The sequence below is a fragment of the Staurois parvus genome, unplaced genomic scaffold, assembly GCF_062004578.1.
Source record: "Staurois parvus isolate SC_StPar_1 unplaced genomic scaffold, SC_StPar_1.0 ptg001320l, whole genome shotgun sequence".
NCBI classification, from domain to species: Eukaryota; Metazoa; Chordata; class Amphibia; order Anura; family Ranidae; genus Staurois; species Staurois parvus.
In genome coordinates, this window is record NW_028319116.1 from 387,117 (window position 1) to 525,936 (window position 138,820).

General features: G+C 45.8%; 1 long non-coding RNA gene across 1 annotated transcript; it reads right to left on the reverse strand.

The window, feature by feature from the left end:
* Positions 1-29,581: 29,581 nt before the first annotated feature.
* Positions 29,582-113,317, reverse strand: LOC149437070 (uncharacterized). The gene is made up of 4 exons (XR_016308193.1): positions 113,181-113,317; positions 72,001-72,076; positions 39,609-39,736; positions 29,582-29,834 (listed from the first exon to the last, which is right to left on the reverse strand). It is a non-coding gene; the product is annotated as an uncharacterized LOC149437070 (long non-coding RNA).
* Positions 113,318-138,820: the final 25,503 nt, after the last annotated feature.

Here is a 138,820-nt window from a genome sequence, read left to right on the forward strand (position 1 = left end):
AGAATTATTCCTGACCACCAATGTATAAGGACATTCTTCTATCTACTCACCACCCACTTAAGGAAGCATTCTTCTATCTATTGACATTCCATGTAAGGGGCATTCTTCCTCCTACTGACCACCAATGTACCAGGGGCATACTTTTTCATACTAATTTGTTATGGTTCAAAATATTATATGCTGTAGCTCATTACCAGTACCAGATGACAGTGGAAATTATGGTGTTGTTCAATGTCTTTTTTCATGTTTGGTGAGGGACCCCCATAAAGAGTATGCTGTGGGGCCCAGTGTGTTCTAGTTATGTCTCTGTTCTTGGGTTTGGATATCTTTAAGGTCATTGGTTGATCATCGGAACAACAATAATTTTGTAAAAACACTGTGAAAGGTGTTATTGTGTAGGATCCCACTGTGCCTGGTTATTGTCCAACATCTATAAATTAGTCAATGAGGATGAATAATTTCCAATGGAGGGGGGCTATTGACTGTAGAGAAAATTAGTAAATATTTGGATAGGACATTGGCCCCTTCTGTGACTAAACATGAATCTTATCTACCAGAATAACAGAAATATTTCATCTTTTGAGGTTCTTAACTGAGATTGAAGTCCTTAGAGGGAATCTGCTGATCACTTTGGATATCAAGGCTCTTTACTCAGGTATTCCACATTCACTGAGCAACTGGAGACAGTTAGCAGGATCCTGAGTAAAACAGAGGTTGCAAATGGGGACATAATATCCTTGATTTGAAGTTTTGGAATTTTTTTTCTTTTTCTATTCCATAATGAATTTGTCTTTTGGAAGACCCACTACCTCCAGGTTTGGGTTGGACGGTGGGCCCTACGTGTGCCTTCCTCTGTGCCAAACTGGACCTTGGGGAGAGGGAGCAGATAATGTGTGACCACAAGACCTTGTTTGTGAACCTCTACCAGTTTGTGTCATGGCACGGGTACATCGACGATATCTTGATGTTCTAGATGAGCATTGTGGAGCATCAAATTTGCGGGGTTGCTCAATTTTAACTCCAGGAATCTGACGTTCACAATGTGGAGGAGGTCACGTTTCTAGATTTGACTACTGGGGTTTCAGAAAATGGATAGTTCAATGGAAAATGAATCAGAAACATTCTTTTACTTATCTCTTGTCTCCAGTTTACATCCCATATTCCTAAATAAAGGGATCCCTACTGGACAATCTCTAAGGGCTGGAGGTATTGTACTAGTGAACAAGATCCTGAACATAAAGCACAAGAAGTGGATTTATGGATAGAGGGAATAATTGGAAATATCTAGAAACAGCTTATAGAAGTAAAGTTGCAGACAGGATAAGGAACAGAGACAAGAAAAGATCTAGTGAGAGTTATGCTAGGTTCATATCTTTGAAATATCTTCTAAATGGTAGCATGTTTGAGAGAAACACACTGTCCTTTAGAAGACATTCGGCACTGCCATTCATTTTTAACAGCGTCCCCATGCATTTGCAAACATGTGTGTGCCAAACGAGATTGTGCTGCACCACCATGGGGTTTGGTGTGGTGGGTTTCTGGAAAAGAGTCAGGGACTTCTTTTCTGTGTTTTTTTACACATTGAGCAGCCCATTGAAATGAATGGGGGCTGGCCTGCACTCAGGAACACCCAAAACGCATGGAAACGCAATCACACCTGCATTAGCTATATTAAACCCTCAGATTTTTAAGCACTTTCAGCAGCTGATTTAATCACGTACTGAGTATTAGATCTCTATATCATTTAATCCTTACTTATGTTCAAGTTTAGGCTGGTGCCATGACCTCTGCCCCAGGTTTCTTGTTTCAGGGTGGCTCCTTTCTGTTGCAGCATCCTATGGAGCCACCCTTGCATGCAAGGACCAGAGCTGCCTCCCTACACTGTGGACATCAATAGAAACACACAACCCCATAGACTAGGATGGCGAGGCAGTCCCCTGTTCCTCCCTCCTCACCCCTTCTTCCTTCTCTGACTGGAGACTGCACTGTCCACTGTTAACCATTTCCTTTGTAGACCGGAAGTTCAGGAAAACACCACTGAGAAAGCAGGAGCCAGCAGCATTGAAAACTCTAAACTGCAAGCGCTGGGGTAAGAATTATAGCAAATAGTTTACTGGGGGATATTTATTTTACTGTACTCAGTGTGTTAAACTAAAAACACTGAGTGTACTTCTTTAATCGAAAATACATATCCAGAGGGAGATGAAAAATATTTTGGAGATCACATATAGTAATTAATATCCTGCCACACGTTCATTTACCGTGAATTCGATCCAAACCACAATCGAGATTATGGCTGTTATTTAAAAATTCTGGGATTGATTTACACGGCTCACGCCGCAACCATGCAGACATATCTGCAGCTTCTCCGATCGCCTTATCTTTGACTGCACCTCGATTGTGAACTATGTGAAGGCTGTCCACATGCAGGGAATGTTGAGGCAGATTGTGGAGCAACTGGACTGTGCTATCTATAGGTACCAGAGGTGCTGAGACGGCAGGATGCAGCTTGGGTCAAACAGAGTGCTGGTGACATGAAATGAGAGATGGGCAGCAAGATGGGTGACATGAGAAATCCAATGGCCAATATGATGGATGACATAAAAGACCCAATGGGCAATAAGATGGTTGACATATGAGAACCAAGAGGCAATATGGTGGATGACATAAAAAACCCAATGGGCAATGTGATGGGTGACATTAGAGAGAAGCGCCTCTAAGTGCAATAAGTCTTTTAATTCAAGTCTAAATGTAGAAACACTCACATGTGTGAAGTAATCATAAGCATAAAAACCGTGGTTAACAATAGTTAACGGTGGGGTGGTAACCCGGGTGAAGAGCCGTCATCTCTCTGCGATGTGGGGAGGTCAGCTCTCGGCTGGAACAGCGTGGTGGCTGGAGGGGGAACAGTGGTGAGGCCAGCCTTCATGCACGTCCTCCCTCAAAGCCGGATGGAACGCACGCTGGAACGTAGCGGCGGCGTGGCCGTGATGACGTCAGATCCCAGGGTGCACTGCGACGCGTTTCGGAGCATGCACTGGCCGTGGAAGGCGGAAGTGCACTCCTTTTTCAAGCAGGGGGAAGTGGATGAACAGGGGTGAATATATAGGGAACGTGAGTCTAATTGATCAATTAACCAATTAACCAGTGATTGACCATTGCTGTCAGGTGAATAGTGTAAAGTCATGGATGTTAACTGGGGGGTAAAAGGAAACCAAATGGAAAAAAGAGAAGATGTAATAAATAAGAAAACGGAAGACGAAAGAAAAAAAAAAAAAAAAAAAAAATTATGTTCTGGGAGATTAGTGGGGTAAAATGTTCACCTTGCAGCACTGGCACATCAATTATGTAACAGTAGTGAGCAGATATTTAGTGGTAATACAGCATGATTGCAAGATGATACAGCATGATTGCAAGATGATAAACATATTGGTAATAATACATGCAGATGACATTATAAAAAGTAAATTGCATTGTAAAAAATTGTAAAAAATAGAATAAAATATAAATAATGAACAAAAGGTTATAAATAATAAACTAAAAATTGGATAAAAAAAAAAAAAAAAAAAAAAAAAAAATTCGATAAAAAATTTGAATAAAAAATTTGATTAAAAAATTCGATTAAAAAAAAAAAAAAAAAAAAAAAAATTATAAAGAAAGGGGGGGGGGGGGGGGAAGTATCATTGTGAGTGTTGAGTGGCTGTGAATGGGAGATTGTAGTGTTTATAGTATAGTGTTAATGTCTAATTCCTCGTTGAGTCCGCCTGGGGACAATGTATCTAATGTAAATATCCAATAAGTTTCTTGTGAACAGAGTTTTTTGAAACGATCAGACTCAGAGAGATTGTTGTGTATGGATTCTAAGACCCATACTTGTAGGCCATCAGTGGATTTTTGGTGATATTCAAGGAAGTGGCGGGGGACGCTATGTTTGTCTTTACCATCTTCAATAAGACGTCTGTGCTCGCCAAACCTGGCGCGGAGGGGTCTGATGGTTCGTCCCACATATAGGAGGCCGCAAGGGCAGGATATACAATAGATCACATGATCAGTGGAGCAGTTGTAAAATTCTTTGAATGAATAGGTTTTTCCTTTTGTGGTGAAGTTTTTTTGTCCGTGTTTAACGAATTGGCAAGTTTTGCATAGCGCTTTGTTGCATCTATACATGCCGACAATGGGTATCAGGCAGATTGTGTTGAGTGTGTTGGTGGGTGGGTTGTATTTGCTGGGGGCAATCTTGTTTTTAAGGTTGATGGCTTTGCGGTAGGTGTATTTTGGTTTTTTATCTAAGATGTCTATTAAATGTGGATCCTGTAGTAGTATCGGCCAATGTCTATTGATGATAGACTCCATTTTGTGAAAGTTGTTGTGGAATTTGGTTATAAATCTGACCTGGTTGGGAGGCTCTGTGTTATTGTGTGTTTGGGGTCTACCCTTGTGGTAGAAGGAGTGGGCCTCATCTACTAGCTTGTGTGGGTAACCTTTGTCTAGGAATTTCTTTATTAGAATGTCACTCTGGAGATTGTAATCTGAATCTGTGGTGCAGTTTTGTCTGAGACGACAGAATTGTCCTTTAGGTATATTTTGGATCCATTTGGGGTGGTGGCAGCTGTTGAAGTGGAGGTATGAGTTGCCAGATACGGGTTTGAAGTGGTTTTTTGTTAATATTTGGAGATTGTCATGGTATAATTCGAGATCTAGGAATACAAGAGTATGTTTGTGGTGAGTGGAGGTGAAGGACAGTCCAAAAGGATTTGAATTGCAATGGGTTACGAACTGGTCTACGTGTGATATTGGTCCATCCCAGATGACGATAATGTCATCTATGTAACGGCCGTAAAAGATGATGTGGGCGGCAAAGGGATTGTTGTGCCATATGTGTTTGTCCTCCCAGAAACTCATAGTCAAGTTGGCATATGAGGGTGCAAAGTTGGCTCCCATGGCTGTACCTTGAGTTTGTAAGTAGAAAACGTGGTTGAATGTGAAGTAATTGTGTTTGAGGCAAAATGAGGTGGCGTCTACTATAAAGGAAGATTGTTTGGGGTTGAGTGATGGATCCAAGGATAGATAATGCTGGATGGCGGTGATGCCTACATCATGGGGTATCGAGGTGTATAGGGAGCAGACATCTAACGAGACCCAACAATAGTCGGGTTCCCAGGAGTATGTTTGGAGTAATTCTAGCAAGTGTCCGCTGTCCCGGATATATGAGTGTTGAGCCTGTGCAAGGGGTTGTAGGAAGTGGTCGATATATTGGGAGAAACCGCTGGTAATGCTCCCTGTGGCCGCTACGATTGGTCTTCCTGGTGGATTATTTGGATTTTTGTGTACTTTGGGGAGAAAGTAAAAATACGGGGTGTTGTAGAAGTCTTTAGATAGAAAAGAGGCTTCCTGCTTGGTGATGACACCATCAAGTAAGGCTGTGTTCGTTAGTAGTAGTGCGTCCTGTTTGAATTCGGGTAGTGGGTCTTTAGTTAATTTGGTATACGTGGATGTGTCTGAGAGGAGTCTGAGGGCTTCGTCTATGTAGTCAGTGGTATTAAGAAGTACAATGCCGCCGCCTTTATCGGCGGGCTTGATAATAATGTCCTTATTGTTTGATAAAGTGGTAATGGATTTTTTTACAGTGTTTGGTAGATTAGAGGCGGAATGGTGCTGGTTGGGATTGCACAATTTGATGAATTCCGAGTAGACTACTCTATAAAAACTTTCCAGGTAGGGGCCCTTAGAATGTGTGGGATTGAATACTGATTTGGGTCTGAGCGTAGTGTGTGCCACAGGTGGGGGGTATAAAAGTTGTGAAGTGAGTGTAAAATCTAAAGGTGGGCCATCATCAGGGTGAGACTCAGCAAATAATTGTTCTAATATGTCTAAGGCGTCTGAGTCAGATGGGGTTGAGGGGTTGATATTGTCTGTGTCAGGTGAAATGGCTGTAGGCTGAGTTTTTTTGGATTGAATGTGAAAGAATCTTTTTAAGGTGAGATTGCGTATAAATTTATTCAGGTCTTTGAATAGTGTGAATAAGTTGGGTGGGGAAGTTGGGGCAAAGTTTAGACCGTGATTGAGCAGAGAGATTTCAGTTTGTGATAGTTGATGGTTGGATAAGTTGAAGATTTTTACAGTTTGCGGTGTTTGTGTTTGGTGTGTGTTGCGGTGTTTATTTCGTCCCCCCCTACAGCCTCTGTGTGTTTTCTTTTTCCGTGGGGGGGATTTTGACCTAAAAAAGACGGTGAGGTGTTGGTGGGGGAGTGGTGAGCAGAAATGAGAGTGGGGTTAAGATGATTGTTCGAAATCGGAAGGCCAAGGCCTCCTATATGTGGGACGAACCATCAGACCCCTCCGCGCCAGGTTTGGCGAGCACAGACGTCTTATTGAAGATGGTAAAGACAAACATAGCGTCCCCCGCCACTTCCTTGAATATCACCAAAAATCCACTGATGGCCTACAAGTATGGGTCTTAGAATCCATACACAACAATCTCTCTGAGTCTGATCGTTTCAAAAAACTCTGTTCACAAGAAACTTATTGGATATTTACATTAGATACATTGTCCCCAGGCGGACTCAACGAGGAATTAGACATTAACACTATACTATAAACACTACAATCTCCCATTCACAGCCACTCAACACTCACAATGATACTTCCCCCCCCCCCCCCTTTCTTTATAATTTTTTTTTTTTTTTTTAATCGAATTTTTTAATCGAAATTTTTATTCAAATTTTTTATCGAATTTTTTTTTTTTTTTTTTTTTTTTTTATCCAATTTTTAGTTTATTATTTATAACCTTTTGTTCATTATTTATATTTTATTCTATTTTTTACAATTTTTTACAATGCAATTTACTTTTTATAATGTCATCTGCATGTATTATTACCAATATGTTTATCATCTTGCAATCATGCTGTATTACCACTAAATATCTGCTCACTACTGTTACATAATTGATGTGCCAGTGCTGCAAGGTGAACATTTTACCCCACTAATCTCCCAGAACATAATTTTTTTTTTTTTTTTCTTTCGTCTTCCGTTTTCTTATTTATTACATCTTCTCTTTTTTCCATTTGGTTTCCTTTTACCCCCCAGTTAACATCCATGACTTTACACTATTCACCTGACAGCAATGGTCAATCACTGGTTAATTGGTTAATTGATCAATTAGACTCACGTTCCCTATATATTCACCCCTGTTCATCCACTTCCCCCTACTTGAAAAAGGAGTGCACTTCCGCCTTCCACGGCCAGTGCATGCTCCAAAACGCGTCGCAGTGCACCCTGGGATCTGACGTCATCACGGCCACGCCGCCGCTACGTTCCAGCGTGCGTTCCATCCGGCTTTGAGGGAGGACGTGCATGAAGGCTGGCCTCACCACTGTTCCCCCTCCAGCCACCACGCTGTTCCAGCCGAGAGCTGACCTCCCCACATCGCAGAGAGATGACGGCTCTTCACCCGGGTTACCACCCCACCGTTAACTATTGTTAACCACGGTTTTTATGCTTATGATTACTTCACACATGTGAGTGTTTCTACATTTAGACTTGAATTAAAAGACTTATTGCACTTAGAGGCGCTTCTCTCCTTTTTCTCATCTACAGAAGTTGCTACAGCTTATTTGGAAGCCTTGCCCTCAGTGCCACACGGAATCCTACGCTCTTCATACAGTAGCCACTAATACCACCATCACCCATACTACCATTTCCCAGGACTTTGCAGTGTTTGCGCTGTTACAACCCTTCCTCATTTTTCTGAATCATTTTGTGCTCATGTAGCAGTACCAGCAGCATCCACTCACTTAGTCCTCCACATGTACATGCCTGTGCATAGGTTGGCAAACATATGTGTGTTTAATGTGCATATATGTGTACATGCATGTATACCTAGACATTTATTTGTAGTATTTAGTTATTTGGTCGTTTTCTGTAATTTGACCATCATTATGATTTAACATTTTTTAACTCATTGTATTACCAACACTATTTTACTCATTCACTACTCCATAACTAATTGTCAATTAACCACTCTCTCCTTTCCCTTTTTTTTTTTTTTTTTTTTTTTTTTTTTCTCCTCTCCTTTCTTTTCTCTCAAACAATTTTGATACAATCTATTTTTGACACAATTCAATCATTATATATATATATATATATATATATATATATATATATTTTTTTTTTTTTTTTTTTTTTTTTTTTTTAAATCGAATTTTTTTTTTTTTTTTTTTTTTTTTTTTTTTTTTTTTTCCTTCCCCTCTCTCATACACCACTGAATACTTATCCATCTATTCACCTTCATCATGGAGCTACTCCATGATATTGAGGCAATCAGATACGATATCCTAGACAATTTCTTTACCCTCTTTCCATCTGATTTATTTTCTGATCTTGTCATATTACCAAGGAAGACACGTTATCTCTTTGGGGGCAAATTTAAAAAATTAGAAAGACTCATTTCCATCGCCAACCACCAATGGTGGGACAAATTCTTCCTCAATCAATATCTTACATACAGGATTACCCCTAGAGGCCTGAGAATCTTAAAGGCCTGCCCCTTCTTGGATCCTACAAACCACAAAAATTGGCAAAATCTCTCTGAATTTTGTACCACCAAGTGGATAGAAGTCATCATCTCCCAAAGAGAGAACAAATTCCAACAGCATACACATCACATCCAAATCATGTTACAAGAATTCCTAGACAGCGGACACAAATTACCCACACAGTGGCTAAAAACTCTAAAAAAGAACACCAAACATCAAGAGAACCTCATAGTATCAAACAAAATTGCCAAATTTAAAAGAGATCTAGATGACTATAACCACAATAGAGTTTTCACTTGGAAAAATCACAGCATCCCCGCCCTCATGGATTTAGTCCTCCCCCGCACATCTAGAACACCACAACAACATACCACACCACGACAACCCATCCCCCCTCTCATTCAAACACGATTCACCAAATCATATCCCACACAACACACTAATCACTTCAACCACAAAAGCTTGCACAATAAAGACACACCCAAGTCTCGCCCCAACACTAAAACACCTCCCAATAACACTTCCACAAACCAACAACAAAAAAACCCTATAAATATACCTCAGACCATCACCACCCCTATACCCATAACTGGTGACACCACACCTAATGGCACTCAGATTCCCATCACCCACACAAACACCCCTCAACCCATATCCCCATCCACCGATGCCCATACTGTCATCACCCTTGGCCTTCCGATTTCGAACAATCATCTTAACCCCACTCTCATTTCTGCTCACCACTCCCCCACCAACACCTCACCGTCTTTTTTAGGTCAAAATCCCCCCCACGGAAAAAGAAAACACACAGAGGCTGTAGGGGGGGACGAAATAAACACCGCAACACACACCAAACACAAACACCGCAAACTGTAAAAATCTTCAACTTATCCAACCATCAACTATCACAAACTGAAATCTCTCTGCTCAATCACGGTCTAAACTTTGCCCCAACTTCCCCACCCAACTTATTCACACTTTTCAAAGACCTGAATAAATTTATACGCAATCTCACCTTAAAAAGATTCTTTCACATTCAATCCAAAAAAACTCAGCCTACAGCCATTTCACCTGACACAGACAATATCAACCCCTCAACCCCATCTGACTCAGACGCCTTAGACATATTAGAACAATTATTTGCTGAGTCTCACCCTGATGATGGCCCACCTTTAGATTTTACACTCACTTCACAACTTTTATACCCCCCACCTGTGGCACACACTACGCTCAGACCCAAATCAGTATTCAATCCCACACATTCTAAGGGCCCCTACCTGGAAAGTTTTTATAGAGTAGTCTACTCGGAATTCATCAAATTGTGCAATCCCAACCAGCACCATTCCGCCTCTAATCTACCAAACACTGTAAAAAAATCCATTACCACTTTATCAAACAATAAGGACATTATTATCAAGCCCGCCGATAAAGGCGGCGGCATTGTACTTCTTAATACCACTGACTACATAGACGAAGCCCTCAGACTCCTCTCAGACACATCCACGTATACCAAATTAACTAAAGACCCACTACCCGAATTCAAACAGGACGCACTACTACTAACGAACACAGCCTTACTTGATGGTGTCATCACCAAGCAGGAAGCCTCTTTTCTATCTAAAGACTTCTACAACACCCCGTATTTTTACTTTCTCCCCAAAGTACACAAAAATCCAAATAATCCACCAGGAAGACCAATCGTAGCGGCCACAGGGAGCATTACCAGCGGTTTCTCCCAATATATCGACCACTTCCTACAACCCCTTGCACAGGCTCAACACTCATATATCCGGGACAGCGGACACTTGCTAGAATTACTCCAAACATACTCCTGGGAACCCGACTATTGTTGGGTCTCGTTAGATGTCTGCTCCCTATACACCTCGATACCCCATGATGTAGGCATCACCGCCATCCAGCATTATCTATCCTTGGATCCATCACTCAACCCCAAACAATCTTCCTTTATAGTAGACGCCACCTCATTTTGCCTCAAACACAATTACTTCACATTCAACCACGTTTTCTACTTACAAACTCAAGGTACAGCCATGGGAGCCAACTTTGCACCCTCATATGCCAACTTGACTATGAGTTTCTGGGAGGACAAACACATATGGCACAACAATCCCTTTGCCGCCCACATCATCTTTTACGGCCGTTACATAGATGACATTATCGTCATCTGGGATGGACCAATATCACACGTAGACCAGTTCGTAACCCATTGCAATTCAAATCCTTTTGGACTGTCCTTCACCTCCACTCACCACAAACATACTCTTGTATTCCTAGATCTCGAATTATACCATGACAATCTCCAAATATTAACAAAAAACCACTTCAAACCCGTATCTGGCAACTCATACCTCCACTTCAACAGCTGCCACCACCCCAAATGGATCCAAAATATACCTAAAGGACAATTCTGTCGTCTCAGACAAAACTGCACCACAGATTCAGATTACAATCTCCAGAGTGACATTCTAATAAAGAAATTCCTAGACAAAGGTTACCCACACAAGCTAGTAGATGAGGCCCACTCCTTCTACCACAAGGGTAGACCCCAAACACACAATAACACAGAGCCTCCCAACCAGGTCAGATTTATAACCAAATTCCACAACAACTTTCACAAAATGGAGTCTATCATCAATAGACATTGGCCGATACTACTACAGGATCCACATTTAATAGACATCTTAGATAAAAAACCAAAATACACCTACCGCAAAGCCATCAACCTTAAAAACAAGATTGCCCCCAGCAAATACAACCCACCCACCAACACACTCAACACAATCTGCCTGATACCCATTGTCGGCATGTATAGATGCAACAAAGCGCTATGCAAAACTTGCCAATTCGTTAAACACGGACAAAAAAACTTCACCACAAAAGGAAAAACCTATTCATTCAAAGAATTTTACAACTGCTCCACTGATCATGTGATCTATTGTATATCCTGCCCTTGCGGCCTCCTATATGTGGGACGAACCATCAGACCCCTCCGCGCCAGGTTTGGCGAGCACAGACGTCTTATTGAAGATGGTAAAGACAAACATAGCGTCCCCCGCCACTTCCTTGAATATCACCAAAAATCCACTGATGGCCTACAAGTATGGGTCTTAGAATCCATACACAACAATCTCTCTGAGTCTGATCGTTTCAAAAAACTCTGTTCACAAGAAACTTATTGGATATTTACATTAGATACATTGTCCCCAGGCGGACTCAACGAGGAATTAGACATTAACACTATACTATAAACACTACAATCTCCCATTCACAGCCACTCAACACTCACAATGATACTTCCCCCCCCCCCCCCTTTCTTTATAATTTTTTTTTTTTTTTTTTTTTTTTTTAATCGAATTTTTTAATCGAATTTTTTATTCAAATTTTTTATCGAATTTTTTTTTTTTTTTTTTTTTTTTTATCCAATTTTTAGTTTATTATTTATAACCTTTTGTTCATTATTTATATTTTATTCTATTTTTTACAATTTTTTACAATGCAATTTACTTTTTATAATGTCATCTGCATGTATTATTACCAATATGTTTATCATCTTGCAATCATGCTGTATCATCTTGCAATCATGCTGTATTACCACTAAATATCTGCTCACTACTGTTACATAATTGATGTGCCAGTGCTGCAAGGTGAACATTTTACCCCACTAATCTCCCAGAACATAATTTTTTTTTTTTTTTTTTTTTTCTTTCGTCTTCCGTTTTCTTATTTATTACATCTTCTCTTTTTTCCATTTGGTTTCCTTTTACCCCCCAGTTAACATCCATGACTTTACACTATTCACCTGACAGCAATGGTCAATCACTGGTTAATTGGTTAATTGATCAATTAGACTCACGTTCCCTATATATTCACCCCTGTTCATCCACTTCCCCCTGCTTGAAAAAGGAGTGCACTTCCGCCTTCCACGGCCAGTGCATGCTCCGAAACGCGTCGCAGTGCACCCTGGGATCTGACGTCATCACGGCCACGCCGCCGCTACGTTCCAGCGTGCGTTCCATCCGGCTTTGAGGGAGGACGTGCATGAAGGCTGGCCTCACCACTGTTCCCCCTCCAGCCACCACGCTGTTCCAGCCGAGAGCTGACCTCCCCACATCGCAGAGAGATGACGGCTCTTCACCCGGGTTACCACCCCACCGTTAACTATTGTTAACCACGGTTTTTATGCTTATGATTACTTCACACATGTGAGTGTTTCTACATTTAGACTTGAATTAAAAGACTTATTGCACTTAGAGGCGCTTCTCTCCTTTTTCTCATCTACAGAAGTTGCTACAGCTTATTTGGAAGCCTTGCCCTCAGTGCCACACGGAATCCTACGCTCTTCATACAGTAGCCACTAATACCACCATCACCCATACTACCATTTCCCAGGACTTTGCAGTGTTTGCGCTGTTACAACCCTTCCTCATTTTTCTGGGTGACATTAGAGACCCAACGGGCAATATGATGGATGACATAAAACACCCAATGGCCAATGTGATGGGTGACATATATCACCCACGGGGAAATTTGATGGGTGACATAATAGACCCAAGAGGCAACAAGATGGGTGACCCAATATGATGGATGACATAACAGACCCAGCGGACAAGATGGTGGGTGACATACGAGACCCAAGGGGCAATATGATGGGTGACATAACAGACCCAAGGGGGAATATGATGGGTGATATAAAAGACCCAATGGGCAATGTGATGGGTGACATATATCACCCAAGGGGAAATTTGATGGGTGACATAAGAGACCAAAGAAGCAACAAGATGGGTGACCTAATATGATGGATGACATAACAGACCCAGCAGACAAGATGGTGGGTGACATACGAGACCCAAGGGGCAATATGATGGGTGACATAACAGACCCAAGGGGGAATATGATGGGTCATTTAAGAAGCCCAGCTGTCAATATGATATTTGCCGTAAGAGACCAAAGCAGAAATATTATGGGCAGTGCTAAGATAAGGTCATCTAGAGCCCATCGTGAACATCCCAAACTGCGACCCCCCCCCCTCCAAGATGTATGAGCAATATGTGCCTGCAAAAATCCCCCCTCCCCAAGCATAAATTCACCTCCCTGATGAAATCCCTCCTCTCAGAACAAATCTTTGCCCCCCCCCCACAATAAAACAAATGACCCCTCCTAGAACAAAACCTCTACCCCTCATATTTCCACTCCAAGCACACATCCTCTCCTCCCCACTCCAAATTACCCTTTTCAGCACAAATTCCCCCCAGCCCCCTCCTAGCATAAATCTTCTACCCTAAATTTTCCCTCCTAGCTCAAATACCACCTCCTGCCCCCCCAACCATCAATACTAGCTCAAATCCCCCCCAAACAAAAATTTCCCCTCCAACTACAGTTCCTGTCCCCCCTCTACTGTATCATCTCTTCTAGAGCAACCCCCCCCCCCAATCCCCCATCCTAGCACAAATCCTCCCCTCCCCCACACTTTTCTCATCCTAGAACAATTCTTACCCCCTTCTGCCACCAAATTTCCCTTCCAAACACAAATCCCATTGCCCTCAACCACCTAGCAGCACCCCCCACCTCAAATGATACCACAGAGGATAGGGTAGCCGTCCCTTCTGCCCACCCCTTGTCTTGGTCCTGATGGGTGACATAGGAGACCCAACGGGTAATATGATGGGTGACATAGGGGACCCAATGGGTAATATGATGGGTGACGTAAGAAACTAAATGGGCGATATGATGGGTGACATTAGAGACCCAATGGTCAATCAGATGGGTGATGTAAGAGACCCAATGGGCAATAAGATGAGTGACGTAAGAGACTCAACAGGTAATATGATGGGTGATGTAAGAGATCTAACAGGTAATATGATGGGTGACAAAGGAGACCCAACAGGCAATATGATGGGTGACAGAGGAGACCCAACAGGTAATATGGTTGACAGAGGAGACCCAACAGGCAATATGATGGATAACATAATAAGCCAAACAGGAAATATGATGGGTGATGTAAGAGACCCAATGGGCAATGTGGCGAGTGATGTAAGAGACCCAATGGGCAATGTGGCGAGTGATGTAAGAGACCCAATGGGCAATGTGATGGGTGTCATAAGAGACCCAACCGGCAATATGAGGGGTAACTCTCACACACACACAACGGTCAATATGATGGGAAAGCAACTGAATAACCCCCATGCTGATCCTCTCTCTGCTCCCGGAATCGGCGTTCAGAGCGGTCAGGTGTCTTTTGGCGCTCACGGCTTGTTGTCTTTTGGTCGGATGTTTTCACAGAGGATTCCTGTTTATTTGTAAAGACAGTGAGCTGCCTCACAGCAGTACATTGGGGAAGATTCCAGAACATACATTTTATTTATGCAGCTGTTTCTCGCCAAACCGCAAACCCAACACACAAAGAGCCAAGTGACGGCTGAGGAACCCGGTGCACAGTAACCCAAAGCTTTCGGCACCCGTGTGTCCTGCAAGTGGGTTACGTGACCAGCCTGGAGATGTATGGTGGAGGTCCTTGGTGAGTCCGATCCTACAGAGGAACACAGATGAGTCTGGAGGGAAATTTGAGCCATAGTAATACATTGGGGTTTGTTTATTAAAATAATAAAGATTGTTCACTTGGCAAAGTGAGTGTTCACAGAGCTTAATCTCTGGGAGCAACGATCTGCAGATTGATAGCCGGCAATAGGAAGGCGATTCAATGAACATTAATATCTTCTTGACATAAAACTCATAAAGGAAAAGAGAGGGAAACATATAGTGTAAAATCGGACGGCAACTTTATTCATAAAAACAGTCCATGTATTACGCTCACATTCCGCAGTGTCAAAGCCGACACTAGCTTAAACAGCGTATACAGCACAAATGAAAAAAGCCCACTTCGGTGTCAGCTGATTGCGACAACTCACTGGGCGTGGTGACGTCACTCCAAGGCTCCACCCTACGCGTTTTGTCACTTGACGTCCTCACGGAGCGGAAGCCACCTAGCTAGTTGAACTATGGGCATGCACCTGCTCGGCTGTACAAATGCCATGGCCTTGATGCTGTACACCGTCTGCTCTGAGTCGGACGCTCTGCACGGTTTGCTCTGAGTCGGACGCTCTACATGGTTTGCTCTGAGTCGGACGCTCTACACGGTCTGCTCTGATTCAGTCGCTCTGCACGATCTGCTCTGAGTCGGTCTCTCTGCACCGTCTGCTCTGAGTCAGACGCTCTGCACGGTCTGCTCTGAATCGGTCTCTCTGCACCGTCTGCTCTGAGTCAGTCGCTCTGCACGGTCTGCTCTGAGTCGGACGCTCTGCACCGTCTGCTCTGATTCTGTCTCTCTGAACCATCTGCTCTGAATCGGTCGCTCTGCACTGTCTGTTCTGAATCAGTTGCTCTGAACGGTCTGCTCTGAGTCGGACGCTCTGCACAATCTGCTCTGAGTCGGATGGTCTGCTCTGAGTCGGACGCTCTGCACGGTCTGCTCTGATTCGGTCTCTCTGAACCGTCTGCTCTGAGTCGGTTGCTCTGCACGATCTGCTCTGAGTCGGTTGCTCTGAGTCGGTCTCTCTGCACAGTCTGCTCTGAGTCGGCTGCTCTGCACGGTCTGCTCTGAGTCGGTCGCTCTGCACAGTCTGCTCTGAGTCGGTCGCTCTGCACGGTCTGCTCTGAGTCGGTTGCTCTGCACGATCTGCTCTGAGTCGGTTGCTCTGAGTCTGTCTCTCTGCACGGTCTGCTCTGAGTCGGTCTCTCTGAACCATCTGCTCTGAGTCGGTCGCTCTGCACGGTCTGCTCTGAGTCGATCTCTCTGAACCGTCTGCTCTAAGTCAGATGCTCTGCTCTGAATCGATTGCTCTGCACAGTCTGCTCTGAGTTGGACGCTGTGAACCATCTGCTCTGAGTCGGTCGCTCTGCACGGTCTGCTCTGAGTCGGTCTCTCTCCACGGTCTGCTCCGAGTCGGTTGCTCTGCACGATCTGCTCTGAGTCGGTTGCTCTGCACGGTCTGCTCCGAGTCGGTTGCTCTGCACGGTCTGCTCTGAGTCGGTTGCTCTGCACGGTCTGCTCTGAGTCGGTCGCTCTGCACGGTCTGCTCTGAGTCGGTCGCTCTGCACGGTCTGCTCTGAGTCGGTCGCTCTGCACGGTCTGCTCTGAGTCGGTCGCTCTGCACGGTCTGCTCTGAGTCGGTCGCTCTGCACGGTCTGCTCTGAGTCGGTCGCTCTGCACGGTCTGCTCTGAGTCGGTCGCTCTGCACGGTCTGCTCTGAGTCGGTCGCTCTGCACGGTCTGCTCTGAGTCGGTCGCTCTGCACGGTCTGCTCTGAGTCGGTCGCTCTGCACGGTCTGCTCTGAGTCGGTCGCTCTGCACGGTCTGCTCTGAGTCGGTCGCTCTGCACGGTCTGCTCTGAGTCGGTCGCTCTGCACGGTCTGCTCTGAGTCGGTCGCTCTGCACGGTCTGCTCTGAGTCGGTCGCTCTGCACGGTCTGCTCTGAGTCGGTCGCTCTGCACCGTCTGCTCTGAGTCGGTCGCTCTGCACGATCTGCTCTGAGTCGGTCGCTCTGAGTCGGTCTCTCTGAACGGTCTGCTCTGAGTCGGTCGCTCTGCACGGTCTGTTCTGAGTCGGTCGCTCTGCACGGTCTGTTCTGAGTCGGTCGCTCTGCACGGTCTGCTCTGAGTCGGTCGCTCTGCACGGTCTGCTCTGAGTCGGTCGCTCTGCACGATCTGCTCTGAGTCGGTTGCTCTGAGTCGGTCTCTCTGAACCATCTGCTCTGAGTCGGTCGCTCTGCACGGTCTGCTCTGAGTCGGTCGCTCTGCACGGTCTGCTCTGAGTCGGTCGCTCTGCACGGTCTGCTCTGAGTCGGTCGCTCTGCACGGTCTGCTCTGAGTCGGTCGCTCTGCACGGTCTGCTCTGAGTCGGTCGCTCTGCACGGTCTGCTCTGAGTCGGTCGCTCTGCACGGTCTGCTCTGAGTCGGTCGCTCTGCACGGTCTGCTCTGAGTCGGTCGCTCTGCACGGTCTGCTCTGAGTCGGTCGCTCTGCACGGTCTGCTCTGAGTCGGTCGCTCTGCACGGTCTGCTCTGAGTCGGTCGCTCTGCACGGTCTGCTCTGAGTCGGTCGCTCTGCACGGTCTGCTCTGAGTCGGTCGCTCTGCACGGTCTGCTCTGAGTCGGTCGCTCTGCACGGTCTGCTCTGAGTCGGTCGCTCTGCACGGTCTGCTCTGAGTCGGTCGCTCTGCACGGTCTGCTCTGAGTCGGTCGCTCTGCACGGTCTGCTCTGAGTCGGTCGCTCTGCACGGTCTGCTCTGAGTCGGTCGCTCTGCACGGTCTGCTCTGAGTCGGTCGCTCTGCACCGTCTGCTCTGAGTCGGTCGCTCTGCACGGTCTGCTCTGAGTCGGTCGCTCTGAGTCGGTCTCTCTGAACGGTCTGCTCTGAGTCGGTCGCTCTGCACGGTCTGTTCTGAGTCGGTCGCTCTGCACGGTCTGTTCTGAGTCGGTCGCTCTGCACGGTCTGCTCTGAGTCGGTCGCTCTGCACGGTCTGCTCTGAGTCGGTCGCTCTGCACGATCTGCTCTGAGTCGGTTGCTCTGAGTCGGTCTCTCTGAACCATCTGCTCTGAGTCGGTCGCTCTGCACGGTCTGCTCTGAGTCGGTCGCTCTGCACGGTCTGCTCTGAGTCGGTCGCTCTGCACGGTCTGCTCTGAGTCGGTCGCTCTGCACGATCTGCTCTGAGTCGGTTGCTCTGAGTCGGTCTCTCTGAACCATCTGCTCTGAGTCGGTCGCTCTGCACGGTCTGCTCTGAGTCGGTCGCTCTGCACGGTCTGCTCTGAGTCGGTCGCTCTGCACGGTCTGCTCTGAGTCGGTCGCTCTGCACGGTCTGCTCTGAGTCGGTCGCTCTGCACGGTCTGCTCTGAGTCGGTCGCTCTGCACGGTCTGCTCTGAGTCGGTCGCTCTGCACGGTCTGCTCTGAGTCGGTCGCTCTGCACGGTCTGCTCTGAGTCGGTCGCTCTGCACGGTCTGCTCTGAGTCGGTCGCTCTGCACGGTCTGCTCTGAGTCGGTCGCTCTGCACGGTCTGCTCTGAGTCGGTCGCTCTGCACGGTCTGCTCTGAGTCGGTCGCTCTGCACGGTCTGCTCTGAGTCGGTCGCTCTGCACGGTCTGCTCTGAGTCGGTCGCTCTGCACGGTCTGCTCTGAGTCAGTCGCTCTGCACGGTCTGTTCTGAGTCGGTTGCTCTGGGTCTGTCTGGGTCGATCTCTCCAGGTTATTGCTGCTTTCTATGCCGGGGCCCTAAGTGTTCCATTACTGGTCATGTTATAGCACTTTATCTCTCTGTGTAGGATGAAAGATGGCTGCTGCACCGAGTGACCCCTCTCTACACATACATAGATTTGCACCGTCAGTGATACCCGGAGATCTGTGCAGCGTCGGAGGTGGTGAGATGTCTAGCAGTCCTGGAGGTAATGAGGCAGAGACATCCGCCAATGAGGTGGAAAATCAGTGAGAGGTCATGGAGATGGAGCACTGTGGGCACCGGTGACAATGCCATGCCGCGATCATCTACAGAGTCCGCTCTAATATGGGGGGGAGTCATGTATGTACTTGTAGTTCCTCAATGCCTGGAGGACTTCATGATGATCATAACAGTCAGATCTCTATCCTGGGTACCATCTATGGAACACAGTTCTCTGCTGAGCTCCCCATCCCAACCCTCCTGCCTGCTCTGCCATCCCCGCCATCCAGAGAACTGTGGAGAGGAGTATTCTGAGCACCGCCATAGTTATGACCAATGAATAGAGCACAACCCTCTACAACCCCGATATCATGATCAATATTTCTGCCATTGGCCCAGTATTTATGATAAACACCCCAAATCATTGTACACCCCCCCCCCCTGTATGTGTAATGGAGGTGTAGGGAAGTATGGTGTACAATATAACAACATGTATCAAATGGTTTATATCTTCTTGAGAGTGAACACTGAGCGCTCTCCGATGAGGGTTGACCCCCCGGGGCCACGCCGAGCCTCACACAAGCTCTGATTTCCCTACTTCCATCTCCCCCCCCCTTTTTCTCTCCTTTCCCCCCTTTCTCTATCTTCTCTCATCCATCTCTCCCCTCGACTCTCATCTGTCCTCTAACTCTCCCCTCTCTTCCATTTCTCCCCTGTATCTGTCCTCCACCATTCCTCTTCTCCATCTCTTTCCTCTCCTCCATCTCTTTCCTCTCCTCCATCTCTTTCCTCTCCTCCATCATCTTTTTCTACTCTCTCTTCCCTCTCTCCTCCATCCCCTTCCTCTCTTCTCTCCTGCCTCTCCTCCATCTTTCTCCTCTTCTCTCCTCCATCTCTCATCTCCTCTCTTCCCTCTCTCCTCTCCTTCATTGCTCTCCTCTTCTCCGTCTCTCTCCTCTCCTCTTTTCCATCACTCTCTTCTCTTCCGTCTGTCTCCTCTCCTCCATTACTCATCTGCTCTCTTCCATCACTCTCTTCTCCTCCATCTCTCTCCTCTCTCTTCTCCTCTACTCCGTTGCTGTCTTCTCCTCCTCTCTTCTCTCCCCTCCATTGCTCTCCTCTATCTCTCTCCTCCATCTCTCTCCTCTCCTTCATCGCTCTCTTCTCCATCTCTCTCATCTCCTCTCCTCCATTTCTCCTCTCGTCTCCTCTCCTCCTTCTCTCTCGTCTCCTCTCCTCTCTTCCATCTCTCATCTCCTTTCCTCCCTCCCTCCTCTCCTCCATCTCTCTCCTTTCCTCTCCTCTTCTCCATCTCTCATATCCTCTCCTGTATCTCTCCTCCATCTCTCTCCTGTCCTCCATCTCTCTCCTCTCCTGTCCTCCATCTCTCCCCTCCTCCATCCCTCTCCTCTCCTCTCCCCTGCTCCATCTCTCCTCTTCTCTCTTTTCATCTTCCCTCCTCACCTACATCTCTCCTTTATCTCTATCTTCACCTTTCCTCTCCTCTCTTCTCCTTTATCTCTCCTATTTTTTCCTCTCTCCTGTCTTCCATCTCTCCTGTCCTCCATCTCTCTCCTTCTCCATCTCTCCCCTCCTCCAGCTCTCCTCTCCTGTCCTCCATCTCTCCTCTTTTCCACCTTTCTGCTCCTCCATCTCTCTCCTCCCTTTTCTTCCATCACTCTCTTCTCCTCCATGTCTCTCCTCTCCTTCATTTCTCCTCTCCCTCATCTCTCCTCTCCTCCATTGCTCTCCTCTCATTTCCTCTCCTCGTTCGCTCTCTTCTCCATCTCTCCCCTCCATTGCTCTCCTCTCCTCCATCTCTCCCCTCCCTTGCTATCCTCTCCTCCATCACTCTCCTCTCCTCCATTTCCCATCTCTCCTCCATCTCTCTTCTCCTCTCCTCCATCTCTACTCCATTGCTGTCCTCTCATCTCTTACCTCCATCGCTTTCTTCTCCATCTCTCTCATCTCCTCTCCTCCATCGCTCTCTTCTCCTCTATCTCTTTCGTCTCCTCTCCTCTATTGCATCCCTCATCTCCTCTCTTCCCTCCCTCCTGTCCTCTCCATTCCTCTCCTCTGCTCTTCTCCATCTCTCCTCTCCTCCATCCCTCTCCTCTCTTCTCCTTTATCCCTCCTATTTTTTCCTCTGTCATGTCCTCCATCTCTCTTCTCCTCCATCTCTCCCCTCCTGCATCTCTCTTCTCCTCTATCTCTCCTCTTCTCCCTCTCTCTCCTCCTCCATCTCTCCTCTCCTCCCCTCCATCTCTCCTCTCCTGTCCTCCAGCTCTCCTCTCCTCCATTTCTCCCCTCCTCCATCTTTCCTCTCCTCCATCTCTCTTCTCCTCCATCTCTCTTCTCCTCCATCTCTCCCCTCCTCCATCTTTCCTCTCCTCCATCACTCTTCTCCTCCATTCTCCTCTCCTGTCCTCCATCTCTCCCCTTCTCCATCTCTCTTCTCCTCCATTCTCTCCTCTCCTTTCTTTCTCTCTTCCCACTCTGCTGCACTCCCCCTTTCTATCTTTCTCCTGAAATTCTAAGAATCTTTATTGGCAGGACCCAATATATTTTAGCATTGCCAAAGCAATTGAGGAGTTATCATGGGTTGGGTGGTGGTGCGGGGGATGGAAGGCACAACTCCTGGAACATTATTAGGGATAGGAGACAAGTCCAGGAATGTTATCAGGTTAGGGAATAATGTAAAGAAGGATGGGGGGGGGGGAATCCATGTATAGGATGTATAAATCCGCTTCCATGTGTCAGTCCTGTCCCTCTCTCAGTCTGTGACATGTTGTGATGTATTGTGCAGATCTTGTCACCGCCGTCTCCTCTTCTCCCAGCATAATGTGGAGTTTCCTCCTCTATAGAAGTGAAGTCCGGGAGGAGAGCGGAGAGTCTCTGGAATTGAGTGCCCCTCAGTGCTGAGTACTTGAGGCTCCTCTCGTCTCCATCTCCCCCCTCTCCTCTCTCTCTATATCCCCTCCGCCCCCTGCCCCCCACCCCACTCACGCGGTGTGCCAGTTGTTTTGCAGTTATAAATGGGATTGGCGGGATAATTATGGAGGATGTTGCTGGAAATGTTGATGTTGGCCCTGTGGTGCCTCCACATCCTCTAACCACAATCTCCGTCCCTGGAAAAACTCAGCTGGGTGAGGGGTCCCCCCCAGTACATCATACTGACCTGGCATAGAGATGGTGTGAGGCTCCTCTACACCTCATACAGACATGTCAATACAAAGACTAGACCGGCTCCACCCTTAATACACGCATCCTCCAACCCTTGCTGATGTCATGAGCAGAATTCCGTATAATGAATGCGACTTTTATCTGTGGTCAGTGTTCACTTCTGAAGGAGTTCTCGTTTCACTGGCAGCATGCTTGTTGCACATCAATGACTCCGTATTGAAGCCAGGGACAGCCAGGAAACCAGCGTTTTCAAAAGCAGGACATTATAATACTGAAAATGTATAGATAGTCATCTCCTATCCTCATATTGATTAGTGGTTCCAAATGAATAATGCTGGTAGGTTAATGGGCTTAATGGTAGGTTAGTGGTCCCAGAAGACTACGGGGCCATTCACAAAGTGCAGCGCTTCTCACGCATGTGCAGTGAGCACCTGGCTGTGAAGCCGCAAGCTGTCACAGCCGGGTGCCCACACTGAAAATGCCAGCGCCAGGGAGATAAGACGGCCGGTGAAACCAGCGGGGGTGAGGACACCACCGGACCGAGGGACAGGTAAGTGGCTGTGTGGAACTCCGCTTTAACAGAGTGGAAAATATCTACAGGATGGAGGGAGTTGTGTCATATTGAGGAGGAGAGAATAGAAAAATTTAGGAAAATGTGGAGTAACTGGTTAATTTTCAAAACATCTAAAAGATATCTGAAACTGGTGGGAATATAGGTGTTAGAGTATTAGAGGGAGATTTAATGGAGTACCCTCCCTGGACCCCACCGACCTGAACAACCTTAGACCCATCTCCCTGCTGCCATTCACATCCAAGTTCCTTGAGCGCTTAGTCTACAATCGCCTAAGCTCCCACCTCACTGATAACAACCTCCTTGATCCCCTACAGTCTGGCTTCCATCCCCTACACTCCACCGAAACCGCCCTACTCAAAATCACCAACGACCTGCTAACCGCCAAAGCTAATGGCCACTACTCAGTCCTCCTACTCCTCGACCTCACTGCGGCCTTCGACACAGTTTACCACCCCCTCCTCCTTAATACACTCCCTTGGCATCAGAGACTCCGCTCTCTCCTGGCTTTCCTCCTATCTATCACAACGCTCCTTCAGTGTTACCTATAACGATACCAGCTCCCCCTCTCTCCCCCTCTCTGTTGGGGTCCCCCAAGGCTCAGTCCTCGGGCCCCTTCTTTTCTCCATCTACACCTCCTCCCTCTGCAAACTGATACACTCCCACGGCTTCAACTATCACCTCCTCGCCGATGACACGCAAATTTACCTCTCCACCCCCCACCTCACCCCCTCGGTCTCCGACCCGTATCACCCACCTACTGAACGACATATCAGACTGGATGTCACTCCACTTCCTCAAATTGAACCTTTCCAAAACCGAGCTCCTGATTGTCCCCCCAGCCCGTGCCCCTGCCCCCCTCTCCATCACGACCAACAACGCCACCATCAGTCCCACCCCGCAAGCCAAAGTCCTAGGTGTCACCCTAGACTCAAACCTGTCCTTCCAACCCTATGTCCAATCGCTGGCAAATTCATGCAGGCTCCACCTCCGCAACATCTCCAAAATGAATTCGTTCCTTACTCCAGACACTACTAAACTACTCATGCACTCCCTTATTATCTCACGCCTGGACTACTGCAACTCCCTCCTCACCGGCCTACCTCATCACAGGCTATCCCCGCTTCAGTCTATCCTGAACTCAGTGGCTAGACTCATCCACCTTACCAACAGCTCCACTTTTGCCACCCCCCTCTGTCATTCCCTCCACTGGCCTCCGATTGCCCAATGCAATAAATTCAAACTACTAACATTGACGTACAAAGCCATTCATAACACTGCCCTGAACTACCTCACCGACCTGATACCCAAATACCACCCAACCCGTACAAGACCTCCTACTTTCTAGCTCCCTGGTCTCCTCCTCCCACACCCGACTGCAGGACTTCTCCAGGACTTCCCCCATCCTCTGGAACTCTCTACCCCAATCCATCAGACTGTCACCTACCCTCCTCACCTTCAGGCGCACCCTGAAAACCCATCTCTTCAGGGAAGCCTACCCCACCCTCACCTAACAGCCGATCTCCTCCACTCATCCTACCACTCCATCCCCCACAGCCACTTCCTCCTGTACCACTATCCCCTCCCTCCTAGATTGTAAGCTCGAAAGGCCCTCGAACCCCTCGTGTATTGTATTGTTACTGTATTGTCTCATGTTCTGTCCCCCACTATAATGTCCAGCGCTGAGCAAACCTTTTGGCGCTATATAAATACTGTATAATAATAATAATACCCGACAGAAGGAGATCGGAGGGAAGGGATACAGATATACTGTAGATAGATAATCACAAGAAATGATAGAAACTAGGATTCTGGTATGGACTGAGGAAATTGGAGGGTGGGAGGAAGGGTTGGGCAGGGGATAAGACGATGCAAATGGAATTTATGTATTGTGAAGTTCTTTTTATTAGATGCGTTTTTTGTACTGGAAAAAATTAATAAAAGATATAATAAAAATAAATAAATAACTACTGCAGTTGGGAACAGGCACAAAAAGATACACCCAGGATCTTTCCCAATCACTGCTCTGTTTATTCGGTGCATTTGATGAGTTTTATACATGATTACGCTGGTATCACATTAATGTTACAATTGGACTTTTATGGTAACTAGGGGCGTAATTTCTAATTAGGACTTGAAGGAATGCAAACGTAATGAAAACATTATTAGTGCCGTGCGCACAAGGAGTGCAGTGTACAATACATAGACAAAGCATACAATCAGGGGTGTCCCTAGGGTTGGTGTCACCCGGTGCGATAACATTTGGTGACACCCCCTCCGATGATCCCCGCAGGATGGATCGATCTGCAGATTGAGCATAATGGGTCGGAGTCCGATCCATTATGCTCCCCAATCCGCAGATCCGATCCATCTTGCTGGGATTGTCGGCTTGCTTGTGGAGAGATCAGTTAACCCCATAGAGGTCGCAAGCCGACAATCCCCGCAGGATGGATCGGATCTGCAGATTGGGGAGCATAATGGATCGGAGTCCGATTGTCGGTTTGCTTTGACCGCTTCAATACCGGGCACATTTAACCCCTTCCTGCCCAAGCTATTTTTCAGATTTCAGCGTTCTCACACTTAGAATGACAATTGCGCGGTCATGCAACACTGTACCCAAACTAAAATTTTATCATTTTCTTCACACAACTAGAGCTTTCTTTTGGTGGTATTTAATCACCGCTGGGGTTTTTATATTTTGCTAAATTAACAAAAAAAGACAGAAAATTTTGAAAAAAAAAACACGTTTTTCTTTGTTTCTGTTATAAAAGTTTGCAAATAAATAATTGTTCTTCATAAATTTAGGCCGAGATGTATTCTGCTCCATGTCTTTGGTGAAAATAACCCAAATTAGGATGTATTATTTAGTTTGTAGGAAAGTTATAGAGTTCACAAACTATGGTATAGATCTGAATATTGATCAATCCTGAAGTACTGACAGCCAATCTAATTTCTTGAGGTCCAAGAATGTCAGAACAGTACAGATATCCCCCAAATGTCAGGACGGTACAGATATCCCCCAAATGTCAGGACAGTACAGATATCCCCCAAATGTCAAAACAGTACAGATATCCCCCAAATGTCAAAACAGTACAGATATCCGCCAAATGTCAGGACGGTACAGATATCCCCCAAATGTCAGGACGGTACAGATATCCCCCCAAATGTCAGGACAGTACAGATATCCCCCAAATGTCAGAACAGTACAGATATCCCCCAAATGTCAGGACGGTACAGATATCCCCCAAATGTCAGGACGGTACAGATATCCCCCAAATGTCAGGACGGTACAGATATCCCCCAAATGTCAGGACAGGACAGATATCCCCCAAATGACCCCTTTTTGCAGAGTAGACAGTCCGACGTACTTCATAAGAGGCATGGCGAGTTTCTTGAAGTTGTATTTTTTTGTCATAATTTTTTGGAAAATGAAAACAATTATTTTCACTATTTTTTTTTACATACTGCCTCCAGTGCAGTACAGCGTCATCATATAACTGGCATGGCGGTGATCAGGGACACTGATGAAAGTATAAAAAAAATATATAATTTTTTTTTAATTTTTTTAAATTATTTTTAATTTTTTATTACTTTTTTCTTTTTTTTTAAGATTTTTTTTTTCATATTTCACTTTGAGCAAAGTAGTACAATGTTACCACATAGTACCATTGTACTACTTTAGGGAAATTCAGTATTTTTTTTTTTTTTTTTTTAAACAATTTGCTTATAGCAAAGAATTACTTTGTTATAAGCAAGCATTTACCTGAATGACATCGATTCATTCAGGGTTTTTGTTTTTTTTGTGCTTAACTGTGATTTGGCCACGGCTAATCACATGACACAGCTGGGCTGTGATTGGCCCAGCTTATGCATGTGATCGCTGTGACCATTCAAAGCTAGACACTAGTATACAGTGGATGGCATGTACGAAGCCATCCATTGTATACAACTGTCACGTGACCTGCTGTGATTGGTCACAGCAGGTCAAATGGTACCGGCAACGGGGTCGGTACTCAGATCTGTCATCGGCCGTGTCCGAGGTACACAGCCGGTGACAGATTGCGCCGCTGCGCGGCTCTGCAGGAGCGCAAACTGCGCATGCCGAAAGGATGCCAAATGGCGTCCACCCAGAAAGGTGAGTGTTTTTGCCGGCCGCCATTCGGCCATAGGCCGGGCAGGAACCGGTTAAAACATACCTTTTCGTGGAGCAGGTCAGGTGTCACCCCATGAGATAGGTGTCACCCGTTGCAGCGTGCACTACCTGCACCTGCCTAGGGACACCACTGCATACAAAATAGATTACAATTTTATACAGAATTTACAAATTTCCTTTACAAAGGTCAACAGCTGCATCAGCCTCTCTATCCAGGTTTTAGTAGATCCATTATTTTTCCTCTTTCTGTAACAAGCCCAAGCTGTCCAGTAACAATGACAGATACAGCTGTTTGGACAAACCATATACCACCGCCATGGCAGCTTACAGCAGTCATATTTTATTAATGTGGATTAAACCTTTTTTACTGAAAGAATAAAGAATCCCTGGTGCTGTAACTGCTCAAAAAGTGTTAGCCGGAGTCAGGCTTTAATGGGCATGAAAGTCCATTTAAATCTACATCTCCATTTCGGACTCTCCGTGCAGGAGGAGCGCTTTCATTCACCGGAGGTTCCCATTCTTCTCCCGCAGACACCGCAGAGCAGTCAATGCCGCCTGCCGAATCAACAAATTGTAAGCAGCCTGCCAGCTGTAAGAACGTTTTATCCAATCTGCGGGTTCCTTTATTGGAAGGTTTGTAGGGGCCTGAATAGGACATTGTTCTTGATGTGTAAACCGAGGCCATGCTGGGACATGGACGTCACTTGCAGCAGGCAGGCTATTGATTCTGTGTTCGCTGTATCACTGCAGAGGAACTACATGTCCCAGCAGGACCTCAGCTGATATTTAGGGTGTATTAAAAAACAGAGAATATATATTTATTTCAGGTACTTATATGACGCCGTCAATTTACATTGATATTGTACAGTCACATCCAGGGTGGATTTGATTTACCGTATTTTTCGCTCCATAAGACGCACCTGACCATAAGATGCACCTAGGTTTTAGAGGCGAAAAACAGGAAAAAAAAAATTCTGAACCAATGGACTGCAGACATAGTACAGGAGATGACCAGAGACTGCGGACACAGTACAGGAGATGACCAGAGACTGCGGATATAGTACAGGAGATGACCAGAGACTGCAGACACAGTACAGGGGATGACCAGAGACTGCGGACACAGTACAGGGGATGACCAGAGACTGCGGACACAGTACAGGAGATGACCAGAGACTGCGGACACAGTACAGGGGATGACCAGAGACTGCGGATATAGTACAGGAGATGGCCAGAGACTGCGGACATAGTACAGGGGATGACCAGAGACTGCGGATATAGTACAGGAGATGGCCAGAGACTGCGGACATAGTACAGGGGATGACCAGAGACTGCGGACACAGTATAGGAGATGACCAGAGACTGCGGACACAGTACAGGGGATGACCAGAGACTGCGGACACAGTACAGGAGATGGCCAGAGACTGCGGACATAGTACAGGAGATGACCAGAGACTGCGGACACAGTACAGGAGATGGCCAGAGACTGCGGACATAGTACAGGAGATGACCAGAGACTGCGGACACAGTACAGGAGATGACCAGAGACTGCGGACACGGTACAGGAGATGACCAGAGACTGAGGACACGGTACAGGAGATGACCAGAGACTGAGGACACGGTACAGGAGATGACCAGAGACTGCGGACATGGTACAGGAGATGACCGGAGACTGCGGACACAGTACAGGAGATGACCGGAGACTGCGGACATAGTACAGGAGATGACCGGAGACTGCGGACACAGTACAGGAGATGACCAGAGACTGCGGACACAGTACAGGAGATGACCGGAGACTGCGGACACGGTACAGGAGATGACCGGAGACTGCGGACATAGTACAGGAGATGACCGGAGACTGCGGACATGGTACAGGAGATGACCAGAGACTGCGGACACGGTACAGGAGATGACCGGAGACTGCGGACACGGTACAGGAGATGACCGGAGACTGCGGACACGGTACAGGAGATGACCGGAGACTGCGGACACAGTACAGGAGATGACCAGAGACTGCGGACACAGTACAGATGACCAGAGACTGCGATGACCATTCACAAAGCGCAGCACATGCGCAGTGGGCACCCGGCTGTCACAGAAGCCAGCGCGGGAAGACTGTGCAGCGCTGGAGCGAGGAACAGGTAAGGCCCTGCAGGAGACAACAGCTGAGCGGCCGGCCCAGTATTCTGACATGGTGGCGGCAGAAATACCGGACCAGCCGCTTTATATTCGCTCCATAAGACGCACTGACATTTTCCCCCCTTTTTTGGGGGGAAAAAAGTGCGTCTTATGGAGCGAAAAATACGGTAAATCAAACTGATTTAAATCACAATTTAAATCACTAGTCAGTAAGACTTGATTTAAATCCTAGTTTTCTACATAAAGACTAATTCTTGCTGGTATAACTTTAATATACAAGTAGATGAAGATTTTTAGAATAACAACTTTTCATATTAGTTTTTTTATCCCCAGTTTAATAGGTTAATCATTCATATTTGGACAACTTTTCTGTTGTACTTAGGAAGGAGAAAAATAATCATTACCTTAATAATAACAATTTAAATAGATTTATTCAACTGAAACAATAACATTCCAGCATGTGTTATTTGCTTAAACATCCATGTTTGTTAACTAATTTGGCTAAACAAAATATATATATTGTAAGAAACTTAGACTGTCAGCCCCTCCCTCCTCGCACTGTCAGCCCCTCCCTCCTCACACTTAGTTTCACTTTCTTCTTGTGCAGATCTATTCCACTCCAAACAATCAGAAAAATATTGTTTCTATTCTATTCACTGAACTTCTTGCACCTTAGCAGTGAAGGGGTTGATTCTGTATTCATAGGTTTGTAGAAGTTAGGATGAAGGTCTTTTTCTTAACTCTGTTCATGTTATAACATTTTTGCTGTGAAGAAGAGGCATGTGATCTCCGCTGAGTCAAATTCAGTATTGAGAACTGCAAAAGTAAACCAATCATCTGTGATAATATCTTGTAGGCAGAGAAACTGCCCAATAATCTTACAAAAACCTCTGGAAGAGCATGACATTGTGAATGGATTCATGGACTTTATTTACCAAAAAAATTAAACATATACAGCCTTATTCTACATAATTAAAAAACTAATCTTTATTTCATGATGGAATAACCTTTGGATGGTAATATATTTTCCTCAAAAAGCATTTTATTCAAAAAAATCCGATTTAAATCAAAAAAATCCAATTTTTTTGATTTTTTTTAAATAAATCATTGATTTTTATCCACCCTGGTTTTAACAGAGGTTATGTGATTCTATCACCTATGCTGAGCTAGGTTTATGAGGTCAGAATCTCTTTCAACTCCTGAGAAAGCTTGCCTTATCTCTTAGGTGTCACAATTGGCAGGTTCTGTGGACAGAGAGACTCAAACTCTCTTGGGGGCTTTTACAGTTCCTATGACCCTCCTGTGACATTCCTAACTCACACACATACTGGCCACATGTCGCTGGGCCTCTCGGGAAGGAGAATAAGGGAGAAATGGATACTCTTAACAAAATGGAGTCTGCGTCCTGCACTGTGTGTTGCGCATGTTTGCGACACTGACTGACACAATAGCACTTCTGCTCTTGGTGGCCATCATTGTGGTGTCGGTTGTACGTCTCGTGCAGCACGTGGCAGACTTTACATGTCTGGTGGATGTTTCCTGCATTGAGTGTGTCAGTCTTTCTTTGTCTCCATGTGGTCAGGGTCTCTATATTTCCTCTCAGTCACATCTCAGTGGGATTTGTCACTCTAAAACAGTTTCCTTTCTTGCGGCGGGGGAGGGGCGCTGTAGTCTCTATATGGAGGTATACTATCACCCCACACTGTGCAGATCGTGATCGTGGTACAAAAGTCCGAACCCTTGGATGAGATTTATTGGAAACAGTCAGTCTGATCAGAGAATGAAACACACAGACACAAGGCCTGGGCAACACCAGAGATTGATAGAAAACTGGCACATCTGCAGGGTCAGATGGACCTTTTAATAGGTTCCCTCAAGTGCCTCCATTCCCATTCCTGAGTCCCCTTTCAGTGCCTCCATTCCTTGTCATGACTCTCTTCCAGTGGCTCCATTCCCATCCTGAGCCCCCAATCCTGAGTCCCCTTCAGTGCCTCCATTCCCAGTCAAAAGTCTCTTTTTTGCCTCCATTCCTATTTCTGAATCCCCTTTCAGTGCCTCCATTCCTAGCTATGACTTTCCTCCAGTGGCTCCATTCCTGCCCTGAGCCCCCAACAGTGCATTCATTCCCAATCCTGAGTCCCCTTCAGTGCCTCCATTCCTGTCCTGAGACCCCAACAACGCATCCATTCCTAATCCTGCGTCCCGTCCAGTGCTTCCATTCCCAGTCCTCAGTCTATTCAAGTGCCTCCATTCCTATTCCTGAGTCCCCTTCAGTGCCTCCATTCCCAATCATGAGTCTCTTCTAGTGCCTCCATTCCGATACCTGAGTCCCCTTCAGTGCCTCATTCCCTGTCATGAGTCTCTTCCAGTGGCTCCATTCCTGTCCTGAGCCCCCAACAGTGCATCTATTCCCAATCCTGAGTCCCGTCCAGTGCTTCCATTCCCAGTCCTCAGTCTATTCAAGTGCCTCCATTCCCAGTCCTGAATTCCCTCCAATGCAACGATTTTCAGTCCTGAGCTCCCTCCAGTTCTCCCATTCTTGGTCCTAAATTCCCTCCAGTGACACCATTTTCAGTCCTGAGTTCATTGCAGTACATCCTTTCAAGTTCCTGAGTCCCCTTCAGTGCCTCATTCCCTGTCATGAGTCTCTTCCAGTGGCTCCATTCCTGTCCTGAGCCCCCAACAGTGCATCTATTCCCAATCCTGAGTCCCGTCCAGTGCTTCCATTCCCAGTCCTCAGTCTATTCAAGTGCCTCCATTCCCAGTCCTGAATTCCCTCCAATGCAACAATTTTCAGTCCTGAGCTCCCTGCAGTTCCACCATTCTTGGTCCTAAATTCCCTCCAGTGGCACCATTTTCAGTCCTGCGTTCCTTCCAGTACCTCCTTTCAAGTTCCAGAGTTCCCTTCAGTACCTCCATTTAAGTTTCTGAGTTCTCCAGTGCCACTATTTTCAGTCCTGAGTCTCCTCCAGTGCCTCCATTCTGGTCCTGAGTCTCCTCCAGTGCCTCCATTCAAGTTCCTGAGTTCTCTCCAGTGCCATCATTTCTGGTAAGTACCCAGTAGTGCCACCATTCCCGGCACTGAGTCTACACCAGTGCTACCTTTCACAGTCCTGATTCCCTTCCAGTGTCACCATTTCTGGTATGGAACCCCTTCTAGTACTTCCATGTGTAGTCCTGAATCCCATCAAATGACACCATTTTCAGTCCTGAGTTCCCTCCGGTTTCTCCATTCAAGTTCCTGAGTTCCCTCCAGTGGCTCCATTTCCGCTCATGAGTTCCCTACTGTGCCACCATTTTCAGTCCTGAGCCCCCTCCAGTGCCTTTAGTTCCAATCCTGATTTCCCTCCAGTGCCACCATTCCTGGTAAATACCTAGTAGTACTACCATTCCCAGCACTGAGTCTACACCAGTTGTACCTTTCCTGGGCCTGATTCTCCTCCAGTGCCACTATTTCTGGTCCACAGCCTGTTGCAGTGCCATCATTCCCGGTCCTGAGTCCTCTCCAGTGGCACTATTCCTAGTCCTGAGTCAATACCAGTGCAACTATTCAAGGTCCCGAGTCCCTTCCATCGCCACCATTCCCAGTCCTGAGCCTACACCAGTTTTCAGTATTCCTTGTCTTGAGTCCCCTTCACTGCCCCCATTCCCAGTCCTGGGTCCCCTCCAGTGCCACCATTCCTAGTATCTTCCCATTGCAAGACACTGACAGAGTAACCATGATGACTGTCCAGTCCTTTAGTTCCTGGTGGACTCCTTTCCTGATGGCCAATGGGGCTCATGGGATATGAAGGAATCTCTTTTTTGTAAACACCGCTGACAACACTAAGCCACTGTCTTGCGATTAGCAGCAGTGTTGTCAGCCCGCTGTGCACACTCCTTCAGGGGCCTGTTGGGCTGCATATCAGATGTGTACATACAGTTGTGTTCAGAATAATAACAGTCAGACATCACTAACTGGATCAATTACTGTTTTTGGTAGAAATGATATTTCTACATGGCAAATAATTTCCTAGCAGGTGTAGTAGAGTAATAGAACTCCAACAGACCCAACAGTCATGACATGCATGCTGCTGATTCTGTGTCATTGAATCACTCATTGAAAAGGGGCGTGTTCACAATAATAGCAGTGTGGAGTTCTATTAGTGAGGTCATTCATTCTTTGATAAACAGGTGGCAATTATTGCCCTTATTTAAGGAAGGAAGGCAGCAAATGTTGGACATGCTGGTTACAGTGCATTTCTCTCTGAAATTCTGAGGAAAATGGGTGGTTCCAGACATTGTTCAGAAGAGCGTACCTTGATTAAAAAGTAGATTGGAGAGGGGAAAACATATAAAGAAGTGCAGAAAATGATCGGCTGCTCAGCTAAAATGATCGCAAATGCTTTAAAATGGCAACCAAAACCTGAAAGACGTGGAAGAAAGCGAAAAACTACCATTGGAATGGATAGAAGAATAGCCAACATGGGGCGGACTCAGCCAACAATCAGCTCCAGGAAGATGAAAGAAGGTGTGACGTTCCCTGTGAGGACTGTTACAATTAGAAGACGCCTATGTGAAGGCAAGCTATCTGCAAGAAGTCCCCGCAAAGTCCCACTGTTGGGAAAAAGACGTGTGCTGAAGAGGTTACAATCTGCCAAAGAGCACATTGACCGGCCTAAAGAGAAATGGGGCAACATTTTGTGGACTGATGGAAGTAAGATTGTTCTTTTTGGGTCTAGTGGGCGGAGACAGTTTGTCAGACGACCCCCAAACACTGAATTCAAGCCACAGTACACTGTGAAGACCGTGAAGCATGGTGGTGCAAGCATCATGATATGGGGATGTTTCTCATACTACGGTGTTGGGCCTATTTATCGCATACCAGGGATCATGGATCAGTTTGAATCCATCAGAATACTTGAAGAGGTCATGCTGCCTTATGCTGAAGAGGAAATGCCCTTGAAATGGGTGTTCCAACAAGACAACGACCCCAAACACACCAGTAAACGTGCAACATCTTGGTTCCAGACCAACAAGATGGACGTTATGGAGTGGCCAGCCCAATCCCCGGATCTTCATCCAATAGAAAACTTGTGGGGTGACATCAAAAATGCCGTTTCTGAGGCAAAACCAAGAAATAGAGAAGAACTGTGGAATGTGGTCCAATCATCCTGGGCTGGAATACCTGATCACAGGGGCCAGAAGTTGGGGGACTCCATGCAACACAGATGTACAGCAGTTCTCAGAAACAGTGCGACTACAACCAAATATTCATGAAGTCATTCAAAGGAAAGCAAAATCTTCAAACATTTCTCAGTTTATATAGTGAATGTTTGAGTTTGTAAAGAAGAATACAAACACTGCCATTTTTTTGAACCGTCTAATATTCATTTTTCTTCCATTTTTTTAGAGGAACAACACAAATTTGATGTATTTTTCTTCATGTTGTGATTTGGAATAGAATGTGTCGTGTTCCCAATGCATTTGTGTGGATGGAAATAAAAGCAATTAGAGGGATTTTCAGCTTTATTCACTTTTTTCAACACACTGCTATTATTTTGAACACAACTGTACCTTCACCGAACTAATAGGAGCTCAAAAGCCCACGGCTAGTTGTGAGTCAGTGGCTCAGAATTGTCAGCCTGCTGATGATTTATTTATTTCAGGTACTTATATAGCGCCATCAATTTCTGCAGCGCTTTACATATATATTGTACATTCACATCAGTCCCCGCCCCCGAGGAGCGTACAATCTAAGGTCCCTTACTCACATTCATACATACACATATTAGGGCCAATGTGGACAGGAGACAATTAACCTACCAGCATGTCTTTGGAAGGATGAGCTAATGTTCCTGAGGGAAATTGTCAAATGACAGCAGGCCGCCATCCTAATCATCTGAGGCCATGCAATGCCCCACAGTTGTACCCAACAAAGGGGAGGGAAGGCAAGTGAGTTCATCGATCTAATAGGACCACATGGCCATATTAGGTCAATGATGCCTCCAGCAACCCCCCTCCCCTTCATTATGTGCAGATGCAGGGAGTGGAATTCCAGAGGCACAGGATCTTTAGGAGGAGTTCTGTCCTCGCTTCTGCTGACTGCTGAGACTGGAGAGGGGGGCAAGACAAGCCTTCTTTGCGGCTGCACAGAGAAGAGCAGGGTCTGGAGGAGGAGTTCTGTCCTCCTCTCTTCTGCTGACTGCTGACACTGGAGGGGGGGACAAGACGAGCCTTCTTTGCGGCTGCACAGAGAAGAGCAGGGTCTGGAGGAGGGATTCTGTCCTCCCCTCTTCTGCTGACTGCTGAGACTGGAGGGGGGACAAGACAAGCCTTCTTTGTGGCTGCACAGAGAAGAGCAGGGTCTGTAGGAGGAGTTCTGTCCTTCTCTCTTCTGCTGACTGCTGAGACTGGAGGGGGGACAAGACAAGCCTTCTTTGTGGCTGCACAGAGAAGAGCAGGGTCTGTAGGAGGAGTTCTGTCCTTCTCTCTTCTGCTGACTGCTGAGACTGGAGGGGGGACAAGACAAGCTTTCTTTGCGGCTGCACAGAGAAGAGCAGGGTCTGGAGGAGGGGTTCTGTCCTCATCTCTTCTGCTGACTGCTGAGACTGGAGGGGGGACAAGACAAGCCTTCTTTGCGGCTGCACAGAGAAGAGCAGGGTCTGGAGGAGGGATTCTGTCCTCCTCTCTTCTGCTGACTGCTGAGACTGGAGGGGGGACAAGACGAGCCTTCTTTGCGGCTGCACAGAGAAGAGCAGGGTCTGTAGGAGGAGTTCTGTCCTTCTCTCTTCTGCTGACTGCTGAGACTGGAGGGGGGACAAGACGAGCCTTCTTTGCAGCTGCACAGAGAAGAGCAGGGTCTGGAGGAGGGGTTCTGTCCTCATCTCTGATGCCGACTGCTGAGACAAGGTGGAGGCAGAGACAAGAGGGGTGCCACTGCTTCAGGAGAGGTGCGAGGGCCACATGAAATGACGTGGGGGTCTTGTGTTTGACACATGTGCTTTAGGGCAGGGATGTCAAACTGGCGGCCCTCCAGCTGTTGCGAATCTACGCTCGGATGGGGTGAGAAGGGTTTTGAAATTTTGAATTTGATTAAAATTTTCCAAATGCAGTCGAATTGAATTCAAGCGAATCAAAAAGTATCGGATTGGAATTTATTCTTTTCAAAATTTGGAAGGTGGCTCTATTCTGTTCTTTTCTATTCTATTCCTTTCTATTGATTTTGTATTTTTTCTATTCTATCCTTTCTATTGATTTTGTATTTTTTCTATTCTATTCCTTTCTATTGATTTTGTATTTTTTCTATTCTATTCTAGTTTTTTTCTTTTCTGTTTTATTTCCTATTCTTTTCCTTTTCCTTCACACTGGCGGCCCTCCAGCTGTTGGCGAACTACAAGTCCCATCATTCCTCTGCCTTTGGGAGTCATGCTTGTAACTGTCAATCTTGCAATGCCTCATGGGACTTGTAGTTTGGCAACAGCTGGAGTGCCGCCAGTTTGACACCCGTGCTTAGGGGAAGCCTTGCTGAAAATTAAAAAAAAAATCCTGAAACCTGAGGTCCTATCACATAAAAAAAACAGCATGACCCCCCAAATAAATGAAAACCCCAAATACCTCTCCCCTGAACATAACTCCATTTGCTATGGATGGGGCTGCAGCGTACCCCAAAAAAGGTGCCAACCTTTCCTGAGGGCTTATTCCACGGTTTACTTTTTGCTAAAACTTGAAACTATTTTTCAGAATGGGCTGGTGGGAACCCCCTGCAGCTACGGCCAGGAAATGAGTATGCGGCCTTGGAGGAATTCAGTCCTCCCGGTAATTAGAAGCTTATGGGCTTTGTTGGATCTCTTTTTCTCACATTGAGTGCGATTTACTATATGTACTCCGAGAGGACGCCCCTGCTTCCGGCCGGTTCTCCGCCTGGACCCCACGCTGGAATCTCACGATCGCTCCTGTAAGGAATGGGAATATTTTATTTATTTTGGGCCGATGTATGGAGTAGATGGAGCGGTCACAGCAGGGGGGCTCATTCACAGGATGGGGAACAAAGGGCAGGATGTGGAGGGGAGGCCGAGTGTCTCTCACATGCAGGCCGGAAACGCACAATGGAGTCCGCTATGGGGGAAACGGGAGCTGAAGGTCGGAGAAAGGTGGAGGGATAGGAAGACACTTCACAAGGAAATCATGTCTTGTCCTTACAATTTCGTCAACATTCCTGTTCTGTTACAATGTATCTATTTCTTGCAGAGTATTTCCTCTGTGTCTTTAGGTGCTCATTCACACCTGAGCGATTCGATGTGCCTTTCAAGAAAAGCTTCAATGCTCGATATTTGGAATTCCATCTCATTCTTTGGTGCTCAATATTCAGAAAAAGTACTTGATGATCTTTTTTGCGGCAGGATCCTGTGTTTTTGGCCCCGATAGACAATGGCACTGTATGAAAAATGACCGAAGACGCCGATGCTCAAGTGCGAATGTAACACTTTCCATTGAGGCGAGACGTAGAAAACTGAAATCTGATATTAAAGACGTAAAATTGCATTTTAAATCCCTAACATCTGTCCCAGTATAAAAAAAATGTTAGAAATAGTCTGCGGAGTCCAGGGTTGTCCTGCTTGAAGGCAAAGTTCTCCCTATGATGCTCTTCACTTACACCGCCATCCTGAATCAAAATTCGCTGTATGCACAGTTTGTCTGCACATGCGTTGAATCCCCCATGTACAGTGGATATTAAAAGTTTACACACCCCAGTTAAAATGTCAGGTTTCTGTGATGAAAAAAAAATTATAAATAATTTCAGAACTTTTTCCACCGTTAACCACTTAAAGTCCGGAGACTTTCAACCCCTTCCAGTCCGGACACTTTCACCCCTTCCAGTCCGGACACTTTCCCCCCTTCCAGTCCGGACACTTTCACCCCCTTCCAGTCTGGACACTTTCCCCCCCTTCCAGTCTGGACACTTTCCCCCCCTTCCAGTCCGGACACTTTCCCCCCCTTCCAGTCCGGACACTTTCACCCCCTTCCAGTCCGGACACTTTCACCCCCTTCCAGTCCGGACACTTTCCCCCCCTTCCAGTCCGGACACTTTCCCCACCTTCCAGTCCGGACACTTTCCCCCCCCCTTCCTGTCCGGACACTTTCCCCCCCTTCCAGTCCAGACACTTTCCCCCCCTTCCAGTCCAGGCCAATTTTCAGCTTTCAGTGCTATCACACTTTGAATGACAATTGCGCGGTCATGCAACACTGTACCCATATGAATTTTTTAGCATTTTTTTCAGACAGATAAAACGTTGTTTTGTGGTATTTATTCACCACTGGGATTTTTATTTTTTTGCTATATAAATTAAAAAATCCAAACATTTTGAGAAAAAAATTGTTTTTCTTATAACATTTTGCAAATAAATATTCTTTCTTCATAAATCTTGGCCAAAATGTATTCATCTATCTTTTCAGTAAATAAAAATAGCCCAAATTAGTTTATAGCCAAAAATTATAATTTTTCTAATTTTATTTTTACATTTTTTTAATATATTATTATGTTTTTGGGGTTTTTTACATACCGTCACCCTAGCAGTACAGTGTCACCATTTTGACACTGTACTACTTCTGAGGGGTGATGAAGATTTTTTTTTCTTTTTTTACACTAATTGCTTTTACACCCATAAAGTCTGTAAAAACAATAATTTCTCCTCCTCTCTGGCTGCATTCTTGCAGCCATTGAGAAATACTGTGTGAGCTGTGATCGGTCACAGCTTGTCACATGGTACATGGCTGTTGTGAATAGCCCTGTACCATGTGACCTCTGTGATCATTCACAAATTTCACACGTAGTAAGCAATAATGTCAGAAGTGACATCTTGCTTACACCTATTCATGTGATCACTGATTGGCCAATCAGGGGTCACATGAATCGGGACCTCGCACAGCGGTCCCGTACAACGATTGGTGTCCCGCTGTGTGTGGAGGACACAGCGATCACTAGGATCGCGGTGCCGCTCGCTGCCAGGGAGCGCGCACAGGCAGTGAATGCAATGCCACCCGCCCCTGCACTGCTCCTGTCCAGCCTTTTATGTACATGGACCGGACGAGAAGTGGTTAATGTAACCTATAAACTGTACAACTCAGTTGAACAACAAACTGAAATCTTTTAGATGGAAAAAAAACTAAAATAATGTGGTTATATGCTATAAAAGTGCAGCGTTTATGTATTAAGTGATGTCAAGTGAATCAATACAAAGTGAAATAACTTCAATAGAAATGCAAAAGAGTCCATCCAATATAAATGGATAATAGTGTCCATGGGACTACAAGGCACAGCAACCTCGGTGAAAAGCAAACTGTAATTCAGACCCAGTGAAGAGATCCACCACCTCTGTTAGATGGAAACTCACCAGAAAGCTCCTGATAAATCGCATCTATGTAGATGACATCAAAGAGCCAAAGAGAAATGCACCGGACTGCTCCGCCACAGGTAAACCGAAGGTAGGACCTCTTCCTAGAGAAAATCGCTCACCACAGGAGCCAAGAAGTGGTGTATAGTGTAGTATTTTATTACAGTAGAAACAATCTATGTGGAATGATTGTAAAATACATGTAAAAACACAGTACCAGAATGGCCACTGTTCCAAGTTTTGGCGTGACGTCAGCAAGTGTGGCTCCGCCCGACACGTTTCGTACGCATGCACATCTTCAGAGGTACGTCCATTGCTAACGTCATGTGGAGGCTCCATTATAGCCTGCAAGGCATGATATTGATTAGAAGACGCCATTTTACCGGGGTGTGAAGGCCAGGAAGTGACTCTTAAAAATGATCCCGTACTTAAGGATTTTCTTCCCTCTAAGCCCGAAGTCATCTTTAGAAGGGCACCGACATTGAGAGGTAGGATTGCCCTAAACATTGTCAACCCTCCACAGAGAATTTAGTTTTTTGGGGATCTAAAAGGATTTTTCCCATGTAATCGTTGCATGATCTGCCAATTAGGTGGGAAAAGACATGCCAAAGTAACTTCTTTTAGTTCCACTGATACTGATTAGAAGGCGCCATTTTACCGGAGTGTGAAGACCAGGAAGTGACTCTTGGTCGGAGTGTAGTAGCAGCCATCTTCCCGAAGCCGAAACAGATGAACTGAGCGCTACCATGGGTCCGAGCCAGTGGTTGGCCATAATAAAATGATCTGAGGATTTTATTTTCTAAACAGTGGAACATCTTGAAAAATGATCCCGTCCTTAGGGATTTTCTTCCCTCTAAGCCCAAAGTCATCTTTAGAAGAGCACCGACATTGAGAGGTAGGATTGCCCTAAACATTGTCAACCCTCCACAGAGAATTTAGATTTTTTGGGGGATCTAAAAGGATTTTTCCCTTGTAATCGTTGCATGATCTGCCAATTAGATGGGAAAAGACATGCCAAAATAAACTTCTATTACTTCCACTGATACTGATTAGAAGGCGCCATTTTACCGGAGTGTGAAGAGCAGAAAGTGACTCTTGGTCAGAGTGTAGTAGCAGCCATCTTCCCGAAGCCGAAACAGATGAACTGAGCGCTACCACGTGGTCGGCCATAATAAAATTAGCTAAAAAATAACTAAAAAAAGGGGAGATATCTAAAAAAAGGGGAAATATTGAATAAAAAGAACTAAAATCAAAATCAATTGAGGATGAAATGGCCAATAATTAAGATGCCAAGTATATGAAAAAAATGCATCAAAGAACAACTGTGCAATGGGAACGTTGCTTAAAGGGGAATGGCCCCACAATGTTACTAGGTGCGCCTAAAAAATGTATATAACAGGCGATTTAAATAGTGATTCGCAATATATTAAACACATGTATAACATACATCTAAAATATGAAAAGTGTATGGTCAGAAGAATGATAAAACTATATAAACCGTACAGCTCAATAGCATATTGATATAGGTAATAGGGATCCTACATGTATGGAATTATTAACCCCTAAGAATAAAATGCTATAAAATGTATAACGTACGTTATAAAAACAACATGTTAAAAAATATATATATAGTGCATAGATGTATATAAACCATGCAACTCGATAATAATATGGGGAGTAGGGATCCTGTAGGCAAGGAAATAAACCCATTACCATAAAATGCTCACAAAAGTGAGTCATCAGAATAAGTTAGGATAAAATAAGATCAAAGATCATCATCAGATTTTGTCAATGAAGCAATTCATGTCGATATCAACATTATGACCCATAGGGGTTAAGGAGGCCATTTCGTAAATCCATCTGGTCTCAAGTTGGGATACAGCTCTCCTTTTGTTACACCCGCTCCAGTGAGGGTTGAGAATGTCAATGCCCTTAAGCTTCATACCATATGGGTCTTTGTGATGGTAGTCTCTAAAGTGCTTGGATAATGAATGCTCCTTGTAACCCTTTCTGATGTCATATGAATGCTCACGCACTCTATCCCTCATGCGCCTAGTAGTCCTGCCTATATATTGTTTATGGCAGGAACACTCTAAAAGATACACAACGTATCGGCTGTTACAGGAGATGAAGGAATTAATCATGTACGTTCTATTGGTTACACTGGAAGTAAAAGAAGTTAATTTGACGTGTCTTTTCCCACCTAATTGGCAGATCATGCAACGATTACAAGGGAAAAATCCTTTTAGATCCCCAGAAAATGAAATCCTCAGATCATTTTATTATGGCCGACCACTGGCTCGGACCCGTGGTAGCGCTCAGTTCATCTGTTTCTGCTTCGGGAAGATGGCTGCTACTACACTCCGACCAAGAGTCACTTCCTGGTCTTCACACTCCGGTAAAATGGCGCCTTCTAATCAGTATCAGTGGAAGTAAAAGAAGTTGCATGTCTTTTTCCACCTAATTGGCAGATAATGCAACGATTACATGGGAAAAATCCTTTCAGATCCCCCACAGAATCGAAATCCTCTGTGGAGGGTTGACAATGTTTGGAGCAATCCTACCTCTCAATGTCGGTGCCCTTCTAAAAGTGACTTTGGGCTCAGAGGGAAGAAAATCCTTAAGGACGGGATCATTTTTCAAGATGTTCCAGTGCTTAGTAACAATGTTTTTTATCTGAAAATGTTGTACAGAATAATTAGTTACAAAAGGGCATAACATTTGAGATTTAGATCTTGTAGTGCCAGTCGTAAGAAGAGAATTTCTTTCCAATTTGGCTACTTGGTTAATGGTGCCATCCAGAACATCACTGGCATACCCTTTCTCAAGGAACCTATCTCTGAGGGTACCAGCTTGTATGCAAAAGTCAGATAAATTCAGGCAGTTTCATCTAATCCTAATAAACTGCCCCTTAGGGATGTTGTTTAGCCATAGGGGGTGATGGCAGCTATCAATAGGTATATAGCTATTTCTATTGGTGGTTTTGAAGAAGGATTTAGTCACTATGTTTGGGGGGGGGGAAAGTTGGCTCCCATAGCGACACCCCTAATCTGTAAATAAAATTGCGTATTGAACCAAAAGTAATTATGCGACATGGTAAAGTCCAACAGACTAAGAATAAAGGACTTTTGAGTGTCGCTATATTCACCAGTTTCTTGAAGATTATAACTTACAGCCTCCATCCCATCTTGTGATTGATGTTGCTATACAATGAAGCAACATCTGCTGTGACTTGGAATGTGTCAGGGGTTGTAGAGATATTAATGACATCTTGCAGAACTTGCTTAGTATCTTTAAGAAAGGAAGGAGTTTTTCCCAACAAAGGTTGTAAAAACACATCAATAAATTCCCCTGTTCTAGAGAGAAGAGAACCAATCCCACTAATAATGGGTTGTCCTGGGGGATAAAGCGGATCTTTATGGATCTCAGGTAACCAATATAATATGGGCAATTTAGGAGCCAATGGACATAGGAATTCTTTTTCCTTTTTAGTAATAGCGCCATTCCTACAGCCAATCTCAAGGAGACTTTTCAATTCCCACTTAAAAGTCAATGTAGGGTTATGTTCCAGTGTTTAGAAACAATGTTCTTCATCTGAAAATGTTGTACCGAATAATTAGTTACAAAAGGGCATAACATTTGAGATTTAGATTTCATAGTGCCAGTCGTAAGAAGAGAATTTCCGTCCAATTTTGCTACTTGGCTAATGGTGCCATCCAGAACATCACTGGCATACCCTTTCTCAAGGAACCTATCTCTGAGGGTACCAGCTTGTATGTAAAAGTCAGATAAATTTAGGCAGTTTCGTCTAATCCTAATAAACTGCCTCTTAGGGATGTTGTTTAGCCATAGGGGGTGATAGCAGCTATCAATAGGTATATAGCTATTTCTATCGGTGGTTTTGCAGAAGGATTTAGTCACTATATTGGCCCCATTATTGATCAATTTTAGATCCAAAAAATCAATACTATCTTGGCTATAGGTGTTAGTTAAGCTAATGTTCAATAAGTTATTATTTAAAGTTATTCAGGGATCCTTCGTCCCCCTGCCAAAGGAGGAGGATGTCATCAATATATCTACGGTAGAATTTTAGTTCAGGCCAATCCCTTGCATAAATTAGATCCTCCTCCCACCGAGCCGTAAAAAGATTAGCTAGGCTATGGGGCAAATTTGTCTCCCATAGTGACACCCCTAATCTGTAAATAAAATTTCTTATCGAACCAAAAGTAATTATGCGACATGGTAAAGTCCAACAGACTAAGAATCAAGGACTTTTGAGTGTCGCTATATTCCCCATTTTCATGAAGATAATAACTTACAGCCTCCATCCCATCTTTGTGATTGATGTTGCTATACAATGAAGCAACATCTGCCGTGACTTGGAATGTGTCAGGGGTGGTAGAGATATTAATGACATCTTGCAGAACTTGCTTAGTATCTTTAAGAAAGGAGGGAGTATTTCCCACCAAAGATTGTAAAAACACATCAATAAATTCCCCTGCTCTAGAGAGAAGGGAACCAATCCCACTAATAATGGGTTGTCCTGGGGGGTGAACCGGATCTTTATGGATCTTAGGTAACCAATATAATATGGACAATTTAGGAGCCGATGGACATAGGAATTCTTTTTCCTTTTTAGCAATAGCGCCATTCCTACAGCCAATCTTAATGGGACTTTTCAATTCCCTCTTAAAAGTCAGTGTAGGGTCCTTAGGTAAAACTTGATAAGTGGCATTATCTTTCAGAATTTTGTATGCTTCAACCATGTAGTCTGATTTATCCATGACTACTACTTCACCCCCTTTATCTGCCGGTCGGATGACCAAGTCTTTATTATTCAGTAGACTGGAAATACCCTTAGAGATAGAATGAAGTTGATTAATTTGCCTAACCTTCAAGGCTTCTAGATCTTTATCTATTTGCCGACCGCAGATAGCCGTTTGACGGCTGCACTGCGGCCGGCCAGTTCTGGGAGGGCATCATATGACGTCCTCCCAGAACGCGCTCTCTTGCGCACCCCCGGGGGCGCACACCCGGCGATCTGCGTGATGGCCATGTCCCACGGACACAGCTGATCACATGATATGGTAAAAGGCCAATCATAGCGGCCTTTTACCATGTGATCAGCCATGTCCAATGACACGCTGATCACCGGCAAATGCAATTGCCGGTTCTCGGCTACACTTTCCTCATGCTGTCAGAGCGTGAGGAAAGTACTGCTGACAACTGGCAGTTGTCAGAGCAGGGATCGGCACTGATCATCAGGGCACTGATGATCAGTGCCCTTATGATCGGTGCCCAGCAGTGCCACCCAGCAGTGCCGCCCACAAGTGCCCAGCAGTGCCGCCCACCTGTGCCCAGCAGTGTCCACGATTGCCCATCAGTGCCCACCTGTGCCCAGCAGTGCTGCCCACCTGCACCCAGAAGTGCCACCCACCTATGCCCATCAGTGCCGCCCAGCAGTGCCGTCAGTCAGTGCCACCCAGCAGTGCCGCCAGTCAGTGCCCAGCAGTTCTGCCAGTCAGTGCCCAGCAGTGCCACCAGTCAGTGCCCAGCAGTTGCACCAGACAGTGCCGCCTATCAGTACCCATCATGAGTGCCAGCTCATCAGTGCCACCTATTAGTGCCGCCTATCCATGCCACCTCATTAGTGCCGCCTATCAGTGCTGCTTATCAGTGCCACCTATCAGTGCACATCAGTGTTGCCTATCAGTGCAGCCTCATCAACGCACATCAGTGAAGGAGAAAAATTACCTGTTTGCAAAATTTTATAATAGAAACAAAGAAACTTTTTTTTTTCAAAATGTTTGCTCTTTTTTTGTTTATAGCGCAAAAAATAAAACACCCAGCAGCGATTAAATACCACCAAAAGAAAGCTCTATTTGTGAGAAAAAATGATAAAAATTTCATATGGGTATAATGTTGCATGACCGCGCAATTGTCATTCAAAGTGCAACAGCGCTGAAATCTGAAAATTGGCCTGGTAAGGAAGGGGGTAGAAGTGCCCGGTAGGCAAGTAGTTAAGAACCATATTCTTCAAAGTGGGGATATGTGGGTTATTACCAGCAAGGGGATTAAAAAGTGGGGGGTTCTTTAAGTTGGAATTGATATTCATACTAGTGGTAGTAAGGTTCCTATTTATATAATTTCGCAAAAAATATTTATTTAAAGAAACATTGCGTACGAATTTGTAGATGTCGATGTATGCCTGAAACTTAGCCTAGCTAATCTTTTTACGGCTCGGTGGGAGGAGGATCTTATTTGTGCAAGAGATTGGCCTGAACTAAAATTCTATCGTAGATATATTGATGACATCCTCCTCCTTTGGCAGGGGGACGAGGGATCCCTCAATAACTTTATCGGCACTCTAAATAATAATTTATTGAACATTAGCTGAACTCACACCTATAGCTAAGATAGTATAATTTTTTTGGATCTAACATCGATCAATAATGGGGATTAAGGAGGCCATTTCGTAAATCCATCTGGTCTCAAGTTGGGATACAGCTCTCCTTTTGTTACACCCGCTCCAGTGAGGGTTGAGAATGTCAACGCCCTTAAACTTCATACCATATGGGTCTTTGTGATGGTAGTCTCTAAAATGCTTGGGTAATGAATGCTCTTTGTAACCCTTTCTGATGTTATATAATTGCTCACGCACTCTATCCCTCATGCGCCTAGCAGTCCTGCCTATATATTGTTTATGGCAGGAACACTCTAAAAGATACACAACGTATCACCTGTTACAGGAGATGAAATAATTAATCATGTACGTTCTATTGGTTACACTGGAAGTAAAAGAAGTTACTTTGGCGTGTCTTTTCCCACCTAATTGGCAGATCATGCAACGATTACAAGGGAAAAATCATTTTAGATCCCCAAAAAATGAATACTCAGATCATTTGATTATGGCCGACCACTGGCTCGGACCCGTGGTAGTGCTCAGTTCATCTGTTTTGGCTTCGGGAAGATGGCTGCTACTACACTCCGACCAAGAGTCACTTCCTGGTCTTCACACTCCGGTAAAATGGCGCCTTCTAATCAGTATCAGTGGAACTAAAAGAAGTTACTTTGGAATCTCTTTTCCCATCTAATTGGCAGATAATGCAACGATTACATGGGAAAAATCCTATTAGATCCCCAAAAAACAAAATCCTCTGTGGAGGGTTGACAATGTTTGGGGCAATCCTATCCCTCAATGTCGGTGCCCTTCTAAAGGTGACTTCGGGCTTAGAGGGTAGAAAATCCTTAAGGACGGGATCATTTTTCAACATGTTCCAGCGTTTAGAAACAATGTTCTTTATCTGAAAATGTTGTACTGAATAATTATTTACAAAAGGGCATAATGTTTGAGATTTAGATTTCGTACTGCCAGTCGTAAGAAGAGAATTTCTGTCTAATTTGGCTACTTGGCTAATGGTGCCATCCAGAACGTCACTGGCATACCCTTTCTCAATGAACCTATCTCTGAGGGTACCAGCTTGTATGTAAAAGTCAGATAAATTCTGGCAGTTTCGTCTAATCCTAATAAACTGCCCCTTAGGGATGTTCTTTAGCCATCGGGGGTGATGGCAGCTATTAATAGGTATATAGCTATTTCTGTTGGTGGTTTTGGAGAAGGATTTAGTCACTATATTGGCCCCATTGATAGCTGCCATCACCCCCTATGGCTAAAGAACATCCCTAAGGAGCAGTTTATTAGGATTGGACGAAACTGCCTGAATTTATCTGGCTTTTACATACAAGCTGGTACCCTCAGAGATAGGTTCATTGAGAAAGGGTATGCCAGTGATGTTCTGGATGGAACCATTAGCCAAGTAGCAAAATTGGACAGAAATTCTCCTCTTATGACTGGCAGTACGAAATCTAAATCTCAAATGTTATGCCCTTTTGTAACTAATTATTCGGTACAACATTTTCAGATAAAGAACATTGTTTCTAAACACTGGAACATCTTGAATAATAATCCCGTCCTTAAGGATTTTCTACCCTCTAAGCCCGAAGTCATCTTTAGAAGGGCACCAACATTGAGGGATAGGATTACCCCAAACATTGTCAACCCTCCACAGAGGATTTTGTTTTTTTGGGGATCTAAAAGGATTTTTCCCATGTAATCGTTGCATTATCTGCCAATTAGGTGGGAAAAGACATGCCAAAGTAACTTCTTTTACTGCCACTGATACTGATCAGAAGGTGCCATTTTACTGGACTGTGAATACCAGGAAGTGACTCTTGGTCGGAGTGTAGTAGCAGCCATCTTCCCAAAGCCGAAACAGATAAACTGACCACTACCACGGGTCCGAGCCAGTGGTCGGCCATAATCAATGATCTGAGGATTTCATTTTTTGGGGATCTAAAAGGATTTTTCTCATGTAATCATCACAAGATCTGCCAATTAGGTGGGAAAAGACACGCCAAAGTAACTTCTTTTACTTCCAGTGTAACCAATAGAACGTACATGATTAATTCCTTCATCTCCTGTAACAGGCGATACGTTGTGTATCTTTTGGAGTGTTCCTGCCATAAACAATATATAGGCAGGACTACTAGGCGCATGAGGGATAGAGTGCGTGAGCATTTATATGACATCAGAAAGGGTTACAAAAAGCATTCATTATCCAAGCATTTTAGAGACTACCATCACAAAGACCCATATGGTATGAAGCTTAAGGGCATTGACATTCTCAACCCTCACTGGAGCGGGTGTAACAAAAGGAGAGCTGTATCCCAACTTGGGACCAGATGGATTTACGAAATGGCCTCCTTAACCCCCATGGGTCATAATGTTGATATCGACATGAATTACTTCATTGACAAAATCTGATGATGATCTTTGATCTTATTTTATCCTAACTTATTCTGATGACTCACATTTGTGAGCATTTTATGGTAATGGGTTTATTTCCTTGCCTATAGGATCCCTACTCCCCATATTATTATCGAGTTGCATGGTTTATATACATCTATGCACTATATATATATATTTTTTAACATGTTGTTTTTATAACATACGTTATAAATTTAATAGCACTTTATTGTTAGGGGTTAATAATTCCATACATGTAGGATCCCTATTACCTATATCGGTGTAATTAATATGCTATTGAGCTGTACGGTTTATATAGTTTTATCATTCTTCTGACCATACACTTTTCATATTTTAGATGTATGTTATACATGTGTTTAATATATTGCGACTCACTATTTAAATCGCCTGCTATATACATTTTTTCGCCGCACCTAGTAACATTGTGGGGCCATTCCCCTTTCACCCCTTCACGCCTAAGGGTAAAACAAATCTAAATGTCTAGGCAGAATTCTGCAACGTTGACCTGTGTTAGTAAAACCGTTCATATCATCACCGCTACATTGTACATCCGGGTGGATTATACCGCGTTTTTTTCAGGACAAATTGGGCTTTCATTTGGAGGGAAATGGTAATATCTCCTGATTTTATTTTATTATCAAAAGAAAACTGGCCCAAAATAGTAAAAAAAATATATTTTTTTATTTAGCTGTGTTTTTCTTGTTACTACCATAACCTACCACCAAAGAAAAACCCAAAATAAATTCTCCAGCTCTTGTCGATCGCAGCGATACCATATATGTGTATGTTATTTGTTGTTTGTACCCGTAGTACAGCCCAGAAACAATAGTGCGCCTTTTATTTTTGTCTTTTTTTTTTTTTTTACCTAAAACACACTGACACTGACATTGACACTAACTGACACTGATACCAATTGTTTTTAAATCGTGACCTTTGACCTTGACCTTTAACCCTGACCTTGACCCAAACAATAACCCTGGCGCTGAACTAGATCAAACCTTGATGTAGGTATTTTTTCTTTTTTTTTTCTTTTTTTTTTTTAATATTTATTTATTTATTTATTTTTTACAAACTTTTTTTTTCTCTCTATGCCAGGAGTTTGAGAGATACAATGTATAATAGGATGTGTATATAATGATACAATGTATAATAGGATGTATATAATGATACAATGTATAATAGGATGTATATAATGATACAATGTATAATGGGATGTATATAATGATACAATGTATAATAGGATGTATATAATGATACAATGTATAATAGGATGTCTATAATGATACAATGTATAACGGGATGTATGTAATGATAAAATGTATAATAGGATGTATATAATGATACAATGTATAATAGGATGTATATAATGATACAATGTATAATGGGATGTATATAATGATACAATGTATAATAGGATGTATATAATGATATAATGTATAATAGAGTGTATATAATGATACAATGTATAATGGGATGTATATAATGATACAATGTATAATAGGATGTATATAATGATACAATGTATAATAGGATGTATATAATGACACAATGTATAATAGGATGTATATAATGATACAATGTATAATAGGATGTATATAATGATACAATGTATAATGGAATGTATATAATGATACAATGTATAATGGGATGTATATAATGATACAATGTATAATGGAATGTATATAATGATACAATGTATAATAGGATGTATATAATGATACAATGTATAATAGGATGTATATAATGATACAATGTATCTCTCTTCTCCATTCATAGAGAGAGAGAAATAAAACAAGGGGGCTGGGCTGCACAATGACTGATCACTGTGATAGCCAATCAGAGGTTTTCACAGCGATCATGTGACCCAGAATCGGGAGTCCCGGGTCCCAATCGTTAGAACGGGACCCGAGGCTCTCAGTGACACCGCGGTCTTTGTGCTGGGAGCAAGCAATGCGGTGCGCTCCCAGCAGAAAGACAGGTGTGCAAATATGCGGCCCCACGGAAAAAAGCCCAGTTCTGTGAGGACGCATATTTGTGTGACGTTGGCATCAAGGGGTTAAGCGAATGTTCCCATTGCACAGTTGTTCTTTGATGCATTTATTTTATATACTTGGCATCTAATTATTGACCATTTCTTCCGCGATTGATTTTGATTTCAGTTCCTTTTATTTAATATTTCCCTTTGTTTCTAAACACTGGAGAATCTTGAAAAATTATTCCGTCCTTAAGGATTTTCTTCCCTCTGAGCCCAAAGTCACCTTTAGAAGGGCACCGACATTGAGAGGTAGGATTGCCCCAAACATTGTCAACCCTCCACAGAGGATTTCGTTTTTTGGGATCTAAAAGGATTTTTCCCATGTAATAGTTGCATGATCTGCCAATTAGGTGGGAAAAAACATGCCAAAGTAACTTCTTTTACTTCCACTGATACTGATTAGAAGGCGCCATTTTACCGGAGTGTGAAGACCAGGAAGTGACTCTTGGTTGGAGTGTAGTGGCAGCCATCTCGATTGATTTGAATGTTAGTTCTTTTTATTTAATATTCCCCTTTTTTTTAGATATCTCCCCTATTTTTTAGATAATTTGATTATAGCCAACCATTGGCTCGGACCCGTGGTAGCGCTCAGTTCATCTGTTTCGGGTTCGGGAAGATGGCTGCTGCTACACTCCGACCAAGAGTCACTTCCTGGTCTTCACACTCCGGTAAAATGGCGCCTTCTAATCAGTATCAGTGGAACTAAAAGAAGTTACTTAGGCGTGTCTTTTCCCACCTAATTGGCAGATAATGCAACAATTACATGGGAAAAATCCTTTTAGATCCCCCAAAGAATCGAAATCTTCTGTGGAGGGTTGACAATGTTTAGGGCAATCCTACCTCTCAATGTCGGTGCCCTTCTAAAGATGACTTTGGGCTCAGAGGGAAGAAAATCCTTAAGGACGGGATCATTTTTCAAGATGTTCCAGTGCTTAGAAACAATGTTTTTTATCTGAAAATGTTGTACCGAATAATTAGTTACAAAAGGGCATAACATTTGAGATTTAGATTTCGTACTGCCAGTCGTAAGAGGAGAATTTCTTTCCAATTTTGCTACTTGGCTAATGGTGCCATCCAGAACATCCTGGTCTTCACACTCCGGTAAAATGGTGCCTTCTAATCAGTATCATGCCTTGCAAGCTATTTAAATGGAGCCCGCACATGACGTTAGCAGTGGGCGTACCCCTGAAGATGTGCATCAGCACGAAACGCGTCGGGAGGAGCCACACTTGCCGAAGCTTGGATCGGCGGCCATTTTGGTACTGTATTTTTACAGATATTTTACACTCGTTCCACGTAGATTGTTTCTACTCTAATAAAATACTACACAATCCACCACTTCTTGGCTCCTGTGGTGAGCGATTTTCTCTAGGAAGAGGTCCTACCTTCGGTTTACCTGTGGCGGAGGGTTAGGGATCCGGGTATGACCAAAAATGTGTGGGAACAAAGGCGTAATCAGGGCTGGAGAGGTGGAATGGTCAGGCAGACCATTAGGTACTGTACAGGGTGCGGGGTCTAAGTCCAAATCTGCTTATTCACTAGGGCCCCTGATGGTGGGGATGGACTTGGAGCAGACTGAGACCAGGTCGCGACCCCTGAGTACGTCCGGCAATGGTAAAGAGCATCGTCAGAGGTGTGCGGGGAAAGGAGCCTGACGTGAAGAGGCTGGCAGACCTGGTAACAGGGACAGATCCGTGCGGGATGGATGGATGGATCGTCTAGGTAGCGTCAGGCGTAGTCAGGCAGGCCAGGTCAGCAACGTGTGGGCAGCGAGGTACCGGAGGAGCAGGCAGAGAATAGTCAGGATCACAAGCCGGGTTCAGTAACTCACAGGCAGCGCGGTACAGAGGATCAGGCTCAGGGATGGTCAGGAAAGCCAGGGGTTAAACAGGAGACGGTCAGCAGAGGTCAAGATCAAAGCAGGGTCAGCAACTAGGCAGATAGGCAGGAACACAGGATACCAGGTACAGGGGCTCATGGGAAACAATACACCAAGGCACTGACTGCAGGTCTGGCCATTCCTTAAATACACCTCCTGCAATCAGCCTCAGGTGATGGCTGATTGCAGGAGTGAGCTTCTGGTTGCTGAGAGCACCCGCTGGCCAGCCCTGGTACTGCAGCCCACACGGCAGGTGAGTCTCACCACCAGTGGTGAATCCATTCCTGACACGGAGCAGTCCGGTGCATTTCTCTTTGGCTCTTTGATGTCATCTACATAGATGCGATTTATCAGGAGCTTTCTGGTGAGTTTCCATCTAACGGAGGTGGTGGATCTCTTCACTGGGTCTGAATTACAGTTTGCTTTTCACCGAGGTTGCTGTGCCTTGTAGTCCCACGGACACTATTATCCATTTATATTGGACGGACTCTTTTGCATTTCCATTGTATTTATTTCACTTTGTATTGATTCACTTGACATCACTTAATACATAAGCGCTGCACTTTTATACCACATATTTTACAGGTGTTGTTATCTTTCCTGCTAGCAGCTCTTCACCGATTTATTTCTAGCGCTTGCCTATATATAATTTAAGATAATGTGGTTGCATAAGTGTGCACACCCTTATGCCAGCCATACATGGGTTGAAATTCAACTGATTTTTCGCCTGAAAATCAGACCTAAGAATAATTGGCCGATTTGAGCTCTGTTAGTGGGTCAATGGCACCGACCGATTTTCGTGGTTCCTCCCCTTTTCGGTGATCGGGCATGTTGGAAAATTTGTGAAAAACAACCGATTTTCGACTCAATGATGGTCAAATCGTACGATCGTTTTTCCAAAAAGAATATGAGCTGTGACCTGGAAGGAACAGAAGTTTGCCCTTTATATGGGGTGAAGTTTATGACTTGGTTGGCCAATTTTCGAAATCATTGATGGCACGATCGGATTACCGAGTGAACAACGTTTTCGATTTTTGGATGAAAAATCGTTCGGAATTAAAACCATGTATGGCCTGCATAAGGCTCCATGCACACGGGGGCATTTTAATAACGCTGGTAATGTTAGCTGTGTAAAGTCACATTAAAAACATGAGTTTTTTTAGCGGCTTTGTATTAGTGTTTGGCAGTGTTTAACTGCGTTTAGCCACGTTTTTTTGTAGTCAAAAAAAGTCCAAAAACACTGGTTTGCTGCAATTTACTGCGTTTTTCAGGATTAGAGCGTTTTTACAGCTAAAAACTCCTCTAGAAGCCCACTAGTTCTGAGTTTTTTTTCCAGCCAAAAATCATCCCTGTTGATTCCAATCTATGTGTGCATGGACACATAGGAGAACATGCTGGGGATGGACACATAGGAGATCATGCTGGGGATGGACACATAGGATAACATGCCGGGGATGGACACATAGGATAACATGCCGGGGATGGACACATAGGAGAACATGCCGGGGGTGGACACATAGGAGATCATGCCGGGGATGGACACATAGGATAACATGCCGGGGATGGACACATAGGAGAACATGCTGGGGATGGACACATAGGAGAACATGCCGGGGATGGACACATAGGAGATCATGCTGGGGATGGACACATAGGATAACATGCCGGGGATGGACACATAGGAGAACATGCTGGGGATGGACACATAGGAGATCTTGCTAAGGATGGACACATAGGATAACATGCCGGGGATGGACACATAGGAGAACATGCTGGGGATGGACACATAGGAGAACATGCTGGGGATGGACACATAGAACATGCCGGGGATGGACACATAGGAGAACATGCCGGGGATGGACACATAGGAGAACATGCCGGGGATGGACACATAGGAGAACATCCCGGGGATGGACACATAGGAGAATGTGCTGGGGATGGACACATAGGAGAACATGCCGGGGATGGACACATAGGAGATCATGCTGGGGATGGACACATAGGAGATCATGCTGGGGATGGACACATAGGATAACATGCCGGGGATGGACACATAGGATAACATGCCGGGGATGGACACATAGGAGAACATGCTGGGGATGGACACATAGGAGAACATGCCGGGGATGGACACATAGGAGATCATGCTGGGGATGGACACATAGGATAACATGCCGGGGATGGACACATAGGAGAACATGCTGGGGATGGACACATAGGAGATCTTGCTGGGGATGGACACATAGGATAACATGCCGGGGATGGACACATAGGAGAACATGCTGGGGATGGACACATAGGAGAACATGCTGGGGATGGACACATAGGAGAACATGCTGGGGATGGACACATAGAACATGCCGGGGATGGACACATAGGAGAACATGCCGGGGATGGACACATAGGAGAACATGCCGGGGATGGACACATAGGAGAACATGCTGGGGATGGACACATAGGAGATCATGCTGGGGATGGACACATAGGAGATCATGCTGGGGATGGACACATAGGATAACATGCCGGGGATGGACACATAGGATAACATGCCGGGGATGGACACATAGGAGAACATGCCGGGGGTGCACACATAGGAGATCATGCCGGGGATGGACACATAGGATAACATGCCGGGGATGGACACATAGGAGAACATGCTGGGGATGGACACATAGGAGAACATGCCGGGGATGGACACATAGGAGATCATGCTGGGGATGGACACATAGGATAACATGCCGGGGATGGACACATAGGAGAACATGCTGGGGATGGACACATAGGAGATCTTGCTGGGGATGGACACATAGGATAACATGCCGGGGATGGACACATAGGAGAACATGCTGGGGATGGACACATAGGAGAACATGCTGGGGATGGACACATAGGAGAACATGCTGGGGATGGACACATAGAACATGCCGGGGATGGACACATAGGAGAACATGCCGGGGATGGACACATAGGAGAACATGCCGGGGATGGACACATAGGAGAACATGCTGGGGATGGACACATAGGAGATCATGCTGGGGATGGACACATAGGAGATCATGCTGGGGATGGACACATAGGATAACATGCCGGGGATGGACACATAGGATAACATGCCGGGGATGGACACATAGGAGAACATGCCGGGGGTGCACACATAGGAGATCATGCCGGGGATGGACACATAGGATAACATGCCGGGGATGGACACATAGGAGAACATGCTGGGGATGGACACATAGGAGAACATGCCGGGGATGGACACATAGGAGATCATGCTGGGGATGGACACATAGGATAACATGCCGGGGATGGACACATAGGAGAACATGCTGGGGATGGACACATAGGAGATCTTGCTGGGGATGGACACATAGGATAACATGCCGGGGATGGACACATAGGAGAACATGCTGGGGATGGACACATAGGAGAACATGCCGGGGATGGACACATAGAACATGCCGGGGATGGACACATAGGAGAACATGCCGGGGATGGACACTTAGGAGAACATGCCGGGGATGGACACCTAGGAGAACATGCCGGAGATGGACACATAGGATAACATGTCGGGGATGGACACATAGGATAACATGCTGGGGATGGACACATAGGATAACATGCCGGGGATGGACACATAGGAGAACATGCCGGGCATGGACACACAGGAGAACATGCCGGGGATGGACACATAGGACAACATGCCGGGGATGGACACATAGGACAACATGCCGGGGATGGACACACAGGAGAACATGCCGGGGATGGACACACAGGAGAACATGCCGGGGATGGACACATAGGAGAACATGCTGGGGGGTTTACTGGCTGTAGAAAAAAATGTCAAAAGCCCAAAACAGCCGCTGTAAAAACGTCCCGTGTGCAGGAGGACTTACACTAATCCTTTGTTGAAGCCCCTTTTTATGTGATTCCGGCACTCAGTCTTTTTGGGGAGGAGTCTATCAGCACGGCACATCCTGACTTGGCAATATTTGCCCGCTCTTCCTTGCAGAAACACTCCAAATCTGTCAGATTGTGTGTCATCTCCTGTGCACAGCCCTCTTCAGATCACCCCACAGATTTTCCATTGGATTCAGGTCTGGGCTCTGGTTGGGACATTCCAAAACCTTCCTCTTCTTCTGGTGAAGCCATTCCTTTGTGGATTTGGATGGATGCTTTGGGTGGTTGTCATGCTGGAAGATGAAGTTCCTCTTCATGTTCAGCTTTCTAGCAGAAGCCTGAAGGTTTTGTGCCGATATTGACTGGTATTTGGAACTGTTCATAATTCCCTCTACCTGAACTAAGGCCCCAGTTCCAGCTGAAGAAAAACAGCCCCAAAGCATAATGCTGCCACCACCATGCTTCACTGTGGGTATGGTGTTCTTTTGGTGATGTGCAGTGTTGTTTTTGCGCCAAAAATATCTTTTGGAATTATGACCAAAAAGTTCAACCTTGGTTTCATCCGACCAGAACACATTTCCCACATGATATTGGGAGACTTTAGATGTGTTTTTGCAAAATTTATCCGGGCTTGGATGTTTTTCTTCATAAGAAAAGGCTTGCGTCTTCCACTCTACCCCATAGCCCAGACATAGGAAGAACACGGGAGATTGTTGTCACATGGACCACACAGCCAGGACTTGTCAGATATTCCTGCAGCTCCTTTCATGTTGCTGTAGGCCTCTTGGCCGCCTCCCAGACCAGTTTTCTTCTCGTCTTTTCACCAATTTTGGAGAGACGTCCAGTTCTTGATGATGTCACTGTTGGTGATGTCACTGTTGTGCCATATTTTCTCCACTTGATGATGACTGTCTTCACCGTGTTCCATGGTATATCTAATGCCTTGGAAATTCTTTTGTACCCTTCTCCTGACTGATACCTTTTAACAATGAGATTCCTCTGATGCTTTGGAAGCTCTCTGCAGACCATGGCTTTTGCTGTAGGATGCGACTAATAAAATGTCAGGAAAGACCAACTAGAACAGCTGAACTTTATTTGGGGCTAATCAGAGGCACTTTAAATGGTGTGTACTGACTCCTATTTAACATGTTTTGAATGTGACTGCTTAATTCTGAACACAGATACATCCCCACTTATAAGAGGGCGTGCACACTTATGCAACCACATTATTTTAGTTTTGTTATGTTTACTCCCCCCCCCCCCCCCAAAAGATTTCAGTTTGTTTTTTAGTTTGTACAGTTTATAGGTCACATTAAAGGTTTATAAAGTTCTGAAATGACTTATCTTGACATGTTAACAGGGGTGTGTAGACTTTTTATATCCACTGCATGCGTTGAGAGTTTGGGTCTCTGCCATTGTCTGGGGACCCTGCAGCGTCTGTACATGCCCAGGAACTCAAAAACTGCGTGACACAGACATGAAATCCTGCACATGAGCAGATATACTGCGTGCTGTCTGCCATTTTGCTGGCAGAGACCCGAGCATGCGTAGGGTCTACATACGTCCTCCTCAGCTAGGCCTAGATTGAGCATACAAACTAAAGTAAATTAACCCCTCGCCTGCCGGGCACTTCTACCCCCTTCCTGCCTGCCGGGCACTTCTACCCCCTTCCTGCCTGCCGGGCACTTCTACCCCTTCCTGCCTACCGGGCACTTCTACCCCCTTCCTGCCTACAGGGCACTTCTACCCCCTTCCTGCCTACCAGGCACTTCTACCCCCTTCCTGCCTACAGGGCACTTCTACCCCCTTCCTGCCTACAGGGCACTTCTACCCCCTTCCTGCCTACAGGACACTTCTACCCCCTTCCTGCCTACAGGACACTACCTACCTCCTTCCTGCTTGCCGGGCACTTCTACCCCCTTCCTGCCTGCCGGGCACTTCTACCCCCTTCCTGCCTGCCGGGCACTTCTACCCCCTTCCTGCCTACCGGGCACTTCTACCCCCTTCCTGCCTACAGGGCACTTCTACCCCTTCCTGCCTGCCGGGCACTTCTACCCCCTTCCTGCCTGCCGGGCACTTCTACCCCCTTCCTGCCTACAGGGCACTTCTACCCCTTCCTGCCTGCCGGGCACTTCTACCCCCTTCCTGCCTACCGGGCACTTCTACCCCCTTCCTGTCCAGGCCAATTTTCAGCTCTCAGCGCTGTTGCACTTTGAATGACAATTTCACAGTCATGCAACACTGTACCCATATCAATTTTTTATCATTTTTTTTTAAACAAATAGAGCTTTCTTTTGGTGGTATTTAATCCCCTCGGGGTTTTTTAGTTTTTGCTAAACAAACCAAAAACATCTGAAAATTAAAAAAAAAAGTTTTTCCTTAGTTTCTGTTATAAAATTTTGTAAATAAGTGATTTTTCTCCTTCACTGATGTGCGCTAATGAGGCTGCAGTGATGGGCACTGATAGGCTGCACTGATGGACACTGATAGGTGGCACTGATGGACACTGATAGGTGGCACTGATGGGCATTGACAGGCATCACTGATAGGCACTGAAAGGCAGCACTCATATATGGAACTGATAGGCAACACTGATAGGCGGCACTGATGGGCACTGATGAGGAGGCACTGGTAGGTGGCACTGATGGGCATTGACAGGCATCACTGATGGGCACTGAAAGGCAGCACTCATATAAGGCACTGATAGGCAACACTGATAGACGGCACTGACTGTCACTAATAGGCGGCACTGACTGGCACTGTTAGGTGGCACTGATAGGCGGCACTGACTGGCACTGATAGGTGGCACTGATTGGCAGCACTGACAGGTGGCACTGACTGGCATTGATAGGTGGCACTGACTGGTGCTGATAGGTGGCACTGAAGGGCAGCTCAGATGGGTATGGATATGTGGCATTGATGTGCACTGATGAGCACTGGAGTGTTAGATGGACTAGCAGACTTGCATACACTAACAAATAGAAGCCAAACTCCAGCTCACCCTTTATAATCAGTTACAGCAAACAGTTTTTTTTGTTTTTTTTTCCTTTTGGGACATAAAATTATAAAAGCTGATCATTGTGAGCACCCCTGACAGTGTTAAAATGGTTCATCTCATCCCTGTAACTGCAAGCGAGCTTTTTCCACTGAAAAACAACAGACTTATTAGCTGGATCACCAGATGAAACTAGAAGAAAGAAACCCTTAAAAATAAAACGAATGCAGTCGCCACATCTGAGAGTTGGTATGCTGCCATATAATAAATGATTGCTTTTTGGTTTGATACCGCTTTAAAGAGGAACTTCACCCCAGGGGCGGACTGACCATTTGGAAATTCAGGCACTGCCCGAGGGCCCGGGGTCAGTAGGGGGCCCCATGAGATGCCCCTGGTACCTTTTTCATAGGCTTTTTTGAGTTTGGGCAAGGACACAGGGGCCCCATGATCCCCTATTGCCCGGGGCCCCATGATCCCCTATTGCCCGGGGCCCCATGAGTTGTCAGTCCGCCCCTGCTTCACCCCCATTCATTCTACACCCCCCCCCAATTCCACCCTTAGCTTTCATGATGGGGAACATTCCAAACACACACTACCTGTCCAGGGGATCCAGCGTTGTCCTGCAGCGGGTCGCTGTTCAGATGTTTGTGTCTCCCGCCGCCACCTTAGTCCTCGTCAGCCGGCTGCCGTTTCCAGGGTCAGGCGGCTTTTCCCCAGCAATCCTCAGGATGGTCCCTTGCGGCCCCCCGGAATTGATGGGGGTTTCCCGAGGGACTCTGGGAACAGAATATATAATTCTAGCCTAGGCCGGAATGGCAGCGAGGTACAAGGACCCCAGAAAATACAACAGTGTACCCCCTAGAAAATAAATGTTCATTTTAATGGGGGAAGGCAGAGAGCCAAGGTTTGTCTGCATAGCTAAGTACCCCTTGAAAGTTGTTGTAAATCCTTACATATAGTGACTGGCCTCAGGTGATACACAGAGGTTGCATCTGCCTATGCAAGTTGTACCTGTTTATCTACAGTCTCCTCTTCTCTACATCTGACCAAAGTGCAGAATTTATACAGCTTCTCCGAGCTTTCAGAAAGCAGGGGGAGCTATAGTTACGCTCTGCAGAGCTCAGTGAGAGCTGATTGGAGGTAAGGGACACCCATACCCCCCCCCCCTTTCACACAGGAACACAGCTGAGGCTGTCAATCACAGGATGTGTGCTGGAGCTCCCTCCCCTGTCATTTTTTTATCTCTTGCTGTCAGGAAGACTTGTTAGAAGTGATTCATGCTGATAGCAGAAGAAAGAGGCAGCAGACAGAAATGACACTTAGTGCTCTGGACTGAGACAAAGACACACTATAGAGGGATTGGCTTTGTTAAAATTTTATATATGAAGTTTACAACCCCTATGACATACGTTGTGTTATGTTGTCGTATGTTATATCTTGTATGTTATGTCCTGTATGTTATGTCCTGTATGTTATGTCCTGTATGTTATATCTTGTATGTTATGTCCTGTATGTTATGTCCTGTATGTTATATCTTGTATGTTATGTCCTGTATGTTATGTTTTGTATGTTGTGACTTTTTGTGTTGTGACAGTTGTGTTCAAAATAATAGCAGTGTGTTGAAAAAAGTGAATAAAGCTGAAAATCCTTCTAATAGCTTTTATTTCCATCCACACAAATGCATTGGGAACACGACACATTCTATTCCAAATCACAACATGAAGAAAAATACATCAAATTTGTGTTGTTCCTCTAAAAAAATGGAAGAAAAGTGAATATTAGACGGTTCAAAAAAATATCAGTGTTTGTATTCTTCTTTACAAACTCAAACATTCACTATATAAACTGAGAAATGTTTGAAGATTTTGCTTTCCTTTGAATGACTTCATGAATATTTGGTTGTAGTCGCACTGTTTGTGAGAACTGCTGTACATCTGTGTTGCATGGAGTCACCCAACTTCTGGCCCCTGTGATCAGGTATTCCAGCCCAGGATGATTGGACCACATTCCACAGTTCTTCTCTATTTCTTGGTTTTGCCTCAGAAACGGCATTTTTGATGTCACCCCACAAGTTTTCTATTGGATGAAGATCCGGGGATTGGGCTGGCCACTCCATAACGTCCATCTTGTTGGTCTGGAACCAAGATGTTGCACGTTTACTGGTGTGTTTGGGGTCGTTGTCTTGTTGGAACCCCCATTTCAAGGGCATTTCCTCTTCAGCATAAGGCAGCATGACCTCTTCAAGTATTCTGATGGATTCAAACTGATCCATGATCCCTGGTATGCGATAAATAGGCCCAACACCGTAGTATGAGAAACATCCCCATATCATGATGCTTGCACCACCATGCTTCACAGTCTTCACAGTGTACTGTGGCTTGAATTCAGTGTTTGGGGGTCATCTGACAAACTGTCTCCGCCCACTAGACCCAAAAAGAACAATCTTACTTCCATCAGTCCACAAAATGTTGCGCCATTTCTCTTTAGACCGGTCAATGTGCTCTTTGGCAGATTGTAACCTCTTCAGCACACGTCTTTTTCCCAACAGTGGGACTTTGCGGGGACTTCTTGCAGATAGCTTGGCTTCACATCGGCGTCTTCTAATTGTAACAGTCCTCACAGGGAACGTCACACCTTCTTTCATCTTCCTGGAGCTGATTGTTGGCTGAGTCCGCGCCATTTTGGCTATTCTTCTATCCATTCCAATGGTAGTTTTTCGCTTTCTTCCACGTCTTTCAGGTTTTGGTTGCCATTTTAAAGCATTTGCCATCATTTTAGCTGAGCAGCCGATCATTTTCTGCACTTCTTTATATGTTTTCCCCTCCAATCAACTTTTTAATCAAGGTACGCTGTTCTTCTGAACAATGTCTGGAACGACCCATTTTCCTCAGAATTTCAGAGAGAAATGCACTGTAACCAGCATGTCCAACATTTGCTGCCTTCCTTCCTTAAATAAGGGCAATAATTGCCACCTGTTTATCAAAGAATGACTGACCTCACTAATAGAACTCCACACGGCTATTATTGTGAACACGCCCCTTTCAATGAGTGATTCAATGACACAGAATCAGCAGCATGCATGTCATGACTGTTGGGTCTGTTGGATTTCTATTACTCTACTACACCTGCTAGGAAATTATTTGCCATATAGAAATATCATTTCCACCAAAAACAATGATTGATCCGGTTAGTGATGTCTGACTGCTATTATTTTCAACACAACTGTATGTTGTATCTTGTATGTTGTGTCTTGTATGTTGTATCTTGTATGTTATGTCCTGTATGTTATGTCTTGTATGTTATGTGCTGTATGTTATATCTTGTATGTTGTGTCTTGTATGTTATATCTTGTATGTTATGCCCTGTATGTTATATCTTGTATGTTATGTCCTGTATGTTATGCCCTGTATGTTATATCTTGTATGTTTTGTCTTGTATGTTATGTCTTGTATGTTATGTCCTGTATGTTATTTCCTGTATGTTATATCTTGTGTGTTATATCTTGTATGTTATATCTTGTATGTTATGTCTTGTATGTTATATCTTGTATGTTATGCCCTGTATGTTATATCTTGTATGTTATGCCCTGTATGTTATATCTTGTATGTTATGCCCTGTATGTTATATCTTGTATGTTATGCCCTGTATGTTTTGTCTTGTATGTTATGTCTTGTATGTTATATCTTGTATGTTATGTCCTGTATGTTATGTCCTGTATGTTATGTCCTGTATACTATGTCTTGTATGTTATGTCCTGTATGTTATGTCCTGTATGTTATATCTTGTATGTTATGTCCTGTATGTTATATCTTGTATGTTATATCTTGTATGTTATGCCCTGTATGTTATATCTTGTATGTTATGTCCTGTATGTTATATCTTGTATGTTATGTCTTGTATGTTATATCTTGTATGTTATGCCCTGTATGTTATATCTTGTATGTTATATCTTGTATGTTATGCCCTGTATGTTATGTCTTGTATGTTATGCCCTGTATGTTATGTCTTGTATGTTATGTCCTGTATGTTATGTCCTGTATGTTATGTCCTGTATACTATGTCTTGTATGTTATGTCCTGTATGTTATGTCCTGTATGTTATATCTTGTATGTTATGTCCTGTATGTTATATCTTGTATGTTATGCCCTGTATGTTATATCTTGTATGTTATATCTTGTATGTTATGCCCTGTATGTTATATCTTGTATGTTATGCCCTGTATGTTATGTCTTGTATGTTATGTCCTGTATGTTATGTCCTGTATGTTATGTCCTGTATACTATGTCTTGTATGTTATGTCCTGTATGTTATGTCCTGTATGTTATATCTTGTATGTTATGCCCTGTATGTTATGTCTTGTATGTTATGTCTTGTATGTTATGTCCTGTATGTTATGTCCTGTATGTTATGTCCTGTATACTATGTCTTGTATGTTATGTCCTGTATGTTATGTCCTGTATGTTATATCTTGTATGTTATGTCCTGTAGCAGATATTGTGGGATTTTTCAGTTGTAGGCAGTAACAGGTATGTCAGGTATCAGGTGTGTGAGTGGCGTGACAATACATATGAATGTATGGAATGTATATGGGAAATATTATAGAAAATGCGTGTCTCCTCTCCGCCCAGCAGACAATGTCGGTTACAATCCTCTCTGGAGAGACTGCACGGGGCACAGAAAGTCTGTAATTGGGGCATAGATACGGTAATACGGTTATAGATCCCCTGTATCCAGACTATGGGATTAAGGTGCGTCTGTTTTCATTTTTGCGTCCGCCGCAGAACGAGAACTCAGTACCGCATTACACGCTAAATGCTACAAAAACAGCATCTGGGCCCTTTGTTTTCTGGTTCCCGACGCTCTGCCTCCGCGGTTGATGAAGCCGGCGCCATAGTTATTATGTCTTTATGTTTATTCCCCTATCCTATCCACTGACACCAAATCCTGCGCATGTGCGTACTGGACCCCATCTCTAGTCGTAGAGGGAAGGAGGGACATAAACATTGACTCTTGTGAGCGCCTATGCTGAAGATGTCACCATCCTGGCACAAGCACTCATCACATCTCTGCACAGCCTAGATATTGAGAATATGCAAAAAATGCGCATGCCTTTGTGACATGACCTGCAAGCACGCCATCAATTTCTCATGATCAGAAATGCTTTAGAGGATGGGGGTGACAACAAGGAGTATGTATGATACAGATGGAAATGAGGACAAGTTGCAATGTTGACATCCGCTTCAAAACAAACCCTCATTGACCTCTGTAGCTGAATGTACTGAGGAGGGAAGAGTCCTGAAAGTTCACAAAAGAAGCCCTGAAGTTCCAGCTCCTCTCCAATTATTCTCTATAGAGAGGCGAGGCTTGGCATCCTGCCAGCCCTCCAATAGAAGCACCAAGTAAGTGTTGTCTTCTAATGGAAACTCATAGTAGGTATTGCCCTCTAATGGGAATATATAGCAGGTGCTGCCCTCTAATGGGAACGTATAGAAGGTGCTGCCCTCTAATGGGAATACATAGCAGGTGCTGCCCTCTAATGGGAACGTATAGCAGGTGCTGCCCTCTAATGGGAATACATAGCAGGTGCTGCCCTCTAATGGGAACGTATAGCAGGTGCTGCCCTCTAATGGGAATACATAGCAGGTGCTGCCCTCTAATGGGAACGTATAGAAGGTGCTGCCCTCTAATGGGAATATATAGCAGGTGCTGCCCTCTAATGGGAACGTATAGAAGGTGCTGCCCTCTAATGGAAATACATAGCAGGTGCTGCCCTCTAATGGGAACATATAGCAGGTGCTGCCCTCTAATGGGAATACATAGCAGGTGCTGCCCTCTAATGGGAACATATAGCAGGTGCTGCCCTCTAATGGGAATACATAGCAGGTGCTGCCCTCTAATGGGAATGTATAGAAGGTGCTGCCCTCTAATGGAAACTCATAGTAGGTATTGCCCTCTAATGGGAACATATATTGTAATGTACAGCGCTGAGTGAACTATCGGCGCTTTATAAATACTGTATAATAATAATAATAATAATATAGCAGGTGCTGCCTTCTAATGGGAATACATAGCAGGTGCTGCCCTCTAATGGGAATGTATAGAAGGTGCTGCACTCTAATGGGACTATATAGCAGGTGCTGCCCTCTAATGGGAACATATTGCATGCGCTGCCCTCTGATGGGAACATATAGCAGGTGCTGCCCTCTAATGCGAAGACATAGCAGGTTGTGCTGTCTAATAGAAACAAATAGCAGGTGCTGCCATCTAATGGGAACACATAGCAGCTGCTGCCATCTAATGGGAACATATAGCAGCTGCTGCCATCTAATGGGAACATATAGCAGGTGCTGCCCTCCAATGGAAACACACAGTAATGCTGCCCTCCAATGGAAGCACACAGTAAGTGCTGCCCTCTAATGGAATCACATAGCAGGTGCTTGCTCCTTAATGTGAACACACAGCAGAAAAGGTGCTGCCCTCTAATGTAAACACATAGCAGGTGTAGCCCTCTAATGGGAACACACAGCAGGTGATGCCCTTTAAGGAACAGACAGAAAGGGTGCTGCCCTCTAATGTAAATACAGAGCAGGTGCTTAAAGCTGTCTTCGGATTCTCTGGTGTGACCTTTGAGGATAAATGACGTGACAGTACATGGAGCTACAGAGGTCAGGGTGACTTTTTGTAAAGCTGTTTTATTGTTTGTTTGTGCACTTTATTGAGGCCATTCACTTTAATCATTTGTGAGCCTGATGTGTGATCTGCACTTTTTGCATGATTTTAGAGGTAGCTGATCTCCAGGTAAACAGTTAAATACATAGAATTGGAAGTTGTTATACCTGCCAAAGGATTTGTGTTTTGTCCATCCAGCTCTAGGATTTACACAGCTCTGCCACACCGCAAAACTATTTCTGTGATGCGCACTTGATTTTTCTCTTCTGAGCTTCAAAAACTACAAGGTATTGTCCCTCATCCAGCCTGCGGTTGGACAGTAAAATGAGAAGCAGAAGACTGGTGAGTGTATCTCTCTTTCACTCTGCTCTCTCCTCCTGTCAGTATGTTCCTGGTTAGCACATGAGCCCTGCACTACTACAACTGGTTGGATGCTTCTCCCAGTCTAAGCTTTTCTACACATGGATTGTAAAACACTGACACCGGGTCAAATTCACATATTGCATTTAAAAAAATAAATGATGTAATGAATACAGAGCAGAATTCATTTGTCTTTCCCTCTGCCTGGAGCTCAGCTGTAAGCCTCTGAGATATAAATATATGTGATGTCAAATCTTCCTCCAGCTGTGGAGCTCCCGCTGAGCCCGGCTGTCACTCTGAAATCCCCATCTGTACACATTCCACTCACAGCAGTTCCCATTCCATGGTGATAGAACAGATTGTTCCACTGATCACAGACCGATCAATACCAATCACAATCCAATCCCTGATCATCCATCAATTACATTCCAATAATACATTGATCACATACCAATCATACATTGATCACATACCAGTCATACATTGACCTCATACCAATCATACATTGATAGCAAACTGATCATCCATCAATCACACACTTATCATCCATCAATCACACACTGATCATCCATCAATTACATTCCAATAATACATTGATCACATACCAATCATACATTGATCACATACCAGTCATACATTGACCTCATACCAATCATACATTGATAGCAAACTGATCATCCATCAACTACACACTTATCATCCATCAATCACACACTGATTATCCATCAATCATGTACCAATCATAGATTGATCACAAACTGATCTTCCATTGATCACATACTGATCATCCATGATTTATAATCCAATCACTGAACATCCATCAATCTCATACAAATCATACATTGATCACATACCAGTCATATATTGATCACAAACTGATCACCCATTGATCACATACTGATCAATGCCAATCACAATCCAATCACTGATCATCCATCAGTCACATAGCAATCATACATTGATTGCAAACTGATCAATCATACACTGATTATCCATCAATCACATACCAATCATACATTGATCACATACTAATCATACACTGATTGCAAACTGATCATCCATCCATCACATACCAATCATACATTGATCGCAAACTGATCAATCATGCACTGATTATCCATCATTCATGTAGCAATCATACATTGATCATATACAAATCATGCATTGATCACAAACTGATCATCCATCAATCACATACCAATCATACACTGATCACATACCAGTCATACATTGATCACAAACTGATCAACCATCAATCACACATTTATTATCCATCAATCACGTACCAATCATATATTGCTCACAAACAGATCTTCCATTGATCACATACTGATCATCCATCATTTACAATCCAATCACTGATCATCCATCAATCTCATACAAATCATCCACTGATCACAAACTGATCATCCATTGATCACATACTTATCAATACCAATCACAGTCCAAATACTGATCATCCATCAATCACATTGAAATCATACACTGATTACATACAGTTGTGTCCAAAATTATTCAACCCCCAATGCTGTAAAGGGGTTTAGGGACTATAGTGTACATTTGGAATTGTATTCAGAATCAAATCCTACAAGGACGTTGTAACTACCCAAATGCAACTAAAATGACATCAATTGTTTATGTAATACAGTAGTAAATGGTTCTTATGTGGTTTCTTCATTGCCACAATTATTCAACCCCTTAAAGACTACCACTCTGAAGAACAGAGGTTCATACAGGTGCTTTCCATCAGGTATTGAAAACACCTGTGGATGTCACCGAGCAGCAATCAAGCATAATAAGCACCAATTAGGCAGCTTTAAAATGACTGTGATACTCAGCTCCTTCTAGACATTTACTGGTGTGGTTACAAACATGGTGAAGGCAAGAGAATGGTCCAGGAAGACAAGAGAAGAGGTGATTTCTCTTCACAGGAAGGGCAATGGCTATAAGAAGATTGCAAAGATGTTAAACATACCAAGAGACACCTTAGGAAGCATCATTCGCAAATTCAAGGCAAAGGGCACTGTTGAAACGCTACCTGGTCGTGGCAGAAAGAAGATGCTGACTTCGACTGCTGTGCGCTACCTGAAGCGTAGAGTGGAGAGAAGTCCCCGTGTGACTGCTGAGGAACTGAGAAAAGATTTGTCAGATGTGGGTACAGAAGTTTCAGCCCAGACAATAAGACGCACACTGCGTAATGAAGGCCTCCGTGCCAGAACTCCCAGGCGTACCCCCTTGCTGTCTCCAAAGAATAAGAAGAGTCGACTGCAGTATGCCAAAAGCCATGTGGACAAACCACAAAAGTTGTGGGATAGTGTTCTGTGGACTGATGAAACAAAATTAGAACTGTTTGGGCCCATGGATCAACGCTATGTTTGGAGGAGGAAGAACAAGGCCTATGATGAAAAGAACACCTTGCCTACTGTGAAGCATGGTGGAGGGTCAATCATGCTTTGGGGCTGTTTTGCTTCTGCAGGTACAGGGAAGCTTCAGCGTGTGCAAGGTACCATGAATTCTCTTCAGTACCAGGAGATATTGGATGGAAACGTGATGCAGTCCGTCACACACCTGAGGCTTGGGAGACGTTGGACCTTTCAACAGGACAATGATCCCAAGCATACCTCCAAGTCCACTAGAGCATGGTTGCAGAGGAAAGGCTGGAACATTTTGGAGTGGCCATCGCAGTCACCAGACTTAAATCCGATTGAGAACCTCTGGTGGGACTTAAAGAAAGCAGTTGCAGTGCGCAAGCCTAAGAATGTGACTGAACTGGAGGCCTTTGCCCATGAAGAATGGGCGAAGATACCCGTAGATCGCTGCAAGACACTTGTGTCAAGCTATGCTTCACGTTTAAAAGCTGTTATAACTGTAAAAGGATGCTGTACTAAGTACTAAGATTGAATGTCACTTGGGGGTTGAATAAAACTGATAATGCTGTGAGCACAGAAAAGACATTTGTGGTTATTTCATTATAACTGTTATGTTATATTTGTCTGACCTACAAGTGCCTCTTTAATGTAAATGTAAGCAAGATGACTGAATGATCAAAAGCAATGTCAAACTGGCCAAAACACTCAATTTCAGTGGGGGTTGAATAATTTTGGACACAACTGTACCAATCATACATTGATCGCAAACTGATCAATCATACACTGATTACCCATCAATCACGTACCAATCATACATTGATCGCAGACTGATCATCCATCAATCACACACTTATTATCCATCAATCACATACCAATGATATATTGATCACAAGCTGATCTTCCATTGATCACATACTGATCATCCATAATTTACAATCTAATCACTGATCATCCATCAAACACATGCCAATCATACATTGATAACTTACCAATCATATATTGATCACATACTGATCAATACCAATCACAATCCAATTACTGATCATCAATCACATTCCAATCATACACTGATCACATACCAATCATACATTGATCACAAACTGATCGTCTATCAATCACATACTAATCATACATTGATCACACACTGATTATCCATTAATCACAAACTGACCAACACCAATAACACCAATTACAATCCAGTCACTGATCATCCATCAATCACACAGCAATCTTACATTGATCACAAACTGATCCATCGACCCATCGATCATACATGGTTCACACACTGATCACCCATCGAATACATACCGAACACACATATACAGTTGTGTTCAAAATAATAGCAGTGTGATGAAAAAAGTGAATAAAGCTGAAAATCCTTCTAATAGCTTTTATTTCCATCCACACAAATGCATTGGGAACACGACACATTCTATTCCAAATCACAACATGAAGAAAAATACATCAAATTTGTGTTGTTCCTCTAAAAAAAATGGAAGAAAAGTGAATATTAGACGGTTCAAAAAAATCGCAGTGTTTGTATTCTTCTTTACAAACTCAAACATTCACTATATAAACTGAGAAATGTTTGAAGATTTTGCTTTCCTTTGAATGACTTCATGAATATTTGGTTGTAGTCGCACTGTTTCTGAGAACTGCTGTACATCTGTGTTGCATGGAGTCACCCAACTTCTGGCCCCTGTGATCAGGTATTCCAGCCCAGGATGATTGGACCACATTCCACAGTTCTTCTCTATTTCTTGGTTTGGCCTCAGAAACGGCATTTTTGATGTCACCCCACAAGTTTTCTATTGGATGAAGATCCGGGGATTGGGCTGGCCACTCCATAACGTCCATCTTGTTGGTCTGGAACCAAGATGTTGCACGTTTACTGGTGTGTTTGGGGTCGTTGTCTTGTTGGAACACCCATTTCAAGGGCATTTCCTCTTCAGCATAAGGCAGCATGACCTCTTCAAGTATTCTGATGGATTCAAACTGATCCATGATCCCTGGTATGTGATAAATAGGCCCAACACCGTAGTATGAGAAACATCCCCATATCATGATGCTTGCACCACCATGCTTCACGGTCTTCACAGTGTACTGTGGCTTGAATTCAGTGTTTGGGGGTCGTCTGACAAACTGTCTCCGCCCACTAGACCCAAAAAGAACAATCTTACTTCCATCAGTCCACAAAATGTTGCGCCATTTCTCTTTAGGCCGGTCAATGTGCTCTTTGGCAGATTGTAACCTCTTCAGCACACGTCTTTTTCCAACAGTGGGACTTTGCGGGGACTTCTTGCAGATAGCTTGGCTTCACATCGGCGTCTTCTAATTGTAACAGTCCTCACAGGGAACGTCACACCTTCTTTCATCTTCCTGGAGCTGATTGTTGGCTGAGTCCGCCCCATTTTGGCTATTCTTCTATCCACTCCAATGGTAGTTTTTCGCTTTCTTCCACGTCTTTCAGGTTTTGGTTGCCATTTTAAAGCATTTGCGATCATTTTAGCTGAGCAGCCGATCATTTTCTGCACTTCTTTATATGTTTTCTCCTCTCCAATCAACTTTTTAATCAAGGTACGCTGTTCTTCTGAACAATGTCGGGAACGACCCATTTTCCTCAGAATGTCAGAGAGAAATGCACTGTAACCAGCATGTCCAACATTTGCTGCCTTCCTTCCTTAAATAAGGGCAATAATTGCCACCTGTTTTTCAAAGAATGAATGACCTCACTAATAGAACTCCACACTGCTATTATTTTGAACACGCCCCTTTCAATGAGTGATTCAATGACACAGAATCAGCAGCATGCATGTCATGACTGTCGGGTCTGTTGGATTTCTATGACTCTACTACACCTGCTAGGAAATTATTTGCCATGTAGAAATATCATTTCCACCAAAAACAGTGATTGATCCGGTTAGTGATGTCTGATGGCTATTATTTTGAACACAACTGTACCAATCATACATCAGTCATCATAGACATAATCCAAAGATCACACACTGATCATATATTGATTACAGACCATACATTGATACGTGGATCACACAAAACTATTCATTGATTACCCGTTTGTCAACATCAATCACACTTTGATCACACGCTGATCATCCATTGATCACACACTGATCTTATATTGATTGCACTGAATATACATCAATCACACACAAATAATGCAGCAATCACACATTGCGCATGCATTGATCACACACCGATCATACAGTGGTCGCAAACCAATCATCCATCGATCACATGCCGACCATCTATTGATCACATGCCGACCATCTATTGATCACATGCCGACCATCTATTGATCACATGCCGACCATCTATTGATCACATGCCGACCATCCATTGATCAAAGGCCAACCATCCATCGTTCACATGCCGATCATCTATTGATCACACACCGATCACTTGGTTGAAATGTTGCAGCCTTTTACCGCAGTTCACACATCTCTTCTGGAACTGAACTGCGTTTTTTTTTAAATAAAGTTTTTTTCTCTTTAACCCCTGTGATCTCGTAGCAAACGCTCATGAGTGACCGTGGCTTAGCTAACTTCATGACTCACCTCCTGTTCCCATTATGATGGGTTCCCACCATCCCTGGTGAATTTTTTCTCATGTTAACGAACCTCAGAGGAGAATCTGAAACACACAAAGGTAAGAGGGAACAGCTAGAACTACCATGGGGGCAGGAACAGAGCCAGACAGACTGAGCCATTAGGTTCCACCTGTAATGAAATGTGTGACTTTTGGATGGGGTGACCCCTTTTTGGCCTGGTTTTATGGGAAGGCAGAGAAGGCCACAGCCTAGGGCAGAACCATTTTAGGGGATGCAGGGTAACTTCTGGTTAATAAAGTGGCTCCTTTTTGTTTGATACCTTTCATACAATGCGCCAGGATTAGTGCGGTCAGTTACAGTGACTCAGAGGGAGATGTGTTGGTAGCTTAGCCGCTCATCTGAGGGTTATTATAGAGTTTCAGAGGGCTGGTGGCTGAACAGATCTAACCCGGAGCTTTGGCTGCTGTTCAGCCGAGGGGCACCAGAGGCGGCTTGTTACACCAATGTGGCGTGTAAATTGGCTGCATTGGGCGCAGCACTGGAACTCTTTCATCCGTCCCTGACCCGAGAGCTAATAATCTGCAGATGGTCCTTTGTTACAGGATAATGAGAGTAATCTGCATTTCCGCATTACTGAGCATCGGCCATTTATTTCTGCCTCATCAGAGCGCATACCGCGGGCACAGAGAGGGGCCGAAAGAGCCCAGTACTAGTACATGCAGCGTTCACTTTTACATAGCTCCAACATATTCTGTGGCGCTGTATAGAGAACATTGAGCTAGCCACACCAGAGGAGCTTACACTCTAATGTCCAACACTATTATTATTATACATTTATATATCTCTGATATATACCACAGTGCTGTACAGAGGACACTGAGCCAGTCAGATCATTCTCTGCACCAGAGGAGCTTACACTCTAATGCCCCTCCCCCACAGTCACACACTATTATTATTATACATTTATAAAGCTCTGACATATACCACAGTGCTGTACAGAGAACACTGAGCCAGTCACATCAGTCTCTGCACCACAGGAGCTTACACTGTAATGTCCCCTCCCCCACAGTCACATCAGTCTCTGTGCCAGAAGAGCTTACACTCTAATGTCCCCTCCTCCACAATCACATCAGTCTCTGTACCAGAGGAGCTTACACTCTAATGTCCCCTCCCCCACAGTCAAATCAGTCTCTGTACCAGAGGAGCTTACACTCTAATGCCCCCCCCCCCACAGTCACATGCTATTATTATACGGTTATATAGCTCTGACATATACCGCAGCGCTGTACAGAGAACACTGAGCCAGTCACATCAGTCTCTGTGCTCGAGGAGCTTACACTCTAATGTCCCCCCCCCCACAGTCACATCAGTCTCTGCACCAGAGGAGCTTGCTCTCTAATGTCCCCTCCCCCACAGTCACATCAGTCTCTGTGCCAAAAGAGCTTACACTCTAATGTCCCCTCCCCCACAGTCACACACTATTATTATTATACAGTTTTATAGCTCTGACATATACCGTAGCGCTGTACAGAGAGCACTGAGCCAGTCATATCAGTCTCTTTACCACAGGAGCTTACACTCTAATGTCCCCTCCCCCACAGTCACACACTATTATTATCATTATGGAAGCACCGATACCGTTTTTTTATCGGCGAGTACAAGTACTCACATGGGTGGTGCTGACCAATCAGAAGCTGTCTAGCTAGAACTGTCATTGCTGTAAGGAGAGGAAAGGAATCAGCAGGGATTTCAAATCCCCACCACTTTCTCTCATCTCTTACCACTGACACTCCGCATGGGACGCCTGCAGGGAGGTTTCCCGCACCGCTCCTGTGTGAGCGCAAGCAATATCAAGTCTGTTCACACAGGAGCTGTGGGGAAATCGCATGCAATTGGGACAGGAATCGCGTTCCTGTTCAAATCGCATGCTAATCTTTGCGGTGCAATTTGCGTCCATTAATGAAGATTGCACCACAAAGTATCAGTTAAGGTATCGGGAGTATTTTCATGAGTACTCGTGAAAATACTCGATATCAGCACCGATACCGGTATTGGTACATCCTTGATTATCATTACTAAAGCAGAACTCCAGTCATATTTTTTATTTTCCCATGCGGTCATGCAGTAGGGCTGTGCCCACACTGCATGGGTTAACTGCTTGTTTTGTCCAGGAGCTCAGAGAAAAGCTATACTTACCCTATCCTCCAATCCTCTGGAAAACTGTGCTCCCCCACGTCGAGCAGTGGACTGATCCTGCCTTCCTCCAGTCTATGGGCAGTATGACATCAAGAACAGCCCATTTGCAAGACTCATATACATATAATGATGCAGCGCTATAATAGCAAAATAAACAGTTATAAGTGATAGAGTATATAAACAGATGAACTAAATAAAGGTCCAAAGAATTAGACCTACCAGTGATCATATAACACACGTGACCCCAATCCACACGGGGATATAATAAATAGTGACCCCCAAGTACCCAAATGGGACACAAGGTAGCAAACACTAATGTGAATCCCTAATAAGGGATCAAAGCAGCACACTATGTGAAACACACATCATATATAAGGTGGATAAAAGTCCATAAATTGGTGGTGATCTTCCTGTTCATGCACGGTGTAGATGGAAAAACACCCTCAATGTGATTCCCAAAGGAATGGCTGCAATGGCCTCTCACCTCTACATCATGACCCTGCAGGGCCACAAAGCAAGAAAACTCCTCTGGGTCCTCAGAGTAACCACTCTATAATTTAGACGGTGCCAACAGATAATCAATAATCACCATTCCACATAACTGGTCTGCAAGCGGCTGCAGCACTCTCATAGATGTCATAAATCATATACCCATAAAACAAAAAGAGAACATATCTCTGTAGTGCAAAATGTTTAATGGTATATAAAAGAAATGAGCCAGAAGTGCACTCACAGGAATAAAGTGGACATGAAGTGGAGTCCAGCATATATCAAGGTAGAATCCAATGAGCCCAGTATACAGTTTGTATCAAGGTAGAATCCAATGGGCCCAGTATACAACTTATATCAAGGTAGAATCCAATATGCAAGGTGTACTGCGTGAAGAAAAAGCGCTAGGTGTACAAAGATGGCGCCACGCTGGAAGTGTGTCACACGTAAGTGCCGTCGACGCGTTGCGTCACGTGACCTCGTGACTTCATCAGGACCAAGTCACGAGGTCACATGATGCAACTTGTCGATGGTACTTACATGTGACGCACTTCCAGCGTGGCGCCATCTTTGTACACCTAGCACTTTTTCTTCATGCAGTACACCTTGCATATTGGATTCTACCTTGATACAAACTGTATACTGGGCTCATTGGATTCTACCTTGATATATGCTGGACTCCACTTCATGTCCACTTTATCTATGTGAGTGCACTTCTGGCTCATTTATTTTATATACCATTAAACATTTTGCACTATGGAGATATGTTCTCTTTTTGTTTTATGTGTATATGATTTATGACATCTATGAGAGTGCTGCAGCCGCTTGCAGACCAGTTATGTGGAATGGTGATTATTGATTATCTGTTGGCACCGTCTGAACAATAGAGTGGTTACTCTGAGGATCCAGAGGAGTTTTCTTGCTTTGTGGCCCTGCAGGGTCATGAAGTAGAGGTGAGAGGCCATTGCAGCCATTCCTTTGGGAATCACATTGAGGGTGTTTTTCCATCTACACCGTGCATGAACAGGAAGATCACCACCAATTTATGGACTTTTATCCACCTTATATATGATGTGTGTTTCACATAGTGTGCTGCTTTGATCCCTTATTAGGGATTCACATTAGTGTTTGCTACCTTGTGTCCCATTTGGGTACTTGGGGGTCACTATTTATTATATCCCCGTGTGGATTGGGGTCACGTGTGTTGTATGATCACTGGTAGGTCTAATTCTTTGGACTTTTTTTAGTTCATCTGTTTATATACTCTATCACTTATAACTGTTTATTTTGCTATTATAGCGCTGCATCATTATATGTATATGTGATTTAGACCTTATGGTATAGGATAGGATGCTAGCTGCTTCTTAATTATATTATATAATTATAACTTTATACATAAGAGCGCAGGGGGATCTTTATATATTTTTTACCATTTTCAAGACTGCTAATGTGCGGGGAGCAGGAGCAGCGGGGGATCAGTCTTGAGTTTTGGGGGATCCGCGGATTAGGTAAGTAACGAACCCCTAGACAAAAACGAGCATTTATCTATGCAGTATGGGCACGGCCCTACTGCATGGGAAAATAACGTTTTTGCCCCAAATTCTTCTTGAAACATGTACAGTATATAGCTCTGACCAGGGGCAGACTGACAACTCATGGGGCCCCCGGGGAATAGGGGATCATGGGGCCCCTGTGTCCACACCCAAACTCAAAAAGGCCTATGCAAAAGGTACCAGGGGCATCTCATGGGGCCCCCTAGTGACCCCGGGCCCTCGGGCAGTGCCTGAATTTCCAAATGGTCAGTCCGCCCCTGGCTCTGACATATGCCGCGGTGCTGTACGGAGAACACTGAGACAGTCACATCAGTCTCTGTACCAGAGGAGCTTACACTCTAATGTCCCCTCCCCCACAGTCACATCAGTCTCTGCACCAGAGGAGCTTACACTCTAATGTCCCCTCCCCCACAGTCACATCAGTCTCTGCACCAGAGGAGCTTACACTCTAATGTCTCCTCCCCCACAGTCACATCAGTCTCTGCACCAGAGGAGCTTACACTCTAATGTCCCCTCCCCCACAGTCACACACTATTATTATACATTTATATAGCTCTGACATATACCGCAGTGCTGTACAGAGATCACTAAGCCAGGCACACCAGTCTATGCATCAGAAGAGCTCACACTCTAATGTCCCTTCCCCCACAGTCACACACTATAAATATATATTTTTATAGCTCTGACATGTGCCGTAGTGGGGATGGTAATTGGCTTTTCTATCGGGAATATTCTTTGTTTTGAAATTTGCGCCGCATCTTGTGTATGAGGTCATATCAGAGCCCACCGCAGACTATGTCAGTGCTATATTTTATATCACATTGTACTGCCCTGATGGCTGTAAGCTGCAATATGATTGGCTGCACATTTTATAATCCCGTTCAACAATAATTTGGCTCCGCGTCAGTCGTAATATTTCATTCACCGCAGCTGGAGATAAGCGATACGATCAGCGAATTCCACAGATCTTTAAAATGTATTTTCATCAAATAATACACTATATTGCCCCAAGTATTGGGCCGCCGGCCTTTCCACACACATGACCTTTAATGGCCCCCCAGTCTTAGTCCGTAGGGTTCAATATTGAGTTGGCCCCGCCCTTTCCACACACATGACCTTTAATGGCCCCCCAGTCTTAGTCCGTAGGGTTCAATATTGAGTTGGCCCCGCCCTTTCCACACACATGACCTTTAATGGCCCCCCAGTCTTAGTCCGTAGGGTTCAATATTGAGTTGGCCCCGCCCTTTCCACACACATGGTCTTTAATGGCCCCCCAGTCTTAGTCCAAAGGGTTCAATATTGAGTTGGCCCCGCCCTTCCCACGCACATGACCTTTAATGGCCCCCCAGTCTTAGTCTGTAGGGTTCAATATTGAGTTGGCCCCGCCCTTTCCACACACATGACCTTTAATGGCCCCTCAGTCTTAGTCCGTAGGGTTCAATATTGAGTTGGCCCCGCCCTTTGCAGCTATAACAGCTTCAACTCTTCTGGGAAGACTGTCCACAAGGTTTAGGAGGGTGTCTATGGGAAGGTTGGACCATTCTTCCAGAAGCACATTTGTCAGGTCAAGCACTGATGTCGGGGGAGGAGGCCTGGCTCACAGTCTCCGCTCTAATTCATCCCAAAGGGGTTCTATGGGGTTGAGGTCAGGACTCTGTGCAGGGCAGTCAAGTTCCTCCACCCCAAACTGGCTCATCCATGTCTTTATGGACCTTGCTTTGTGCACTGGGGGGCTGTCATGTTGGAGTTCCCTTCACTGGAACTAGGGAGCCAAGCCCAAACCCTGAAGTACAACCCCACCCCATAATCCCCCCTCCACCAAGCTTGGCACAATGCAGTCAGGCAAGTACCGTTCTCCTGGCCACCACCAAACCCAGACATGTCCATCGGATTGCCAGACAGAGAAGCGTGATTGGTCACTCCAGAGAACACGTCTCCACTGCTCTAGAGTCCAGTGGCACCGTGCTTTACACCACGGCATCCAACACTTTGCAATGCACTTGGTGATGGAAGGCTTGGATGCAGCTGCTCGGCCATGAAAACCCATTCCATGAAGCTCTCTACGCACTGTTGTTGGGCTCATCTGAAGGCCACACCAAGTTTGGAGGTCTTTAGCTATTGACTCTGCAGACAGTTGGTGACTTCTGCGCACTGTGCGCTTCAGCATGCGCTGACCCCGCCCTGTCATGTGACGTGGCCTACCACTTGGTGGCTGAGTGGCTGTTGTTCCCAGTTGCTTCCACTTTGTTATAATCCCACTAACAGTTGAGCGTGGAATATTTAGTAGCCAGGAAATGTCACGGATGGACTTATTGCCCAGGTGGCCACCTATCACGGGACCACGCTTGGAGTCACTGAGCTCCTGAGAGCGACCCATTCATTCACCAATGTTTGTAGAAGCAGTCTGCATGCCTAGGGGCTTGACTGTATACACCTGTGTCCATGGAGGGGATTGGAACACTTGAGTCACATGATTTGGAGGGTGGGGCCAATACTTTTGGCAATATAGTGTGTGAAAGACCTCCTGCGCTTCTAAGTCCCTATATACTAATCAAGGAGGTACAGCTGCCAACATCCAGTCATATACCAAATGATAAATGTGAAACTATTTGGCAATATAGTGTCATTTTACTGTCCACTAAAATATACAACTTCAGATTTGTTTATCTGCGCAGAACGGTGCAATTCATCTGATTGTGCAGTTTTATACGGTTTGGAAAAATCTAAATTTTCGGTCTTTTTTCGTTTATATAATAATAAAAAAACCCCGGTGGTGATCAAACACCAAAAGAAAGCTCTATTATGTATGAAAAAAATTATATAAATGTAATTTGGGTACAGCGTTGCATGACCGCGCAATTGCCAGGAGAATTGATCATTTAAGACTCATCAAAGTGACGTCTCTCTTCGCAGCATGATCTTCATAACTAACATTCGTCGCTCATCAATTCTGAGGCCGCCAGTCAATGAATGATTCACTACCAAGCGGCTAATCCCAAATGACACGCTTTCATCCTGCAGCCAATCACCTTCTAGACTCAATAAACACTCATTTCCACCAGCAGTGTGCTGCATCCCATGTGACTTCCACTTTCTATAATTAGTATTTCCTGGAGGAGATCGGGCCGGCACCGTCTACCTGCGTGCGGGAGGAAAATCAGGAAAACTGGAAAATACAAACGGAACCAAATTATATCCCATCTCTGTTCCTGATCCCACGAGCGATCCCTCTATTAATTGTGGCGCATCACGGGGGACGCGGGGTTATTATTTGGAGACAATCAAATCTGATGGTTCCGCCTAATTAGTCCTCACACACACTGGGGGGGAGGGGGGCGGTTTGAGAACGCTGGTAACGTTAGCTGTGTAAAGTCGCGTTAAAAACGCGAGTTTTTCAGCTTTTTTTCTAGCATATTTGCATTAGCATTTTGCCGCGATTAGCGGCGTTTCTCCATGTTTGTGGCGTTTTTTTTAGCAACAAAAAATTAATTTTTTTTGGTAAAAAAAATTCCAAAAATGCTGGTTTGTAGCGTTTTACTGTGTCTTACCGCATTCTGCCACATTTTTCAGCATTAGAGCGTTTTTACAGCTAAAAAACTCCTCCAGAAACCCACTAGCAGGGGCGGACTGACCATTCATGCACTCGGGCACTGACCGAGGGCCCAGGGTCAGTAGGGGGCACCATGAGATGGCTTTTCTGGGTGTGGTTTGAGTGTGGGTTAGGACACAGGGACCCCATGATTTCCTATTGCCTGGGGGCCCCATGAGTTGTCAGTCCGCCCCTGCCCACTAGTTCTATTTTTTTTTCCCAGACAAAAAACATCCCTGCCAAAAAACGTTGATTCCAGTCTATGTGTGTATGGACACAGAGGATAACATGCTGGGCATGGACACATAGGAGAACATGCTGGGGGGTTTATTGGCTGTAGAAAAAAACTTCAAAACCCAAAAACAGCCGCTGTAAATGTGCTGTTCTCATATTTGTTATTTAACCGCTTGCCGCCCTGCCACTGTATATATACGTGTGCAGGGCGGCACCCAGGCGTAAAACCACGTTTTAAAACGGGTTCCGCGCTCCCGACGTTTTCGCCAGCAGGGGGCGCGCGCGCGCGCGCTCCCGCCGACCCGCGGGTGACACCATTCGATCCCGGAGGGATCAATCATTAGATTTCAGCCAGTGATGTCTGGCTGAAATCAGATGATCAGTCCCTGTCCTATCCTGTCCTGTGTTGAAGTTTACACAGGACAGGATATGATGTCATTCTTCTCTGCCTGGACACATTCCGTTCCAGACAGAGAAGAAGACATACAAATTGTGAGTAAAACAGCACATACCCACAGTTAGAACACTCTAGGACACATTTAACCCCCTGATCACCCCCCCCCCCAGTTAACCCCTTCACTGCCCTGTCACCAGTGTCACTGATCAGTGAATCGATTTTTACTGATCGCTGTTTCAGTGTCGCTGGCGACTTCCGATAGTGTTAGTGCCCCTCCCAGATAGCGCCAGATTGCCCGCCAGTACACCAGTAATCCCGTTTAACCCCTTGATCGCCCCCTCCCCCCCAGTTAACCCCTTCACTGCCCTGTCACCAGTGTCATTGATTACAGTGAACAGATTTTTACTGATCACTGTATTAGTGTCACTGGTGACTTCCGATAGTGTTAGCGCCCCTCCCATTTAGCGCCAGTTTGCCCGCTAATGCACGGGATTTTTTTTTACCAAAAACATGGAGCATAATACAATTTGGCCTAAATTTATGACTAACTTTGAGTTTACTATATATTTTTTATAGCTGAAAGTAGAAAATATAGTTTGTTTTTTTTCAAAATATTTGTGTTTTCTTTGTTTATAGCGCAAAAAAAAAAAAGCGCACAGGTGATAAAATACCACCAAAAGAAAGCTCTATTTGTGTGAAAAAAAGGACGTAAATTTCGTTTGGGTACAGCATTGCATGACCGCGCAATTATCATTTGAATTAGTGCAGCGCCAAACAGCAAAAAAAGGCGTGGTCATTAAGGGGGGTAAATCCTCAGGAGCTCAAGTGGTTAACAGGTATTGTATCACCAATTATTATTTCACCACCTTTGTTTCTATGTATTGATCTGTTGCTGCCATCTGCTGGCCAGAATTTGCATGCTGCATGCCTCTGCTTTTGCTAGTAAAGTTTTTCCTCTGCTGGGTGTGGTTTTAGGCAAGCCTTGGTTCTGGTCACTTCCTGCAGCCATTGTATGTGCTTTATAGCTGTGTGACAGAACATTCAATACCCTGGGCTTGTGAAGGCATCAGTTTTTGACCAGCAGTTAGCTTCAGGAAAGACATCACAGGACAGCATGAATACCTCTACTACCTTACAGTATTGTATCACTGTTTGTCGCTGTATTTGGACCAAATAAACCCACGCTGATTTCATTCTCGTGTATACGTTTGGATCCGTCTAACCTGAGCATCTGCCGGTCCGGTCTGCTCCACTGCTTGGATACGAAGGTAGGAAGTTACACAGCCATTAGCAGTTATACCTTCATTCTCCTTCATGTGGGGACAGAACAGTAAATACGTCCCGTGTGCATGAAGACTCATGAAGCTGATCCTGGAAATTTTTTTTTTTTTTTAACAAAATCCTGGAAATCTTTGCTATTTATTTTAACAGATTTTATCAAATTTTTAAAGATTTTTTCCTGGCAATCTTTTGCTTCTCTACAGCTGACCCTACACCGTACAATCCGATCGCTCAGGCTCTTATCGGTCGAAACTATTTAACCACTTCCCGACCGGCCGTTGTATATAAATGGCCGGACGGTGGCACTGCAGGGTCGGGTGGCCGTCTATAAACGGCCTCCCCGCACCCTGCTTGTGCGCGCTCCCTGGGAGCGCGCAGCACCGCGATCTGGTGCCCGCTGTGTCCTCCGGACACAGTGAAACACCGATCGTCGGACGGGACCTCTGTACGAGGTCCCGATCATGTGATCACTGATTGGCCAATCAGTGATCACATGCAAAGTAGTAAGCAAGATGTCACTTCTGACATCATTGCTTACTACGTGTGAAATCTGTGAATGATCACAGAGGTCACATGGTACAAGGCTATTCACAAAAGCCTTGTACCATGTGACAAGCTGTGACCAATCACAGCTCACTCAGTTCTTCTCAATGAGTGCAAGAATGCAGCCAGAGAGAAGGAGAAATGATTGCTTTTACATCCTATATGGGTGTAAAAGCAATCAGTGTAAAAAAAAAAAAAAAAAATCTTCATCACCCCTCACAAGTAGTACAGTGTCACCATGGTGACACTGTACTGCTAGGGTGACAGTATGTAAAAAATAAAAATAAAAAATAATAATATAAAAAAATAAAATAAAAATGTAAAAAAAAATGTTTAAAAATTATAATTTTTGCTTATAAACTAATTTGGATTTTTTTTTTTTTACTAAAAAGATAACGGAATAAATTTTGGCTAAGATTTATGATGAAATATTATTTATTTGCAAAATTTTATAAAAAAAACACTTTTTTTCAAAATTTTTGGACATTTCATTTACATAGCAAAAAAAATACAAATCCCAGTGGTGAATAAATACCACCAAAATAAAGCTTTATCTATCTCAAAAAAATGGTAAAAATTCATTTGGGTACAGTGTTGCATGACTGCGCAATTGTCATTCAAAGTGTGATAGCGCTAAAAGCTGAAAATTGCCCTGGTCAGGAAGGGGGTGAAAGTGTCCGGTCTGGAAGTGGTTAAGGACAAACCTTAAAGGGGGTCTTCACCCATGAAAAGCGCCTCCTCTGACGGTCTACCTTCAGTTGGCTCACATTTGCGAAGTGGCTAGGACAGGGACAGAGAACGTACTGGTCAGGGACTGTGTGTCTAGCGCAGGGAGAGGTTCCAAAGGAGGAGGGACAGAAAAGGGACTATTGCTGTGTCCCAGGCAGTAGTTTTTCTTCAACCAGGCGCCTCATTGAGGTCAGCCCTCCAGCCACCTCCTCTGGCAGATGCTTTCAGGGTCCTGCTGGGCTGGTGTGGTGGTATATACCAGCTTTGTGTTACCTTTCCTGTATCTTCTACCCAGGGGCGGACTGACAACTCATGGGGCCCCTGGGCAATAGGGGATCATGGGGCCCCTGGGCAATAGGGGATCATGGGGCCCCTGTGTCCTTGCCAAAACTCAAAAAAGCCTATGAAAAAGGTACCAGGGGCATCTCATGGGGCCCCCTACTGACCCCGGGCCCTCGGGCAGTGCCCAAGTTTCCAAATGGTCAGTCCACCCCTGCTTCTACCTAATATACTCTTCTATACCATTCGTCCTCCATGTGAGTTTTCTCCCCTTCAAGAACAGAGCAGTGTACCCTGCCCAGGACCGGGACAAGGTACATCCAGTGCAGGGGCAGACTGACCATTTGGAAACTCGGGCACTGCCTGAGGGCCCGGGGTCAGTAGGGGGCCCCATGAGATGCCCCTGGTACCTTTTTCATAGGCTTTTTTGAGTTTGGGCAAGGACACAGGGGCTCCATGATCCCCTATTGAGGGCCTGGGGTCAGTAGGGGGCCCCATGAGATGCCCCTGGTACCTTTTTCATAGGCTTTTTTGAGTTTGGGCAAGGACACAGGGGCCCCATGATCCCCTATTGAGGGCCTGAGGTCAGTAAGGGGCCCCATGAGATGCTCCTGGTACCTTTTTTATAGGCTTTTTTGAGTTTGGGCAAGGACACAGGGGCCCCATGATCCCCTATTGCCCGGGGGCCCCATGAGTTGTCAGTCTGCCCCTGATCCAGTGCCCAGGGCAAGGAAGCCAAACTACTACCCCCCTACTACCGAGCTAAGGGGATGCTACTCCCAGCAGTCGTCCACTTGTTAAAATATCTTGTATCTGAATGAGCTCACTGGCGCCCCCATCCAAACAGTAGACCTCTGTGCCCAGGGCAGCCTCCCCTCCTGCCCACCCCTTGTCCCAGCCCTGACCCCACCTTCAAGCAGACCTCATGTTCTGTCTGTATCTGACTTATTTCGTAGCACACAGTAAATGATTTAACAAAACTAATGAGGAAATTGTATGTGAAGTCTTGAGGTTTCCAAAGTAGCCTGCCAAGGGATGGTCATGGCACTGGACATGTGCAGGCTGGAAATTTCCATTTCATTTTGGATGCATTCATTCATTGAAGAATTCCGTTTCGTCATGTTCCTCATGTTGAGCCAATTAATTTACGGAATTCATTTCATATCTTCGCCATTCATTTCGTATGTTCGTTGGTACATAGTTACATAGTTAGTCTATAGGGCAGCACAGTGGCTAAATGGCTAGCACTTCCGCCTGGCAGTACTCGGGTCATTGGTTTGAATCCCAACTACGGCACCACCTGCCTGGAGTTTGCATGTTCTCCCTGTGCCTGCGTGGGTTTCCTCCGGATACCCTGGTTTCCTCCCACACTTCAAAGACATGCTGGTAGGTGAATTGGCTCCTGTCTAAATTGTCCCTAGTATGTGTATGTATGAATGTGAGTTAGGGACCTTAGATTGTACGCCCCTTGAGGGTTAGGGGCTGATGTGAATGTACAATATATATGTAAAGCGCTGCGGAGATTGATGGCGCTATAGAAGTACCTGAAATAAATAAATACAAATAAATAGTCTGGCTGAAAAAAGACAAAAGTCCATCCAGTTCAACCATTAAAAAAATAAAAATTAAAAAAAGTTATAATCCTACACCCACAGTTGATCCAGAGCAGGGGTAGGCAACCTGTGGCTTTCTAGCTGTTGTGGAGCTACATTTCCCATGAGGCATTGCAAAGATTACAAAACTGACAGTTACAGCTATGACTTGCAGAGGCATGATGGAACTTGTAGTCCTGCAGCCCCCAGGTTGCCTACCCCTGATCCAGAGGAAGGCAAAAAGACCCAACAAAGCACAATCCAATTTGCTCCTGCAGGGGAGAAAATTCCTTCCTGATCCCCCGAGGGGCAATCAGATATTCCCGGGATCTACTTTCCCTATAAATGTTATATCCAGTTATATTCTGTGTATCCAAGAAACAATCCAGGATGGATTCGAAAACGTTTGCTGTTTTTCCTGGAAGACTACTATATACTCGATATATTATCAAATTAGACATTCAAATCTGAAGGAATCAATATTTTCAGACGCTAATCCAACCCACCAAGGGAAATGGCATGAGCTGATTGGACAATAGCAAATGGCGTCATGTGTATCCAGAATAACGACTGGAATGAATTCCGGATCCGTTCGTTATCCGAGGCAGAATTATGGAACGAATTTTGAAAATAGAATTAATTTCCACATTGGCGGACTGACCATTTGGAAACTTGGGCACTGCCCGAGGGCCCGGGGTCAGTAGGGGGCCCCATGAGATGCCCCTGGTACCTTTTTCATAGTTTTTTTTGAGTTTGGGCAAGGACACAGGGGCCCCATGATCCCTTATTGCCCGGGGGCCCCATGAGTTGTCAGTCTGCACCTGGACCTGAACTACTATCGTATCATGTGACCTCATCCAAATGAAACAAACGCCTTTGTTAATTTTGTTATAACTTCTTTTCGGATCCGTTGACATTCGTTACCACTTCCATTGGGAGATTCATATACTTTACATCCAAATCTCCGAAAAATTTAATTTCGTCCGAAAAACAAAATGATACAAAACGCATATGTGTGCATGGAACATTGTAAGGTCAGAAGCCCAAAGTTGCTCCGGAGTAATGATTTGTTCTCCATGTAGGTACAAACCCTCCCTCTGTTGGAGGTGCAGATCCTGAGGAGGAGGATGCTCTGTGCTTCCTTCATTTGTGATACCAAATCAGCATGAAAGACACAAAAAGTTATTTGGTGAAACAATGTCAGGTTCAGAGGGCATCGTTGTATCAGGAAACACGTGTGAAAATGCATCTGGTGTGCAGTTCTTTGATCCAGGACAATATGGGATGTCAAACATGAAAAGAAAGGAGCCCATCTTGCCTGATGAAGCCTTCAACTAACGTTTTCGAGACATCAAATATTCTACTCTTTTTGTGGTCTGTAAAAATGAGAATGAGATGTGGACCCCCTCCAACAGGCAGTGCCGTTCTTCAAGAGCAGATTAATGGCCAACAATTGCCAACCCTGAATCGTAGTAGTGAGGGGGCTCGGTTTCCTCAAGAAAAGACAACAGCATAGAGCAATGGTCTCCAGACTGTGGACTGGGGGCCATATGTATCCCTCTGCTTGCCTTTATCTGGCTCTTGGGGCATTATTGCTCACCAAACACAAGGTATTATTCCTCAGACTGACACCATCAATGGGGCACATTCTTCCCACTGACACCAATGATAGAGCACTATTCCTTCCCCCAGTACCAACAATTAGCACTATTCCTCCCGCTAATACCAATGATGGAACATTATTCCTCCCACTAATACCAATGATGGGGCACTATTCCTTCCACTGACACCAATGATCGGGCACTATTCCTCCTACTAATACCAAAAATGGGGTCCATTCCTCCCAATGATACCAAAAATGGAGCACTATTCCTCCCACTGACACCAACGATCGGGTACCATTCCTCCCACTGACACCAAGGATGGGGCACTATTCCTTCCAGCAATAACAACAATTGGCACTATTCCCCCCTTTGATATCAATTATGGGACACTATTCCTCCCACTGATACCAATGATGGGGCACTATTCCTCCCACTGATACCAATGATGGGGCACTATTCCTCCCACTGACACCAATGATGGGGCACTATTCCTCCCACTGACACCAATGATGGGGCACTATTCCTCCCACTGACACCAATGATGGGGCACTATTCCTCCCACTGATACCAATGATGGGGCACTATTCCTCCCACTGATACCAATGATGGGGCACTATTCCTCCCACTGACACCAATGATGGGGCACTATTCCTCCCACTGACACCAATGATGGGGCACTATTCCTTCCACTGACACCAATGATCGGGCACTATTCCTCCTACTAATACCAAAAATGGGGTCCATTCCTCCCAATGATACCAAAAATGGAGCACTATTCCTCCCACTGACACCAACGATCGGGTACCATTCCTCCCACTGACACCAAGGATGGGGCACTATTCCTTCCAGCAATAACAACAATTGGCACTATTCCCCCCTTTGATATCAATTATGGGACACTATTCCTCCCACTGATACCAATGATGGGGCACTATTCCTCCCACTGATACCAATGATGGGGCACTATTCCTCCCACTGACACCAATGATGGGGCACTATTCCTCCCACTGACACCAATGATGGGGAACTTTTCCTCCCACTGACACCAATGATGCGGAACTATTCCTCCCACTAATACCAATGATGGTGCACTATTCCTCCCACTGACACCAATGATGGGGCACTATTCCTCCCACTGATACCAATGATGGGGCACTATTCCTCCCACTGACACCAATGATGGGGCACTATTCCTCCCACTGATACCAATGTTGGGGAACATTTCCTCCCACTGACACCAATGATGGGGAACTATTCCTGCCACTAATACCAAAGATGGGGCACTATTCCTCCCACTGACACCAATGATGGGGCACTATTCCTCCCACTGACACCAATGATGGGGCACTATTCCTCCCACTGACACCAATGATGGGACACTATTCCTCCCACTGACACCAATGATGGGGCACTATTCCTCCCACTGACACCAATGATGGGGCACTATTCCTCCCACTGACACCAATGATGGGGCACTATTCCTCCCACTGATACCAATGATGGGGCACTATTCCTCCCACTGATACCAATGATGGGGCACTATTCCTCCCACTGACACCAATGATGGGGCACTATTCCTCCCACTGACACCAATGATGGGGCACTATTCCTCCCACTGACACCAATGATGGGGCACTATTCCTCCCACTGCCACTGATACTAACAATTGGCACCATTCCTCCCACTCATACGAATTATGAAGCACTGTTAACTCCCATAGCATTTTCTATTCATAGTGACCATAGTGCGGCCCCCTAGAAAGTCTGAAGGGCAGTAAACTGACCCTTGATTTAGAAAGTTAGGAGGCCCCTGGCACAGAATAATGAGTTAGGCCCTAGATTTTAGGATAGTATGGTCCCAACCAGGGCGGACTGACAACTCATGGGGCCCCTGGGCAATGGGGGATCATGGGGCCCCAAACTCAAAAAAGCCTATGAAAAAGGTACCAGGGGCACCTCATGGGGCCCCCTACTGACCCTGGGCCCTCGGGCAGTGCCCGAGTTTCCAAATCGTCAGTCTGCCCCTGGGCCCAACTGCACTCATGTATGCATGCACCTCCAGTAGGGTAATGAATGGTCGGGAGCTGTAGGACAGGAGCAGATGAGAAGTTCTCCGCCATTCAAAGGCTGATTGATCCTCCGAGGTCCATACAAAGGGGACATGGTGTTCAGTCATCTGGGTGATCGGTGCAATGATACCACAAAAGTCCTTAATGAATTTCCTGTAAAAGTTGGCAAAACCCACAAATCGTCGCACAGCTTTCACATCCACAGGGGCGGCCACTCCAGCACTGCAGCAGTTTTCTGCGGGTGCCTGGCTATTACATTGGTAGACATAACAAGTCCCCCCAAAAAAACGTTTGGTGGTGGTGGGGGGGGCGTCTGATGAATCGTTCCGTAGAGGACAGGATGGGTGGAATTCTGCTGGAAGCGGCGGATGCCGACGCTGCTGATTGAACGATAATCACCACTCCGGGAGATGAGGGCGAAGTTCAGAGGGCAGCCTGACGGGACAGATCTTTGGGAATAACACGAAGCTCCGAGTCAGGATTTTCTGAAGACTGGATATTCCAAACCATTGTACAGGATTGCAGGTTGTGTACGTTGCTGTTCCTCTCACCCGGTACCTGCACTGAAAATTACAAGTGGCTTCCCAGCAGCTGATTAAAACTCCAGACAAAACCTTTTCAGTTCTGGGTGGAGTAGGGAAGATTTGGATCCCCTCTCCGGGTTTTTATTGCCACCAGTGTCCGTGATGGGAAGTCAGTCCAGAAAGGACGGAGTAGCTGGAATTAAAAAGTGTGTGTGTGTATGTGGGGGGGGGGGGGGGGGGTTATGTTGGATCAAAGTGCATTGTGTGTAATGGCTGTAGTAGGTTATCTGCAGAAACAGTAAGTGGTTGCAGGAAAAGTTTCATTTTCCTTCTTAAATTTGAACTCCCATCTGGTAACTCCTAGCTGATATAAAAGGTTCAAATTAACACGGCTCTGTATTCATTAATATATTATTATTATTATACAGGATTTATGGCGCCAACAGTTTGCTCAGCACTTTACAATATATCGGGAGACAATACAGAACAATACAAGAGGGATAGGAGGGCCTGATCCTGGGAGCTTACAATCTAAGAGGGAGGGGCTAGTGGTACAAAAGGTAGTAGCTGTGGGGGATGAACTGGTAGGAGGAATAGAAGATTTCATTACTAGCTGAAGGCAGGATAGGCTTCCCTGAATAGAGAGGTTTTCAGAGATCACCTAAAAGTGAGCAGAGTAGACGATAGTTGGATAGATTGGGGTAGAGAGTTCCAGGGGATGAGGGAGGCTCTGGAGAAGTCCTGGAGATGAGCATGGGAGGAGGAGACAAGGGAGCTAGAGAGCAGGAGGTCGTGGGAGGAATAGAAGATTCCATTATTAGCTGAAGGCTGGATAGGCTTCCCTGAAGAGATACGTTTTCAGAGGGAGGAGCGGAGAGGATGGTTTGGATATTTGGAGACAAGATTTGTGATGTAATTTGGGGCAGAATTATAAATGGTTTCGTTAAATGTATTTTTAAATGCAATCAGTGTGAGTACCAGAATGCGACCTGATATCAGCCTTTTGCTGTCTTCGTACAACAGAGCTCAGACAGGGAGAAGCAGCACAAGGAGTAAATCAGTTTATGTGCTGACCAGAAGCCTGCTGATAGGAAGAGAGAGCAGAGTGACAGAGAGATGAGCTCATTACTATGCTGCTTCTCCTGCACCTTCAATCACAGACAGGAGGCAGGTCCAGGACAACCTGGGCTTAGAGGACGTGGTTTGAATGATGTTAGCCATCAGACTGAAGACATCTAGGGGCAGAAATCCAGTACAGCAGGGAATGCTCTGGGTTGGAGGTCAATGTTTCAGCTAAAGCTGGTTTTGTTATTTTATCTTCTAACGGGATTTTCGGCAATTCCAGCTTTCCATGTCCTTAACCAACTCATTATTTCAGTTCCCAACGGAAAGGAGCGGGTTGTGATGGATGTGGAGGTGTGATGGAGTTGGGGAGGGGTTTCCTTCTTCAGGATTGTCATCCAGAGACATATCCTGCTTTTCCCAGCTCCAGCCGAGGAACGGAGAGGAAATGCAAAGGGAGTACAGCCGCAACAGAAAGGACAGGTGGGCGCTTTCATCCCTTTCTTCGTCGTCCACCTTCATTGGTCACCACTGATCAACCACCAACCTTCATCAGCCATCTTTCTTCATGGACCAGCACCCTCACACTTCCACCATCATCCACTCACTTTCATTGCTCACCACCCCCAAACCACTTGTTTTTCATTATTGATCCACCTTCATCTATCACTCTATACCTCTATTTTCATCATTTACCCACCTTCATCGGCCAACATGCCCCCCTTCTTTATCATCCATCCACCTTCATTGATCACCACTGACAACCCCACCCATCATCCACCAACCTTCATCAGCCATCTATCTTCATCGGCCACCACCCCCATCCTTCATCAGCCATCTATCTTCACCGGCCAGCACCCTCACACTTCTTCTTCATCATGCACCCACCTTCATCACTCACCAATCCCCGTCTTCATCATGCACCCACCTTCATCACTCACCAACCCCCTTCTTCATCATTCACCCACCTCCATCAATCTTCACTGACCACCCGCACCCATCATCCACCCACTTTCATTACTCACCACCCCCAAACCACTTCTTTTTCATTATTGATCCACCTTCATCTATCACTCTATACCTCTATTTTCATCATTTACCCACCTTCATCGGAAACACGCCCCCCTTCTTTATCATCCATCCACCCTCATTGATCACCACTGACAACCCCCTCCCATCATCCACCTTCATCAGCCATCACCCCCCCATTCATCATTCACCACCTTCATCCACCACAACCCTCACCTTCCATTCTTCATTTATTTATCACCCATCCACCTTCATCGACTGCCCTCACCCCCCTTCTTCATCATCCACCCACCTTCATCAATCATCACTCATCACTGACCACCCGCACCCATCATCCACCCACTTTCATTGCTCATCACCCCCAAACCACTTCTTTTTCATTATTGATCCACCTTCATTTATCAACCTGTACCTCTATTTTCATCATTTACCAACCTTCATAGGCCACCACCCCCCTATTTCTTCATCATTCACCACCTTCATCCACCACAACCCCCACCCTCCATTCTTCATTTATTTATCACCCATCCACCTTCATCGACACCCCCCTTCTTCGTCATCCACCCACCTTCATCAATCATCACTAAGCACCCGCACCATCATCCACCCACTTTCAATGCTCACCACCCCAAACCACTTCTTTTTCATTATTGCTCCACCTTCATCTATCAACCTGTACCTCTATTTTCATCATTTACCCACCTTCGTCGGCTATCCCCCCTCCCCCTTCTTTATCATCCATCCACCCTCATTGATCACCACTGACAACCCCCTCCCATCATCCACCTTCATCAGCCATCACCCCCCCCCCCTCTTCATCATTCACCACCTTCATCCGCCACAAACCCCACCTTCCATTCTTCTTTTATTCATCACCCATCCACCTTCATCGACTGCCCGCACCCCCCTTCTTCATCATCTACCCACTTTTATCAGCCACCACCCCCCTTCTTCATCATCGACCCACTTTCATTGCTCACCACTGACCGTTCCCACCTATCGTCCACCCACCTTCATCACTCAACACCACTACCCCAATTTTTTTTGCATTATTGATCCACCTTTATCGATCACCTTAATCCCACCCCCCCATCTTCTTCAGCCACACAAATTCATCAGCTTCCCCCTTTCTTTTTCATCATCTATCCACCTTATTCAGCCACCACCCCCCTTCTTCATCATCCACTCACCTCCATCAATCACCACTGACGACCCCCTCCCATCATTCACCTTTATCAGCCATCACCTTCCCCCCTTCTTCATCATCCACCTTCCTTTATTGGCTGACACGCCAACCCCCCTTATTCATTTCTTCATTATCCATCAACCTTCATTGACTGCCCTCAACCTCAATCATGCACCTACCTTCATCATCCACACCCACCTTCATCACTCACCACAGACCACCCACACCCATCATCCACCCATCTTCATCGCTCAAAACCCCTACCCTACTTCTTTTTCATCATTGATCGATCATCATCAATCACCCTCACCCCCCTTCTTCAGGCACACACCTTCAGCTTCCACCTTACTGCTTCGTCATCCACCAACCTTCATCGACCACCCCCTCCTATCATCCATCTTCATCAGCCATCACCACCTCTTCTTCATCATCCACCATCCTTCATCAGCTAACACCCCCACCCTTCTTAATTTCATCATCATCCATCTACCTTCATCGACTGCCCTCACCCCTCTTCTTCATCATGCACCCACCTTCTGTGGCCTCCACTCCCCCTTTTCATCCTCTACCCGCTTTCATCATTCCCCAGCCCCACCCTATTTTTTTTATTATCCACCCACCTTGATTGACCACCACTGACCTCCTCCAACTTTTTCATCATTCATACGCATTCAGCAGATACAACCAACCACCCCTACCCCCCTTTTTCATCTTCCACCAGCTTGTCGGACCAGTCTTTTCACCTGGAGGAGAATTACTCCTTTGCTAGGGTGTGGTGGGGGTGGGATCTGGGAACTTTAGAGAGGAAGATGAAAACAGGAGAAGCCAGAGTACCATAATGACCAGTATATGCCTGGGATAAGATTTGGGGCTCCACTTTTATTTCTTTTAGTCCTTTACAGCTCACCTCCTCTAGATTGTAAGCTCCTGAGGTCAGCGCTTTCCCCCCAGACATATCATGTTCTTGCTATGTGCACTTCTACATGTGTTACTGGAATGTGATATGTATTCGTATTACCTGCATCACTTTGTACAGCACCACGGAGGATGCTGGAGCCATGTAAATCATTAACAGTGTGTCTACCAGGCAGAGGTTCTTCTTCTGCTACTGATAAACATGGCCATACACATAACAATTTGTAATCAACCTGGGAACAAGTGATTGCAGGAAAAAAGATTCATTATCAATTTAAATATCAAACGACGCATGTGGTATTGCTTTGCGCTCGACAGAAAACATTGATCACAAATATGATAAGTCATAAAGGTAAATGATCTATAACCTAAATCTGAACTAATTGTAGAATTGTATCTCATTATGTTTTACCACATCATATAGTAGTACAGAGCAGAGACGGAGTGCTGCATCCTGGAGATTCTGACTGGCCCCCCCGAGAGGTGAGAGATTACTTTTCTTTTATTGATTGTATATATGAGTGCTCCATTCGCCCCTCCATCCTTCTACATGGTATCCCTTTACATACACTATATCACTTTAAATATGTTGTAACTCTTTACATATATTGTACCCTTTACATATGTGTACCCTTTACATATATTGTACCCTTTACATATAGTGTATCCCTTTACATATATTGTACCCTTTACATATAGTGTATCCCTTTACATATATTGTACCCTTTACATACAGTGTATCCCTTTACATATATTGTACCCTTTACATATAGTGTACCCTTTACATACAGTGTATCCCTTTACATACAGTGTATCTCTTTACATACATTGTACCCTTTACATACAGTGTATCCCTTTACATATATTGTACCCTTTACACATAGTGTATCCCTTTACATATATTGTACCCTTTACATACAGTGTATCCCTTTACATATAGTGTACCCTTTACATACAGTGTATCCCTTTACATCTAGTGTACCCTTTACATACAGTGTATCCCTTTACATATATTGTACCCTTTACATATAGTGTACCCTTTACATACAGTGTATCCCTTTACATACAGTGTATCCCTTTACATACAGTGTATCTCTTTACATACATTGTACCCTTTACATACAGTGTATCCCTTTACATATATTGTACCCTTTACACATAGTGTATCCCTTTACATATATTGTACCCTTTACATACAGTGTATCCCTTTACATATATTGTGCCCTTTACATACAGTGTATCCCTTTACATCTAGTGTACCCTTTACATATAGTGTATCCCTTTACATATATTGTACCCTTTACATATAGTGTACCCTTTACATACAGTGTATCCCTTTACATACAGTGTATCCCTTTACATACAGTGTATCTCTTTACATACATTGTACCCTTTACATACAGTGTATCCCTTTACATATATTGTACCCTTTACACATAGTGTATCCCTTTACATATATTGTACCCTTTACATACAGTGTATCCCTTTACATATATTGTGCCCTTTACATACAGTGTATCCCTTTACATCTAGTGTACCCTTTACATACAGTGTATCCCTTTACATATATTGTACCCTTTACATACAGTGTATCCCTTTACATATATTGTGCCCTTTACATACAGTGTATCCCTTTACATCTAGTGTACCCTTTACATACAGTGTATCCCTTTACATATATTGTACCCTTTACATACAGTGTATCCCTTTACATCTAGTGTACCCTTTACATATAGTGTAACCCTTTACATACAGTGTAACCTTTTACATATAGTGTATCCCTTTACATATGTTGTACCCTTTACATCAGTGTAAATATATGTAGTACTACCCCCTTAGGAGTCGCTAGAAGATTTGGGTCCCTCTGTACTTCTGCACAGCCAGGCAACACGCATCTTCACACAAACTTGCATCCAGAGTCAGAAATCAGTCCTTGAGCATTGGTTTTGTTGTTTTATTGAGGGCATTTTGAACTGGGATGGGGTTAGGGGTGTACAGGATGCCCAAGGGTACCGGTGAACTGAGGACAACTTCCTGGAACTATTCACAAGCCTTCTATGCAGCACATTCTCTGATGGAGAGCTAGCCAGCCTCTCCCTGATGTACCACCCCAGATGAACCTCTCCTATTCACCCAGCAATCTGGAGGTATCCCTGAGCAGGGGATCCGGTTCCTGTCCCTTTTAAACAGGTGATCAGTCACAAGTAGGGGGCTAATCGCGTTTCCCTCCAGAGTGCTACTTCCCCTATCTGCCCAGGGGGTGCAGGAGTGCTCACTCAGATCCTCTCCTGTACCGCTTGTGGATTGGCTGCTGCTACCAGGCCTATCAGCTGGACTGCTCCTTCCCTGTCATACAAGTGGTCCTCTCTCAGGGGGTCAGTGAGTTCCAAGCTTTCTGTCTTTCCAGATCCAGGCTTGCAGGCAGGCCCCATCCCACCTATAGGCCTCCTGGCAGCCTTCTTCCTCACAGCCTCACATCTTCCTCTCTCCTTCTTCCACCCGACTTCTCTCCTACTCTCCTGTCTTGCCATTGAGTAGGCTCCAACACTTTTTAAGGATATCCAGCCCCTTGCCAATCCCTTGTTGGGGATAGGCTGGAACCCCTCAAAAGTGCAACCAGCGACTTCTCAGATCCACCCACTGCCTCTAAGGCCTTCCTCCAAAAGCCTTAGAGCGGCAGGAAATTCTAGAGGGGCTGGCCTGCAAAGCCTCTCAGCCCTGACCACAATTTGACTCCTCTCTGGCTGTTACACATGGCCTGCTGCTCAGCCCTTTAACCATTGGAATCTAGCTCCCCCCCAGCTAAACTAGGGGGGTGCTACATATATTGTACCCTTTACATACAGTGTTTCCTTTAACTATATTGTATCCTTTACATACAGTGTATCCCTTTAAATATATTGTACCCTTTACATACAGTGTATCCCTTTAAATATATTGTACCCTTTACATACAGTGTATCCCTTTAAATATATTGTACCCTTTACATACAGTGTATCCCTTTAAATATATTGTACCCTTTACATATATTGTACCCTTTACATAAATCGTATCCCTTTAAATACATATATGTAATACACTGCATGTAAAGGCATACTATGCAGGTAAAGGGATACAATTTATGTAAAGGGTACAATATATTTAAAGGGATACACTGTATGTAAAGGGTACAATATATTTAAAGGCATACAATTTATGTAAAGGGTACAATATATTTATAGGGATACACTGTATTTACAGGTATATATCGCATTATATTTGGTTCTCCAGCACACAAAGATAGGTATTTTGGTAGTCATATACGCTCCAATAACTCATCAATTTATTTTCCAATTGATCTTTCCCAATATAAATATTCCATCTACAATTGACAGCCTATTCGATAGATATGACACACACAGGGAAGTGGATTTTGATCGATAGTTGCAAGATATGACCGGAACTTATTGATCTTAGTCTCATAATGGGATTAGTCGAAATATGAACAAAAGTATGTTAGTGCTGCCGATCAATACAAAGGGATCGATCATTTTGCACCCTGACTGATCTCCTCAGTCTGACCTAAATCGAGTTTATATCGGGAAGGGAATTAGCAATTCAGTTAATGTGATCAAATCACACATCGAACGGATAATAAAATTAAAACATGTATGGCCACCATCTGTCCTTAGATTGTACGCCCCTTGAGGGTTAGGGACTGATGTGAATGTACAATATATATGTAAAGTGCTGCATAAATTGACGGCGATATATAAGTACCTGAAATAAATAAATAAATCTGAGCAGTGAGAAGCGATCATCAAAATTTCTAGATGGACGATTGACGAAGCAGATCCGAACCTGATCGAGGGCTCTATAGATGGTTCAAGCACTCTCTGGTTTGTGTTTTTACCCCCCCCCCTTGGTTTAGTTGCATCTTAAGATTGATCGATCATATCGATACGTGTGTGAGGAGGAGCGCAGTCCGGAAACGCAGGTGGCTGTGGTGTGTTTTAAAGCGTATAATAATAATCATCATTGTGGTGGGTAATGTTTTGGCGCCCTGAGAAGAGTAAAGTTTCTGCAAGAGGGAAAGCACGCTTTTCATGGAGGTGGGGGGGGGGGGAGGGGTAGATGGGCAGCCTGTCCTGACCATTCAGCACTCAGGGGGAGGAGAGAAGAACAGGCATTCATTGAAAGATAGGATGAGCCAGTCACACACCTCGGACAGAGCAGAGACAGCGTGCCGCGTCCAGGGGACTCCAACCGGTCACACCGAGAGGTGAGAGGCGACTTTTCTTATACTTATTGTATATATGAGTCTTCCAATCCCCTCTCCAGCCTTTTACATTGTATCCCTTTAAATAAATTGTATCACTTTACATACATTGTACCACTTTAAATACATTGGGGTTGATTTATTACAGCAGATGCGCATGTTCCTCAATAGCGAAGACTCCGTAATTGCTGAAAAATGTGATAGTATCACTTCTAAATACTTTGTATAACTTTATATACATTTTATTACTTTATATACATTGTATCCTTTTAAATATATTGTACCACTTTAAATACATTGTATTACTATAAATACATTTTATTTATGTCAGGTACTTATATAGCGCCGTCCGTTTACGCCGCGCTTTACATATATATTGTACATTCACATCAGTCCCTAACCCTCAAGGGGCGTACAATCTAAGGTCCCTAACTCACATTCATATACTAGGGCTAATTTATACAGGATCCAATTATATCCCTTTATATACATTTTATTACTTTATATACACTGTATCCTTTATATACATTGTAATAATTTTTCCTTTGTATCCTCTTAAATATATTGTATCACTTTAAATACATTGTATTACTATAAATACATTGTATCCCTTTATATACATTTTATTACTTTATATACACTGTATCCTTTATATACATTGTAATTAATTTATCCTTTTAAATATATTGTATCACTTTAAATACATTGTATTACTATAAATACATTTTATCCCTTTATATACATTTTATTACTTTATATACACACTGTATCCTTTATATACATTGTAATTAATTTATCCTTTGTATCCTTTTAAATATATTCAATCACTTTAAATACATTGTATTACTATAAATACATTGTATCCCTTTATATACATTTTAGTACTTTCTATACACTGTATCCTTTATATACAATGTAATTCATTTATATACATTGTATCCTTTTAATATATTGTATCCCTTTACATACAATGTATAATTTCATATACATAGATTGCATTACTTTTTTGTACATTGTATCATTTTATATACACTGTAGCCATGTGCCGTCACACTAGCGCCATCTTGCCATGGCATGGAAGGCAGACACCCTATGGGGACACGTGCCAATGGTCCCTCTCCTCATGTTCATCCACAAAACTGCTTCTGGATCACATGTGCCGGACTCTTGAGTCACGATTGGTGATGGTCACTCAGAAGACGGCACAAGGGGCAACTCGAGACATCACGCCACGAGAAAGAAAAGTTTATGACTGACCCTCATTGGCTCCTCCATATCACAATTCCCAGTGTGGAGGGACAGGAGATCTTGGATGCACCTTCTTGGGTTCTCACTGGCAGTTTTCTGAGATGGCATCAATGGCTCTGAATCTGGCATCACACTGGCATGGCGCCATCATTCATATAACATGGTAACAGTCTGATAACTGTGCCAGCAAAGTGTTTGTCTTGTTTCTGATGAACGTCTCTGCCATGGCAATGATACAACACAAAGCTGGAGGACTGAGAACCAAAGTGGGGGTGATTTTTTCAGGGGTGCCATGTAACCAAAGACTAGCCATAAAATATTCATGGGGAATAAATATTGTACGGCTTGGCTGGACCCAGCTTTGGAAAATTATGGGAAGATTTGATTCTACTATTTCTTTATGGTGGCTCTATAAACGAAATTCAGGGTCACAACAAGTGGAGTGTAGCAACGCAGTAACCCCTAGCAACCAGTCAGTTTGCTGAAAGATGATTGGCTGCTGTAATTGCTGCGCTCTGTTAGGTTTGGGTGGTAGGAAAGATGTGTGTTTGATGGTTTGTACGTGCCGTCCTCAGGGCTCTCTGACCTAGTACTTGTGTGCTGGATACATCTGTAGAATGTCATTAATATTTCCAGGGAAAACATATGCTGGGGTGTGATAGTGGAGCTAAAATGACAGGGTTAACTATGCCCAGAAAAGGTGGGCAGTGCCATGTAAATGAAGGGGGGGGGGACGCACACTGATTAGTACTGTGATATATGGAGGGGGGTGCATTGATTAGTACTGTGATATATGGAGGGGGGTACACTGATTACTGTGATATATGGAGGGGGTGCATTGATTAGTACTGTGATATATGGAGGGGGGTACACTGATTACTACTGTGATATATGAAGGGGGATGCATTGATTAGTACTGTGATGTATGGAGGGGGGTACACTGATTAGTACTGTGATGTATGGAGGGGGGTACACTGGTTGGTACTGTGATATGTGGAGGGGGTACACTGGTTGGTATCGTGATATGTGGAAGTGGGTATGCTGGTTGGTACTCGGATATATGGAGGGGGGTACACTGGTTGATACTGTGATGTATGGAAGGGGGTACACTGATTAGTACTGTGATGTATGGAAAGGGGTACACTGGTTGGTACGATGATATATGGAGGGGGTACACTGGTTGGTACTATGATATATGGAGGGGGGTACACTGGTTGGTACTGTGATATGTGGAGGGGGTACACTGGTTGGTATCATGATATGTGGAAGTGGGTACGCTGGTTGGTACTAGGATATATGGAGAGGGGTACACTAGTTGGCACTGTGATATGTGGAGGGGGTACACTGATTAGTACTGTGATGTATGGAGGAGGGGACACTGGTTGGTACTGTGATATGTGGAGGGGGTACACTGGTTGGTACTGTGATGTATGAAGGGGGTACACTGGTTGGTACTATGATATGTGAAGGGGGGTACACTGGTTGGTACTGTGATGTATGAAGGGGGTACACTGGTTGGTACTATGATATATGGAGGGGGGTACACTGGTTGGTACTGTGATATGTGGAGGGGGTACACTGGTTGGTATCGTGATATGTGGAAGTGGGTATGCTGGTTGGTACTCGGATATATGGAGGGGGGTACACTGGTTGGTACTGTGATGTATGGAAGGGGGGTACACTGACTAGTACTGTGATGTATGGAAGGGGGTACACTGATTAGTACTTTGATGTATGAAGGGGGTACACTGGTTGGTACTATGATATATGGAGGGGGGTACACTGGTTGGTATCGTGATATGTGGAAGTGGGTATGCTGGTTGGTACTCATATATATATAGAGGGGGGTACACTGGTTGGTACTGTGATGTATTGAAGGGGGTACACTGATTAGTACTGTGATGTATGGAGGGGGTACACTGGTTGGTACTGTGATATATGGAAGGGGGGTACACTGATTAGTACTGTGATGTATGGAAGGGGGTACACTGACTAGTACTGTGATGTATGATGGGAGTACACTGGTTGGTACTGTGATATATGGAAGGGGGTACACTGGTTGGTACTGTGATATATGTAAGGGGGTACACTGGTTGGCATTGTGATATGTGGAGGGGGTTACACTGGTTGGTATCGTGATATGTGGAAGTGGATATGCTGGTTGGTACTTGGATATATGGAGGGGGGTACATTGAATGATACTGTGATACCTGAAAGAGGGTATCCTGGTTGGTACTGTGATATGTGGATGGGTGTACATTGGTTGGTACTGTGATATATGGAGAGTGGTACACTGGTTAGTACTGTGATATGTGGAAGGGGGTACACTGGTTAGTACTGTGATATGTGGAAGGGGGTACACTGGTTAGTACTGTGATATATGGAGGGGGGTACACTGATTAGTACTGTGATGTATGGAGGGGGGTACACTGGTTGGTACTGTGATATGTGGAGGGGGTACACTGGTTGGTATCGTGATATGTGGAAGTGGGTATGCTGGTTGGTACTCGGATATATGGAGGGGGGTACACTGGTTGGTACTGTGATGTATGGAAGGGGGGTACACTGACTAGTACTGTGATGTATGGAAGGGGGTACACTGATTAGTACTTTGATGTATGAAGGGGGTACACTGGTTGGTACTATGATATATGGAGGGGGGTACACTGGTTGGTACTGTGATATGTGGAGGGGGTACACTGGTTGGTACTGTGATATGTGGAGGGGGTACACTGGTTGGTATCGTGATATGTGGAAGTGGGTATGCTGGTTGGTACTTGGATATATGGAGGGGGGTACACTGGTTGGTACTGTGATGTATTGAAGGGGGTACACTGATTAGTACTATGATGTATGGAAGGGGGTACACTGATTATTACTGTGATGTATGAAGGGGGTACACTGGTTGGTACTATGATATATGGAGGGGGGTACACTGGTTGGTACTGTGATATGTGGAGGGGGTACACTGGTTGGTATCATGATATGTGGAAGTGGGTACGCTGGTTGGTACTCGGATATATGGAGAGGGGTACACTGGTTGGCACTGTGATATGTGGAGGGGGTACACTGATTAGTACTGTGATGTATGGAGGAGGGGACACTGGTTGGTACTGTGATATGTGGAAGTGGGTATGCTGATTGGTACTCATATATATATATATAAATAGAGGGGGGTACACTGGTTGGTACTGTGATGTATTGAAGGGGGTACACTGATTAGTACTGTGATGTATGGAGGGGATACACTGGTTGGTACTGTGATATATGGAAGGGGGGTACACTGATTGGCACTGTGATATGTGGAAAGGGGCACACTGGTTGGCACTGGGTCGTGGGCTTGTAATGCCCCATGCCATGTGGAGGGATGGCACACTGCATTGTCTTATGTGGGGAAGTAAAGTATGCCAGTTTTGGGCTGTGCCATGTGGAATGGGGGGGCACTGGCTTGTAATACTCTGTGCTATGTGCAGGAGTGAGGTACGCTGGTTTGTAATGCCCTGTGCCATGTGAAGGAGAGGGGTACACTGGTATGTACTGCGCTGTGCTGTAGGTTTACAATGTCTTCCCATCATCTCTGACCCAATACCTCAGAGATATCTTCCGCTGTGTAACCACAAAGATCAGAATTTCCTTCACACCCTCCACAGAGTCCAACACTGATAGGGAACTGTGGAGCCATCTGTGAATAATTCCATTACTACACTCCATTCATATTATGTCTTTACTGCTGGTGCCACCAGAAGGGACGGGATGGTAAGTTCAAATGGTTCCCGTACACCACTGATAGCCATTCGTGTACTGGCAGACCTGATATCACCAGCTCCACTCTGTCCATATCTCCTCCATCATCCCTCTCAACACCATTGTCCACCTCCCTGTCCACAACTACTTCACAATCCCTATGTATACCATTATCTTCACCACCTGGTCCACATCTGCTCCATCATCCCTGTCAATACCATTATCCACCATGCTGTCCACATCTACTTCACCATTTCCATCCATACCATTATCATCATCACCCTGTCCACATCTCCTCCATCATTCTGCTCCCTACCATTATCATCATCACCCTGTCCACATCTTCTCCATCATTCTGATCCACACCATTATCATCACCACCCTGTCCACATCTTCTCCATCATCCCTGTCAATACCATTATCCACTATGCTGTCCACATCTACTTCACCATTTCCATCCATACCATTATCATCATCACCCCGTCCACATCTTCTTCATCATTCTGATCCACGCCATTATCATCATCACCCTGTCCACATCTTCTCCATCATTCCAATCCATACTGTTATCATCACCACCCTGTCCACATCTCCTCCATCATTCTGCTCCCTATCATTATCATCATCACCCTGTCCACATCTAGTCCATCAACCCTACCCATGCAATTATCATCATCACCCTGTCCACATCTAGTCCATCAACCCTACCCATGCAATTATCATCATCACCCTGTCCACATCTAGTCCATCAACCCTACCCATGCAATTATCATCATCACCCTGTCCGCATCTCCTCTATCATCCCTATCTATGCCATTATCATCATCACCCTGACCACATTTCCTCCATCATTCAGATCCATACCATTATCATCACCACCCTGTCCACATCTAGTCCATCAACCCTATCCATACAATTATTATCATCATCACCCTGTTCACATCTCCTCTATCAGGCCTAAATATACCATTATAATCACTGTCCTGCTCACTCTGCCCTCTCTATCTACACTGTCTTTCCAACATTTGTCCACCATGCTCTTTGTTCCTCAGCATTACAATCATCCTGTCTATTCATTCTTAATGTTCCTTGTCCAGACCTGTCCTCCCCATCACCCTCACTGTCCTGTCCGCTGATTGATATTTTCGTTTGAGTTCTCACCGTTCTATCTCCCTCATCTCTACTGCCCAATCCCCCATCTCTTCTATCCACCCCATCCTCCCGCAGTACTGCCCCGACTTGTCCTAAACAATATGGTATACACCAAGGCGATGAGGCGAAGAAAGAGGTTGACAAACTTTTTACAGATATGAGATGTCTAGAAGTATTGAAGTGTTGTTGGAACCATGTGCTGGAGGTCCTGGACCCTAACCTAAATACAAATGTACTTTTCATACCCCTATAATAGGGGGAATTCCAAACCCAGACGACTATGTTCCTGCATGTCAGGAGTGGGCCAAACATACATGAATCACCTTTACAACATCATCCTGTGTAGCTCAATAAGGCTAAATATGTCTAGTGTATTGTATCATAATCAGATATATTGCTCTGGAAATGTTCACATATACAGGTCACATCTCCAGAATCAGCTCCATCTAATTCTTCTCTGACCGCTCCACGAACATTCTCCATGTCTGCATCCCAATAATATCTCATAACCACCTTTCAACTCACACCTCATACAAACCCCATCATCTCACACCTCATACAACCTCCATCATCTCACACCTCATACAACCCCCATCATCTCACACCTCATACAACCCCCATCATCTCACACCTCATACAACCCCCATCATCTCACACCTCATACAACCCCCATCATCTCACACCTCATACAAACCCCATCATCTCACACCTCATACAACCCCCATCATCTCACACCTCATACAACCCCCATCATCTCACACCTCATACAAACCCCATCATCTCACACCTCATACAACCCCCATCATCTCACACCTCATACAACTCCCATCATCTCACACCTCATACAACCCCCATCATCTCACACCTCATACAACCCCCATCATCTCACACCTCATACAACCCCCATCATCTCACACCTCATACAAACCCCATCATCTCACACCTCATACAACTCCCATCATCTCACACCTCATACAACCCCCATCATCTCACACCTCATACAACCCCCATCATCTCACACCTCATACAAACCCCATCATCTCACACCTCATACAACCCCCATCATCTCACACCTCATAAAACCCCCATCATCTCACACCTACTACAACCCCCATCATCCCACACCTCATACAACCCCCATCATCTCACACCAACTACAACCCCCATCTTCTCACACTTTATACAACCCGCATCATCTCAAACAAACCTCTGTCATCTCACATCTCATACAACTCCCATCATCTCATACCTCATACACTGGCCATAACCTCATGCAGCCCCCATCGTCTTATACTGTACCTTTTACAGTACATCCCCTATCATGTCACATCTCCTGCACCCCTATCATCTTATGCAACCCCCCATCATTTCTAATCCCATACATCCCCATCATCTCAAACAACCCCCATCATCTCTTAGTTCATACACCAGCTATCATCTCATATCTAATGCACCCCCATCATCTCATATCTAATGCACCCCCATCATCTCATACATTGTGCATCCCCATCATCTCATATCTAATGCACCCCATCATCATATACCTAATGCACCCCCATCATCTCATATCTAATGCACCCCCATCATCTCATATCTAATACACCCCATCATCTCATATATAATGCACCCCATCATCTCATATCTAATACACCCCATCATCTCATATCTAATACACCCCATCATCACATACATAGTGCACCCCATCATCTCATATCTAATGCACCCCATCATCATATACCTAATGCACCCCCATCATCTCATATCTAATGCACCCCCATCATCTCATATCTAATACACCCTCATCATCTCATATCTAATGTACCCCATCATCACATACATAGTGCACCCCATCATCTCATATCTAATGCACCCCATCATCATATACCTAATGCACCCCCATCATCTGATATCTAATGCACCCCATCATCACATAGTGCACCCCATCATCACATACATAGTGCACCCCATCATCTCATAGATAGTACACCCCTATTATCTCCTTACTAATGCACCCCACCATCTTATACCTAATACACCCCATCATCTTATATCTATTGCACCCCCATCATCTCATACATAGTGCACCCCATCACATATCCATTATCACATACAATTTGCTGTACACAATGCTCCTTGCAGTTCATGTTTAGTAAGTTTCTTTTTTTGACTGTCATAAAGGAAAAATGATGACATTCCTGGGATTATCTAAAAGACGTTGTAGTTGTTGGGGTGAGGAATTGTGGTTAGGGGTGCGGCCAGGATCGTTGTATACCTGAAAAGGTTGGGACTAAATTATCTTGTCTAACAAAGTTGAATCCTCATCACTCATCCTTTGTCTTGTCCTGGAATTAGTCGTTGTGGGTGACAAGTATACTGTAAATAAGGTGTATGCGATCTGCACCCCGCCCTGGTGTCCTCTGTGAGTGCAGATCTGGACTCTCTCGTAGAATTATGTCACTTATCATTGTATCTGCCAGACGCCGGAGCCAAAACAAAGCTTTCAGCAGCGAAAACATCTCGTATTGTTGTGTGAGTCAGGAGCGCTGTATCTCATGTGAGCGCTGAAATATTCGGCCCAGTGCCCAACACGTGGCTCATCCCTCCAAATTCCAGCGTTATCCTCCCCCCATATCTCAGCAGTACTCTGCCAGGTCTGAGCATACCCTTTTATACCGGCCTGTGCCCTCTTTCCCAGAGATGTCTCCACCCTTTATCCAGTCCTTACTGGCACCCCTTCCTTCATCAAGTTCTTACTGGGTCCCCTTCCTCCATCTAGTCCTTACCAGTGCCCCAACCTCTATCCAACCTATACCGGTAACCCCTTCTGCATCCATTATTTACCTGTGCTCCTTCTAATCCAGTCCATATCAGTGCCCCTTCCTCCATCCAGTCCTTACCAGTGCCCCTTCCTCCACCCAGTCCTTAGCAGTGCCTCCTGCTCTATCCAGTCCCTGGTAACTCCTTCTCCATCTATTTACTTGAGTCCCCCTCTTTGTACAGTTCTTCTTGGTGCCCCCACTTCCATTCAGTCATTACCAGTGGCACCCTCTTTGTCCAGTCCGTACCAGTGCCCCTTCCTCCATCCAGTCCTTACCAGTGCCCCTTCCTCCATCCAGTCCTTAGCAGTGCCCCCTGCTCTATCCAGTCCCTGGTAACTCCTTTTCCATCTATTTACTTGTGTCCCCCTCTTTGTCCAGTTCTTCTCAGTGCCCCCACTTCAATTTAGTTATTATCAGTGCTCCCTCTTTGTCCAGTCGTTAACAGTGCCCCTTCCTCCATCCAGTTCATACTGGTACCCCCTCCTCTATCCTTAACTTACCAGTGCCCACCTCCTCCATCCTGCCTTTACTGTTGTCCTTCCTTTATCCAGTCCTTACCTGTACACCCCTCCTCCATCCAGTACTTACAGCTGCCCCCTCCAGCATCCAGTCTTTATCAGTGCCCCCTCCTGTATCCAATCCCTACCAGTGTCCCCTCCTTCATCCAATCCTTACCTGTGCCTCTTCTCATCCAGTCCTTACCAATGGCTCCTACTCTGTTACGTACAAGTGTCCCTTCCTCTATCCAGTTCCTACCAGTGGTCCCTGCTACTTCCAATCATTACTAGTGCGCCTCTCCTCCACCTAGTACTTATTGGTACCCTCTATCCCATCCAGTCTTTACTAGTGCCAACTTCCTCCAACTAGCCTTTAACTGTGCGCCCATCCTCCATCCAATCCTTACCAGTGCCACCCACCTCTATCCAGTCCTTACTGATGCACTCCTCCTCCATCCAGTATTTACTGGTTCTCCCTCCCCTAATCAGTCTTTACCAGTGCCCCTTCCTGTTCCTTCCTCCATCCAGTCCTAATTGGTGGTCCCTCATCCATTCATAACCTACCTGTGCCTCCTCCTTCATCCAGTCTTTACTAGTGCCCCTTCCTCCATCCATTCCTTACCGGCGCACCTCATATCTATCTGGTACCTACTGGTGCACCCTCCCTCATCCAGTCCTTACCAGTGCCCTCATCCTCCATCCAATCCTTACCAGTGCCCCCATCTACTATCCAATCCTTACTGGTGCCCCAAACCTCCATCCAATCCTTACCAGTGCCCTCATCCTCCATCCAGTCCTTACCAGTGCCCCCTCCTCATCCAATCCTTACCAGTGCCCTCATCCTCCATCCAATCCTTACCGGTGCCCCCATCTACTATCCAATCCTTACTGGTGCACCCATCCTCCATCCAATCCTTACCAGTGCCCTCTCACCCATCCAGTCCTTACTGGTGCCCCCATCTACCACCCAATCCATACTGGTGCCTCCACCCACCATCCAGTCCTTACTGGTGCCCCCATCAGTCATCCAATCGTTACCAGTGCCCTCTCCCCCATCCAATCCTTACCAGTGCCCTCTCCCCCATCCAATCCTTACCAGTGCCCTCTCCCCCATCCAATCCTTAGCAGTGCCCCATCCACCATCCAATCCCTACTAGGGCCTCCCTCCTCCATCCAAATCTTACAAGGTCCCCCCTCCTGCATTCAGATCTTACTGTTGCACCCCCTTTCCATCCCTTTCCTACTCAGGCTACACATGGGTCTTTACAAGTCTGATCACCTCTCTGATCTCCATTCCTTCTCCCCTCTACAGCCCATAATGGGCCAATCCACCTCCAGACTGATGAAGGAAATGTCATCCAGCGTTCTGGCAAACATACGCTGTTTTTGTGGTTATGACAATATAGCCGGCCATACACCAGTAGGATTGCCTTTGAAAAACAATTTGTTTTGGAACATTCATTCACGTTTCTAATGATTCACGGGGACAAATTGACACCAATGAGCGCTCTGACAAAGGATTTTTTAGAATTTTGCACAAACGTTGGAACAAAAAAAAAAAAAAAAAATCAGTGTGTGGCCAGATTGGCCTCAGAGGTCTGACAACATGTGATGACAGCTGGGATGTGAGGAGTAGACGGTTACAGATGGCTGGGCCCCAGGGGTAGGCATTAGAGGTGGCCGCCTTGGGTGGGGGAGAGAGCGCAAAAAGGTCAGGACCTGCAATCTGTACTGCTGAGGTAGTCCACAGCTCATGCAGGGGGCCACACTTTGACCCTTTCGCCTGAAGAACCCCATCCCAGCGCTGCGTTTGCTGTGCTGTCAGCTAATTTGGAAAGTTGATCAATTCTGGAACTTCAACTGCCACCTGCTACACCGCAGATCCTCTGCCCCCTCCACATGTCACTACCCCCTCCCCCACAATTACTTCCCCCTCCTCCATTCCTTCTTCACATGGCTGTAACCCCCCTCCATCCACCTCATCCCCTCCCCATTCTCATCTCTGATCTGTGTTTTGGGATTCTGCGGGTTTTCAGCAGAGGTTGTCACCCTTGTCACCTTTGTACAGAGTTGGATACATTGTACCTGGGGCCCTCACAGTATATTGAGGTCTGAGCCGCGTTTTTACTGGCCCCCTCTCCCAAGTTGCAATGGCAGCGGACGGGGTATTCACATGCCGCAGTTGCGACGCTTTGCTTCATGTCCACAGGAAAAATGATCCAATATGTCGCAACCCATTCAAAGCAAATGAGGAACAGAACCCAAACTCCATGCAATGCACACGGTTTGTTTGAATTAGGGGGTTAAAAGTGGCAGTTAGGACCAGGGGCGGACTGACCGTATGGAAACTCGGGCACTGCCCGAGGGCCCGGGGTCAGTAGAGGGCCCCATGAGATGCCCCCGGTACCTTTTTCATAGGCTTTTTTGAGTTTGGGCAAGAACACAGGGGCCCCATGATCCCCTATTGCCCGGGGGCCCCATGAGTTGTCAGTCCGCCCCTGGTTAGGAGGCGTCACATCGCCCGCCACATGGCTCTGAAAAGTGACCAGAGCGTGGTTTAGTCGCAGGTCTAAATCTAGCCTTATGCCGGCCATAGACGGTTCGAAAATCTTTTTTCACACTGTTAGTGGGTTAATTGGTCGGCCGGTTTTCGGGTTTTTTGCACTTTGAAATTATCAGTCATGTTGGAAAATTTGCGGCCGATTTGGAAAAACGGCCAATTTTCCCGGCAATGATGGCCAAATCGGGCGATCGTTTTAACGATAAAAAATCTGCGCATGAGCCGTGACCTGCGAGGAACAGAAATTTGGCTGTTATATGGGGTGAACTTTATGATTTATTCGGCCGATTTTTGGAATCGGTGGTAACGGCGGCTAAACGAAGAACCGATTTTTCGTTTATCGTTCGAAAAATCGGTCGATGTTCAACCCGTCTGTGGCCTGCATTTGGCTGCATTCCTACTGCAGCGTTTTCACAAACGTGCGTAAAAATGTGGCAGTTGGACGTTTTTCGCCCGAAAACTGCAGCAAAACATGTGGTTAAAAAAAACGGCGACACTCAAAAAGACGCATGAGCTGTTTTCCCACGCGTAGAGGAGCCCATTGAAATGAATGGGCTGCTTTATGCATGGAGCGCGACGGTGCGCCCAAAAACACGTGTATGCATGACACACGGCTCCATGCAGCAGCCGCCCGTTTTAAAGCGTATCAAAACCCAAGAATAGCAAATTGATGGTAATGCAGCTTACTGCTCTTTAGATGTGGCGGCTGCATTAGTTTTCCTTTTTCACACTTGTTTTTCCTTTATCTTAGCCTGTTGATCCTGCCATTGACACACTTCCTGTCCAAGAGTGACAACTGCCCTGAGCGGCGTTGTCACCCTAGGACAAGGAAGGCATTAGGAATGTACAACACCTCCTACTCTTCTCTATAACAGGGGAGGTGTTTTGTAGTCCACAGAGACAGCGGGAACAATGCTAACTGATAACTCGTACTTGACAAGCGTTAAAAGCACTCACCAACCGCCCAATGCGCATTTGACACGTGTTAAGGGTGTGTTAAAAACGCAACCTAGGCGCCTATTTTTTTTTAACAAGGCCGCATGTTTATGGCGTGTTACAGCAGACTTGAATGGAAGGAGACAATACAGCAACAATACAGTTCAATACAAGAGGGATAGTAGGGCCCTGATCCTGGGAGCTTACAATCTAAGAGGGAGGGGCTAGTGGTACAAAAGGTAATAACTGTGAGGGATGGACTGGTATGAGGAATAGAAGATTCCATTATTAGCTGAGGGCAGGATAGGCTTCCCTGAAGAGAGAGGTTTTCAGAGATCGCCTAAAAGTGGACAGAGTAGGCGATAGACGGATAGATTGGGGTAGAGAGTTCCAGAGGATGGGGAGGCTCTGGAGAAGTCCTGGAGATGAGCATGGGAGGAGGAGACAAGGGAGCTAGAGAGTAGGAGATCGTGCGAGGAGCGGAGAGGACGGTTTGGGTGATATTTGGAGACAAGATTGGTAATGTAATTTGGGGCAGAGTTATAAATGGCTTTATATGTGATTGTTAATATTTTGAATTTTATCCGTTGGGCAATGGGAGCCAGTGGAGGGATTGGCAGACAGGGGTGGAGGACACTGAGTGGAGGCCAGTGGAGGGATTGGCAGAGAGGGGTGGAGGACACTGAGTGGAGGTCAGTGGAGGGATTGGCAGAGAGGGGTGGAGGACATTGAGTGGAGGCCAGTGGAGGGGTGGAGGACACTGAGTGGAGGCCAGTGGAGGAGTTGGCAGAGAGGGATGGAGGACACTGAGTGGAGGCCAGTGCAGGGGTTGGCAGAGAGGGATGGAGGATACTAATTGGAGGTTAGTGAAGGGGTTGGCAGAGAGGGGTGGAGGACACTGAGTGGAGGCCAGTGGAGGGATTGACAGAGAGGGATGGAGGACACTAATTGGAGGTCAGTGGAGGGATTGACAGAGAGTGATGGAGGACACTAATTGGAGGTCAGTGGAGGGATTGACAGAGAGGGGTGGAGGACACTAATTGGAGGCCAGTGGAGATATTGACAGAGAGGGGTGGAGGACACTGAGTGGAGGTCAGTGGAGGGATTGGCAGAGAGGAATGGAGGACAGTGAGTGGAGGCCAGTGAAGGGATTGACAGAGAGGGATGGAGGACACTAATTGGAGGTCAGTGGAGGGATTGACAGAGAGTGATGGAGGACACTAATTGGAGGTCAGTGGAGGGATTGACAGAGAGGGGTGGAGGACACTAATTGGAGGCCAGTGGAGATATTGACAGAGAGGGGTGGAGGACACTGAGTGGAGGTCAGTGGAGGGATTGGCAGAGAGGAATGGAGGACAGTGAGTGGAGGCCAGTGGAGGGGTTGGCAGAGGGGGGTGGAGGACACTGAGTGGAGGCCAGTGGGGGGATTGGCAGAGAGGGATGGAGGACACTGAGTGGAGGTCAGTGGAGGGCTTGGCAGAGAGGGATGGATGACACTGAGTGGAGACCAGTGGAGGGCTTGGCAGAGAGAGGTGGAGGACAGTGAGTGGAGGCCAGTGGAGGGATTAGCAGAGAGGGATGGCAGATACAGAACGGTAAGTAAGTTGGATGAGTCTGGCAGCAGCGAAGAGGGGATAGCCTGCGATCAGGTCGGCCAATGAGGAGGGAGTTACAGTAGTCAAGGCAAGAGATAACCAGGGAGGGAATAAATTGCTTAGTGGTTTCAGAGGTTAAGAACGGGTGTATCTTGGAGATGTTGGTCAGTATCTTGGAGATGTTGGTCAGTATCTTGGAGATGTTGGTCAGTATCTTGGAGATGAAGGTCAGTATCTTGGAGATGTTGGTCAGTATCTTGGAGATGTTGGTCAGTATCTTGGAGATGTTGGTCAGTATCTTGGAGATGTTGGTCAGTATCTTTGAGATGTTGGTCAGTATCTTGGAGATGAAGGTCAGTATCTCGGAGATGTTGGTCAGTATCTTGGAGATGTTGGTCAGTATCTTGGAGATGAAGGTCAGTATCTTGGAGATGAAGGTCAGTATCTTGGAGATGAAGGTCAGTATCTTGGAGATGAAGGTCAGTATCTTGGAGATGTTGGTTAGTATCTCGGAGATGAAGGTCAGTATCTCGGAGATGAAGGTCAGTATCTCGGAGATGAAGGTCAGTATCTCGGAGATGTTGGTCAGTATCTCGGAGATGTTGGTCAGTATCTCGGAGATGTTGGTCAGTATCTCGGAGATGTTGGTCAGTATCTCGGAGATGTTGGTCAGTATCTCGGAGATGTTGGTCAGTATCTCGGAGATGTTGGTCAGTATCTCGGAGATGTTGGTCAGTATCTCGGAGATGTTGGTCAGTATCTCGGAGATGTTGGTCAGTATCTCGGAGATGTTGGTCAGTATCTCGGAGATGTTGGTCAGTATCTCGGAGATGAAGGTCAGTATCTCGGAGATGTTGGTCAGTATCTCGGAGATGAAGGTCAGTATCTCGGAGATGAAGGTCAATATCTTGGAGATAAAGATCAGTATCTTGGAGATAGGCACCAACCGCCCAATGCGCATTTGATGCGTGTTAAGGTGTGTTAAAAACGCAACCCAGGCGCCTATACAGGTATACATGACAACGGGCGCATGCCTTGGCCGTCAATAGAGAACATTCCGGGAACACATCCGTACGCATGCTTTACGCATCTCCTGGCGCACACCTACCTACAGCCACATCTTCTATGGGCAGTCGTATACCCCGGGAAGGTATTTTCCGGACAGCCGTGTGTATGAGCCTCATAAACGTTGAGTACGATTGCCGTGTCAGGAGATTTTCAGTCTTCGCAGTGACTGGGGGGAAGTTCCTCCTGAACATTCGAAGTGATGAGTCGGCAGAGTGTGGCGAGAGGAGATAACCACAAGTCTGGAGTCATGTGACTTAAAGCGTACCTAAAGCCAAGGACAGAATTGTGATATATTGCAGATTAGCAGTCCTTCGGATCACTAGCCGTTCTGTGTCTATGGAGGAGCCACGTTGTCACCCCGGGCCACTCTCCTAATTTGGACTACAAACACCCCCCCCCCCATCCTCCTCATCGCCATCCTCCTCATGGTGTTTGGAAGTTTGCAGAAGATCTCTGAAAAGACTGATCGCGTTATTTGAGATATCGACTCCATCAACAGAAAAGTGACAGGGACGCTGGATTTCTGGCAGGATCAACAGGTATTTTTTTTCTGTAGTTGCTGAAAATGTTCTTAGCAGGAAAAGAGAAAATGAATGCAGCCACCACGTCTGAGGACTGGTCATATTCCATTTTCTTTTCTTGGGTTTAGATACATTTGGAAGTTTATTTTAAGCCAAGGCACGTTTATTTTCAGCTTTGGATGGCATGGGAAAGGGTTAGGACCTCGTCAGGTTTTTTTTTCTATAGCTGCTCGGGAGATTTCCCCTCTCCTGGTGTCCTGGTGTCAACGAGTACATGAGGAAATACAAATTGTTACAGTTGTCACCGGAGCAGGAATAAAGGGAAAATCTTCTGTCGGAGACACCTGTTCCAGTGACCGGTCTATAGGAGGAGATTTCCCCTCACTTTTGGAAGGTATCTTCTCATTTTCTAAAGTGCCTCTGGGACAGGAAGTGAATGGAAATCTCCCCCCCCCCCCAAAAAAGAGGATCCAAAATGCTGCAGACCATCGCACCCACTAATTATATAGTGTGACCTGCAGATCATTTTAGCTGCTTTCCTTATGGCTAGGGTTGGTTTTGGGTGGAGAATTTGGAGAAGACCCGCCTTTAAAAAATTCATTTCTATGTGGAGTTGCTGACATAAAGCGGCATTAAACCCCAAACTAAAAAAGTAATGTATTGCAGCTTACCAAAATCATTAGATGTGGCGGCTGCATTAGTTTTTTTTTTTCTGTCTGTTTTTCACCTGATGATCCGGCCAGGAATACACCTCCAGTATTACAGCGCCCCTACTCTGGATGAAGGAGCACAGGGGGCACACCTTTGCAGAGGTGTGGAGATTTTTGAAAAAAACGACTTGTCCAGGGAATAAAATCCACTACAATCGACTTGTCCTGATAAAAAAAAAAATAACTTTTAACCAAAATCGTATTTAAATGTGAGGTGTTTTTAGGAATGTCTGGGGATTTTAAAAAACAATATTTTTAATATTTGAAACATTTAAATATTTTTAAACATTTAAATATTTGTAAAATTTTGCCTCCCCTCCCTGCCCGTCTCCAGTACCACACCCGGGAACTAGCAGGGAGGGGAGGAGACCTTGTAATGAGCACCGATTGGCTGCTCGTCAGTAAAGGGGCGTGTCCGGCTTATCCTTTATCCCTGTTGCTGCCAGAGACGTTTTTTGCGTTTTTTTGCACACGTTCAAAAAAACATTTTAGGCCTGAAGATTACACAAAACCCCCAAACATGAGATATTTTCTGAAAGCAGAGACCCCAGAGAATAAAATACTGTACTTCCAATTTATGTCGCACCATATTACCGCAAGGTGTAGGAAATGTAAAATTTCAGTAAAAAATGCACTTAATTTTAGGGCACAAAACAACAATAAATGACACTTTTTCTTTTTTGTAAAATATAAACGATGAGGTTGCACTGAGCTCCATGTGGGCCCATGAAATGGTGACAAACTTTAGTCCCGTATATCTTCTATAGGTGACGCTTTTAACCGCCTCGCGCCCGCCATATAAGGACCTGACGGGAGGATGGCGGTTCTCTTGTTCTGGGATGATGTCTTATGACGTCCTCTCACTCTAGCTGCGCATGCGCGCGCGGCGATTGGTGGGATCACCAATCACAGTAAAGAGCTGATGACGTCGGCTCTTTCATATGATCAGCTGTGTCCAATCAGAGCTGATTGCGTGTAAATCGGAAATGTCTGTTATCGGCAGTCCTCTCCTCGCACTGACAGCGCATGGGGAGAGCCGGTAAGCGGCATTCCTCAGAGGGGACATCTACACTGATCATCAGTGCCAACTGTTAGTGCCCATCAATGCCACATATCAGTGCCCATCAATGCCACATATTAGTGCCCATAATTGCCACATATCAGTGCCCATCAATGCTACATATCAGTGCCCATCAATGCCACACACCAGTGCCCATCAATGCCACATACCAGTGCCCATCAATGCCACACACCAGTGCCCATCAATGCCATATATCAGTGCTCATCAATGCCACCTGTCAGTGCCCATCAATGCCACATACCAGTGCCCATCAATGCCACATATCAGTGCCCATCAATGCCACACACCAGTGCCCATCAATGCCATATATCAGTGCCCATCAATGCCACATATCAGTGCCCATCAATGCCACACACCAGTGCCCATCAATGCCATATATCAGTGCCCATCAATGCCACATACCAGGTCCCATCAATGCCACATACCAGGTCCCATCAATGCCACATACCAGGTCCCATCAATGCCACATACCAGTGCCCATATCAGTAAACCGCCATGATGGGGTTGTGATACTCTGGCAAGAGGGGGGGGGGGTTCTCCTGCAAACTGGCCAGCAGGGTACCACAAGTGCCAGCATGCCCTTATGAAATGAAGCCATTGGTGAACTATGTCTCCCAGCAGCACCTGCCAGCTGCAGCTGATGGAGAACACTGTTCTTTTTTAGTATCGGCCTTCCACCTGGAAAGGTGAGCGAACGTTGGGAGGGATCTAAAATCGGTTGCATTGTCAGGTTGTCATATCATTCCTGAAGCGTTTGCACTCATGTTGCTGTTTACACGTGGCGCCCTCAGGTGACCTTCGCAACCACACACCTGTTGGACATTGGACCCAACGCCGGCCTACAACATTTTTTGGGACGGGGACAGGGGGCAATGATTATTCTGTGCTGATTTCTTGGAGACCTTCTCACTACCACAGGTGGCCATTCGTCCTCCTACAGCAATTCATTCTGTAAGTGCAAGAAGTGTGAGCTCTTGTGTCAACGCTCTGGTCTAGTGTGGCGTGGTGGTGGGATCTGATGGACCACTGTGCACTCTCAGCTTGGTGCCACCTTCAGTGGGACTCGCTCTGCCCGTCCTGTTCGTCGATCGTCTTCAGAAAATGCTAAGTGTAGGACTGGAGGTTTCACCGGTCTCTAGTGAATGGATAGGCTGCATTCTCAGTGATGTCACCGCTCTCTAGTGAATGGATAGGCTGCATTCTCAGTGATGTCACCGCTCTCTAGTGAATGGATAGGCTGCATTCTCAGTGATTTCACCGCTCTCTAGTGAATGGATAGGCTGCATTCTCAGTGATGTCACCGCTCTAGTGAATGGATAGGCTGCATTCTCAGTGATGTCACTGCTCTCTAGTGAATGGATAGGCTGCATTCTCAGTGATGTCACCGCTCTAGTGAATGGATAGGCTGCATTCTCAGTGATGTCACTGCTCTCTAGTGAATGGATAGGCTACATTCTCAGTGATGTCACCTCTCTCTAGTGAATGGATAGGCTGCATTCTCAGTGATGTCACTGCTCTCTAGTGAATGGATAGGCTGCATTCTCGGAAACGTCACCGCTCTCTAGTGAATGGATAGGCTGCATTCTCAGTGATTTCACCTCTCTCTAGTGAATGGATAGGCTGCGTTCTCGGTGATGTCACTGCTCTCTAGTGAATGGGTAGGCTGCATTCTCGGTGATGTCACCGCTCTCTAGTGAATGGATAGGCTGCATTCTCAGTGATGTCACCGCTCTAGTGAATGGATAGGCTGCATTCTCAGTGATGTCACTGCTCTCTAGTGAATGGATAGGCTGCATTCTCAGTGATGTCACCGCTCTAGTGAATGGATAGGCTGCATTCTCAGTGATGTCACTGCTCTCTAGTGAATGGATAGGCTACATTCTCAGTGATGTCACCTCTCTCTAGTGAATGGATAGGCTGCATTCTCAGTGATGTCACTGCTCTCTAGTGAATGGATAGGCTGCATTCTCGGAAACGTCACCGCTCTCTAGTGAATGGATAGGCTGCATTCTCAGTGATGTCACCGCTCTCTAGTGAATGGATAGGCTGCATTCTCAGTGATGTCACCGCTCTCTAGTGAATGGATAGGCTGCATTCTCAGTGATTTCACCGCTCTCTAGTGAATGGATAGGCTGCATTCTCAGTGATGTCACCGCTCTAGTGAATGGATAGGCTGCATTCTCAGTGATGTCACTGCTCTCTAGTGAATGGATAGGCTGCATTCTCAGTGATGTCACCGCTCTAGTGAATGGATAGGCTGCATTCTCAGTGATGTCACTGCTCTCTAGTGAATGGATAGGCTACATTCTCAGTGATGTCACCTCTCTCTAGTGAATGGATAGGCTGCATTCTCAGTGATGTCACTGCTCTCTAGTGAATGGATAGGCTGCATTCTCGGAAACGTCACCGCTCTCTAGTGAATGGATAGGCTGCATTCTCAGTGATTTCACCTCTCTCTAGTGAATGGATAGGCTGCGTTCTCGGTGATGTCACTGCTCTCTAGTGAATGGGTAGGCTGCATTCTCGGTGATGTCACCGCTCTCTAGTGAATGGATAGGCTGCATTCTCAGTGATGTCACCGCTCTAGTGAATGGATAGGCTGCATTCTCAGTGATGTCACTGCTCTCTAGTGAATGGATAGGCTGCATTCTCGGCAACGTCACCGCTCTCTAGTGAATGGATAGGCTGCATTCTCGGTGATGTCACTGCTCTCTAGTGAATGGATAGGCTGCATTCTCGGTGATGTCACCGCTCTCTAGTGAATGGATAGGCTGCATTCTCGGTGATGTCACTGCTCTTTAGTGAATGTATAGGCTGCATTCTCGGCAACGTCACCGCTCTCTAGTGAATGGATAGGCTGCATTCTCGGTGATGTCACTGCTCTCTAGTGAATGGATAGGCTGCATTCTTGGTGATGTCACCGCTCTCTAGTGAATGGATAGGCTGTATTCTCGGTGATGTCACCGCTCTCTAGTGAATGGATAGGCTGTATTCTCGGTGATGTCACCGCTCTCTAGTGAATGGATAGGCTGCATTCTCGGTGATGTCACCGCTCTCTAGTGAATGGATAGGCTGCATTCTCGGTGATCTCACCACTCTCTAGTGAATGGATAGGCTGCATTCTCGGTGATCTCACCGCTCTCTAGTGATTGGGTTTTTGGATAGATTTTGGGAACATTTCCTTTTCTTTTTTCTAGGCTCTGTTATTGGATGATCTGATGCAGGGTATATTCTGGGAATTCGGTGAAGATTCGGGTTCAGTTGCATTGTAAGGAAAGTAGGGTGCTGGGTGTGGAGTCACAAAGGGCCCCCTTATACCATCCTGGTGACCCCGTGTTACCCACACACCCCTCACACTGTTTAGGATTCTGCAGTAATGGAGAGATCACGGTGAAAGTGGCACATAGAGAGAATCTGTGATTGGAGATACGATGCCAACTTGTGTAGGACTGAAGGTTTCTCGCTGGGAAATCGGGACTTTGCTCTCTCAGATGATTGGGCGTCCTCAGCTATAGAAATGTTTGGAGGATTGTGTGTGCGGCTCTCCGGCTCCTTAGAGGACGGCGCCATTTCTTCGCACCTTGGTCACCCTCTCATAGGTAGCCAAGACGCACTGCTCCCCCGCAGTATTGGTATGTTCGACACAGGTTGCAGCACACCATGCAAGTGCTGTGGGGCCCTCCATGGCAGCACCGGGACCCTTCCAGGCCTTGACCGCATTGGCCGTACATTGCTGAAAGAAAGGAATGAGGGAACCGCTCAACCGCCACCCTGTGAAGTCATTGTCAAGCCCCTAACTGAATATTTCTTTGGGGCAGAACTTCGGTGAGGTCAGAAATCTGTAGTCTGCTGGGATGTTTCTTTTGGACTCCTCATGTGGTCACATAGATCAATATAACAAGCTCCTCCTAAATCTCCATTAACGCCGTGTCGGGGTAATTGGAGGGGCTTATCCGGGATTATGTTCAATCTCACTAATGAATCGTTATCTGAACATTAATTGTAACTAATCTGCTTATTACACCTTCTTATCTGATAATCCTGAGGGGAGAAATCAGACTCTAAGTGGCACGTCAGACGCAGGAGACGTCAGGCGATGCTTTATGTCACATGACCTCTGCCGCGCAGGAGCTGCACCCCAACCAAAGTCCCTGGAGACCTCCTGTCAGTGCAAGAAAAATGATAGGCTGCATTCTCAGTGATGTCACCGCTCTCTAGTGAATGGATAGGCTGCATTCTCAGTGATGTCACCGCTCTCTAGTGAATGGGTAGGCTGCATTCTCAGTGATGTCACCGCTCTCTAGTGAATGGATAGGCTGCATTCTCAGTGATGTCACCGCTCTCTAGTGAATGGGTAGGCTGCATTCTCAGTGATGTCAGCGCTCTCTAGTGAATGGATAGGCTGCATTCTCAGTGATGTCACCGCTCTCTAGTGAATGGATAGGCTGCATTCTCAGTGATGTCACCGCTCTCTAGTGAATGGATAGGCTGCATTCTCAGTGATGTCACCGCTCTCTAGTGAATGGATAGGCTGCATTCTCAGTGGTGTCACCGCTCTCTAGTGAATGGATAGGCTGCGTACTCGGTGATGTCACCGCTCTCTAGTGAATGGACAGGCTGCGTTCTCAGTGATGTCACCGCTCTCTAGTGGATGGATAGGCTGCATCCTCAGTGATGTCACCGCTCTCTAGTGAATGGATAGGCTGTATTCTCAGTGATGTCACCGCTCTCTAGTGAATGGAGAGGCTGCGTTCTCAGTGATGTCACCGCTCTCTAGTGAATGGATAGGCTGCGTTCTCAGTGATGTCACCGCTCTCTAGTGGATGGATAGGCTGCATCCTCAGTGATGTCACCGCTCTCTAGTGAATGGATAGGCTGTATTCTCAGTGATGTCACCGCTCTCTAGTGAATGGAGAGGCTGCATTCTCAGTGATGTCACCGCTCTCTAGTGAATGGATAGGCTGCATTCTCAGTGATGTCACCGCTCTCTAGTGAATGGATAGGCTGCATTCTCAGTGATGTCATCACTCTCTAGTGAACGGATAGGCTGCATTCTCAGTGATGTCACCGCTCTCTAGTGAACGGATAGGCTGCATTCTCAGTGATGTCACCGCTCTCTAGTGAATGGATAGGCTGCATTCTCGGCAACGTCACCGCTCTCTAGTGAATGGATAGGCTGCATTCTCAGTGATGTCACCACTCTCTAGTGAATGGATAGGCTGCATTCTCAGTGATGTCACCACTCTCTAGTGAATGGATAGGCTGCATTCTCAGTGATGTCACAACTCTCTAGTGAATGGATAGGCTGCATTCTCGGTGATGTCACCGCTCTCTAGTGAATGGATAGGCTGCATTCTCAGTGATGTCATGGGTCTCTAGTGAATGGATAGGCTGCGTTCTCGGTGATGTCACAACTCTCTAGTGAATGGATAGGCTGCATTCTCGATGTCACTGCTCTCTAGTGAATGGATAGGCTGCATTCTCAGTGATGTCACCACTCTCTAGTGAATGGATAGGCTGCAATCTCGGTGATCTCACCGCTCCCTAGCGAATGGATAGGCTGCATTCTCAGTGATGTCACTGCTCTCTAGTGAATGGATAGGCTGCATTCTCGGTGATGTCACCGGTCTCCAGTGAATGGATAGGCTGCATTCTCAGTGATGTCACCGCTCTCTAGTGAATGGATAGACTGCATTCTCAGTGATGTCACCGCTCTCTAGTGAATGGATAGGCTGCATTCTCGGTGATGTCACCGCTCTCTATTGAATGGATAGGCTGCATCTCTCAGTGGTGTCACCGCTCTCTATTGAATGGATAGGCTGCATCTCTCTGTGATGTCACCGCTCTCTAGTGAATGGATAGGCTGCATTCTCGGTGATGTCACCGCTCTCTAGTGAATGGATAGACTGCATTCTCAGTGATGTCACCGCTCTCTAGTGAATGGATAGGCTGCATCTCTCAGTGGTGTCACTGCTCTCCAGTGAATGGATAGGCTGCATTCTCGGTGATGTCACCAGTCTCTAGTGAATGGATAGGCTGCATTCTTGGTGATGTCACCGCTCTCTAGTGAACGGATAGGCTGCATTCTCGGTGATGTCACCGCTCTCTAGTGATTGGGTTGTTGGTTGATGATCTGTTGCAGGGTATATTCTGGGAATTCAGTGAAGATTCAGGTTCAGTTGTGTTGTAAGGAAAGTGGGGTGCTGAGTGTGGCGTCACAGAGGGCCCCCTTATACTATCCTGGTGACCCCGTGTTACCCACACGCCCCTCACACTGTTTAGGATTCTGCAGTGAAGGAAAGATCACGGTGAAAGTGGCACATAGAGAGAATCTGTGATTGGAGATACGATGCCAACTTCACCCCCTCAGCCGCCCCTGCCCGAGCCGCTGCAGATGCCCCGCCGCCTGTTACTGCTATAACCATCCCCACCCCCATATTAACCCCTAATAGGACTTTTCACGCCTTTCTATGAACTAATTCGGATCACTGTAGGATCTGAGATCGATTCTTATATAGTGCGGTCAATTTACGTAGCACTTTACATATATATTGTACATTCACATCAGTCCCTAACCCTCAAGGGGCGTACAATCTAAGGTCCCTAACCCTCAAGGGGCGTACAATCTAAGGTCCCTAACTTACATTCATACATACACATACTAGGGCCAATTTAGGCAGGAGCCAATTCACCTACCAGCATGTCTTTGGAGGAAACCAGAGTACCTGGGGGAAACCCATGCAGGCACAGGGAGAACATGCAAACTCCAGGCAGGTGGTGCCATGGCTGGGATTTGAACCAACGACCCGAGTACTGCCAGGCGGAAGTGCTAACCATTTAGCCACTGTGCTGCCCTTTTTAATGCAAGGTATATGTTTAGGATTGCGCCCTCTCCTGTCTGACACAGTGAAGTACACGGAAGGCCGGGCGCTTCTCCGAGGGTGCTGGTATACCCAGCAGCAGGGGTGGACTGACCTTTTGGAAATTCGGGCACTGCCCGGGGTCAGTAGGGGGCCCCATGAGATGCCCCTGGTACCTTTTTCATAGACTTTTTTGAGTTTGGGCAAGGACACAGGGGCCCCATGATCCCCTAATGCCCGGGGGCCCCATGAGTTGTTAGTCCACCCCTGCCCAGCAGCATACTTACCGCGAAGCAAATAAGGCGTAGGCGTCAATTTTCAGGAGGTGACGCCGCCCCTCGGAAGAAGGGGCAGGGATCGGGACCTGGTCAGGCTGCGTGCTGCTGGAGGGTGCGGGGATGGCTGACTGCTTCTTTCATGGGGGGGGGGGGGAGTTAAGGTTAGTGCGTGAAATGGGTAGTTGTGGCGGGGGGGGGGGGATGTATGATGGTCAGTGGTGTCAGTGGGTGGGGGTGGCAGAGGGATGGGGGGTGGATTGTGGTGATGGGCTGAGGGTGGTGGTGGTGGTGGGGGGGATTTGGGGGTGGGGTGTCGCCTGATTTTAGTGTTGCATGAACTAAATACACCACTGGGGATACCTTATATATACATTTGTAAACCTGTCCGTGTTCATTACATACCTAAATTTAGACCTGGTGATGTCATCACTGGGTCTCTGCGCTTCTCTATGCAATGAGGGCAAATCATGGCTGGTGAGAGGGTCCAGCAGGGTGCTGTACATAGCTTCCTAAAAACATCACAGCACTCCTCTCAAGAGCCCTCAGCCCTGATGCAAGCAGTGGGCTGGCTCTTGGGAGGAGTTATGCAAATATCAAAATGGGCTTGATGGGCAGGTGTCAGTCTGAAAATGAAAGGGGTGCAGTGGGGAGGAAAGGACTAGATGATGCTGGGCGTCCACCAAAGGCAGAGCTCTATCTGACTTGTTGCAGCTTCTAATGCACATTGTGAGCGGCTCGCAGTGTGCGGTGAAATCAGAGTGAGCCGTTTCAGCCCAGCAGAGGAGCCGGTACAACTGGCAGGCCGAGGTATGGATGGAACGTGAGGCTTCAGGTGAAGGAACTGAGCTGAACAGGAATGCAGACCCTTCATAAATGGCGTGCAGCATGTGTGGGACATGTGATCTCCACAGACAGGCCGCCGGATTGTCAGCTGGCTCCGGAGTATCGGGCCCCGGGCAGTGCTGCATCACAGGATATTGCAGGAGGGGGGGAGCATCACTGAGCGGGGGGGGGACAGGAGAGCTCGGCATTTCACATTCAGGTATGTCACACTGAGCGCACACTCATTCCACAGTCTGTGAGCGCAGGAGGAGCTGGGGCCCCGAACATGCAGAGAGAAAAGACAGGGATGGGTCCTAATGACTGGGGGGGGCCACACTAGAAAATGTCATATCTATATTGTGTACACAGAGCGGTGATGTCACTCCTGTATAATATATCTTATATCTGAGGGCGGTGATGTCACTCTGTATAATATATCTTATATCTGGAGAGCGGTGATGTCACTCTGTATAATATATCTTATATCTGGAGGGCGGTGATGTCACTCCTGTATAATATATCTTATATCTGGAGAGCGGTGATGTCACTCTGTATAATATATCTTATATCTGGAGGGCGGTGATGTCACTCCTGTATAATATATCTTATATCTGGAGGGCGGTGATGTCACTCCTGTATAATATATCTTATATCTGGAGGGCGGTGATGTCACTCCTGTATAATATATCTTATATCTGGAGGGCGGTGATGTCACTCTGTATAATATATCTTATATCTGGAGGGCGGTGATGTCACTCTATAATATATCTTATATCTGGAGAGCGGTGATGTCACTCCTGTATAATATATCTTATATCTGGAGGGCGGTGATGTCACTCTGTATAATATATCTTATATCTGGAGGGCGGTGATGTCACTCCTGTATAATATATCTTATATCTGGAGGGCGGTGATGTCACTCCTGTATAATATATCTTATATCTGGAGAGCGGTGATGTCACTCCTGTATAATATATCTTATATCTGGAGAGCGGTGATGTCACTCCTGTATAATATATCTTATATCTGGAGGGCGGTGATGTCACTCCTGTATAATATATCTTATATCTGGAGAGCGGTGATGTCACTCCTGTATAATATATCTTATATCTGGAGAGCGGTGATGTCACTCCTGTATAATATATCTTATATCTGGAGGGCGGTGATGTCACTCCTGTATAATATATCTTATATCTGGAGAGCGGTGATGTCACATATCTTTGTAAACAACACAGATCTCTCTCCTGTCAGCAGGGATGTGCCGGTTTCTGTTTCCCTACACAGCACATCACCTAGTAACACAGCACACAGTCAGCAAATTACATATAGTTAGGCACACAGTTAACCCTTTGATCGCCCCTGATGTGAACCCCTTCCTGCCCAGTGTCATTAGTACAGTGTCAGTGCTTTTTATTAGCCGTGATCACTGTATTGGTGTCACTGGGGATGTCAGTGTCAGTTAGTGTCAGAATGCCCGCCGTACTATTACAGTCCCGCTATAAGTTGCTGATTGCCGCCATTACTAGTATAAAAACTTTGAAAACCTCCCAGTATCTTTCCCGCCATTTGTAGACGCTTTATCTTTCACACAAACCAATTCATTTACACGTATTGGATTTTTTTTTACCAAAGAAATGTAGCAGAATACATTTTGACCTAAATTTTTGAATACATTTTTTTAATTGGATGTTTTTAGAGAGAAAGTTAAAAAATATATATATATTTTTTTTTCATTTATAGTGCAAAAAAATAAAAAAAACAGTGTTGATCAAATACCACCAAAAGGAAGCTCTGTGTGAGAAAAAAAATGATAAATCTCATATTTGTGTAGTGTTGCATGACCGCACAAGTGCCAGTTAAAGTAGTAGGTGATGAAGGGGGTAAATCTTCTGGAGGGTAAGTGGTTAATGAATGGGCACACCAGGCCACTGCCCAGTGTTCCCAGGTGCATGGGGGGCCCATGAGCAGAGCACCCAAAAGGTGGGGGGTGGGTGCTGTGTATGGTGGGGCACTGGATTTGGCCCCTGGTGCCTCTGCAATGTTACTTCGTGAAAAAGAGCAGCAGCTGACTGATAATGGGGAGAGGATGCAGCTTTCTCCTCTGTCCTGCAGGGGGCAGAAGAGAGCCGACACTGAGACTGAGAACTCACCTCAGTCTCAGCCCAGGAGAGGAAGGAGGAGCTGACGTCACTGCAGGTGGGAAGAGCATGTGATCTGTGAGTACAAGGGGGGGGGGGAGGGTACAACTCTGATGTATGGGGACACTGTGATGAGGGAACCTGATGTATGGGGACACTGTGATGGGGCACCTGATGTATGGGGACACTGTGATGGGGACACCTGATGTATGGGGACACTGTGATGGGGGTACCTGATGTATGGGGACTGTGATGGGGACACCTGATGTATGGGGACACTGTGATGGGGGAACCTGATGTATGGGGACACTGTGGGGAACCTGATGTATGGGGACACTGTGATAGGGAACCTGATGTATGGGGAGACTGTGATGAGGGAACCTGATGTATGGGGACACTATGATGGGGGAACCTGATGTATGGGGACACTGTGATGGGGGAACCTGATGTATGGGGACTGTGATGGAGACACCTGATGTATGGGGACACTGTGATGGAGACACCTGATGTATGGGGACACTGTGATGGGGACACCTGATGTATGGGGACACTGTGATGGGGACACCTGATGTATGGGAACACTGTGATGGGGACACCTGATGTATGGGGACACTGTGATGGAGACACCTGATGTATGGGGACACTGTGATGGGGGAACCTGATGTATGGGAACACTGTGATGGGGACACCTGATGTATGGGGACACTGTGATGGGGGAACCTGATGTATGGGGACACTGTGATGGGGGTACCTGATGTATGGGGACTGTGATGGAGACACCTGATGTATGGGAACACTGTGATGGGGACACCTGATGTATGGGGACACTGTGATGGAGACACCTGATGTATGGGGACACTGTGATGGGGACACCTGATGTATGGGAACACTGTGATGGGGGAACCTGATGTATGGGAACACTGTGATGGGGACACCTGATGTATGGGGACACTGTGATGGGGGAACCTGATGTATGGGGACACTGTGATGGGGACACCTGATGTATGGGGACACTGTGATGGGGACACCTGATGTATGGGGACACTGTGATGGGGGAACCTGATGTATGGGGACACTGTGATGGGGACACCTGATGTATGGGGACACTGTGATGGGGGTGCCTGATGTATAGTATTCGGGTGCTGTGATGAGGACAGCTGATGCAGGCTGGTAGGGGCCCCAGTGTATTACTTTGCTCAGGGACCCATGATGCTATTGGGATGGGACTGCTTGAAGGCGCACCACCTGCAGCTGGCAGGCCTGACTGTATAATGAGATTTTCTCCTGAATTATCCTCAGTTCCTCTCACGAGATGCAGACAGAACAGAAGCGTTACCCCCGTCACATGAGCGGCCATGAAACCACACAGAGAGTGTTCTGAATATTGTAGCCAGACAAGGACCAATCACATGCCCCCCCCTCCCCCCTCACCACTTTCCTGAGGTTGTACAGAGGAAATCATGTTATCACCCAACATTATCACAAATGTATTTATACCTGACGCACCCAGAGTCATTAATTCCAGTATTTCTGATAGTATAACCCACGGCGATGGTCAATAAACCTTCATATATTTATAGAGAACACGCTTTTCCTTGGTTAGCATTCATCAGGTTCACAAATGATGTGTGGGAGGTATCTAAATGGACAGTTGGATGAATGGCTCTATATTTAGGATGTATCCGGTCTCTAAACCAGAGGTTCTGATTGGACAGTTGGATAAATGGTTCTATATTTAGGACGTATCCGGTCTATAAACCAGAAGCTCTGATTGGACGGTTGGATAAATGGCTCTATATTTAGGACGTATCCGGTCTATAAACCAGAGGCTCTGATTGGACGGTTGGATAAATGGTTCTATATTTAGGATGCATCCAGGTCTATAAACCAGAGGCACTGATTGGACGGTTGGATAAATGGCTCTATATTTAGGATGTATCCAGGTCTATAAACCAGAGGCACTGATTGGACGGTTGGATAAATGGTTCTATATTTAGGACGTATCCGGTCTATAAACCAGAGGCTCTGATTGGACAGTTGGATAAATGGTTCTATATTTAGGATGCATCCGGTCTGTAAACCAGAGGCTCTGGATGGACAGTTGGATAAATGGCTCTATATTTAGGATGTATCCGGTCTATAGACCAGAGGCTCTGGATGGACGGTTGGATAAATGGCTCTATATTTAGGATGCATCCGGTCTGTAAACCAGAGGCTCTGGATGGACGGTTGGATAAATGGCTCTATATTTAGGACGTATCCGGTCTATAGACCAGAGGCTCTGATTGGACGGTTGGATAAATGGCTCTATATTTAGGACGTATCCGGTCTATAAACCAGAGGCTCTGATTGGACGGTTGGATAAATGGTTCTATATTTAGGATGTATCCGGTCTATAAACCAGAGGCTCGGATTGGACGGTTGGATAAATGGCTCTATATTTAGGATGTATCCGGTCTATAAACCAGAGGCTCTGATTGGACGGTTGGATAAATGGCTCTATATTTAGGACGTATCCGGTCTATAGACCAGAGGCTCTGATTGGACGGTTGGATAAATGGCTCTATATTTAGGATGTATCCGGTCTATAAACCAGAGGCTCTGATTGGACGGTTGGATAAATGGCTCTATATTTAGGATGTATCCGGTCTATAAACCAGAGGCTCTGATTGGACGGTTGGATAAATGGCTCTATATTTAGGACGTATCCGGTCTATAAACCAGAAGCTCTGGATGGCTAGGTGAAGGCTTGGAGGACATTTCTGTATTTGTAGTTCACCGACATTCGCACATTCCATTGCTGGCTCTGCGTTTCCTGAGCTGCGATCCTGCATGGCCGCCTTCTAACCTCACCACAATTAACAGAAAATAACACGAATTGTTTTTCCAGATGTGGCGATCACAGGAGGGTGTTTTTGATATCGGGCAATAAATTGTGATTTCTCGAGGAAACGTGACCGCACATCGCCCAGTTCACAAATCTGTTATTTTCTTGACGTTTTGGCATGCAGGCTCTTCATTACGGCCCCCAGGGGCCCAGAAATATGCACGTGAGGAAAGTACGATCGTTCCGGGAAGTTGGGGATTGAGATTTCCACATTGAAGTCAGGAAAAGGCCAGGTAGGGGCGCTGGGAAAAGGCGGCCGAACAGAACAATCCATTGATAGAAACAACATTGCTAATTGTATGTGGCAATTGATATGTGACCGGAGGGGACAGCGGACCCGGGAATGTCGTGTGGGAATGCGAACCGTCTGAGCTCTGGAATTCACAGGTCCTCCCAGGTCACCGTGGAAAACTGCAGTTTGGATGGACATGAGGCGGGCGCAGATAGGGGGCCAAGATATGGGTACAACACATCATACAATCTATACACGGGATAGAGAAGTGACAACGATGGGAAATCTGCAGATATGAGGGTTTTTTTTTTTTAACCACTTGCTACCCAACGACGTACCCATTTGTTGTTGTGTTTGAGTGGTTATACCGGGGCCATGGCTATAACTACAATCATCACCCTGGTATCTTTTTTTTTTAAAGCTGGGATGCTCTACAATGTAAAAGTGATCTGAGCGGCTAATTAGCCTCCCCCCTCCCATTTCCTTTCTGGGCTCTCCCGTCCCACCAGGGAGCCTGAGACTGAAGCTGGCGGTTCCACCGGCTGACCATAGAGATGACTGAAGACCGGAATGTCCCTGAACATCTCTATAGTCCAAGGCCCCATTCACACCTGAGCTCGACGCTCCAAAATGCTCAGGGAGAAAAAAAATGGAGATGGTTTACAGCATTTTTTTTTTTTTAACCACTTGCTATCCAACGATGTACCCATTTGTCATCGTGTTTGAGTGGTTATACCGGGGCCATGGCTACAACTACAATCATCACCCTGGTATCTTTTTTTTTTCAGGCTGGGATGCTGTACAATGTAAAAGTGATCTGAGCGGCTAATTAGCCTCCCCCCTCCCATTTCCTTTCTGTGCTCTCCCATCCCACCAGGGAGCCCAGGACTGAAGCTGGCGGTTCCACTGGCAGACCATAGAAATGACTGAAGACTGGAATGTCCCTGACCATCTCTATAGTCCAAGGCCCCATTCACACCCGAGCTCAAAGCTCCAAAACGCTCAGGGAGGAAAAAATTAATATTACTCTATGGAGATGGTTCACAGCATGGGGCAGCACAGTGGCTAAATGGTTAGCACTTCCGCCTGGCAGTACTAGGGTCATTGGTTTGAATCCCAGCCACGGCACCACCTGCCTGGAGTTTGCATGTTCTCCCTGTGCCTGCGTGGGTTTCCTCCAGGTACTCCAGTTTCCTCCCACACTCCAAAGACATGCTGGTAGGTGAATTGGATCCTTTCTAAATTGGCCCTAGTATATGTATGTATGAATATGAGTTAGGGACCTTAGATTGTACGCTCCTCAGGGGCGGGGACTGATGTGAATGTACAATATATATGTAAAGCGCTGCATAAATTGACCGCACTATAAAAGTACCTGAAATAAATAAATCTCTACTCCAAGTCGCTTGAAGCTCCAAAAAGTTTTGGAGCTACTTTTGTAGTTTATGTTTTTGGCACGTTTTCATTCCCATAGAAATACTTGGGATCGCGTGTTTTCATGCGCTCTTGCACATTTTGTTGCGTTACCAAGAGCGTTTTTCTGGCATGGCAACACATGGCCACAATTGATGTCACAGATGTCCAGGGGCGGACTAACAACTCATGGGCCCCCCAGGCAATAGGGGATCATGGGGCCCCTGTGTCCTTGCCCAAACTCAAAAAAGCCTATGATAAAGGTACCAGGGGCATCTCATGGGGCCCCCTACTGACCCCTGGCCCTCGGGCAGTGCCCGAGTTTCCAAATGGTCAGTCCGCCCCTGCAGATGTCATTTTTCTCCATCGGTTAATATAGCCAGAACTCCAAAAGCCCAAAAACGCCTGAACAAATCGCACACAAACGTGCATAAAAACACATGCAAAAAAATGCAGAAATACGCTATGCGCAGATGTGAATGGAGCCTAAGAAATCGGATGCGATAAGTATTTTGTCACTTCCCCTTTCGGTCTGATGTAAACAGACTGTTACCGGCCTGTGAAGCATCAGACCAGTCCGATCTTGGTTTCATCCGATACTTCGAAAAGCAGAGGAGAGATCTGGGGTATAATAGACCCCAGAGATCCCAGCAAAGAGAACCTGTCACTGCTCCCGATATCAAGGGATGTCGTTCATTCCTTGTGATAGCCATAAAAGTGATGAAGACAAAAAACCTAAAGATACAATATAAAAAAAAAAAAAAAAACCCCAACATAAAAAGAAAAATAATTAAATACAAAGTTTAAAGCACCGCGTTCCCTGTGCGCAAAGGCGAACACATATGTAAATGGTGTTCGCACCACACATGTGAGGTATCGCTGCGAACATCAGAGCGAGAGCAACAATTCGAGCAGCAGACCTCCCGTGTAACTCTAAACCGGTAACCCGTAATGGCTTTTAAAGCGTCGCCTATGGAGGTGTTTAAGTATTATATTTTATCACGAACGAGCGCAATTTTGAAAAAGTGAGACACAGAGGCGTCCCTAGGGTTGGTGTCACCCGGTGCGGTAACACTCGGTGACGCCCCTTCCGACGATCCCCGCAGAATGGATCGGATCTGCGGATTGAGTATAATGGATCAGACTCCGATCCATTAGGCTCCCCAATCCGCAGATCCGATCCATCCTGCGGGGATCGTCGGCTTTCTTTACAACTTACCTTTTCGTGGAGCGGGTCCGGTGTCACCCCGTATAGGTTGCATGCCGATGATCCCCGCAGGATGGTTCTGATCTGCAGATTGAGGATAATGGATGGGAGTCCGATCCATTATGCTCCCCAATCCGCAGATCCGAACCATCCTGCAGTGATTGTAGGTTTGCTTTACAACCTACCTTTTTGTGGAGCGGGTCTGGTGTCACCCGGTGCGGACCACGCTCACCGCACCTGCCTCGGGACGCCACTGGTGAGACATGTTTGGTGTCTATTTACTCGTAACATCATATTCTATATTTTACCAAACAATTGGGTATTATATTGTGTTTTTGCGGATTAAAATTCATTAAAGTGTTTTTGTTTTTTGTAAAAATTGTGTTTGAAAAACCGCTGTGCAAATACCGTACAACATAAAAAATTGCAACACCCATCATTTCGTTCTTTAGGGCCTCGGCTTAAAAAAAATCTCATGTTTGTGGGTTCAAAGTAATTTTCTAGCAAGAAAATGCTGATTTTTTTTTTACATGTAGGTGAGGAATGTCAGAATTGGCCCGGGGGTCAAGGGGTTAAATTGCAAGAACCAATTGGATTTCACTTTACTAGAAGTGGATAAATCCCCCTGGACCCTATCCCCTCACAGCTCCTCCAGTCACCCCCCCCCCCCTCCATCATCCACTCCCTCACCCACATCTTCAATCTCTCCGTTTCCACAGGCACCTTCCCCTCCCTTCTAAAGCACACACACATCACCCCCATACTCAAAAAACCCTCCCTTGACCCCACTAACCTTAACAACCTTAGACCCATCTCCTTGTTGCCCTTCACCTCCAAGCTCCTTGTGCGCCTGGTCTACAATCGTCTAAGCTCCCACCTCACTGATAACAACCTCCTTGACCCCCTACAGTCTGGCTTCCGCCCCCTGCACTCCACCGAAACCGCCCTACTTAAAATCACCAACGACCTGCTAACCGCCAAAGCCAATGGCCACTATTCTATCCTCCTGCTCCTGGACCTCTCCGCGGCCTTCGACACTGTTGACCACCCCCTCCTCCTTACTAAACTACACTCCTTTGGCATCAAGGACGCTGCTCTCTCCTGGTTCTCCTCCTACCTATCCCAACGCTCCTTCAGCGTCACCTACAACACTGACACCTCCCCCTCCCTCCCCCTCTCTGTCGGGGTCCCCCAAGGCTCTGTCCTCGGACCCCTCCTCTTCTCCATCTATACCTCCTCCCTTGGCAAACTTATTCACTCCCATGGCTTCAATTACCACCTCTACGCCGACGACACCCAAATCTACCTTTCCACCCCCCACCTCACCCCCTCACTCTGTGCCCGCATCACCCACCTCCTAAATGACATATCAGACTGGATGTCGCTCCACTTCCTCAAACGTAACCTACCAAAAACCGAGCTCCTGGTCTTCCCCCCACCCCGTGCCCCCCCCATCCTCTCCATCACCACTAACAACGCCACTATCTCTCCCACCCCACACGCCAAAGTCCTGGGTGTCACCCTGGACTCCGACCTCTCCTTCCTACCCCACATCCAACTGCTATCTAGATCCTGCAGGCTCCACCTCCGCAACATCTCCAAGATACGTACATTCCTCACCCCAGACGCCACCAAACAACTCGTACACTCCCTCATCATCTCACGCCTGGACTACTGCAACTCCCTCGTCATCTCACGCCTGGACTATTCCCTCCTCACTGGCCTACCCAAACGAATGCTATCCCCACTCCAGTCTATCCTGAACTCAGCGGCCAGACTCACCCACCTCACCAACCGCTCCACATCTGCCACCCCCCTGGCCAATCCCTTCACTGGCTCCCGATTGCCCAACGCATCAAGTTCAAGCTGCTAACCCTGACCTACAAGGCCATTCACAATGTCGCCCCGAACTACATTACTGACCTGATACCCAAATACTACCCTACCCGTGCCCTCCGCTCCTCACAGGACCTTCTGCTCTCTAGCTCCCTGGTCTCCTCCCCCCACGCCCGATTGCAGGACTTCTCTAGGACTTCCCCCATCCTCTGGAACTCCCTACCCCAATCCATCAGAATGCCACCTACCCTCCTCACCTTCAGGCACACCCTGAAAACCCATCTCTTCAGGGAAGCCTACCCCAACCTCTCCTAACACCCGACCTCACCTCACAACCAACCTCCTTCATTCCACCCACCATTCCATCCCCCCACAGCCATCTCCTCCTGTGCCACTCTCCCCTCCCTCCTAGATTGTAAGCTGGAAAGAGCAGGGCCCTTGAACCCCTCGTGTATTGTATTGTTACTGTATTGTCTCATGTTCTGTCCCCCACTATAATGTACAGCGCTGAGCAAACCCTTTGGCGCTATATAAATACTGTATAATAATAATAATAATAATAATAAATCCAAATCGAAGAACACTTTGCTTCTTGCACTGTGTAGTATTATGTTCAGCAGACTGTGTTCTTCTATTGTTGTGACTTAGATGATGTTCAGAGCACATTTTATGCCCAATTCATGCAAAACTCCACGTAATCCCAAGGGGTTCACATACTTTTTCTTGCAACTGTACATTCAATAGATCTGATTTCAGGTACAATTTCAATTCCCAAATCGCATCTGAAATCGCAGCGTTGTGACCGGGCTTGGTTCACACTGGATGTGATTTAAAATCGTGCGTTTTGTTTGTGATTTCACTGCGTTTTCTGAAGATTTCCCTACGATTTATTGCTTTCTCCAGCACGATTTCTATTGTAGTCTATATGTAAAATTGCAACAAACTGCAGAAAAAGTCATCCAAGAACTACTTTTGAAATGGCAATGCAGCAAATTGCGTATGTTAAGACGCTGACATTCGCATTCATTAGGTACGTTTTCAATTCCCAAATAGCAGCTGAAATTGCGGCGGTGTGAACCAGGGCTAAGGGAAATGCAGTTGGAAACACTGTATCTATGTATCCCACCGTACAGGTGAAACATTGTTGCAAGTTAGTTAATTGTTTCCTGCAAGGTGTACAAAGGGAGGACTTGCAGCTGTTTCCAGAGACGACCCAACTGGCAGAAATATATTGTCTGTTTTGCTGTTCCTGTTTTTTTCTCTTCATACCTAGCGGGTGACATGTGATCCATTCTGTACTCTCTATAGTATACATAGGGCCGGCGTCCCCCTATATAGAGGTCGGAGGGAAACCAGGGCATGTCCACAAGCAGGGAACACGTGTCGCCCCATAATGGGTATTTAAAGAGCTCTCGTCATTGGTGCCCACAATGATCATGTCACATGATCAGAAGGACAAATATAACTCCGCAGCCGCTTCTATTAATAAGTCTCCGTGTGATGGGAAATAGTTAACCCCTTTTCTGCCCAGAGGAAGCAGACGGTACAGGGAATGGGGAATACGTTTTTGGGGGGGGGGGGGGGGGTTGAAGAGCTATTTGTAGCCAGAGGAGCCTCTTTCATTGGTTTCTTGCTATAATAATTTGATAGGGGTCCCTCTAATCAGTAACTGGGCTTTAGGGGGGCCCCCTCCAACTTTGATCCATGATAAAGTGTAAGAAACCTGTGTAACAGGGTGTCAGGGACTCCTTTTATCTCTAACAGGGTGTCAGGGACCCCTTTTATCTCTAACAGGGTGTCAGGAACCCCTCTTATTTGTAAAAGGGAGTCAGGAGCCTCTTTTATTTCTAATAGGGTGTCAGGGACCCCTTTTATGTCAGGTGTCAGGGACCCCTTTTATGTCGGGTGTCCGGGACCCCTCTTATTTGTAAAAGGGAGTCAGGAGCCTTTTTTATCTCTAACAGGGTGTCAGGGACCCCTTTTATGTCAGGGACCCCTTTTATGTCAGGTGTCAGGGACCCTTTTATGTCAGGTGTCAGGGACCCCTTTTATGTCGGGTGTCAGGGACCCCTTTTATTTGTAAAAGGGAGTCAGGAGCCTCTTTAATCTCTAACAGGGTGTCAGGGACCCCTCTTTTTTGTAAAAAGGAGCCAGGAGCCTCTTTTATCTATAACTGGGTGTCAGTGACCCTTTTTATGTCGGGTATCAGGGACCCCTCTTATTTGTAAAAGGGAGTCAGGAGCCTCTTTTATCTATAACTGGGTGTCAGTGACCCTTTTTATGTCGGGTATCAGGGACCCCTCTTATTTGTAAAAGGGAGTCAGGAGCCTCTTTTTCTCTAACAGGGTGTCAGGGACCCCTTTTATGTCAGGTGTCAGGAACCCCTCTTATTTGTAAAAGAGAGCCAGGAGCCTCTTTTATCTATAACTGGAGTTTGCATGTTCTCCCTGTGCCTGCGTGGGTTTCCTCCAGGTACTCTGGTTTCCTCCCACACTCCAAAGACATGCTGGTAGGTTAATTGGCTCCTGTCTAAATTGTCCCTAGTATGTGTATGTATGAATGTGAGTTAGGGACCTTAGATTGTATGCCCCTCGGGGGCGGGGACTGATGTGAATGTACAATATATATGTAAAGTGCTGTGTAAATTGATGGTGCTGTATAAGTACCTGTAATAAATATATATAACTGGGTGTCAGGGAATCCTCTTATCTGTTGCAGGATATCCACAGCCCTCTTATCTTTCACAAGGTGTCAAGGGCCGTCTTATCTATAACAAGGTGGTAGGGGCCCCTTTTATCTGTAACAGTTTGTCAAAGACCCCTCTAATGTACACCAAGATTTCCAGGGCCTTTTTATCTCTAACAGGATGTTTGGGCCCCCTTATCTACAACGCAGTGTCAGGGTTATCTACAACAGAATGTCCAGAGCCTTCTTATCTATAACGGGGTGTCAGGAGCCATCCTTACAGGTAACAGGGTGTCAGGGGACCCTCATTTTTGTAATAGAATGTCCAGGGCTGTCTTATATACAACATGATGTCTGGGGGTCCTTCTAATAATAACAGGGTGTCAGGGTTCCTTCTTCTGTGTCTCAGGTTGCAAGAGGCCCCATCTTGCAGCAGGGATTAAGGGTCCCTTCTACTCTGTTGCAGGGTGTCAGGGGCCCATTTTCTCTGTAAGTTTGTCAGGAGCCCTATTACCTAGAACAGGCTGTCTGGCACCCGTCCTCTCTATCAGAAAGTATCAGGGGCCCATCATCTCTGCAATGGGCTGTCAGGGGCCCTCTTACCTATAACAGGGTGTCTGGCACACGTCCTCTCTGTCAGAGAGCATCAGGGGCCCATCATCTCTGCAACGGCTGTCAGGGGCCCTCTTACCTATAACAGGGTGTCAGGCATCCGTCCTCTCTGTCACAGAGTGTCAGGGGCCCATCATCTCTGCAACAGGCTGTCAGGGGCCCTCTTACCTATAACAGGGTGTCAGGCACCCGTCCTCTCTGTCACAGAGTGTCAGGGGCCCATCATCTCTGCAACAGGCTGTCAGGGGCCCTCTTACCTATAACAGGGTGTCAGGCACCCGTCCTCTCTGTTACAGAGTGTCAGGGGCCCATCATCTCTGTAACAGGCTGTCAGGGGCCCTCTTACCTATAACAGGAAGTCCGATGGCTTTCTTCTCTTTCACAGGGTGTCAGGGCTCCCTGTTCTGTGTCACAGGGTGCAAGAGGCCCCTTCTTTGAGTAGGGTATCAGGGTTCCCTCTTTTCTGTCAGGGTGTCAGGGACCTATCTTCTATGTGAGAGGTTGTCAGAGGCCCTCTTACCTATAACACATTGTTAGACGCCTTTTTCTCTTTCCCAGGGTGTCAGGGGCCCCTCTTCTCTGTCACAGGGTATAAGGGTCCCCTCTTTTCTGTCACACGGTGTCAGGAGCCCATCTTCTCTGCAAGAGGTTGTTGGGAGCCCTCTTATCTATAACAGGGTGCCAGGCTCCCCCACTTTTCTTTGTTACAGAGTGTTAGTGGCCCTTCTTCTCTGTAACAGGTTTTCAGTGTCCTTCTTACCTATAACAGGGTGTCAGGGGCCACTTTTCTCTGTCATAGGATGTAAGGAGCCACTTCATGCAGCATAGCATTAGGGGTTCCTCTTCTCTGTCACAGGGTGTCAGGGGCCTATCTTCTTGTAACACACTGTCAGGGGCCCTCTTACCTATAACAGGGAGTCAGGCCATCTTCTTCTCTGTCACAAGGTGTCAGGGGCCTATCTTCTTTGTAACAGGGCGCCCTTCTTTACTGTCACAAGGTGCCAGGGGCCTCTCTTCTCTGTAACAGGAAGCAAGGGTCCCCTTCTGTTAGCAGGGTGTCAGGGGCCTCTTTGCCCTGTGACAGGTTTCAGGGGCTCATCTTCTAGGTAACAGGTTGTCAGGGTCCTTCTTTCCTATACCAGGGTGTCAGGGGCCCTCTTACCTATAACAGGGAGTCAGGCCACCTTCTTCACTGTCGCAGGGTGTCAGGGGCTCCTCTTCTCTGTCACAAGGTGTCAGGGGCCTATCTTCTTTGTAACAGGGTCAGGCGCCCTTCATTACTGACACTGGGTGTCAGGGGCCCCTCGTCTCTGTCACAGGATGCAAGGGGCCACTTCTTTTTTCAGGGTGTTAGAGGCCCCTTTGCCCTGTCACAGGTTTCAGGAGCTCATCTTCTAGGTAGCATATTGTCAGGGTCCTTCTTACCTATACCAGGGTGTCAGGGGCCCCTCATATCTGTAACAAAGATGCGTGGACCCGTCCTGCTCTTTTTGTTTGTTTTTTTTTTGATGAATGCACAGAAACTATCGGACCTGTGGTGAAATCTCTCTGTGCACAGAGTGGAAAGTTACTGATTATGTGCAGATGTTCTGCAGGAGAGATCGCTGCCAAAGAGCGATATTTCTCTTTCGCTGCCCAAGGGAAAAAAAAAAAAAAGTGTTCTTTCCAGTCTGTGATTTCCCCTTCCTACCAGTAGTGGGAGCTCTTCCTTCGTTTGGCCACTCACACAGAGCTGGTACTATCTGTAACGCCATAGGCTCAGTCTTTCTTGCTCCCTAGACTATCACAGCTATTCCAAGGTCCACCAAGACATAACACCTCCTGGTATCTCGGTAAGACGATGTTCCATCACGTAGCTGCCCGTCCACAGAACGCCTTTATCAAGTGGACTTAAATCTTTTATCGTGTTGACCTTACATGTAGGCGTGTATGGCTCTACCGAGGGAGAAGAGGTGGAATTACTCACAGGGTGTGTCCTCTATAAGGAAGGCAGACCAGGAACCATTAATCCCTCATTCACTCAACTTGTGGTTGGAGAATCGAAGAGAACCTGTCATTCACACTTCGCAGTACTCAGTGGGGCGAGTTTCAGCATCGCCAAGTCACCTCTACTACCTCTATAGGAGAAAGAAGTCTGATCGCATGTGATGGAAAGCCTATACAGAGATCGCATGGGCTAGAACAGGGGTGTCAAACTGGCGGCCCTCCAGCTGTTGCCAAACTACAAGTCCCATCATGCCTTTGACAGTTACAAGCATGACTCCCAAAGGCAGAGGCATGATGGGACTTGTAGTTTGGCAACAGTTGGAGGGCCACTAGTTTAACAAGTCCCATGAGGCATTGGAAGATCGACAGTTACAAGTATGACTCCCAAAGGCAATATTGCAATGCCTCATGG